The following is a 103,497-nucleotide window of genomic DNA, read 5'->3' as shown; positions in this document are numbered from 1 at the left end:
AGTTACTTAGGAGCAGTGTGCAGCCACAGTGCAGCACCCGAGGACCAACTCCAGTTCTGAGGCCAGTGCCTTGATCAAGGGAAACTGCAGGAGTGCACCTAACATGCATGTTTTTGAGCGTGGGAGGAAACCGGAGTACCCGGAGTAAACCCACGCGAACACGGGGAGAACATGCAAACTCCACACAGAAAGGCCCCAAGCCGAGATTCGAATCCACAACCTTCTTGCTGTGAGGCGGTGGCACAGTGCTAACCACTGTGCCACCGTGTCCGCCCTTTTACTGCATATGCATTTTGCTGCATACACATTTATTATTGGTATCTGGGTTTCAGTAGAGAACCCTTGAGTGTACTAAGTGTATTCCCATGAAAAAACTATCCACTCATTCAGTTTATATACTTTTCTTTGTATGAGTGATTTGTTGTGTTAAGGTTCTCTAAGTGAAAGCAGACAGGACAAAAACAGGAATCTCAATAATGGCATACAAAAGGTCATTGAAACAACTACAAAGCACAGGTCGAATAAGGTACAATACTCATTGTGTACAGTTATTCATAGCCAAGTTATTACTTATAATCTAACACGTTGCGCAGAAACCATTAAACGGTCACCTTAAACGCACGCTGTCTGCTGTACATTTTACGCATTAAATCAATTACCCAGACTCAACATTGTTGCGACGACTTAATTCAAATAATTTGGTTTATTTTATACTAGGTTAAATAATCCCATGTAGGCTATAACGTATAGAATTATTTTTGTGTCCTGAATACAATGCCTTAAATGTACCGGGGGACTTTAAATCAGCGACCCATGTTGTAGGTTGCCACATGACAGCATATGGCCGATCTGAAGAACTGAAGAGCAGTACTGTACATTTGTAAATTCAAGTGGTCAGAAAGTAGCCGCCGAACTGTGGGAGTATGCAATGGGAAAAGAATGTGTGTTAGATTGCCCTGGTGATGCTTCGTGCACCGTGTGTTCGCTTGTGGTAGTGTTAAAGGCATCAAATCTCAGTCCAAGATTATCCATGTGATACATGTTTTAGCGAATGAGCCAATGATGTGCTCGCCAAACCGGTAGGTGTGGAAATTAATAGTCTATGCCTGTCGTTCGCGATAGAACTCCAATAAAGTTGGACGGAGTGTCATCTTCATTAATACACCTTTTTATACCTTATATTCTTTCGACGTATTTGTATTCAATTAAAATAACATAAAATAGGCTTTATTAAAACAACAAGCGGGGAACGGATATATAGCAATTGTAAACCGAACTACAGGTATTCCGCGCCGTAATCCAAATTATGGAGTCAAAACATGGTAAGCAGTACATTTCATTTTCATATTTAAATTGTTTATTATTTCCTTTTTACATTGACCATAAGATATAATTCGGTGGATTTTTCCATTGATTTCTTACGCTTTTCGTTGTTGTCATTTCCCCACAATCTTTAGCTCTGTATGTTTTTAGGCACATGAAAAGGCTTGAATACTGTTTGCAAGTACATCCAATCATGTGGGCTGATTGCGGTGTTCGTAATAAACGTTTGAGCTGTTATGCATCACAGTGGTGAGCACTGCCATTGATTAATGAATCACCTCTAATGTTCAGTAAGAAAACCAGATTTATAAAAAGTTACACACATATCGATACACAAATGTAAAGACGTATATCCATTAGCAGTCGTGCTATTCAATACCTTTATACATTTCTTTAGAAATGAAACTCAAAGAGTGGAAGTGACAGTGCCTGACATTTTAAAGTTCAGAACAGAATGATATGCATGCTGTAAGCAATACGGTGAGCAGAAAACTACAACCCACTACAGGGTAGGGCACCATTGGCAACGCCTGTATGACACAACGAACAATTGCGTCCCTCTGTCACTAACAGGCTGAGTCAATGACAACAGTTGTCACGCTCGGTAACTACAGAAATTTTTTTTTTTTTTTCACCATACCACAAAAAAAAAAAAAAAAAAAAAAAAATGCAACCACAAGTCTTATTTAATTTCATGTAATGATCAATGGCGGTTGCTGAGCTGAAAACTGATTGGGTCGAAAACTTTACTTTAAACTGATCATGGCCTCGACCTGTTTTCATTAATTTTCCTTGATCAACAAGCGTGCCAACGATCTGACTAATCTATTGAAAAGTAACACCCAGCTTCTTCACATTGTGTTTGGGGGATTAAATGATTAATTTAATTTAGAAAAATCAGTTTTAATCACTTAGGCAACACAAAAATATACATCACTCTGAACTCCTGTGTTAATTTTCAGCATGACAGCATAATATTGAAGCCCAAGTTTTCCAACAACTTGGGCTTCAATATTGTTAAAAAATCTTCCCATTCCAGATCTTTACCATGAATATTCTCCACGTGTAAGTGTGGAGAAGGAAGAGGTCTACATGCATCCACTAATAGTGTTGATAAAATGTGCACAATTTTGCAATGCAAATTGAAAGAATTTTATTACTCGCTAAATGGCTTAATTGAGCAGAGCTATAGCCTATGATGGTATTGCGTATTTTGTGAATTAATCTCTGTATTGATAATCAAGAAAAATGACTGAAAACAGGTTGTGACCAATAGTCGGGAAGTTTCCTGCCACACAAATTTTCAGCTCACCAACCTCTGATGGTAGTGACATAGTCACATAATTGTAAGTGTGACATGATCCTTTGAATAAGTCTCCATTATAAAACTGTGTTGTAATGTAGCTTGAAACCAACTGACTGGCCTCTGTCAGAGCTATACAGGCAGTTTAGGTTACTTATAGGTTTATGTTAGAAAGTTAAATTACTTACTTTTGTTGGGAACGCTTGAATGGGGATGCAGGAGTGTGAGTGAGTTTTGCATTTACAGTATGCATACCAGAATTCAGGATTCTCCTAAAGGATTCTATTAGAAACACTTGTGCAAATCCCATGTCTTCAGTTTCATTGACTGATATTACACTGAACCAGTAAGTCCGTGTAATGACTGATTATGGCTCTATGATCCAAATGTGCTTTGCCTGCCTAAACGCTAACCAAGAAAAGGTTTTTTTTGTGTGCAATTGCTACTCTTGGTTTTTGTATTAAACTAGTAATTACAATAGTAACTGTTATTTTCAAAGGAAAAAATTGTCTAATGGCTAAGAAATGTGAGAGGAAAGACTCCTTGTAAGGCTACTTGTCATGTGTTTCCAGGACAAACAGAAGAATTTTAGGCACAAATCAGTTGAGAGATTGAAAAAAAAGCTGAAAAAGACAGGTGTATTTTATTAGACTCAAACTAACTAATGGAGTTATGACGACACTGTGACCTCAGCATGCAACTATGATGTGATGTGGTAATGGCTACTTTAAGATCTACTGTCTGCTCTACGATTGTTTTCATTTAGGTTTAGGGGTAAAACGGCTTTAAAAAGACTGCATGTCACAATTTTTTGATTATCATAAAAATATATCATAAAAGGCCTATATTATGCATGGCTGATGGCAACTAGTTAATGGATCTTTTCGAGTGTTGTCAGCAGTTTAAGGGAAGAATCTGAATTAGAATTTTTGCCAGACTTACAGTACAGATTGGGAGAAATGCTAAATATTTCAAAATATTTGAAAAATATTATATGCAAAAAACTTAAGATCCATTCATCCATTATCTACACCTGCTTATCCTGGGCAGGGTCGTGGAGGGTGCTGGAGCTCATCCCAGTAAGAATTGGGAAAGAGGCAGGAATACACCCTGGACAGGCTAATCTATTTTAGAGCACACACAATTCACTCACACACTCATACCTATGGGCAATTTAGAGTCTCCAAACAGCCTACCTGCATGTCTTTGGACTGTGGGAGGAAACCGGGGTACCCGGTGGAAACCCGCGCAGACATGGGGAGAACATGCAAACTCTACGCAGAAAGGCCCAGGCTGGATTCGAACCCAGGACTTTCTTGCTGTGAAGCGACAGTGGTACCCACTACAAAAAATATATACATAGAAAATCACCCTTGGCTTAACGCCAGATTTTCAGTGGGGTTAGTTGAGGTTAGTATGTGTAATGTAACTAAAACGCAAAAGCCAGTGAAATATTTGCTATTCTTAAGATGTAAATAATGCTCTTGCCAATGAAGAGACCCACAAGAAATGTGTTTAAGGAGGTCACTGCAATATTGCAGTAGTAGCCCCAGCTGTTAATATTTGTAGCATCCATTTCCAACTATCTACAAAAACAGCAAGGCTTTGCTAAAAAGCATGGTGCAGTTGCTGCTAGTGACACTCCCAGTCGTGCAAAATAGATACGTGATGATCAGTAAGTAGGCCTACTGTTAGCAAGCGATAATTAAATAACTTTCAAGCTTAGATAATGTGGAATAAAAGCCTTTCTTTATTTGGGTGTGTCCAGAGTTTGAGACTGCTGTCAAATCTAATGTTAATGTACAGTAGCTCAGTGTTACAACTATATTACACATTGAATGATGGTAAAACCTGGGTTATGTTGTTTTTTTAAAGTGTAGTCAGGTAGTCTAATGTTACTGCATGGGACAACCTGATCTAACCTAGTGATGAGGAATGATACTTATGACATGACTTACGTATATGAATATTAATGAACACAGGATGCATGCCCAATCTGTCATAATCTTCTAAACGATAATCTAGTAGTGTTTATTACAATTGGGTTAAAAACGATGAGGAAGACAATCAGTTGTCACTTCTGGAGAATATAACCACAATTTGAATCCAGCTTCCTGGACTTTTAAACTACTGTTGAACTGAAATTTTATTTTACAAGCCTTTAGCGAGGAATGCTCATTATTTTATATTATGAGTTGATCTTCAATTTCCAAGGTGATTAAAATACAGTCACACAGCTGGATTTTTACTGACACAATTCAGGTTAAATAGTGTTAGATTCAGGTTAAATACCCATCAATGAATCACTACAGCAGTATCCTTAAAATCCAACTTTTCTGATGTTGGTAAGGAATCCAGGTCACAAACCCTATATATATATATATATATATACCACAGGTATCAAAGTCATCCATACACCTTGTTCTCAAGGCCTTAATTGGCAGCTGATTGAAAGGAAACCACAAAAACCCGCAGACACTGCAGCTCCCTTGGGATTCAGTTTGACACCCCTGCCAACCATTTATACAGTCTTACTGACAATGGACCTTGGTACTTAGAGGGATAATCTGCTTTTTCAGAGTGTTAGGTACACACATTTCCATGACGGTTTATAATGCATTACTTAACAGCTGTCTGATATAACACATTTTTACATTATGCTGCAATAGGTCAACATATTGGGGTTGGCATTTTTCAACCACTGGATGGCATCCTAGCTCCAGTTTGACTGACAGTGACATTTAAACTTTCAGACTGGCAACCATTGGTTCACTAAAATAAATAATTTAATTGTATTCTTTTCATACATGGGTCAGCAATATTGAGGGTTTCCTCCTCATTTTAAACTATACATACATGAGCGGATGCCTTTATCTCCAGGCAATTTCTTTTCTTGCAGTGCTTTGAACACTGATACTATATGAGTTACTAGTGGCAGTCTCAGATATTTCATAGCAAATATCGGTTGTCTACAGACTACCTAACCTACCTATAGAGTCCCAAGGCGAAGAGGCTACCCCTAAACAATACAGTTGCTTAAGAAATCAGCTAACTGTTTGTGTAGGCTAGGAATAATTGACGATTGCTATTTATAACATGCTAAAAGTAGACTTATGGGAAAAGATCATCTCAATAAAGCTGAACGTTAGTTCTTGGTTTTACTGTCACTTTCTAGTCAATTTACAAAACAGCTCTTGTTACAGTAGGTAACAACAACAACAACAACACTGCAAGTATCCACTGGCCATATCCGCCCAGCTTAAAATAATTAAGTATAAGGCCTAATGTAAACCGTTAAACTTTTAAATCTTTCTTGTTCAAGTGGTCTTTAAATTGCCCTAAAAGCATTAGCCTACAGCCTGCATCAGCTGCCATGTGGGCAACTATTGCGCCAAGCATTCCTAAAAATTATAAACCTAAGGAATTTAGAACAACAAAAAAACTCCCGTTCATTTTAGCCAATTTTAACTAGGAGTGACAAAACCGGAATAAGAGCGTTCAGCGCAGTTAGGTAGCGGTGATTTTTTTTAGCGGGGCTATTTACATTAGGGTTGCACACGCCCAAAGTAGCCTACAGACGGGATTTGAAAACGCAATGGATTTCAGCTACCTTTGCTTATTTTTAAAACAAAGTTAAAGACGCCTTACTCTTTTTTAAGTGCTGTTGTTGAAATTAGTTCGCGATGTCATGTTTACGGAAATGTTCCAAAAGGACAAACTCGGAGGAATCGGTTTTTCAAGCGGAGATAAAGAGAGTCGCACTGGAAAATGGGAAGTTGATAGGTATTGTAAGTTTTCATTCTTGCATAGTTTTGCTGCCTGTAACTTCGATATTTGTTTCCAGTTTTGTTGTCGAGGACTTGTGTTTTTACGTTTTTTATTAAATAATTTTTCATCCACTATCAGGAACATTCCGTAGTTCGGCAGCATTGAGGCTGTCTACTCACGGCAGCACGGGCTTCCACGCACTGCGAATAACTGTAGTCTATAATGAATGGTTCATTTTTTCTGTAAGCTAGTTGGATAAGTCGCAGAGTCCCCGTTTACCAGAGCTATCGGATAGCATACGTTCTTGTGCCTTTATTTTTCAGTATGGCATTATTATATAAACACATGAAGATTATTGTCTTCCAGTGTATGTTACAGTAGACATTGGCTAACCACACAGTCATTCCTTAAATTTCAATGTAGCCTAAGGGTTGGCGTTAATTCACGACTTGCTGTTGTTTTTGAGCTTCTAAACTTAAAACTTTGAAGGTTATTTTTGCCCATGCACACATACCATCCATATTACGTATACATAGGCTACATAACTATTGACATGTTATTTTCTTCATACTCTTGAGATCTGTTTTAGCTGGCATGGTGAACATAAACAAGACAAGACACGCGCATATAATGTTGCGTGACATTTTACCGCTCATGGGTTTTATCTGGGTAGCCAATTTAGGAGCCCTGCAATATTGAATGGAAAACAATACTGTATTTTATAAAACTGGCCCTGGAGGTGGTGATAACTTACAAAATTTGTCGGTACCGCCAGCCTTATTTTGGGGGAGGTAAATAGAGAAAAATGTAGAGGGTGAAAGTGAACCTTGTGTTTTACTTGTAGTAGGCTAGTTTCTTGGAGGATATGCAACAGAATATCATCTGACATATGATTTGAGAAAATTATAACTTTTGATGTTTGATTCTACTTTTGCGTTAACAGTTGAAATCTAGAAGACTTTCTCATTAGCACCCAACCAAAATTAAATGCTTAATTTTAAGGTCTTTAGAGATTTCAGTGTGAGATATATTTGGCTCCCATCTGAGTAATAAAAAATGGATTACCCTTCCTCTGGCAAAGCAAGCAGGACTGTATCAAAACACTCCACATAGCACATCCTTGTTGGGCCACTATTTGAGACAGATTTTTTTTTTGGGTCGTGGCACAATTTTGTGTGTAGGGAGGATGCTTATATTCTCATTGTTGGGGGTTGTACAGTTTACCTGAATTGTGACGCTCACATGTCTCCGCACTAGCCAATTTCCTCTAACAGTGCTTTTCAGGAATCAATTTAAATTACACAATAAATGGCATGTGGATTTTTAGGAACTCAGTCTCTGTGAAGACATTGTAAACTTCTGTAGAAAATTGTAAGTACATTTTTGACTTGGCACATACAGCTGTATGTATCATAATGCTTCATGTGATTATAGGCGGTTTTCTGGGAATTTTAGCCACTGTGAGGTCACACCAGGTAAGGGGACAGCACATACATAACACAGCAAAGGGAATGGAACATAGCAAAAGTAGTCAGACCAGATGGAAAAATATGCATTTTGAATATAAAAATGTAATATGCCCTCTAGGTTTATATTTGCATACAGTAGGGCAGATCAATCATTCAGGCCTGAAGCATTTTAAAAGGTGCCTTGTTCACAGTACCCCTTCTTAAAGGGATAGTTTACTTTCTCAGGTTGACATTGCTTTGCAGGCTTTGGCATTACTCAAAATATTTTTTCTTGCTTTAGACCACAGACCCCCAAATGCCTTATACCTGCCATTCAAAAACCTGTCTAAATGTTTTAAGTATCCTTCATTGCAAGCATTAACTGACTCCAATCTCCAATCAAAAACATAAACTAAACCTGAAAAATATTTTTTAAACTCGAGAAGGTTCTCTTGTATGTGTGTTTTTAAGTTGGTAACAAGCCCCCCATTGCTTGACAAAGAGTAGCCTAATACCGTTTTAATGAAAGAGGAGCCTTTCCCTTTTTAACTCGGTCTCTCTCTGAGAAATTCAAATGTCTGTGGTTATTTTCATGGCCATTAACTGGCTTGAGGACGTGGATTAATTGTTCATTGATTAGGATGTGCTCGCTCAGTCTTGCATTGTAAACTGATAGAACGATAATTAGCCTCTCAGCTGCTGTGAATGGCTCAAAGGGGCTTTCTCCCTCAGCATTATAGGTTATTCAATAACAGCAGGCACATTACAGGAGTCAGCTTTGAGGCTGGTCCCAACACGTTCATATTTCCTCAGATCTTTTCCAGAATTCCACGTTTTTTTGATAATGCTAAATTGCTACAGGGTTATAAAACTTGGCAAATCCCTTGGAATTGAATGCAGCAGCCATACACCTTAAGAGGATAACTGATAACATAATTGGCATAGACCAAATTACAGTGGCTGCTCTGTACCAAAAAGTATGAAAAAGCAGGCAAATATCTTGTGGTTAACCACCCAGTACAGGTCAACTGTGTAATAGAAGTAGACACAGGAATGGCGGATATAGATATAGATTAACAAAACATAGAAATATGAAAATGCGGGGACTTTCCAAGCCAAAACTATTTAGAATGAGAATTTGATTAGCATTGTGCAGACATGCAATTGTCATGTTTTAATTTACATTTCCTCACAAGGTCAAAATGCACACAACCTGTTATGGAATTTATAGGATATCCAGATCCATTAGGCTAAGTCTTACAAGCTGCATAAAACAAAAAGGTTTCTGTGTCTGTCCCCCACAATAGAAGGACATGTAACAACTAGGCTGGTTGTCACTCTCTCACGGGGGTGCCCTGAATGAAAGTGTTTGGAGCCCCTGTTTCTTCCCGTCTTTGTGCTTTAGAACTCAACTGCCCTAGAAACATTTTTCAGCATACATGCGAGCATGCAAGGCCAGAGTCCTCTTTGAAATAAGACACGTTTTTCTGAAGTGGGTCCCAGTGGTTTGTAAACTATAGTGCTCTCACTCCGGTTACGCATCTTCCAAAGCACATTTCGGCACATGCAAGTTTTCGGAATCTGGAGAACTCTTGTCTCTCCATTGTAGAGGCCACTCAAGCTTTTCCTCCTTATGGGCTGCTGGCTTCCGGGTCAGTGGATATTTCCTTTACTGGGTAACACATGTTATGATGACATTGCATACATGGAGTTGAAAGTTCTGTGAGAGATTGGAAAATGCAACACACTTGGGTGGAGACTACAGAATATAAATTGGTTATGCAATTTGTGGTTTAAATAATACTGTTGAGGGACGTTCTGTGCACTGTGATAATTTTTCCTAAATAATTTTAGAGTTATAGTTTAGGCCTGAATTCATCCATAAATTTTCATTATCTTTGTTACTCAGTTAATTCTTTTTCTTTACATGCATTATTCTGTGTGAGTGTTCAGCAGACACACTTATCCAGAGACTCACAGACTTACAGTGACTTACAGAGCTTGCATTTTTCACTCCCTGTCCATATATAAGTGACTGTGGCCAGCTTCTTTTTTTGGCTGGACCGCAACAGCGAGGCCAGCCGTACAAACGCAAATGTTGGTGACTGAGTGACTGAGTGATGAAGTTACACCATTGGTCGGCTGAGTTATGAAGTTACACCATTGGTCGGTCGGTCACGTGTGTTAGGTCCAGCCATATACTAGGTTTTAAGCTGGTCTTGTTTAAATTCAGCAATCCCCACATTCATTGTTAAAAATTGTGCTTTCCTGTTAAAAATCTGTTTGCATTTAAAATGTAGCAGTTGTATTTGTTTGTAAATAAAAAGGCAAAGAAAACATAGAATATGGTTCTGAGTAAGCGCCAGTGGCAGCAGTGTACGCCTAACTTCTGTTGGTGCTTTCCCAGGTTTGGAGGGGGATACAGATCTCCAGTTCCTGTTGAGAGGGGGTCCGCTCAGGAAGGTGCGCTCCGACTCCTGGCAGAAGAGTCGTTTCTTCAGGCTACTGGAGGACTGCAAAACGATGTGGCACGAGTCGCACAAGGCCCTGAAGTCCAACAAGACCTGTGAGTCCACCCGCTTGCCCAGTGTTGCTTATAATGACCAGCCTTCTGAGCGGTTACCTTTGGCCTTGGGCAGTATGCATAATCTGAACTGCAGTAGCAAATCCGTATCAGTGACTTATGTGAAACTAGGAAATAGCCTTTAATTTACAAAATACAAAAGATAAGGTTACCACCAAAGGCATAATCGAAGAAGGAACAGCTATTCATTTAAGACAGGTTGCAGCATGCTGTTCCTTGGCTACCTAAACGCCCACAATTAAGTACTGTAATTAAAAGTACGCTGAAATGGTGTGTGTGAATTCTTCTTATTTAAAAGTCTGAAGCACTGTGTGGCATAAAACATTGTCAAATTGTAGACTGCCTGTGACTGAATAGCTGGTAACAGTCAAGCAGAATGATAAGTATAATGCTACCTGCCATAATATAACTTTAGATGGCCAATTAATTCCGGTTTTTATTTTGCATTTAATGTGAAAGCACAGAGATGTCCTGAGACCTGACAGGTCAGTACCTCATAAAACAAGTAAAAATGCCATTCTTGCTCTCAGTCATAATCATATTCCTGTGAACGGAAGTATCTATTTGGTGATGCACATCATTGATGCCAGGAAGAGCTACACAACCTAACTCCTGTCCACAGGATATGAATGATGGAAATTAATATTAATGTTTATTGAAGACAAGTTTCAGATGATTATGAATGTAGGCTCCTGGTCAATATGACATCCGTGTGCAGTATTATGGACTTTTGGTATCACAAATTACTGAACTAGATGGAGAGAGTACCCAGAATAGGCTCCTACATGCACATAAACAAAAATACAGATCACCCCTACCACTCCTCACTATTTAGTTCCAGACTCATAGGTCTTCTGCAGCTTTTCCCTGCTGGGTCAGGTCCACAATTATGCCCTCTCTCCTTGCTGCCCCACCATGCTGGAAAAATACAGAGCTCCCTTTTGAAGGAGCTTCTGACACAGTTCCCTGCCTCAGTTTCAACTCTCTGGAGCCTGCCTGTATTTGGGGTGGAGTGGAAACAGAAAATATCATGCAGATAGCATGGTCAAAAAGTGGGTAAAAAGGAAAGGTCAGACAGGTTTTCTCACATAGGACAGAGCCGCTCTGTCCCAGGCCCCCGCCCATTCACGGCTTCCTCTCCAGCGTTTCCCGAGGCCGTTCCAGAGCGACACTCCCCCATTTATCAGCCCCCCCCCATCTGTTATCTGCGTGCCCAGCCACATCTGGCACCACTGAACTGTGGCGTCTATGGAAACCATAGAGAGCCCTTCGATAACCCCTCTGTTCCTTTACAAACACACAAAAGCCGAGTTCGTGGTCCTGAGGCCGGCTGGCGTCTGGGATGCAGATGACAGAGGGGGTGGGGTGGGGTTGGAGGGTTGGCGTGGGTGGAGGGGGAGGACCCGTGCCAGACAGCTGGGATTGGGAAATTGTTTACCGTGATCATAGATGGGATTAGACAGGGTAGCCTCTATTTTCAAGTGAAAATTAGCCTCTGAGCTTTTAAGATATATCTGTGAGGTTTTTTATTTTTTTTTTATTTTGAGGGAGGCTAAGGACATCTGTGATTAAATGATTTGTGGCTGTAAGGTAAATGTATCAGCAAGTTTATTTGTTTACTTATTTACTTATTTTTGAGAGAGGCTAAGAGAATTCTTGCAAACAACACTCCAGACTTGCATATTCAATTGGAATATTTAGTCAGAATGAAGCACTATTTTACTCATTTTTAATTGGAGTAGAACATTCTCAAACATGGTATTTTTCCCAATTTGAAATTTGGTTGTGCATTTCATATCTGTTATGGTGTGACCTTTACAGCTGTCCACACAAATGCTAACAATTAATTGGATGAATTGCGTTCAGTTGTATGGGAGAAAAAGAGGCAGGTTTTTTTGTGGTCAGACAGCTGCCACTGTAAGCAGTGATAACACTGATATCTTCCACTCCCAGCTTGATAATTTGTTCTGGGCTCTGATTTATGTTTGCACAGTGCAAATGCTGTTCTTCACCCTCCCTGTCACCCACACCACCCTTCACCAGGAACAGGAAATCAAGGCAGGATAGAGTACTGGAGTCTGCATGTACTGTATACAATACCAACTAGCAGAGGTTGGGCTCTCTCTCTGTAGCTGGGTTCCTCCTGAGATTTCTTCCATTTGGGGAGTTTTTTTTGTCACCACCGTTTGAGGGGTGTTCCCCACACTGGGGAGCTTTTATCTCACTTGCTTTTCGGGGGTTCAGGCCTGGTTTCTGGTTTCCAAATTTTCTTTCTGCTTTCTGTAAAGCATCTTTGCAGCAGTTCTCTGTAACAAAAGAGCTATACAAAAATGGTTTCTGGTTTCCAAATGGTTTCTGGTTTCCAAATTTTCTTTCTGCTGTCTGTAAAGCATCTTTGCAGCAGTTCTCTGTAACAAAAGAGCTATACAAAAATAAATTGATTTGATTTGATTTGACAGATGTGCCTGGGCCCTCATTTGCTGTCTAAGATGAATGGCTGTCAGATGATATGCGGGTCATGTGAGGTTAAACAGTGTACAAAGTTGAAATAGTTTATGTGGCTTTCACAAAGCCATAAAGTTAAACTATTCACATGTGTCAATGCCATTACGTTTTACTTGAAAATGTCTTGTAAATTCAGGGTTGTGCAAGACATTAACCCCATGCTGGTGTTTTTCATTGAACTACTTAAGATCTGTGAAGACATTCAAGTAAAATCTGCCTGTGTTCAAACTCTCCTTTCTGTTTGCATAAACTGTGTAGTTTAGGCAAAGTGGTTACACTTTCTTTTCCAAGATAAAGTAGGAAAAAGCTGGGAAGATTGTATTGGCATAGCAATGCATTGCAATTTCAGTTGAAAGTTCTTAGACAGTACACTGCTGTCATGTGTAGATGACTGATTCTGAAGTTGATATACCAGTTTATATACCTGTTTTTTTCCATGTAATCCAGGAACTTGTTATTTTTTGCCTACGTCATCAGGAAGTCAGACTTGACAAAACGTTAGGAGTGTTCACTTGTCAAGCAGGGCATTACCAGTATTGCTTGCATTTGGAAAATACATTTTAAGATTTTTACTCTTGAAACATCCAAGCGAACTCTTGAAATCGAAAGGCTGGGGTTATATTTCTCTTTTTGAGCCATGCTGTGCATTTCTTTTAGTTTTTATTAAAACAATATCAGCTCTCTTTGTACCCCCCCCCGAATGGCTAGGTGTAGACTGTAAGGGAGGTTAATGGGAGGGCGGGGACATGTGGCCAGTACAATGTCGTGCTTCTAGGGATCACTGGTATTTAAAAAAAGGCTGGTCTCATATCGAACAATAAGAGTTTTCTAATGTCTCATTGAAAGGTTGGCTGCTTTCCATTTTAAAAGCTTTGTAAGCTTCTGTGTGTTTACTGTCTTCTCTCCCAGCAGAGTAATTGTAAAAAAAGCAGCTGCTTGTCTTTCTCTTAGTCAAGCCTTGTTTTTTGTCCACCTCTAGTCCATTTGGCCTTCTGACACTTGCCTGTTCTGATTCGTCTTACAGAACATTCATTGTTTGTATGCCTGGTTCATTTCAGTACAAATTTAGTGTAATGATTAACATTGTATCTTCATATGCTAGGGACTATTAAGCCAGTTGGATGTTTGGTAATTGAAGAGTAGGTGACTACATGTAGAAAACCCCGTTTTAGTGGGAATTTGAACAGGACTTCAAATTCCCACTTCAAATTTGAACAGGGTTGGCCAGGGTTATCCTTACCATCGGTGCTTTATTAAGCACGGTGAGTGAGGATGTCGGTTGCATGTCTCAGCACGTCTGCACCGTCTGCTGCACAGGGCTCCGGGTTCCTGTTTGATCCAGAGGGAAGCGTGCCCCTGCTGGCCCACCTGCATCTCTTGCAGCAGCAACTTAGTGTTCCCAGGAGGTCTCCCATCCTCCATTAACCTGCTTAGTTTGCATGGGGAGGGTACATGGTAATGTGACTGCTGGCTAACGCACTGCTGCTGGAGGCTGCGTAGCTCACATTTAAATTCACAACATGCCACATTGGATTAATTGTGTTGCTGTATGCCAATATAGCAATCAAGCTAATGTGGTTCTGTCTTGAATGTAAAAATGATTAATGGCAGAATTCCCCACACTTAGTTCAATCCATTTAAATTGCGGCTGTAATCTAACTAAATGTAACTTAAATCATTTTCATAATTTGTAAACCATACCTATTTAAAATTCTGTCTTGTAAGTTGGCATTGTAATGCAGTTCCTATCTAGCACATCTGTAGGCATTGACTTTGCATTGGATCAAGCTATTGCCAGCCTGAAGCATGGAAATGGCTGTAAGCATTTTCTTTCAAGATGAAATGAAAAGATGGGGGCATTACATTGAGGTGCCAAGTTGCTCGATTGACAGAGGAAAGGTACCCACCCATGCGCTGGAGCTTGATTTTTAAATGAAAAATGTGTTGTTAATGTCACATAGCTAAGAGCAAGAATACTAGTGTGAATATAATTTCCTTATTAAACAAGTATTAACAACCCAAGTCATTTTTGTATAAATTTTAGAAGCATCAACTTGTCAAGCAGGATATGACCTGAATTGCTCTTAGTGTTGGTACCACAAATACCACATACCACATACATTTTTCAGTGAACTTTTAACATAAGGACTATTTGGACAAAGATTTTCTTGAAGAACACATATATATATATATATATATATATATATATATATATATATATATTCACACCAATAAGCAGTTTGTCCGTAGTTTCTAGGTAGGACCAACAGGTTAAATGATATTTGAATTCCAGTAGCAGCGCATGAAAAAAGAGGTCTGGCTCCAGGGTATTTGGTTTCAGAGCAAGACCGTTGCTGTTGATTGCTAACAGGCAAGGAAAGATCTTTGACCTCTGGTCACGCGGCAGTTGACAAGGGTTACATCATTCAAAGCACTGCACGCACTTCCTCAAATTATGCCATGAACAATAGCTGTGTCCCCAATGTGAGAGACCACTTCCCATGCGAGATTTAAAAGAGTAAGACCTTTACACTGTATCCTTGCATTATAAATGAGATGAAAGCAACTGACCGATTAATAATAGAACATCTTTCACAAAAATATTTAGAAATATAAAAAATTATGCATGATCAGATTAGTGCAAAATTATACAGTCCACTTTTGTAACGTAGTTTACCTTTATGCATTTTACATTATAATACACAAGGTTGGTAATGCAAAACACAGCAGATGCAGGAACACAATTTATGTATTTTGTCATTGTAATTTTGATTGATACAAATGTACAGCTTGGGCCTAAACATCATGGATCAAAATAGCAACTGCATGAGGAGCAGAGTAGTGGAGAAGTTCTCAAAATTTCTGAATTTTTTATTCCAGTTTTATACCTATTCAGTTGCAGTTATTTTCTCAGCGTTAACTACACTGTCACTGCTCAGGCTAGGGAAACCTCTTTATGGGTTTTGCATTTCATTTTACACCTAATACAGCAGATAAAGGTATTTTATTTCCAAAAAAGTTTTTCAGTAACTATGAGCTTGCACAGAATAAAAAAGGGGAAATACCGTATCCCAAATCCCCTAAACTGGAATTTCCTTGTGTGACACACATATGCATGTGTTCAGGAGACCTGGCACTGTCGTTCGACTTGTATATCTCTGACGTTATGCTCACCAAATCTTGTTTCCATATGAAAAAATGACTTTTTATTATGTTGGTCAGAAACAGACAGACAAGCTGCTGACTGGACAGAATAACAAAAGAAAGGCAGGTTCAGTGAGCTCAGAGATTATGTCTTGTCATTACAGTGCGGTTTTAGTGCCGGATGTAGTGCTATTTTTCGGTTTGGAGGCCTGGAATAGGCACTCCATCGTGCACTATAAACTACAGTAAGAACACAACCTGGGGGTGCTACAGTTCTGCCTTCTGGGGACAGCATGTCAGTGTACATTGAACCTCATTTTGCTTCTAATTTGTTTTCCCACGCTTTGTACTTTTATACTCCCTTTGTCTCGCAGTTCCTCTGTAGTGCTCTCAAATGAGCCTTTGTATCAGTCCTATGTCATTATAAATAGCAGACTTGCACTTGATTCATGCAAGACCCTATCAAACTGTTCAAACTTTTAGACTCATTTCAGACAAAAAAACAAAGCTCTTTTTTTGATTAGCAGCTGAAAGTGTTGTTCCAGGAATGTGGTCTTTGTTGGATTCACTGTTTTGCATCTGTAATTGGGCTCTGTGGGAAAAAGCAGGGTTCTGTGTTTGAAAGTTTGCAGGCAGATAGCAGCAGACTCTTCCTGTTGATAAATGGGGAGTCGTCTCTGTCTTGCCAATTTGAGGTGGCGCCATTATAGCGAGGGGCCATATGGTCAGTGTGGTGACAGACTGCATTCCTTTGCTTCTCCCAGTCTCGATCGAAGACATTGAGTCCGTGAGGCAAGGCCGGCAATCGGAGGCCCTGCAGAAATACACGGAGGCCAAGGTGGAGAACCAGTGCTTCTCCATCATCTTCAAAGATAGTCGCAAGAACCTGGACCTCCAGGCCAACTCGGCTGAGGAAGCGAAGCGATGGGTTACCAGCCTGCAGAAGGTCATCAGCAACATGGACAACCTCAACCGCCATCAGAAGATGGAGCAGTATCCTCTCAACACAAAGTGTGTGTGTCGGGAGGAGCTGGAAAGTGGTCTAATTGTTAGCTAAGGCCAAATGTTGATTGAATCCCAGACCATGTCAGAGCTGGTGGAAATGAACAGGAACAGAAAGAATCTTGCTGTGGAAAGAATAAATCTCTGAAATTACAGTTATATTTATAAATATTGCAGTTATTATGTGGGCCATCAAAGGCATATCGTAGTTTCTGAGTGGTCCACTCGAAAAAATACATTTGGGAGTCACTGCTGTACTCCATCAGGTCAAGTCTATAGTCCCTTTCACACATGGAATTTGCAGCATTGCTGGATTCAATTATCTAGGTTAGGTAGTGGTTTTCCCCATTCACACATAGGTGTCCTATATTCTGTGTTGAGTCTGTTCACACATGACGTGTTCACTCTGGATTGATTAGGCAAGGTAGGACGTCTACCTTCTGAAGCAATGCAGGACGAATGTTAGCATTACGTCAGTTTGTCTTTAAAACAGCCAAATATTTTGCTGAATAATAGTTTTGACTGAGATGTAAATCCTGCCAACACAACACTGTTAAAGAGTTACAGTTTTGAAGGGGTTAGTCCAAGCAAGAGTCTTAATATATAAATGTGAACCAGTGGACTTTGCAGTGTGTGTGAAAGGATAACCGGGTAACAGATTCTTAAAGTTGGCTTTGGGGTGTTCTTCAAGGGGCACTGGTAGCAAAACTGATGGCAGAGAGATGGCACATCAAGACACTCAAGTGCACCCTTTGATGCTTATTTGTAAATGACATCGCCATAATCTATAATTGCCAGAATGGTCAACTGGACTAAGAGTAATTCAAGTGAATGATGTGAAATTGCAGTGCAATCCTTAACTCATTATTTTAGCTGGATCTTCAACTGCATGCGTAAAGCAGACAAGAATGAAGACAACAAAATGAGCCTGAAGGAAGTGAAGCACTTCCTGCGGCAGATCAATGTTGAAGTGGATGACACCTATGCAGAAGAGCTTTTTAAGGTGTGAAATTTGCACATTTATGTGAATCAGGAGTTACTCCGTTGAAGGGATACATTCAATTCTCCTAGGACTACTAAATGGTAAAACAGAGCATGTATTAGAATCACTTTGGTATATTCTTATGAAACACGACATTGAATGGCATTAACCTAAGGATATTGTGTGTTATAACATATCATTTTATATATAATGCGTTATAAGTAATTCACTGACAAATTGTAATGTTTTTAATGAGATTAAAGCAGATATAAGTTGGTGAATAACAACACATGATAGTGCCATCTCTTATTCATACTATTCGTACTATTCCATCATATAATCTCAGCCTTTAGTCACAAATTAATTGTTTCCTGTTATGTAGAAATGTGACACATCTCAATCAGACACGTTGGAAGGACAGGAAATCAAGGAGTTCTACAATTTGCTAACCCACCGAGAAGAGGTCAGTGTCATCTACACCAAGTATGCTCGGACAAATGGCAAAATGAGCGCAGAGGACCTGTTGAACTTCCTTCAGAAAGAGCAACGGGAGTCCGTCTCACTGGATCATGCAGTCCAGTTAATCCAGAAGTATGAACTTGATGACTCGGGTAAGGGAGCCCAAAAAACCATGTCCCACATACACTATGTCACACACTTAGACTCCAACACTCACTTGGGATATACAGTGTTGATGTTTTTGGTGAGAGCACTCTTTATACTCTACAACCTACTCAAATATACTTTTTTTTGAATGGCGCTCGAGCATACAAAATGCCTCATTGCAACAGCCTGATTTGCATGTGTCCTCGACCTGGCTTTTTCAGCCAAGCAGAAAAATCAGATGTCCGAGGACGGTTTCCTGATGTACCTGCACCAGCCTGAGGGCATGATCCTCAACCATGAACACAGGCCAGTGTATCAGGACATGAGCCAGCCCCTTAACCATTACTTCATCTCATCCTCCCACAACACCTACCTGATGGAGGATCAACTCAAGGGGCCTAGCAGCATTGAGGCCTACATCCGGTAAGTAATCCAGCTTTAGGTCAGATGGCCTAGATCTGGTTAATAAACCTATATGCAGAAGCCGGTTACACTCATCTTTTACATGTCGGCTGCTTGACCTCTGTACCTCTGTCTACAGACCAAGAAAATTAATGGATCCTTGGGACCTTATCCCATAGAATATACTCTTACTCTCAATTCTGAAACATTACAGTACACTTAGCCAAATTGCATTCCTCATAAAAAATGGACAAAACAGGGTGTGTCAACACTTTACTGGTGAATTGTACAAATGTGAGAAAGACTGTGAGAGTTGTGATTGCATGGATTTGTCTCGGTGTGTAATTCTGTCAGGGCACTGATGAAGAGCTGTCGTTGTGTGGAGCTGGATTGCTGGGACGGACCTAATGGCGAGCCGATTATATATCACGGATACACTCTCACTTCCAAAATCCTCTTCAAAGATGTCATCAAAGCCATCAAGGAATATGCCTTCAAGGTGTCTGAAGCACAAAAAGCATAACTTTCACACTTAAACCTGATTAAAGTCTTCAAAATGATCAATATATCTATGTGAATAAGAAAATTCTATGTATATAAGAAACATGCTGAAATATGCACCAGGTTTTCAACACTTAACCAATGTTATATTTGTTTTATTCATCCCCATCACACCCAGACTTCAGAGTACCCAGTGATCCTCTCCTTGGAGAACCACTGCAAACTGGAGCAGCAGAAGCTGATGGCCCAACACTTGACTTCCATTCTGGGTAGTGCCCTGGTCAATCAGCCCCTGGAGGACCACATGCCCACACACTTTCCCTCTCCAGAGGTGAGCAGGCACGCCATGGTTTTTGCTACTTTTAACAGAGATGGCCTGACAGAGGAGCTCTTCCCCTCATGTCATGTGGATCCCATACATACCATTAACGGCAAACCGTGCAGGATTTCATACCCTTTCGCAAGGGTATGAAATTTCCCAATTTAAAACCACTATTACGTTCAACATAATGGAATTAGTTAAGCTGTAATCTGGCTTCTTACTATCACTCATAGTCACTCATTTCACGGTACTGTTACATCTAACTATCCAACTACTGTAGCTGCGTTAGATGGGGTAACTTACTTGGCATGAGTGGGGTTGAAGACGGAGGCAGAGAGTGGTAAATGGTAAATGGACTGCATTTATATAGCGCTTTTATCCAAAGCGCTTTACAATTGATGCCTCTCATTCGCCAGAGCAGTTAGGGGTTAGGGGTTAGGTGTCTTGCTCAAGGACACTTCGACATGCCCAGGGCGGGGTTTGAACCGGCAACCCTCCGACTGCCAGACAATCGGTCTTACCTCCTGAGCTATGTCGCCCAGAGAGACTTCTTTGATTGTAAACACAGGCTAAGAAATGCTGCATAGTATGCTTTTGAATTACAGCCACATAGCCAAAAGAATGTGGACACCTGACACCCAACGTCTCATCCAAAATGATGGGCATTAATATTATATTAATATATTATTAATATGACATTAATATAATTTATATTAATAATTATTAATTAATAATTAATAATTATATTAATAATATTAATATGATACCTTTTGTTGCTATAATAACTTCCACTCTTCTGGGAAGGCTTTGTACTAGATGATGGAGCATTGCTGCAGGGATTTATTACTGACATTGGGTACTGATTGGGCAATTAGGGCTGGCTCGGAGTTGACTTTCCGGTTGATCCCAAAGGTGTTTGATGACGCTGAAGTCAGGGCTCTGTATAGCCCAGTCAAGTTCTTCCACATTGATCTCGACAAAACCATTTCTATATGGACCTCATTGTGTGCCTGGGGGCATTGTCATGTTGAGACAGGAAAGGGCCTTCCCCAAACTGTTACCACAAACTTGGAAGCACATCCTCGTCTAGAATGTCATTGTATTAAGATTTGCCTTCACTGGACCTTATGGGCCTAGCCCAAACCATGAAAAACAGCCCTAGACCAAGGGGTGTCCAGATACATTTGGTCATATTGTGTATATTCCTCCAACATATAGCTCACCAGTTTAAAGGCTCAGTGGAGTAACGCAAGGTACATTTACATTACATTACATAAATTACAGGCATTTGGCAGACGCTCTTATCCAGAGCGACGTACAATAAAGTGTATAACCATAACCAGGAACAAGTGTGTCGTAAACCCTAGAGAGAAGTACCGTTCCAAGTGCAGGGAACAACCGCATAGTTCAACTTGGACCCTGTAGGTTAAACTGATTGACACTAACACAAATGAGAACAGCAACAACGCAGTCTATGCAAAAATACAAGCAGTAAAGACGAGTGCATTAACTAAGTCACCTGTGAAACAGCTACCTAGTTACAACCCTAAGCTAAATTTAGAGATTACAGGGAGGTAGGGAGGGATGGGGAGAGGTGCAGCCTGAAGAGGTGAGTCTTCAGTTGTCACTTGAAGTGGGTCAGTGTCTCAGCTGTTCTGACCTCCACGGGGAGGTCATTCCACCATCGTGGGGCCAGAACAGACAGGAGACGTGTTCGGGAGGCGCAGGTGCGAAGAGGGGGAGGTGCCAGGCGTCCTGAGGTAACGGAACGGAGGGGTTTGGCTGGCATGTAGGGTTTGAAGATCTTGTGGAGGTATGCTGGGGCTGATCCCTTGACTGCCTGGTATGCTAGGACCAATGTTTTAAATTTGATGTGAGGTACCTATGCTTCAGTCCTGTCGTTAACACATTACACATTAGGCTGCCATGTGAATAACTCTGGTAACCGCCATATCATTTGTGTAATTCCTGGCATAATTATGATCTCGCAATTCTCAGAAGACGCATCCTCTGCCAAAAGCCACCACACCTTATCTCTTTGTAACTGTTCCTACTTCTAGGAAATGCTTCAAGTGCCACCAAGCCCTAGGGAATAATTCTTTTTTTTTTAGCAAATGCAGATCGTTTCTGCCAATAGAAATTCGAGCCTTTGTCACCATGTTTATGTTACCGAGGCTGCATACTTTTAACCAACTCATTAGTCTTCAGTAACATGAAGCGTAGAGTGAATGCTGTGGGCCTTGTAGCAAAGGGTGTGGAGATTGTTGTATTGATACAAGAAGGTAGTCAGACTTTTTTTTACACAGGTCAGAGATTACAGGCCTTCATCAAATTTGGTTAGGCTGAAGCAGGGATGTGGTGGTTTTTTGTTTTTTTGGGCATTTGTTATTCTTTCTCTGGGTGGGCAGGCATTCAAAAATATATATTTTTTTCATTTGAACAGGCACTGCCTTTCAGGGGTTGGTCATGAGGCATGCTAGGAATGCATGCAGCTGCCTTTAATTTACTAAATGCAGAGGTTTGTGTTCTCTTAACTGCTGAGTGAAATCTTGGCTAACTGCACGCTATTAATAATGAGCGCTGCCTTTCTCAGTGTAGAGAGAGACTGCTAATGACTTGTCTGGTGTAAATGTTTGTTTGGTGGGGGTGGGGGCGGGTGAGAGGGTAGTCAGGTGATCTCTATATTGAAAATATCTGATGATATCACGAGTAGGAAGAAATGCCTGAGTCAGGAATCAACTTGTGTCATCTCAGATTAATGTGAAACAAGTTTGAATAGAAAGCAGATTAGTTGTGAAATGTTTTCTTCTGGTTTAGCAGGGCAGGCAAGAACACATGACAAGTTTTTCCTGTTGCCATAGCAAAAATATGATTTACTGCTGCTTTGAAAAGCTGACCTGAAACAACCAATCATATTTTCACATATATGGTCAGCTTTACTTTCTGTAGGACATTGAACAGAATGCTTTCATTACATTACTATGTTATTTCATTATGCTACTAACTAATTAGTATGCTACTAATAATATACACAACCCTTGGTAATTCCTCAAACAAAGAATGACAAAATACATGTGTGAGTTCCAGGTCCGTGGAACCAGTAAAATATTTACAAATGGATTGCATTGTAAAACCCAGTATATCTGTTTACTGTTGGGGCCCATGATATCCCTCACATGCTTCCATATTCACTGTGTGGAAAATGTGACTGTACAAGGATTCCAACTGCAGTGTGATCCACAGGATTTTGGCCTAGGAGGTTTGGCAAGGGCCATGGAGTGGACTCGCTGCGTTCCTGGGGTGTGGCCTCTTTGTGCTTTCTCCTTTGCACTACAAGTCACAAAACAATCAGAATAATTTTCTTTATGTTCAAGTATCGGGTGTTACATTGACTGCCTGCCCTGCCGTGAACATTACTGGTTTTGTACAGAGCCTTCATTTTTCTGTAGAAGAACAGCATTCTCCATCTGCTGTCTGCAACCATATTTCAAAAGGCCATGCCTTGAAACTTGGCCAGGGGATTTCTTATTTTATATTAACTCCTACTGGTTTTCCATTTCATTCGTGTCGACATTGAAATGAGGTTTTTCTTCCTCTTGTTTTCCCTTTGTCACTCTTCCTCACCGGCCAGGTTTTTATGTTTTTTTTCTACTAGTATACTGCAGTTACATTTTGACATCCTGAAATATTGTTTACTTGTATTTTCTCATTTCTGTGACTCCAGAGTGCTTTATGTGAACACTTGTACACAATCGCTTTGTGTGGACACTCATACACAATTGCTGTCTGAACAGGAATAAACTGTGGAGACTCAAAAGCGTTGAATCTTTGTGTGTGTGTGTGTGTGGGTTTGTGGGTTTGTCTGCGCAGGAGCTGAAGGGTCGGTTTCTCATCAAGGGCAAACGGCTGAACAAGCTGGATGCTTTTTTCAACCCCAACAGTGTGGTGGAGGACGACTGTGTATCTGAGGAAGATGAGGCTGCCGAAGCTTCGAAACAGGCTCCAGCAAACGGAGAGAAGCACAAACCCAAGGTAAGATGGCCCTAGCCAAACACCGTGGAATAACCAGGAGGCCCAGTTTAATACAGTTCGACACGATCTCTGGCCAAGAATGCCACTTCACAGCAAATTGAGATTGTTGTGAAACAGATTGGGTATGCTGGGTAGCTTGTACTGCTGATACACTGGTTCAGTTTGGCAAGGGGCAAGTGTGGTGTGTGGTAACAAATCCTGACCATGCCTACAGTGTTCTGCAGTAACTGGTGGATGAGCAGTGTCAAAATAGTTCTGAACCCAAATTCAGAACATTGACGTGCTTTAATTGGGAGATCCAAATTGCAAGAAAATTTAAAAATGGGTGAAAATTTGACAAAAAAAGTAAAATTATCAGTGAAAGGCTGGCTAACAACATGAATCCATGTAATTTTCACAACTCAGTTTTATTAAAATGAATGGTTTTAATGCTTTAAAAGTAGCTTGTTGCACAATGCAGAAATATGCTGGTCAATTTATCATCAATTGGAAAATGTACAGCAAGCTGAGCAAAGCGTGACATGCAATTTACACTTTGCTGTTCACTGATTCAGCCACCTGATTCTGTCTGTTGATTTACTGGATCACATTACTGTCTGTAAATGGTATCAAATGTGAAATAATCAGGGACTCCCGTGCTCCAAGTCCTGACATGCCAGTCAGGGTTTGAAAACAAAGTTTAGCGTAGAGTTATCTTCAGCTGCATTTGAATAGAAGGAGACAGGCACAAATCCTTTGATTAACAGAAGGCAATATCCAGCAATCTGATTTTCAATCAAAAATGAAATTTAAAAGACTACAAGAACCCTCACAAGACAAGAAAGCAGTATCCTTTGTCATGTGTTGCAGCACCTGTCTCTTATTATCAGCAGATATGCCTTCTGTCTCCAACCGCAAAGAACATGATAAAGACTTGGTCTTCTCTTGAATATAATTTTGTATTGAAGCACAAGTAATTGTTTTTTTCGCCGTTTCCTTTCAGAAATCTACGATGAAGCTGGCAAAAGAGCTTTCTGACATTGTCGTTTACTGCAAGAGTGTTCACTTCAGCAGCTTTGAGCACGCAAGAAAGAACCAGGCCTTTTATGAGATGGCCTCCTTCAAGGAGAGCAAAGCATTGAATTTGGCTGAAAACTCAGGTAATGCCTGCGCCCCAACAGGTGCATTGCAGGGCAGGTCAAGAAAGCTGTGTATGTACACCAGTATCTCCTGATCTGTAAGCAGTGAGATCCTTAATGAAAGCTGGCTTGCCTAGTCTTGGTGCTCGCATTGAAATACAGAGCCAAGCCTCAAGGAAAATGAAAAACAGCAGCATTTGCTCAGTTCTGATGTGGAAACAGAGTAATCATAGCAGTGAGATGGCTTGAAGGACATATAATACAGCTGTGCCATTGCTTCTTGCCAGAATGTTTTTTTTCTTTGAAGAACTCGTTTTCCTTCCTTCCCACTGGAAGAATTAATTAAGGACACAATGGAAAATTGTATGCTTACATCTCCATATCAATGTTTGTTATCCTATAAAGCAAATGTTTGCTAATGGACTGACTCTTGTCTGGTCATCTCTCGGTAGGTTCTTCAATTCAGAATCTATCTAGAGTTGAATATTGTCAACTGAAGGTCTATCCCTACGTAGGAAGGGGAGGCCGGTATTTGTACTGACATTATTCTGTTGCTGAGCTTCCTTCATCACAGTCTGCAGAAGTTGCTTTTACAGTCCTTTCAGATGTACAGCTGATTAGTAGGTTCAATCAAGCTTAAGTGCGATCCTCTTTTCCCCTGCAGCCACAGGATACATTCAGCACAACGTGGACAAGCTCAGCCGAATCTACCCAGCAGGCTCCAGAACAGACTCCTCGAACTACAACCCCGTTCCCATGTGGAATGCTGGCTGTCAGATTGGTACTAGTTCCAGTTATTACATTATTTACTGATTGAGCAGACACGCATACACAAACTGATACAAATGACCAATTTATACAGACAGTCACTGATTAAATATCAGGTGAAGTATCTTAATTAAGAGTACTACAGTATAGTGGCACCTCATCTGGGATTTGATTCTATAACCTCCTGTAACCTGTAAGCCAGTTTCTTAACCACATTGTCAGCCGTCTTGCTCCAGTCATGAAGTAATCCTGTATTTTAGGATGTGGAACATTGTCATATAGACAACTGTTTGATACAGGAAATTATAGTCTTAAATATGGCATTCATTCAAGATTCTGTTAGTTATGCATTTTATGTGATTTTTCAATTTGGATATGCAGCCAAAACCACTGGTACACAATGTCACCCAATCTTTTATCAGGAACATTACAGTCTTCATTTAGTCTGTTTTTCGCACTAATTGCAAGTCTGCTTCTAAGATCAGCCAGCTGGGATTGACTTCATATTCCTCTGTCTGCAGTGGCACTGAACTTCCAGACACCCTGCAAGCAGATGGACCTGAACCAAGGTCGCTTCCTGCCCAATGGTTGGAGTGGGTACATCCTGAAACCCAAGTTCATGCGTGACAAAGCGTCCAAGTTTGACCCCATCACACTCAGAGAAGGAGAGTGGTTCCAGCGCAAGACACTCCACGTGATGGTAGGGCCCTCTCGGTGTAGCATCTGTTTGCCCTAGGGCTCCACCAAAAACAAATTTCAAAATTTGCTTTAAATTTGAGTGCTGCTGGAACCTATCATACCTGCATAGTAGCAACAAGTCTATCGGCCGTTTTATGTACTGTTAACATCTAATAAAGTAACCACACCCATGGTTCTAGGTTCATAATGAAAATGCATGATTGTAGTGGTTACTAATAATCAAATTATAAAACCAGCTGTCAGCTACGTACTGTACTTTTCACAGTATCAGACTTGCATGACACAAACAAACTGCTTAATGATGCCACAATCATCTTCTAGTTTAAACAAACTCAACCTTCTATTCAGGCATATACCTTTCACTTTCAACCACTGTCGTTTAAATGGTCATTTTGCTTCACCATGGATGTTGGACCGCATGTATGTTATTGTGAGGCTGTAGGTGTGCAGTCAGTTACACTATATAGCCAAAAGTATGTGGACACCTGACATTTAACATCTTATCCAAAATTACGGGCATTAATATGGAGTTGGTCCAACCTTTGCTGCTATATCAACCTCCACTCTTCTGGGAAGGCTTTATACTATACTGTTGGAGCATTGCTGCAGGGATTTGCTTCCATTCAGCCAGAAGTGCGTTAGTGAGGTCGGGCACTGATTGGGTGATAAGCCTGGCTCGCAATTTGCTTTCCAATTGATCCCAGAGGTGTTGGATGGGGTTGAGGTCAGGGCTCTTCTCAAAGGCCCTTCCCCAAACTGTTGGGGAAGCAGAGAATCGTCTAGAATATCATTGTATGCCGTAACATTAAGATTTGCCTTCACTGGAACTAAGGGGCCTAGCCCAAGCCATGAAAAACAATGGGTGTCCAGATACGTTTGGTTATATAGTGTATTTTGGATGTGTCTCACCAGGTCATCTCAGGCCAGCAGCTTCCCAAAATCAACAAGGACAAGGCCAAATCTATTGTGGACCCCTTGGTGAGGGTGGAGATATATGGCGTACCTGTAGATGTGGCCACTAAGGAAACTCGCCACATTCAGAACAACGGTAACAGGCTCTCCTCTCTGCTTTCTGTTCTGAGTCAAGCCATTCTAAGTGAATAGGTGAACTGGTAACATGCGAGGAAAACCACATTTATGCCACGAGATGTACAAAGACTCAGCGCAGCTGAAATGATGCCATGTAAGATGCAGTACTGTTTATAAAATAGCTAAGGGTAGCGGTGCCATCGCAGTATGGGCCACAGGCTGGCCATGACCTTTGCTAACCAGTGTTCTGGCTCTACCGGCAGGCTTCAACCCCATGTGGAACGAGAAGTTCGAGTTCAGTGTCTGTGTGCCGAAACTTGCCCTGGTGCGTTTTGTAGTGGAGGACTATGACGCCACATCCCACAATGACCGAATTGGACAGTATACCCTGCCCTTCACAAGTATGAAAAACGGTGAGTTTGAGTCACCCTTCTTCTCTCACAGTTCCTCAGATTCACTATAAAACAAGAGCTGGCAACATTCCAATACTCCACACTTTTTGTACTGGATGCAACTACATTCTTGGCATTTATCACGACCTCCAACTAACCTCTTAATGCACACATTGCTTAGTTAGCCGTTATCTGAAGCATTAAAAGAAGCATTAAATTAAATTTTGGTTCTACTTCAAATGATATTGGGTCTATGATAATTGTTTTGTGAGTTCACCAGTTTTAGTGTGTCAGAGATCAGTCGAAAAAAATATTTTTGTTGCTTCATTTCACTCTGAAATGTTTGCATGCTTTAGTCTTCAATGGAATTTGTTTAATCAGGTTTAATCAGGAAGTGGTGGTAAATAAGCGAAAGTAAAACACTTTGAAGGTGCAACACAGCAAGCAGTGCCGGGAAGCAAAAGCAAAAGTAATTTGAGGTGGTTTGTGGCTACCTAGCTCATCCTGTGCTGACTTTGAGAGGTCTCAATGCACTTTGTTTTTTAAAACACTGATTTTAGATTGGAAACCTATATTCTAATAATTTTGTATCATGATAACAGTTAACCCTCTATCCAAAGTGCAGCAGACATGACTGTACTATTTCTATTGAAAATTGTAATATGAAATTTAATTGAATTCAAAATCAAATTGTTTTTTCTTCTCCCATCTACTGGACAGAGATGGCACTGCAGCAGCCATCTTTGTTTCTCTTAAAATATACAGAATTTTAATGGCACAAAATGGCCAAGATATATTGCATTTTCAAAAAGTATTTATCCTGAATCCACCAGTGCAATTATGAATTCAAAAACTGGAAAACTATGAATCAACTAGCATCTCATTATTTGATCTAAATCAACTGATATTTCTGTTATTAAATAAAAGTATACGTGGTAAGTCTTGTGTCTGATAGAATTCATACAACCAAACAGGAATGACTCAGTCTATCAAAAACAAAAGCTAGTACAACATTTATAATGCCTGCTCCACATGCTGTGTATAAAGTGTGCAGATGTTGCCTAGACAAAATGAATGCAACTCGTAGAGTAATAAAGAGCATGTGCTGCTTCAGAAAACATACAGGCTAATATGATCTATCCTGAACTGATGGAAGATATTCAGTTTTGGGATGGACCTACATATATGACTAGGCATTCCTGATTGGAAGTAAAAGGTCAAGTAAAAAAATATTTTATAAAAAACTGGTTCATCAAATACAATTTACCATATAACTGGCTCTTCCAACCAAGAGAGTGAACTTCTGGTACCAAACAGAAGTACTCTTACCACAGAGGTTAGTAGGTAGTGTACTATGACAATATTCAAATGAATTCAACTCGATTTTTAACGACTTCCTGTTTCCACAGGATACCGACACATTCCTCTCCTGACAAAGAATGGCGATATCATCCCCTCAGCTGGAGTGTTTGTACATATCATGATTTTGGATGACTAATAGGATCTGAGTTCCTGAATCTCTGATCTCCTCCTTCAGCGGAATGCCAAAGCATAAAGATTTCAGTGATCGGACACCATTTTACCCATAAAGACACCCAGCACCTAGAGTACATCACTATTATCTGTCAATAACTGCTCCTGTTTTCTTGTGCTCTAAATGAAAACAGCTACTTTTTGTAAGGCTTCATTCAAAATGTATTTTCTCCTTTTTAAAGTGAAATTCCATTGGATCATTTTTAAGTGGGGTGAAATAGAACATTTACAAATCGAAGATAGATTTTAATTAATTGAGGATAGTGGAGATATAGACAAGTGTAAGAAATTGATTCTGTTAGTGAAAAATCCTGGACTGGAACTAAACAACTGATGTTTTGTGACACAATAACTATTTTGAAATGCTGGACAGTCACATATGTTGGTCAAGATATGTTGGTAAATATCTATTTGAATTGAAATATTTTCCATCATATTCTTTTATGTTTCACATTCCAGGTTTTCAAGATATGCTCTATTAAGAAACATTGCTATGCAGAACACTCCTGGAAATGTACATATATAATATTTTTTCCTTTGTGAGTTACAAGGATCTTTTGTGCAAAACTGTTGTATTATATGTTGTTTCTTCCAGACAGTGTTTTTAAGGATTTCTGAATGCATATTACTTCTGTTATCCAGCACTAAACATCTTGCTTTTTTTAGTCGCTTTTGAGATTGAAATGACATGTATTTTCAAATGTTTTTGTTTGCTGATGAACCCATGTATCAGTTTTTGCACTTAAAGGCATACTATGCAGGATTTTTACCTTGAAAACATTACAACCATGCTAAGACTCTGATTCCACTGGCAAGCTCTGTCTTTACGAACCTTCATCGAATTTGTGCACCTTTGTCTGTATTTGCTATTCTAAAATGTTTTTTGGGATATTTCTGGGCATGGCATTCTTTTCTGTGTGGGGAGGGGTGGGTGTGGCTATAGAGCCTGCTATTTGTGATTTTATTTAGACGGAGTGTTTGTTTCTACCTAGCTAGCTGCTGTAATGGTGGCTCCAGGTGAAGACGTTGAGATGCAGCGAAGCAAAAGTATAAGCCGACAGGACTTGTTCAAGATCTAGAGTTAACCTTGGAATTGTTTTTCCTTGGTGGCCATAGCTGAAGTTCGCCAAGGGGAAAAGTGACGTGGATTTGGTATGTTTTCTGTTGGACCTGTAAATAACGTTACCTCTGGCTATCCAGCTAGCTACATTAAAATGGCTGAAGTCAAGTACTCAGGGTGAGTGGGTGGGGTTGAAGATGGAGGAGACTTCTTTGATTGTAAACACAGGACTTCAGCAAGGCTAAAAAAAAATCCTGCATTGTACGCCTTTACCTAAGCTGTTCAGTCGAAGAGATTATTTTATCACCTGTGTCTACAACACACAAATCAGGAATATCTTACATTGATGTTGGGCTAACTGGTAAAACAGTAAAATTCTACTCTTAAGCAATACGATTCATATCAGGAGATGTCTGTTCCACAGATCCAGTGTTTTGTGTACGTGAGTGATGGCTATTTTTAAACCTTTTAGAGGACTGATTTGGATTAAAATACTTTGACATGGTTAAGCTGTGGAAGAATGTATGTAAACGAGCTAATTTGTTTCAAAGATTTTGGTTTTATGTATAAACCTGCACATTTCTGGACCAAAGCTGCATTATCTAGCCCTTCTCTTTGTACACAGTGCATCTGTTGCTATCATACTAAGGTTGAGTGGAGATTTGAGAGGAGTGTGCATCACACCAATCAGTATAAAGTGCACATTATCTTGGTGTCTGCAGAATTTAATCAATCTGCAGCATTTCACAATCAAGAAAAGACTTACGAGGTCTTCCTTTCAAACAGCAGACAGCATGTACCTTATTTTGTCGTACAATAGCCTGTATCTGAACACTTTTGTTTGTTGCTTTTCTCTATCATTCACTTGTGCTTTTTCTATATTTGTATGTGGTAGCCTAATGCACTGTCCGCAGTGAGAGTAAAGCATGTAAAAAGTACATTTTTTAAAATGACAAATAATCATTTCTACAGTTTGGTGAGCTGGTAGCATTATTTTTACTTTTACTCCATTTTTGTTATAACAATAGAAAATAAACGGTAATCAAAAGGTAAACCAGTAAATTCTGTGCTTGTTTATGGGAATGTATATGAACCTGTTATGGAGAGCCCGTATTACTGGAGAAAGCAGCATTACTGGGTGGGTAAGCGTTTGACTGGAATAGCAGTCTGCCAACAGTGTAGCTCCCCAGGAGTGGGATCAGACAGCCTTGCCTAAGGGATTCACAACCAAAAATGATGCTCTAATCCTTAATCCAGTTAATCCTTTTATCAGACACAATTACTGTGGTGCTCAATCAGCAGGTGGAGACCAGAGGCAGAAAACAGCAACAGGAGGAATAAGATATTTTTAATGAAATTATGGGATAAGTTCAAATACAGTGAACTTCTCAGTGCTTTTATTGGATTTTCATTATATGATTGGAACCCTCAAAGTAGGCAGTGTGGCAGTCTCCCCTTAGTGCTGTGGAGTACATTGGATCAAGGCACATGGAATATGATGGCCTTCAGATTCAATGGTCAGATTATTCCAGTCTGTGTGAGAATCAGCTGATGACTGTTCATGATCTCTTGTATTTTCACAAGACAGGCATGTTAAGTTTAATAAAAAAATAAGTAAAATTTAATATGCTTTTTTAGTGTAAATGTTTAAAAGTTTTCAAAATATCAGTGAACAGCAGGATTTAGTCCCTATCAAAGGGTTCAGTGCTATTGTGAAATATTTCTAAACATTCAAATATATAAAATAAAAAATGTTATAAATGTGACTTACTTAATTATTGTTTGTATTTTTACAATTTATTCAAGTTTTGGACATTGTTTATAGTAGTTTTTAAAATGTTGAGCCCATCAATGTTCTGGATTCTCAATTCTGCCAAAGAATGGGTCTGCTGCCCTATTTAGACCATCCTGATAATCAAAGAGCAGAATCGCTGCTTTTTAATAGTTTGTCTGATGGGCTCTTGGGTCTTCAGAATCAGGGTTGGTCACGCTTATGCTAATGGAAGTGCGGAAATCATTTGGCATCTGGTGTGGCTGAAAGGATGCCCCTGCTCACTCTCAGAAAAGCCCCGCTAACTTCTTGAGGTGATTTTGCCGCCACTTGGGCAAGCGATAGAAATCTGCCCGCGAAGAACCGAGCCTGGCCTCAAAATCTGCATCTGACAGGTATTCCTGTTGGGGGGGAGGAAGAGAAGAGTTGGAAAAGGAAGGGATGAATCAATATGTTTATTTTTCATAAGAAAAACAGTCTCACAGAATATTTGTTCAACAATCCATATATCTCAGGGATGTTGAGTGTTTTTTTGCATCCTTTGAAATCTATTTACCCTGATGAAAAATACACAATAATACAATTTCAATGCTAATATATTCAAATATTTTGCCTATAGGATATGAACAAGAATATGGGTAAGTACACATAATTAATGTATGCTGCTAATTCAGTGTTCATTGTAAGGGAAGTTTACATTCTGCCCTCTGCCCATTCTGCTCTACAGCGATTGCACTGCAACAATATCTTTGTTCTTAAAAAATAAAAATTAAATAAAATTATGTGAATTGCGCAGTTATATGGCTAATTGAACAGTTATATGGCTAATTTAAAACACCTTTTAATGTAAAACAACCTCCAAAGCAGTTGTGAAACTAGACATTTTCACCTGCTTGTGATTAATACATTTTAACACTAACTGTTAGTACCAGTTGTAAATCAGTGCATAACAAAGGTACCTTGTGAGCAATCACTCACCTCCCTCTTCCCTGGATCTACCCCTGCAGGCAGCTCATCTGGGGTCCTGTTAAGCAGCAGTTGGGGGTTCATACTGGGAGCATTAGCCCCAGAGATGACGATTAAAGGCTGTTCTGCTTTGGTCTTGTTTCCGGGCCCCGAAACATTTAGTGTGGAAGTGATCGGACCTCCTGGGGCACTGTATCCCCAACCGCCCTTGTTCTGCAGGTTCAGATCTGTGTTCTTCAGATTCTGCACATACACAGTCACAGTGATGTATTGATAAGCCACCGAAGCACCACTGCTAAACAGTACTTCAGAAGTGTTTTAATGAGGGAAAAACTTCAGCATCATTCCATTCAAGCACACCACTGACTGGTTTTTAATGCCAGATTTGAAAACCATGTCCGCAATTAGATTGCTTTGTACACCTTTTTTTTTTTTTCAAATGAAGTTATTCTGTGAATTGAGAAAGGCGTGGAAGTAATTACTTACAACAGTAATCTGTGAAATAGATGCAACATCCCCCAGCTGATTTTTCATTTCCTCGTATGAATTTCCACCCTGCAGAGAACATAATATTGTGACTGATCAATAACAATAACATTTCTGAACCATTTTAAATGCTGCTGCAGCATCTGCTGCTAAATGTTGCTACAGTGAAGATGCACATTAGCAATATATATATATTTCAAGGGCTTGTAATGATAGTCGACTTGCTTTGAAAATTGGGTACGTGCCCATATTTGCTAGATTTCCACTAGATTTGCAATGCTCATCAGAATCTTGAATATTTTGTGTAGAAAAGCACACCCATTATTAGTAATGATGAATTATGAATTCAAAAATGGTTGAAGAAATGTCAGTAATCATGTGGGTAAATGTACTGGAGTAATAGTAAATTGTTTTGATAAAAAATAATGTATTATTATTACTTTATAAAAAATAAAGTATATGAACAAATAATGTACTAGAGGGTGAGAAGGACGATACATAACTTAATCTAAAATGCAGCAGTTCGCATACTAGCACAGGGTTGACTACCCCTGCAGAGTACAGAAGCATATACCCATAGTAGCAATCTGTATATCAAACAATCTTCACAAACTTTGACAATGTGCCTTTATTTTGCACAGAGGAACCAGTAGGTAGTGTCTGTTAGAGCTAAAAAATAAATAACTGTCTACAAATCCAGCATTAGCCATGACCTCAGGCCAGAGTTATGAGAACACTGGTATTTGAGAAAATCACACTCACACTCCACTTATGGGTGTCCCAGGCATTGAACCAGCCTGTGAAGGTTGGCGGCTCAAAACCCTGCTTCACGGTTATTATGGGTGTGCCTGGGTCCCTGCCGGCTGGATGGGTCTTAAGGTACTCCACTGCGCTGGTATACGCCTCCTTGGATTCATAGTCATTGGCTGACTGGCCAATCCACAGGAAGAGCTGGAAGGGGAGGAGCAAACAGATGGGACAGACAGCATTATGCTTCAGAAATCCTTCTGTCTGAAAATCATGTGTTTGTTTTCTTTGACTTTGACTATGACTACAATGATAAAAAATAGATTAGAAGCCGTGGAACTCTGATTGTCTCATTAGACCACTGTCATAGTCCCATAGTTCAAATGTGTATTTATGGCTCCAGGAGCTGCTCCAAATGGGAGGGGCCTAGCTCCATAGGGGCATGGCCTAGCATCAAAGAAGAGTGTTACAGTTAGGGGTAGGGTTATGGTTACACTCAACTCCGCCTGTTTGGAGCTAGGCCACTGCCCTTTGAGCTAGACCAGTACCCTGTGGAGCTGCTCCAGGTGGCAGTAATACCCTTCTCTTTAAATCACTGCCTTCACCTTATACCTGCCTTCATTGAGCCGATTGGTTAAAACACATTGGATAAGTCCTGAAAATTTGTTCAAGCAAGAAAGAAAGAGGGGTGTCACACTGGCATGTGCCACTGATTTTAATTAAAAAGACAATACCTCTAGGGCTACCTCTGCTCCCTTTATTCTACAGACCATGTGAGAGTCAGAGAAGCAGAGGACCCAGGTGACCTCACCTCTTCCCAAGTGTCAAGCAGCATGACATCCTCCTCATCCAGGTCCTCCTGGGCAAAGTCCTCCACCTCTGTCATCAGGAAACGGCCCGTCTGATTGGAGCATTCAAACAGCCGGGGATTGTGGGCAGGCTCCTGCACTTGGAACCTGACAGTTGCAGAGTGTCAAAGTGAGGCGTAGTACACAGGGTGCTATGACAACATTATGGACTAGCTTCTGTACAGCATGTACTCAGCGGTGATTCAGGAAAAACGTCTGAATATTTCTACTATCGATATAGCTTCCTAAGAAGAGATTTTTCACATTATGACACAAAGAATCAAACTGGGGAAGCACTCTGAACAAGTTGGATATGGAAGGCAAGCTTGTTATTATGGTTTCCACGGGACTCAAATTCCGCTGGTTTCATGCCAGTAAACTGCAATGCAGGAAGGCTCAGGTGATGGACATACCGTCACCACCAGCACTGTACCTCTTATCACTGGCGTACGGAGCCTTTCCCCCCAGTTCCACCCAGAACTCGGCTGGCTCCTGTCCCTCCATCACCACCTGCTTGTCCTGCTTGGTGAGGACATCAGCAACATATTTTCCCATCTGCCTCTCGTCCCCACTGCAGCCCTGCACAGAGACGAACAGGGCGAAGTGTGAGAGCTCTCACACTGTGGAAGGATAATTTTGCAGCATTACAAGGATTTTTTTTTTCCACATTACAGTGTGGAACTGTGCAAGTGGTCCAAACCTTTATGCAATTTGTTTAAAAGGTAGGGCTTTGTTTTGTTTGCTTTAGTCAAAGCTAGTACGAGAAGGTTGTTCAACCATGTCAAAAAGACTCTTTAAGCACAGACAGAAGCAGATAACTAGTTCATGCGTGATTGATAAGTCAGAGACAGGAATAATACATACAGTAGATATTTTGAACACAGGGGGCACATCTAGGAGTGCCTTATGCACATATTTTATTTCTTCCTGATGTTGAATAATGATATTCAGAAGATATTCAGAAATTTAGATTAATGAGTGAGTATTAAGTGGGAAATTAAGCAAATGTCATTTTTTGTGCACAGTAAAATGTGTCCAAAGCATTTAGGGACATATTGACAGGTGCATTTATTAAATAACAATGTAAGATAAATAGATAATCCCCCTGACTGATGGTTCATTGGTACCACCCAGTTTCAAGCACGGATACAGATTATGTTTTTGGTTGAGCAGATACAGATATAGTAACAGGTAGCATTGTCTTTGTGCACCTCAGTTAGAAACACTTCTAATGACTGACGGGAAAGATGGACTGGACAGCAACAGTCTGAATAGATCTATGCAAAATGTAAGGCTCACCCATTAGGACTGAAGCGTCAAAATCAAACCCTAGAATAATGTGACTTCTCTCATTTCAGACAGAATGCAAACACTTCAGATTTGACTACAGTGTGGGAGCAACAGACACAACTAAACAAATGTTATGTATCTTTATATGTCAAATTGGAATTGTGTCACATTACAATCTGGCTTAGGAAAGAAATAATAAATCCAAACCCAGAGTACATTCATTCATGGTCACACAACACTTGTTCCAAGTATGCGTTATTCAGTGTTGTACCTTAAATACGTCATTTGGGGATTGTGCCCTTCAGAAATAATGAAAAGGGAAATTAAATAAACTTGTTTTCTTTATTGGGATAAATAAGCCTGCATTTTATTACTGGAACCAGGCATTCCTATTGAGCGCACAATTTCTACATTTTCACATAGTATCCATTCATACAGCTGAATGCATACTGAAGCTCAAGGATACAATGGCAGTACCCTGCAAGCTCTGGGTTTAAAATCCAGTTCCCTAACCATTATGCTACACTGCTACTTTCCGTCTATGTTAACTTTTATAAATTAAAGTGATTATTTAATGACTCAGTGACTCAGATGGATTTAAATGGCAATGACCTTAGCCATATTCTGGAAAATGTAATCCACTTCAATTCTTCCCTAAATTAAGTTGACAACATTCACTGACATTTTCTTTACCACGGGTAATATTTAAATCTGTAGAGTTGCTGCAGATGCTGTGGGAAAACTGACCTTCCCATACCACAGGTAGCAGACCCGGTCTGTGTTTAGGAGGAAGACATCATTGCTGTTGAGGGAAGATGCACGGGCTGGGACCTCAGTTGACTTGGTGTTGAACTCATGTGTCCCTCGCATCTGGAACAGCCTGGCGTTGCCAGAGTTAGGTGTCACCACTCCAGGTCGCCCCGTCCCACCCTGGCCACACAGAACAGACTCATATCTTTCCTCTTATCACAGGTTTGATGAAACAACCCCAGAACATTCTATTAATGACAGAAAATAGCATGCAATTGGTTAAAAAAACGGATGGCTTAATAACTGATAATGGTCACTGTAAATAAAGGACATGAACATCTGATTTCAAGGCCTACATGAACTGTAAAATGCAATGAGGACACAGGTCGAAGCTTACCTCAAAGATGATAAGCTTCCCCTTGAAAATAGCCATGAAGTGACGTGGCTCCTTGCCCATGGTAACTCTGACCTGGACGGGTGCCCCGTTGTACTTATTATCTACATTGACAGCCTGGTACGCGCACGCCGTGATCTCATCTTGGGTGGCATGGCGACCCTGTCACATCACATTGTTCACATAAGCATCTGCTCCATCTGGGTGGCATACATGCTGTAATAAGGAGAACAGTGTTTTCTTCTTACCAGCCACATGTAGAGGATGTACTGTAACTGGTTGGTCCTCTTGTAGGTGTAGAGAATCAGGTAGCAATCTCCTCCGTAGAACTGGCCGTAGGAGCTGGGGTGAAGTTCCTGCAGCTCCAGGTTCTCGATGCGCCACACCTGGGGATGGACACAGTCACTGTCATGGGGACACTTTTTTCCATATACCAAATGATGGCTTGGGCACAGGTGGTAGTCATTAGCTCTTTATCTATGAGACATTTATAGTAAGTACAGCTGAAAGGTGCTGCTGGGTGGCTCATTCTGTTAAGGTATTGTTCTAATGCATGGACGGGCACCATGTTCTGATACTGAATCTGGACCATGCAAGCACCAGCTGTGGCTGGTAGCCCCACAAGGCTTCACATAATTGGCCACCTAGGGATGGGAGTATTTCATTGACTACTGTACCATTGGTCAATTGGGCAGCTGCGAGTTTGTCTGTTGACCTTTGCATGAACATGAACAAGTTAAATTCACATCCAGGGCATGGAGTTGCTTGTTCTACACAGGTTATTCTATTTTTTTGCCATTATGTGTTTATCATAAAGAAAAATATATATAATAGTTAGTGGAATGGCAAAGGTGAGAGGCTCAATGTGAACATGAAACAGTAAAGAAAGATTCCAGGGAACTGTGTAGCTCAAAGGGCAGAGCTTTGCCAGAGACTCCAGAAAATAAGACTAACCTGCACTTCTCCAGAGGCGTCGTCCACCATGCGCTGCTGGGCGGCCAGTTCAGGCCGAGCGTGGAGTTCCATTACATCAAACTTTTCCTGGCTCACGTTAGCTTGGGTCAGGGGAGAAGTCAGCAGTGAACAAGCATAGCACATTCACTCTTCTCTACAATGCACAAAACATTATCTATTTAGGCCCAAAAACAATCAGAAATTTACCAAATGTACTTTATCAGTTCACATTAGGCCTAAGACTTCCATGGCCAGCTATCTTTCATTTAGCTTCAAGACTACCTCATCAGTGTTCTCTTAAGTCTATGCAAATCAAAACACGCGAATATTTTCCTTCTTACATACATACAGTATACAGGGACAGCTTTTCCACCACAGGCTTCATAGCAAACATGGATGGTGGGTGAAGTTTGGGGTGGGTGGGGGTGGGGGGTTGGGTGTCTATACCCAGAACTGGCCCTGTACATACAGTATTCACGGATTTGCTTCTTTGGTAACAGATGTGTTTCAGGGCCAGCACTAGGGCCTCCAAAATCCTGTGGAGTTCAATGCACTAGTGCTTCTGTTACATTTCATTTCATTTAGCTCAAATGGGTAGACACAGGCAGGGAGTGGTAATAAACCAGGGGCCATTGCTTGAAACTGTGCTGTAGTGCTATTAAGTAATGGTAAAATAAGTATTAAGCTGTGGCCTTCTTATATGAATAAAAAATAACACACCCTCCTTGCAGAGCAACACAGTGTTCACTGGTGGAAGAGTGAGATTAAACATAGAGACACATTAAACATCGCTTTGCCCCAGTAAGGAATGGGGAATGTTTCAGACGCCCTTAGACATTAGTGTTATAATGCTATGACTGAATACTTGAAGAACTGCATCCTGCCATTTGGGGTGCAAGCTGTAAATCATGCAATGACCTGGTTTAGCAGAGCTTCAGTGCAGAGCAAGCCAGAGAGGACTGGCCTGAGGGAAGAAAATGCTGGCAAAAATGCCATTCAGCTTCAACTGCCCCTTCATAATTCAAGGTCTTTACTGGAGCTATTTGGTTTAAATAACTCTTCCCCGGTGCATTATTGGAAACTTTCACCTTGAAGCCATAACCATCAGGTTGCCTGGAAGCCAGGTGCCAGACCACTGATTGCTGCTGTGGCCCCAGATGACTGGTCAGTTTGAGTGATTGCTTGAGTGATTACCAATCTTGCCCACAGAGTAGGTCCTGCCCAAGCCCTGACTTTGGTTCTTGTCTTTCCAGGACTTGAAGAGGTGCTTAAACATGGCCGACTCCCCGCCCTCAGCCATCACCTCTACATTGGTGCTGGAGGGGTAGTTCTTTGCTTTAATGAAGCCCTGAAACAAAAGTAGTGAGAATACTGAGATTTATGTTTCAATCTATTCTGAGCTGAAATTGCTCACTGACAAAACAAAGGTTATATAATAACTTGCAATGTACCCAAAAAGAAATAGAGTTGTACTAAAGTCAAGAGATGAGCCATTAGTTTGAGAATATGCCCTACACAAATGAGAACAAAAGAACCATATACAGAATTCTGGCTTTGTGTAATTCACACACCACAGGCCACAATGTCTGCTGGTTTTTTATGTTAGCACTTAATCAATCAATTGTAGCAGCTGATTGCAAACTTAACTCACATCATCTGAGTGCTTGTTTCTACACAGCTCACTGATTTTAAGAAAATCATAACCAGTGGCTCTCTATTACCAAGGTTGGCAAGGTCTAACCTAGAGTATGATGCCTTTGTTGGCTACCACTATGTTTGATCCTGTCTTTAACTAATATATTTGTTTGGAATATGAAAAACAAGAGAAAAAAACAGAATGATCATTGCTATTTTTGTGTTGGGTCCACTTTATTTATTTATTTTTTGCAGTTTCCGGACTCCATGCTTGGTCAGAAAGGGAATTCTGAGAATTTAAGAGATGTGTTTACTGGCACTCACCACCGCCCTTCCCAAAGCTGCACTCCGCTCCTCGCTGGAGGCGCCCTTCCCCTTCCACACTGCAATACTGGCTCCACCCTGGTCCACGATATAGCAGTCCTGGGTTCGAGAGGAGAGACCGCTTACCTGACCGTACCGCTCAATGTCACACAGCTGAAGTCTAATACTATGAGGAAGAAATCGTGCATAAATATTATATTTATTCTTTCCTAATGCTCTATTTTCAACTTCTATCTTGGTATGGGGATCATGTGACCTGTCCTGTCGCATCATTGAAAATGACTCCATTAGTCTGGAAGGGCCCTTTGGAATGCTTGCAGTCTGCCACCACAATTTTAAACTCTGTGCTCCACCAGTTCAGCTGGTAGCTACTGTACCACAGGACTGCACAGCTGGTGCAGATGGTGTAAACAGATCACAGGCACCTGATCCAACAGAGGGTGGCAGTGCAGGCAGGAAGTATGCTGCCAACTACAGTCTTCCCTTCCTGGATTATGTTGAGTCAGTTCTGTGCCTCCCTGTGCTTTAGAAGTGGGCCAGAACCCTAACCCCCCCCTCTGTGGTGGAAATGAAAGGAAGTTGTGAGTGGGAGGGGCGTGGTGGAAACAGAAAGTGTGAGTTACCGATGAGTTGAGCAGATCCTGGGTAAGTGGCTGGGTGGCGACCTCTTGGACGACCAGGCTACCGCTGGCATCCGAGACACTGAGAAGAGTTTAAGATTTAGTATGAGCAAGGACCAGAGACACAGCAGATCGACAGCCTCGCAGGCAGGAATTGCAATGGCATCATAATTACACCGTGCCGTGGTTAAGCATCATTATTCACACCAAGAGTGCATATCTCCATCTTGGAGTGCTGATATGTGTGTGTTTTTTTATTTCAACCAATTACGCTTGTTGAATCAGCTAATTAACTGTATACACCCCTAATTAACAATTTCACAATCGCTACATTTCAGAGCCTCCCTTATGTTTTTTTGTAGGCTGCTTTTGTACTGTGTGTGACATGCATAGCCATATTACTTACCTGGTGACCTAGTGAGGCAAATTTACACACAATAAATAATTATGACACCGCTCACCACAAATTTTATGACTGCTATCCCCTTTGATTACTCAGCCAGAAGGTATGTTATAATGCATTCTGCCTGACATAGATTCCCATTGTGAGTTTGTCCATAATAATAACTGCAGAATTTTCAGTTTAAGTCGAAGTGCATCATCATGTACTGAAATTCTGTGTAAATATTGGTCTTTGATCTGGTGAATTGTGCCATAAATGTGATATTTGGAAATTAAATCACAGATTTGGGCTGGATTTTTAGTTGATATCTTACACTATGGAACTTTAAGATCAGGTTGGCCAACTCCGGGCGCTAGGGCACAGTAGAGGATTTTTTGCCAAACAAATGCACGTACTGGTAGAGCCTAACACTGCCAGACTGGTCGATGCTTGTGTTATCGTCTGGGATGGCCTCTTTCAGCTGCCCCACCCTCTGACCGAGCACGGCCGTCATGATCTTCATCAGCTCCGGGGAGTCTCCCTCGTCCCCGCCCTCGACCACGCCAATCTGGGCCCGCCCACCTCGCTCCCTATCCCGAATGTCCTGGGCCAGGAGCATTGCCTGAATGGTAGGAGAACAAGAGTGAGGGTCTTTATTTATTATTAAAGTATCCCATTTAAATTCTTACAATGGCCTTTCAGTGAGTCCAGGAGTCAGAAATTAAAAGTCCTGCCATGTGTTTCCACCCATGAACACAGCCAGCTGTTTTCACCAATTAGTGCTACCTCCTGACTGAAGAACTGTGCTAATCGTGCTAGCTAATTGTGCTAAACATCCAGGTGATTTGAACAAAATACTGGGGAGGACGTCTGCTTTCTGAACCTGGATTTTCTAGGTCTGCTAAACACATGATCCATGCCCATACTATACGTGCTACCTTGATAAAGATGCAGCTCAGAACCAGTTCCTTCTCAAATAATTGTGAATAAGCTTTTACCTTCAGCTTCTCTCTTCTGTTGCTTTGAGGGCCATTCCACTGCACAATCACCTTTCCCATGTCCAGCAGGAATATGTCGCCGTTGTTGAAACTGTTCCAGGAGACAGGCACCTAATAAACACAAAAGGGGCCATTGATGAGGGACCCATACATCCCGCCAGAACTTTCAGGGTCGGAATGTCAGAGATTTCAGCAATAAAGTCTTGAAGAGCGTGTACACACAAGTCCAAATAGGGAATAGGATTTCATATGATACAGCCAGTGAATTTAAGTTGCCATTTAAGTCATTCATGCTAAAATTAGAAAGATACTGCTTTTGCAGTCTTATTGATTAGGCTACGTGTTGTCTGTAGCAACTTAGTAGTGTTAAAACAGTTTACATGTGTTCCTGAATATTCAGAAGTAATTAAAAAAACAAAATAAACAGTTTCTGATTACATTTATGAAGATTAATGGCTCCATATGGAGTTGGCAAATAAATGCATTCGATTTATGTCTTGAATGTTTTTTCTCCATTGGAGGACAGCACTGAGCAAGTGGATACCAACAGCATGCTAACTAAGAGCAGCACAGCATCACATGTGGGACTGAGGGTGAGAGAGTGCCCTGTGACGTACCTCAGTGGCCTTGACATGCTTACGACCTTTAATGTGCAGCAGACGCAGAATGTTGTACACGTTGACGTCGACATGGTGGAACCCCGACGCCACTCCCCCTTTCTTGTAGCTGAGGAAATGAGACGAGCATAGTTATTAAAGCTCTGACTAAAAACAAAGCCCAAATGGGTATGTCAGGCACTTTTCATGAAGATGCATGTTAGCCACATCAGCTACTGTTCTTAAGTGTTTTGCAGACAGCATGCCAGCTTTGACAAAAGGAGATTAAAAGTGAGTAAATAATGTTTGTTTGTGGTTTTCCTAATTTCCTAAGGTTTTCTAGTGTTTGTGCAATATCTCCTGTAAGAACTTTTACACTTTCTCACGCAAAACCACACACATACACACACACTGAGTTCCTCAGTTCGTATAGTCGAACATCTATTGACTAAAGAGAACACTACATCTTGTCCATGTTTGACAATTTGAGCATTCAAAATGTGATTTTCTTGTGTCTTTTAGTTGTGTTGAAACAGTTGGAAGCAAAGTGAATTGTTGCATCACACAGTTCTGCTGCTCCTACTTAAGTGTGAGAGAGGCTGGAACACTCACATGATGCCGTTTTTGAAGTAGCTCTGGAATTTGGAGGACTCACAGCCCTGCACCTCTCTGTGCTGAATGGGGCTGCCGCCCAAAAACTCATCCAGCTGGGTCACATAGATGGCCGCCGCCCCTTGCTCATCCTGGGAGGAGGTGTTCCCAATCCAATAATGGATGTTCTTGGAGTGAGCAGAGTCATTGCTTTCCTACATACACACACACACACACACACATGCATACAATTATAGGTTATTGCAGTAAAACTATCATTTTGAAAAGAATAGTAGGCTATCCTGTAAACGCAAATGAGATTGTTGCTCCTTACAGAGGAACTTTTATAAAGAGAACACCTATTTTTTGATTAATTAGAAGAGAAATTTCACAACCACATTCATCTTTGGGAAAACTTAGTACTCACATGCAGAACAATATAGCAATCACCCTCAAAGAAATTCCCAAAGGCCTGCTGATCAACAGGGACCATCTCCATATTCTGTAAAAAAATACATATTATAATGTTACAAAATTACTTTGTCTTTATTTCAATATTTTATACAGTGAGCAGAATGTTTCAGCAGGTGATAGACACACACACAGTGTTGAAATGTTACAGACAAGGTAGTTCATGAAAAATGTCTCAGATTTACTTGTATTATCAAAATTAAAGGAACTAACATTTGTAAAGCTGAAAATAAACCAAATATCGGAAAAAGAGTTCAGTAAAAAAAAAAAGTAATCAGGTGTTAATGATCTAAATACTACCATTTCATATGTAGTACTCATAAAACCATTAGAAAAAAGCCAAAGTTCTTTTTTCCCCCCTTTTTTTCCAAAGAAGGCCATTATGACATAGAACACCAAGTGCATGTGCAAGTACCCTATAGACAAGTCACTGCTGATTATTACTGTTCTTTGAGATTTTATAATGTCAGTTTGACTGCAGCAACACCAAAGGAAGGCATTAACTACACTGGCTACTGGCTGTGACAGACCACTAATGTAACCATACCATTCTAAATACCAGTGCTCAATGATTACAGTGTCTGGTGCAACCTATTTATCTCTGTCTGTTTCACTCACGTTTATGGTCCATATCTGCAGGCCAGGCTTGCTGCGGATATCTTTAAAGGCTTCTGGCGTTTCTTCAGACATTGCTTAGGGATCTACAGAAACAATAAAGGTGGTCAGGAGTGGGAGATAGCATACAGGCTATTCATAAAAGAAACACATACTAATCACCAAGGGAAATGTTCTACATTGGCAGCTTCACATTTGATTTTAAAAAATATCCAAAACATAAGCATGGAAGATACCTATCAATGGTGCCTTCTTAATAAAATATTTTAACAAAGGTATTTAAGGTATTTTTGGAAACAGCAGTGCACATAGTATTGTGAGAGCCTTAAACAGGCCAGGGCAACTCTGCCAGGGATCAATATTGTGACAGCAACACCACATGTTTTCATCTGTGTGGGATTCCCTTAACCCTTCTTTTGTGCTTGTTACAGAAAAAAAACTATTACAGAACTGGAAAGAATGTTCCATATGTTTCAACACAACCCAGCAGAAATGGCTTCCCTCCAGGTAACTGAAAACAAAAGGAGCCTGAAAATAATTTCTGGTTTCTGGACAAAAAAAGCCCTTGAATATTTGAACATTATAGTCAAGTTTTTTAGTTGTGAGTGTCAATGTGTTTTTCATGCCTGCAAATGATTCATATGATTATTCTATGCAGTGCAATCACAGGCTGACATGCTAAGTTAGTCAGTTTAGTTTGGAAGTACTGCATTTCAGATTGTTATTTCTTCAGCAATTGTCCATAATCTCAATTAAATCAAAAAGCAAAGCATTATTTACTTGTACTACCATACTTTAATAATAATTATGGATAGCTACTGTTGTCCTTTTAAATGCTGAGCATACTGGCCAACTTTAAGTTAGCCACTCATCAAGGTCTCTGCATCAGGCAAAGTTGTTTTGATGAGGTTCCCATGGCAACACAAAAAGTGGCAATGCAATTTTCAAACAAACAGAAACTATGGTGATGTAAAACCTTATATTGCATTGTTAAAAGAGCATAATGTGTGGGAAGTATATGATGCTACATACCATGCACTTCTAAATGCAATTTGCGATGGCCTTTGGGTTTATGTAAACAGTATGCTTAGCTAAACACTAGCTATGGGGCGAGGGCATTAGAGGCCTTGACTCTCTCAGTGAGGGTGGCATAGCAACAACCTACGCAGCACAACTGCTGATTCTAAACTGAGAGAAAAGAGTGCAGAAATTCAACCAAGCCTCTAGTTATTCACTTTGAGCCCTTAACACACTGGAGCACGACTGGATTCCAGTCAGATAGCATTCAGCTTGAATCTCATGAGTCTACAGAAAACACTACATGAAAACTTTCATACCCCTTAAAAATCTATATTGATACCAGGAAACAAAAACGCCTTGACAACACAGTGATAAGACCGAAGTGGTCATGCACAGTACTGAGTAATGTGAGCCCTGTTAGAAACAGCTGAGACTCAAATGATTCACAAATGACTGACAGAATGATATTACGTAGCAAATATTACTCATGATAGCCTAAGAACAAAAAAAGTAGACTCACTATTAAGTTATTCGCTTATAGGAGCACTCAGTGATTTTTGCGAAACCTGTCACAACACCTGTATATGCCTTCACAGCTTCAGAGCTGGCATCAGTTATTAACTTCATGCAATATGGAGTTGCTACCCAACTGCAAATACATGCATTACTGTTAAATTCCTTTTACTGATTCCATCATTCTGGGTGCCAGAGAACAGTTACAGATGGTAAAGTGATTGATTTTTTCCCCCACCTTTCCTGTCCAGGGAGTATTGCATATAGGCTTGCCTCTGTGTCAGCTAACCTCAATAATTTAAACAATTATCTGCTGCATAGGTACCTGTTCAATGGTTTACCTTCTTATAACTACTGATGGGCATTTACATTTGATGCCAGTTTGAAATATCTACCATTTTAAATACACTGTATTGTGGGAAAGGTGGTTAATATAAATGTACTCAGCGCAATTGAAATAGCCAATGATCAGTCATGTAATAGCTGGGAGCTTTAGCAACTGTAAATGTAATGTCCTGGGCTCATTTTAAATGAACATGTTTTTCTGCAACGAAAATTGCAGGATAAGGACATTGGCTGGATCCAATCAATATTTGTCCAATTTTTTTTCTTCACAAACAGAGTTTGATGAGTCATTAAAACTAACTCACAAAACGGAATTTGTGAAGAAAAAGTGTAATGCTTGCGTTATCTTGCAAATAAGCATGCAGATTAAGGACAAATGTTGAACGAATACAGGCCAGACTGTTAACATTACAATAACAAATTGTACAGAATGTACAACACAGCACTATGGGCCTGACCAAATCCAAATTAAACACTGAAAAAATAAATACAGTATATTGGAATGAATATGATGCTTGTTAAACCTTATTTGAACAATAAATCTGAGTACGACAAATTTTACTAAATCTTATGGCCACCTGAGAAATATTTCACAAAATTTGAATTACAGATGTTCAAAATCAACAATTTTTGAGATTGTTCAGAGGCATTCTGTTGAAAGGCATTTTGTAGATATACAATTTTTTGCCACTGTTTGGTCACAGTCTGTGTGGTTCATATTGTACAGAGTCGTTTCCACGAGAATTAATGATCAGTTAATGTATGATTCTAGAAGGAGGCAAGATAATTAGGTTCCTGCTGGGAAGAGCAAGACGCAGTGGAAACATTCACATTATTGCGTATTATTGATTACAGATTATTAGCCCTCTTAATGAACTTATCTCCATATTTAGATCAGGCCTAAATAATGAGCAACCCCATTTTAGAAAACAGAAAGTTCACTTAGATACAGCCTATTTACTAAACATTAGTTCAAAACCATGGCAACACATTAATCATACAAAAGAGTTTAAATGGCTATCCACTATTATGCCAAAACAACTACAACATCGGCATAAATACATGTTTCCAAGCATAGGTTCATACTGTACAAATATATGAGAAAAATATGCCTTTCCTTCATATGATCATTTTATGAACATTTTAAAAATTTTGAAGCAGTCTGATAACTTGGAAGGTGTGGTTTGGAACTATCAAAGAGTTTTATTGTAAATTATAGAAAAAATAACAACGGGATTATTGACATGGTGGCAAATGGCAATCAGATATATATGTGTGTGTAGGCGCGTAGGTGGCTTTCCAATTGATCCCAAAGGTGTTGGATGGGATTGAGGCCAGAGCTCTGTGCAAGCCTGTTAAGTTCTTCCACTTCCATTCCTCTAGAATGTCATTGTATGCTGTAGCATTAAGATTTTCCTTCACTGGAACAAATGGGCCTATCCTCAAACTATGAACAGCCCTAGACCAAGGGATGTCCAGATACTTTTGGTAATTGATTGATTGATTGATAGATAGATAGATATATAGATAGAAGGTTTCATTTTCCCTCTCTAGAGGCAGCATTACATGCAGAAAAAAACCCTCCTATCTGGCACTTGTACAACCGTTGCTGAGCAACTTTAACATTGACTGGATGTGTGTGGATGCAATTGTGGTGAGGTCAGCCTGCATTTGTTTGCACAATGATAGTGAAGCAGGATCTGAAAGACTGTGAGAATGCACCCACCCCTTATTAAAAGCTTCTCAGTTAAAATCATCTTGGGTTAGGTGAAAAATGACTCATAAAAAATAAATACATTTCAGCAATTCACAAGACGAAAACTATTAATCAATAAAAAATATCAAAAGTATGTGCCAGCCTTTTCTTCAGTGTAAGTGTTTAATTCATAGACTATTACATTCTAACAGAAATACAGAAAATAAATTGGTCCCATGCAATATTTTTGGTACCATTATTATTTTACCATATTTGATTGGTGTATTTAGCAAAAAAAAAAAACAGTTATCAGGACAAAGCTTGTAAAATACAGCAGCATCGGACAACAGGATGTTCAGGATCACAGTTTGCCCTCAAACTGCCAGAATCCAAGCCTGAAGACTGGCATTTTAACGACCACAATCTCCGTTTCCTACTAAATTCTGCTCAGCATATCACTTCACTAAGCTCTCCAACCCTCTCTGGTTACATTCTGAGGCGATCTAATCAATTCTGTAAATAAATATACCCCACCCTCTCTGCCAACACATGCACTAAAGCTTAAAATGATTCAAGTAGCTGCCAGACACACCTATTAGGCTATACCCTGGTATTCAAGACTTGTCAAAATTTAACTAAGACTTTCATAGGTTTGCTTCCCCATTACTGTATGTTGAAAATATAGCACACTTCATGTACAATTGTAAACAAGCATACACTACACGGTCACAAAGCTCTGATGTATATTCATTTTAATTTTCACTAATCAGTACATAAAGGATCAACACCAGCAATTCAATCAGAAACCATTTTTTGAGTACAATGATGGCAAGATCATTCTAGCACCACCTCGTAGAAGTGTGAATAAAAGACAAATTATGAAACTGGTTCTCATATCACAATATTGAGTTAAATTTTCAAATGGCACCAGTAAAATATGTAGACAATTGCTGATAAATATTTTTTATTCAATTGGTTGCTGGATTACGTACATAGACTTGCATGTTTCGTTCACAATTGTAGTCACGCTCAAATTGTATGTTAATAGACGTTTGAAGATAGCGTGTTTCCCATAGCTGTCCAAGCTAAATTTATGCAGACATTGACGTGTGACACAGACCGCAGATGCTAAATGCTCAGAGAAAGAAAAACAAAGCCAAAGAAAGATGCATTCTTCTCATTTACCTCAATAATTAGGCCCACTTCGTTAAAGCTCATGATTCACTGAAACACTACACCCATCATAGGACTAGATCTGAAAATACAAATCTGTTCAGAGCTAAAGATGACTTATGTCGTAAACATTATAGACATATGAAATGGCACGAGGTTGGTTTTCCTCAAGTTGAAAACCAATACACAACCCGTTAGACTAATGTTGTTAAAATTTAAACAGATAACTGTGAAGCACAGAGAAACAAGCATAATTTAGTTATTCATTCTTATTCTTATTTCTAGATTTGCATATACTCAGATAAGGGACAGCAACATGAAAAAAACATTTAATCACTCATAAATCTATGAAACTGGTATTGTAGATATACAGAGGTCAGTGCACTCTCAGCTACTTAAGATGAATATATGTAGACTGAATTCAATCCTTCTGCATCCCATCTGAGCACAAATACCCCATCAAGAAAGACTCGTTTTTATCGGATGACTCATCATGCACAATGGCCAGTGCTGGCTCATTGTGTTCAATTCTGCCTTTTCTCTATGAAGTACATGTATATCACATTACTCTGTTAATACACAATGAATGCTAAGACTAACGCCATTGTCCCCAGACTGATGAGTGGGAGGCAAGCCTTCAGCTGAACTGGGAGAGTGCTGTTTTAAAATAAATATCAGATATACTCTTTCGGTCACTGAAATGTGGATTTCACCAATGAGGTCCAAGAAACCAATATGCCCTCCATTACAAAAGGTGCTCAGAATAACTCAACTTTCCCACTGAACAGTGTGTACACACCCTGCACTCTTCAGAGTAAACAGAGAGCAGACTCAATCTGGCAGATGTGCTTTCCTGTCAACAGTTCTAGTTAAGAAAATGGCTTTGTGTTTTAGCCGTTTTATTCAGAGTTCAAGCGGTTAGTGTTGGAACAAAAATGGAAAGTCCAACAAAAAAAAAGGATTTCCCTAGCAAGCACCTTAGCAAGGAAGTTGGCAATGTTGGCACATGATTCTGTAATTACTTAAAAACAACAAATGTGTCCTTCTTCCAGCAACCAGCTGTAGACCAGTCGAGGTCAGGTTTGTGCATGTGTGCGTGTGAGTAAATACAATCACACACTGAATTCATCAAATTACAAGGTACCCCACCCAAAAGCACTCTATTCCAGGATATTAGTAAATACTTTATCTAAACAGAGCCACTCAATTCATTCATAGTGAACATTTGCCAAAAGTCAAACAGTACTGTGCAAACAGTAAATTGATATAAAGTCAAGAGATGCCATACATTTGTGTTATATACTAGTAATAAAAGCATTACAGTACAAACTCTCAATATGATACAATGAACCCACCTGAGACAAAATGTCAAAAAGTACACATTTACAAACACCCACACTTGCATTATTATACATACTACACATTATAATAAAAGTTATGAATAAAAACTAAAATAGGATACATGGACAACTTATAGCAATTTTGACGGTAACTTCAGGTAAAATCATTAACCACAGTTCAGTTGACTGGAATGATTTTGAGAGAGAACAGTGAACAGCAATGATAGTGAATGGGTGACTTACTTTGGGCAGCTAAGTAAAGCAAGAAGAATGTTCCAGATGTGGGAATTTTTCTCCTGGTGTGTGTACAAATGTAGTGACTGCTCCTTCCTCTCTGCCTACCTTTTCCACTCTGCTCTGAGTTCTGGGCAGGGTGTGTTTATGTCCACCCCACCCACATGAATACACCTGTATGCGCGGGTAGACGTACACACACACACAGACAGGGAAGACACACCATTCTAATACATACAGTATATCCAAAATATCAGTAACTAAAAACTGAAGAATGGATGGGATAAATTAGTCTGAAATAGTGAAACTACTACATGCACGCATGCTCTTTCTCTCTCTTTCTCTGAAGAACAATAGCATCGAAAAAGCTATTCACACCCTCTGAATACTGCTCAGTTAAAATGTCTTTCAAAACATAAAAAAACATTTATAACCTGAATTGTGTGGCCCACAGATGGTTTTGGTAATGAATGACCGCATAGAGCGTTTATGCCAGCAGCCTGCTCTGCTCTCTCGCTCTCTGAAAGTAGAATAATAAAGAGAGGGTGAACCTCAGATATCCTCCAAAGTAATGATGTGTTGTGACTGAAAGGTGCTGCTGAACTGAGATTTTTTCATTATCCTTCCAGGGCACTCCTTTGATTGTAACCCCCATATAAAGGCTCAAAAAATAGATAGAACACTTTCAATGAATAACTTTCTTGGCTTGTATTGTCCATACTCATTGATCCTGACAATCTGAAAAGTGAGAACGAAAATACCCTGAAAGAGGCACTTGCTTAATGATATCTCAGCAAGTACATGCCGAACTGGAGTGTCCTCACTGAGCTTTGACTGTGAGGGCTGCCAGGGCCATTTGTAGTCTGGAATGGTAATGAGGACATCCAACAGGAAGCTAGGCAGTCAGGGGAAAAGCAGCGCTTTGTGAACGAGGTTGACTGGTCCCAGAAGATGCTTTGGGGAGCTTTCTACTGCCAGTGGGGTTCTCTCTCAGACATGGCTTTGATCAGTTGGTCCCAGCGTACCAACCAAGCCAAAAGCAGCACGCAGAGACGAGGAACAGAATCAAGTCACTGCAGAAGCAATAAATGATTTCACATTCATAAAGAGATGGTGTTGAAGCATGGACGATTCTACTCTTTGGGCTCAATTTTATGAAATCAATGTCACACAGCACAAGGGCGGAGTCAATGGAGCCGCGTGTGGACACACTGGGCGTGACTAGAGAATGTCGGTATTTTCGGGACCAGAGGCAAGGAGGGCACAGCACGAAGCATGCGGCGCACCTGGAAACAGGGCTGGGTTACACGAAATAATGTATTATCAGTAGGTGCGGTGCAGCTGGATTTATTAATAGCCAATCAAATTACCTCTTTATATTCCATTTAAGGGTCGTGCTCCTTGCACAGGGCGTACTGGCAATTTTCGGTACTCTTTGGCTGCGATGGAATGCGAGGATAACGATTCCACACAGCTCCTGGTCCAGGCCATGATACTGTCACGTCTGGACTACTGCAACTCCCTCCTGGCTGGCCTCCCAGCATCAGCCACCAGACCCCTTCAGCTCATCCAGAATGCAGCAGCACGTCTGGTTTACAACCTCCCTCGTGACTCCCACGTCACTCCCCTCCTCATCTCCCTCCACTGGCTACCAGTGCAAGCTCGCATCCGGTTTAAGACACTGGTGCTTGCTTTCCAAGCAGTCAAGGGGTCAGCTCCTGGTTATCTGCAGAAGATGATCAGACCCTACAAGCCGGCCAGATCGCTCCGATCGGCTACTACAGGGCGGCTGATTCCTCCCCCTACACGAGCAGCAACAAGGTCTCGACTCTTTGCAGTTCTGGCCCCACGATGGTGGAACGATCTTCCAGTGGAGGTCAGAACAGCAGAGTGTCTGAGCACCTTCAAACGGAAACTCAAGACGCACCTCTTCTCTGTATACCTCTCTCCTCTTCCCTAAACCCTCTCCCATAACTATAAAAAAAAAAAAAAAAAAAAAAAAAAAAAAAAAAAAAAAATTTTGGTTCAGACTATCTTGTTTCTCCTTACTGTATGCTACTACAGTAAAGGCTTTTTATCTGCATTTTATTCAATGGACTTAAGTGGACTTGATCCTGAGTTTGGTTACACTGTTGTAAGTCGCTCTGGATAAGAGCGTCAGCTAAATGCCTATAATGTAATGTAATAATGTAATATACTAATAAAATTCTGCCTAGTTGGCTTTGCAGAGGTTAGGTCTGAATAGTGTTCACTGTGTGAACTAAACTGTGTTCTTGGCTAGAAATAGCTGTACAAAATAAGTATTGTACCTTACTGAACCTGTGTTTAGCAGTTGTCTATGACCATGAAATGCACTTTTTGTACGTCGCTTTGGATAAAAGCGTCTGTCAAATAAATGTAATGTAATGTAATGTAAAATGTTTCTCACAAGACGTTCTTTTGTGGTGCAGAGTTGGGCTGTCACTTTTTACAAAAATTGAGACCGAACAAATCTCATAAATAAGAGAAATTAGCTTGCATTTAAAAAAAATTTCTTCCGTCAGAATTAAAACATAACCTAAACGTTTATTATGGGCCCGTTTTAAACACGCTGTGCTATAACGAAGAAAAAAAGACAACAGTTTTTAGAAGTTTTATCAAACACAATAAAACCAGGAAGATCATACAATGTCAGTGATCCCATTGACAGGAGTAAAATGACTCAGTGTTGCTTTAAGAAAAGGAAAATTATAACGCATGAGTTCATCATTAATTCATAACAATGGCATGGCTTATCTGAACCGAGCGGGGTGATTTTGTCATGTTTTAAAGTGCTTCTAAAATCAGCGCTGGTTTGAATTGTATTGCTTACTCACAGACATTGCTTATTTGTATCTTTGCATGTGTATACAATTAAATGCAAAAGTATTTGGATGGTCAATTGGATTCAGGATGGGACCATATCTGAAATCATTCTATAACACAAGTATCACTCCAGCCAATATATTACATTTCTTTCACCATGATGTTGATTCTATGACCAGAACAAAAGACAAATATAGATCACATTCTAAATTGAATTAACATCACGTGTGAAGGTGCATTGACAATTATCTTCTCTTGGTAGGATTTAAGTGTTAGCTGTTGAATCATGATGGGAAAACTACCACACTAGTAGAGGTGTGCCTGTACTTGGGAACTTGCCATTACACAATCAAATCAACAGCATCTCACACAAAGGAGTGGTTGGGCTAGGAGTGTAGCTAACCACAGGGATTCCATTGTGATTAGATTTCCCTAAGGCTCAGTAGACAAACACTGATTGAAATGCACTTCGCACTAAAATTACCCCAAAGTCCTTAGCTATTTTTACTGAGATGAGTAATTCTGACAATCTCCGTTCTCCATCACTTAGATAACACCTCAGGTATCGGAAATGTTTTTTATCAGCATGTCCCTTTAGGCAATGTATTCATTTTAGAAGAGATTAGTCAACCAAAAACACCTCTCAAGTAGCTGACAAGCAATTCTTAAGTAAAGGCATAGACTTTTTCTAGCCTATGAAATGCTGTGAGGTGCATTGCTGACAGGAGTATAAATAAGTACAAAAGAATCCTTAAAGAAAGAGGAAAAGTACAAACTGATAGACCTTCCAGGCTCATATGATGTGAATAATCACACATCAAGAGGCAATAGTTTTTAAGGAGTTTCCTGGCTATGAACAGATCCATGGATGCTGCTGCAGGTGTGTCAAAGATAATTTTGTCATTCCACTTCTCAAAGTGCTGTGGCAGTGCTGTTTTAAGCGCAAATAACCCCATAAAAAGCTCATCTATCTTCTTGGAATACATGGTTACAGTTTGGGCACAGTTTTGTAGCACAGCCCATCATTTATTGGAAGCTGTGACCTTGCAAGTTATTACTTTGATATGAACTATTAAATTTACTTGCAGCAAACTGTCTTCGTGGCATGCAATATTCTGATTGGTGGTGGGACATCTCTTGTTTGGTTGTATTCATTCTTGGCGGTTAAACAAGCTAGTGTCACCCCAATACATTTTAGTTGGATTGTGGTATCTGACCAGATTTACAAAACTGACTGATGACTCATGACAAAACTGACACTTTTTTTTGGAATATTGTAAGGTTTATCACAAAGTCTAACATATAGATGGAAAGAATTTAATTCTACATTACATTACAGGCATCTAGCAGACGCTCTTATCCAGAGCGACTTACACAACTTTCACATAGCATTTTACATTGTTAAGTACCTTGCTCAAGGGTACAACGGCAGTGTCCTTACCCGGGAATCGAACCTGCGACCTTTCAGTTACAGCCCAGTTCCTTACCCACTGTGCTACACTCCGTCCATTCTAGATCAGTGTTTCTGGTTGTTGATTGTATTAACAGCAATATCAAATCCTTACTATGACCAAGGGCACTTACTGATGTTAGACAACACATAACAGACTGTAGCTAGTGACACTATGCAATCTCACAACATAATATGATGCAATACTTAGCAAGTTTACTAGCTCTCTATTCCAGCTAGCGAACATCAGCCCCACTTTGTTATATTCTCCTTGTTTTCTACTTTTAACTAAATTCTCTACTTTTAACTAGTTTCTCTCTAGCCAGTATTTAGTGTCTTTCTGTAAAACAGAACAGAAGTCAGTTTCATATGTCCATTTTTATCTCAATTGCTTGAGCAACACCTGTCTTACTGCCATCTACTGCAAAAGAAAATTACATCTTGGAAAAAATTAAGCACGGTTTTAATTAAAGTGGTCGTGAGAAAGTACTGTTATCCCCTGGGAATCAAACGGATGGTCTTGCAGTTATACTGTTTTTAGCCACTATGCTACAAGGCAGGAGAGGTATCAAACCATTTTAATATTACAAGAACACATCAATTGTACTGGTCAGTCATATTTAGCTGGAGCTTTCTGTAGATTCAGTAAGACATTAATAAACTTTGCTAACATGCAGGTAAGCAGAGATGTGCAGGGGTCATTGCTGCAGTGTCAAAATATTTAACCTGTTTTGTGTTTGAGAAAAAGATTCTGTATGTATCTGGTCAAAGGTTCCCTGTGGCCTAAGCAAAAGAAGGCACAGTTGGATTAATTAAAATCACAAAGCCCAAGTAGAGAGGTTAAGGAACCTCTTCATAGAGAGGTTCCTTAAATGGGCATATTTATTTGCTGTTATTTTGCACCACTTTGTTCCAAACTTCGTGCATCTTTTTTACTGTCATGTTGCTAGAACTGTCTCTCTACCCTAATTAAACAAACAAGATAGACTGCTCTGTTCAGCCTGCAAGCCATTTATTGACTTACAGAAATAAGACCCAATGCGTCTTTGGTGGACCTCCCTACTTTCTACCTAATACGTCTGACACTCGGTGATTATTCCGCCTGTGTAACTACTGAACAAACAGAAATGAATCATGCTCAACCTTCCAAGCCCTCACATGGATTCCAGATTTCATTATTTCATATAGGCAAAACTACACTTGCTGCAGGAACACCTTTAACAAATACTGGAGGATACCAGGAAGGAGTCAGATTCCAAAATAACAGTGCACACAAGATCATAGTGACTTGAACAGATTGCGTGGATTGACACTGTGCATACGACAGTATTAGGTTCACCAATGGAATTCTTAAAAATACATGCAGCACTGATTCAAGGAAATTACAGTGCTTCAAATGCTAAATAGTGGCTAACAAGAAGGTATTTACATGTAAACATGTCTTCTAATCTGGGAGGCGATACTCATGTTATCTTATGTAAAGATTCAGTTGAAATGTGATGTTCCCTTTAACTTTAGACTTAAACAAGAGAAAATGTATTTTTGTGAACACAGAACATTTTTGCATTTGAACTTTTTTCAGCCGCTACAAACCTCAATATCTTCTATCCGAATCAAGTAACACTCCCTTGAAGTTGGACTGTATGATGGTTATGCCTTGTACACAAATTGCAAGCCCTAACTTTGCATTTTTAATTCCCCTAGAGCTGGGATGCCCAACCTTGTTCCTGGAGATCTGTCGTCCTGTGAGTTTTCACTCCAACCCTAACAAAACACACCTCATTTAACAGCTAGAGGTCTCTTTGAGCTGCCAATTAGTAGAATCAGGCGTGCCAAAATACGGTTGGAGTAAAAATCGACAGGACGGTAGATCTCCAGGAACAGGGTTTGGCAGCCCTGTCCTAGAGTTTTCCATGCTATAGTGGAATACACTCTGAAATTATACAGTGGCAATACGTACATTCCTATAAGTGAGAATAACTGAATGAATGTCAAGTAGCCATTATATTTTTACTGGTTCCTTTACAGTGTCATTTTTTATCTGCAGCGAGGCACTGCCAACAACCAGTGAAAAATGTGCCCACAGAACGACTGTTTTTCAATAAGCATAATGTCTGTTCTGGGTTTTAGAATGATACTAGCCCCAGGTGTTTAGTGTGTAATAATTTCAAAAAGAACAGCATTCCATAAAGCATTATCAGAGTAAAGCAAAAAAAAAGTACACAGCCCTCTAAAAATTAGTCCACGAATAGCTCCTTGTTCAAGGACTTCAGGATTTAAGTTATGTATTAAACATTATGACTTGCCAATAATTAATCCAGCTTTGTTAAACAAGCACAAGTCCTTCCTCTAATCCACAAATCTAACCTTTAAACAGTTCACTATTAAATAGTGTGTATCAAGACTTTAAAGAGTGCTGAACTTTATGAAACATATTTCAAAACAGAAAGTTCTAACAAAATAGATAATACCTTACCTGAAGTTCAGATTACATGCTAGGTCATTCTGGGCTAAGAAACAAAGATTAATCATGCGCTATATACACCTAATTTTTCAATGTGGGCTGACATCTACTGGCTAGTTGATAATAATAGTTGACGGAAAAATCAGCAGTATGAAAAAAATGAATATTAGTAAATAGAACAGAACATTTCTGAAAAATATGGTAGCATTGTTGTTGACCAGCTTTTGGACAAATAAATGGTAAATTGGTAAATAATTTAACACTTTGCATGCTGTAAGGTCATGTATACTGCAGATAAAACAAAACTTACAGGTGCACTTCAAGAAACCATACCAACCAACACAGTCAAAATGCGCTTCTTTTTGACGGTGGTTTAAACATAAATACATAAACCATCTAATCCACAATAAAATGAATATAAACTTGGTGAAACTGCAAATATGTAATAGATATAAAAACACTATAACAAAGAAAACAATTTTACATGAAAAAGAAAAGAGAAGCCGCCTTACCTTGGTTAGATTAAGGCACTCCTTGCTGAGGCACTAAGGCAAGGCTAAGGTGTCCCAGATCACTTGGTTGCACTAACAGCCTAATTGTGGTACTGTGCATTGTGAAAGCATGAGGAAGTAAATTGATCTCAGTTTCTGAAATTGCAATGGCAAAAACCTCCCACCATCCTTTATTAAGATACTATTTTTAAAATGCAGATGTCAATCAATGCAAATTCACATTGTACTTAAGCTCTCACGCTTCATGGACATAAAACATTCTTCACTTACAGGATGGCTGACAGAGTTTAGACAGTTGCTAGCAACCGCTACCAAGGCAATTTGCCATTACAAGCAATATGGGAGCAGTAAGATAATAAAATATGAATTTGGAAAGACATACGCTAACCAAAGCATGTTACAAATTGCTGCTAGATAGCACATTGTTTGCAGTACTGTGAGAGTTTTTGTTTTGTTTTTTGCACAGTCTGATAATTAATGGTCAAGTCTTTCACTATCAGCCGGGCTGAAAATAAATAATTCAGTTCTTTGCCTCCTTATCTGAACCAGATCCCAAATGACATTCAGCAATAAATTCCCAGGATTTCTTCTTGTCGGAATAAATTTTTTTTTTTTTAAACCATCCGAAGCAACAAGCTTCAGACTACAGACTAAATGAGCCTACAAGGCAATTGTAGTCAAAAATAGTTTGATAATGGACGAAACTTTCAGCCCACAATAGTCATATTATCTATGCTTATTCTATAGTAGTTTTGTACTAACCCATCTTGTGTTCTTGACTAAGTAAGCTTTATTTCTGAAAAAAAAATAGGTTGGGCTAGCTCGTTAAGTACACTGTATAGAGAATGACAACTGGGCATCCATAAAATAGGATCAGATAAAAAATGTCCTGAATGAAAAACTGTTTTCAGATACAATCAGTTCTGGGGGCCCATTTGGTATCTTCATTACCTAAGAAAATGTACATGTAATTTAATTTGACCTAAGCCTGCGGGGGTTTAACCCCTTCTGTAGTGCCCCTCTTTTTCACACAAGCCGGAAAATGACATACCCCAAATAAAATAGTTACTATTTTTGAACCCTTTTGACTGCAGGCATAATCCTGGTCTCTTCTGAACAGTAACTCTTAAAAGGTTGCTTTCCAAGAGTTAGAATTACTCTAAATATTACTGAAACAAAGAAGCTCAAACATATTGGAATTTGAAGTTTTTTTCTCACCAAAAAGATTATTTTTGGGAATGGATCTGCTTTTTAAAATTTTTTTTGAGTGGATACAGATATAGTGACTGTGCCTGGTGGGCTTAGAAACACAATGGATCCACAGCCACAATGCTGGACAAATCCTAGTTGAAATTTGATGACAATGCCACCAAAATTGAGTGTCCAGCATTGTTTTTTCTAAACTAAGTCTTGGTAACCAAATCATATTATCGGTCTTCAGAGGTGTAAAATACAATATACTTTTAGCTCCAGAAATGAGCTCCATTTCCCCAAGCCTGTCACACTCTACCCCCCCCCCCCCCCCCCAGTTTACTAATCCATTGATTGAGGTCCATTAATTGAAGTTTTAGTCAAATCTCCCACCTCCATTAACATGTCAAACACATCCCACAATTTCACGCCACATTTATTATTCATAATCAGGCCTACTCCTTATTTATTCGTGTACTGACTAGTAATAGAAAATATTTTCAGAAAGTATTTAGATGGCACCGATATTGAATGCCAGTGAACATGTCCTCGGCTGTGGGGGACATGTTTTCACTGTCCTCCTCAGAATTATTCACTCAGAAGAGTGATTTCTTCCAAGGCCTCCAAATGCCAAGTCTTCCGTTTAGACTTAACAAAATTAATTTTTATTGTACAAAAACAACCTTTTTGGATATACATTTTTTTTTCTGGTGCGCAACGTTCTCAGTGTGCTTACTGAAAAACTCATGGTTTGCTTACGCAGGAGAAACAATACATGTCCTTTTATGTAAGCCTAACAGCCTATACACCATTATAAACATAATTTACTTGGCTAAAATGCTCATCAGTCATCAGTGTAATAGCTTGCTTCTGGCTGGCTATGTACTGGGGAGAAGTCATGATGCCCATGATCAAGTCATTACTTATGGTCAGCGAGTCCCTCAGGCTACATATACTGAGGGACTGCTTGACTAGTGATGGTTAAAGAACCTTGCAGATGGGCATGTCTTGTTCCTGTGTATACACAGGAGATCAAATCCTATTCACACAGTACTCTCAGAGTGTATGCAACGGCAAAACAGAAAACAATAATTCCTCCAGAGAATTTATAAGCCAAGAAACGACATTCTATGGAGTTTTTGGGACGAAAAACTACAATGAATTTTGTTCACTGGACCTTTGCCCTAATAAAGATAATGTCTTTACCATGTAAAGAACTGTTGCTGTTAAAACACTGGCATCATAAAATAATTAATGTTAAACCATGAGTTTAACTGATTCAAAAGATAAATTGTGTGGCCAACTTGATAAAAAAATTTCACTGTAAAAAATGTAATGAATACAAATAAACCCACTCCGGCCCGCAACTTAAGGGGTAAAAGGCAAAACGTGACTGGACACATGCAGTGAATGCCAAAAAAGGTCTGAACAGTGTGACACCAGGTCAAGTGGTAGCAGTTATGGCAGCACAGAAATGTTAGAACAAAGAAAATCTTGTTCCTTCTTTTAAAAAAAAGGTACTTTAATGACTTGTCATTTTCTGAAAGATATTCGCCACAAAACCGTGAAACATTTTACTGAAAATGCACTGCACAGTAACACTGCTCTACAGTTATGATTTCCCCCTCTGGTTAGGAAGTGAAGTCTGCTTTTATAGAAGAGTTAGTCAGACTGGCGGCTAAAAGCACGATGAATATAAAGCATTTTAATTCACAGACCAGAGTTCAAAAGCTGGCGATCGCTCACATTTGATTTTGAGTGGGTACTAAATGGTACACTGGCATAATTAAGAATAATTCTCAGAAATAATCAGGTGTAAATGTAACTGCAGTACACACTTGAGGGATGTTGAAAAGGTGTCAAGAGTAAAGCTGGGTAACAAATAAATTTGAGAATAAAAGAGAGGTATGTGGAACCTCTTAGTGCCTACTGCGTGCATTTGAGTGTAGAGAACATCACCAGATTGTACCACAACTCTATCTGCTCTCTTCTTCAGAGAACTGAAACCAAAAGAACCTAAATTCTCTCTATTCCATTAACCAGATTACACAATACCGTCGTACAAATGTATACCAAATCATCTTCCATAAGCACACCAAGTTGAAATCATTCTTTAACTGTAGGGGAGCTTTACTGTGCCTGAGGCAGAAGAAACACCAGACGACATAGATATGAACATGTCTTTAAAACCAAATACTGAGGAACAGAAAGGAAACAGAACAGTACCATAGAACAGAACCATAATATAACCATGCGGATAATAGTCTGAGAGAGAGTGTGTGCGCGCGCGCGTGTGTGTGTGTGAGTGTAAAAACTGCAGAAGTAGCGCTGAGGTGCACAGGATCCAGAGGGAAATGACTTCAGTCGGGTTATTGCCCCAGGGGTGCGGCGCTTGGTGAGGTCATGTCTCTGAACAGGCACGGTGGTGAGGAACAGTTCCGGCAGCCCCTGTGCCGACTCGGCGTGGCCTCTGTATGCTAGCAGCAGCAGCGGCAGCTCTGACCGGTGGAAACGTCAGAAGCCCAATTAAAAACCAGCCAAATTAAAAGGCCGAGCTCCCGAATCAGCTTGAGGCATTTCTCAACTCATAAATATCACAGGAAAACATAATTGAAACTAAATATTTCCATACAATATTCATTTTCTTCACGGTGAAAGGATGCATTTGCAATTGCGTACCATCGGTGGCCTTTAACAAGGACACTGCCACTTTCCATTATTAAAGAATCACAGCAAAGCAATACTAAATTGAGTGTGAAAACTGCCTGGAAAAAGTGCATTATTTTAATTGAGTTCATGAGAGGCCTCCAAAATCAAATTTAATTGGACAAATTAAACCAAATCTGACATTTCTAAACATAGGTATGCAAAACTGAGTTAAAGAAATTAATGGGGCATATATGGGCAGCCATTTTGAATGCACTTCATTATTTTTCCTTTTTAATGGCAAAGCTAAACATCACAACCTTATTCATCATCACTGAACAAATTACCTGGCACTTTCAAGTACGACCTGGTGTATGGCAACAGTCTGAAACACAAGCATCGGCACTCAGTTTTAAAACCTACAGGCTTTGATCTCTTTCCTCCAATACAAAGCTCCACTTACCTCTGCCTTGGTAGGGTGAACTGTAATACTACACAAAATCACAATTGCAAATGCATTATTTCAGTTTCATTAGAGGCCATAATATGTAACACATTAAATCACCATCGCCAATAAATAATGGTATGGGGTGTTAGAAAATGGAAAAAAAGCCATTTAGTATATAATTAAGAAAAGAGCCCACCCCTTAGTAAAATATTCAGCATAAATAACATAACAATATAAAGTTTCTTCTCCACTTCAGTTTTAAAACATAACTCCAGGAAAAGATTTCAGTATTCTGGAAATATGCAGCATACAAAATTTGCTCTCTCCATAAAAACAACAGTCACAAAAGGCACTTCATTCAGTAGGTAAAGAAAATCACAGTTGATTTACTGGAGACTGGGGAACAGGCTGCCTGCATAGCAACAATAAAAGGACAAAGAATGTTTCTCATTTTCAGAAAAAAGGTTGTTTTTTTGGTAAATATATAGAACTTAATATATAGAATAGTAAAACTCGTGTCTCCAATAAAAAATTAAGTTCTTTTAATTGATTTTCTGTTTGTTTTTCCCCCTCCAGATTAGAAATATATAATATATACACATTTTCTTGCCAATAGGGCTTCCCAAAGTTTGTCTCCTTTCAGACTGGCCGTACCGCAAACATCCAGTCCATCCAGGCTGTGGCCAGATAGCAGCTGGGCGAGGCTACTTTCTGCGGAGCTCTGCGCTGCCCCCTACAGGCTGCTGTAGTAGGGACCTGAGCCATGCTGAAGGGGGGGGTCAGGACCCGGACAGGGGGGAGGAGACTGGGCTACCTGGCTCTCAGGGTCTGTAACACACTGTAAATATCGTCCTCTTTGCTCAGCGCTTCGAAGAAAGGGATCAAGTCCAGGAGCTCGGTGTCCGTCATGTCGTCAAACCATGACTGCACAGGGACCTGTGGCGTAAAACAAGGCAATGGGGTCAGATAAGTCTCAGCACATCACACTTCCATTTTTATTTTTTCTGTAGGGACAAAGGTAATGTGCCCAAGTCTCTAAATAAGCATTATGTACAAGAACAACCAGTTTAAGTAGTTCATGTTTTCTCTGATGTGGCAGGGAGTTCAGTCTTACAAACCAGGGTAAAAGTGTATTGGGAAAAATCCTTTGTAAAATTCACTATATAAACAAAATCTGATTGGCGTATTGATTGATTGATTGATTCAAGTCGAAATTCTCCCCAATCATTGTCACATACAAACTACAAATACTTGCTGAGTAACTAATAGTGTCAGTAATGGTCGCAACAAAGACCATTCAGAGACAGCCTCAGATTCAGACAAGATGATAGTGAAGGAAGAATGTGAATGTCTAACTGCTTGCAAGCAAGAGCTCAAGTGAGTTTGATGAAAGTGCAAACTGAGGATTCATAACTGTAGTGACACCCCAGAGTTCATGGAGCTAGCTGACTAAATAATTAATGAGAAAGTGTATCAAAGGCCAGAGAAATGATACTGCCTACACGCTCCCTCTCTCTACGCTGAAAATGCAAAGGAACGTGCCTCATGTAAAATCCATCAATCCTGATATATACTAATCAGGATCTGCATGTCATGCCCCTCCACTCCTGGTGGTGGAGCATGTTGCCACGATGTCCCCCATAAGGCCCTTTCCTCCCCCTTCTCTCTCAGGCTGTCTTCCTCCCAGGTACCAATTACAGTGATTGGCTGCACCTGGGCTGGACCTTTAAATGAAGGCTTGGTCCACGCTTTTGCTTGGTCCACGCTCTAGCAGAAACATGGCTTGCCTGTGCTTCTTCCTCGATTCATGCCCTACTTCTGTATATATTGTGAAATATTGTAAAACAATATAAGTAAAACAATTTCACTGTTGACCCGCCGCCCTCGTTCTCGGTCATCCCTTTTGCATTTGGCCAGTCACAAGCTCTGGCCGTGACACTGCAGGAGCAGGTTGTTGCTGCATTGTTTTAACCCAGATACTTATTCTTATTTGTTATGTTTAGTTTATACATAAGCTTTCATTTACTGTGTTTAACATCCTCACATCCTCCATCAAGAGAGGAAAGCACCACGCCTGCTAGCCACTATTTTTGTAACGATGCACTCAGTCATGTTTTACAACAAACATTGAGAATTAGAAATGAAATAGAATTCAGCAGTACTTCAGCAGCAAGAAGACCAGGTCAAAACCTAGTATGTGGCCGGACCGGCCGACCAATGGTGTGACTTCATAACTCGGCCGACCAATGGTGTAACTTCATCACTCACTCAGTCACAGACATTCGCGTTTGTAGGGCTGGCCCCACTGTTGCGGTCCAGCCAAAAAAGAAATCCTGAAAAAACATTTTTGTCCACACTGGCAGATACAATCTGTAAATTCTAAACACCATAATGTCCAATTCAACAAGCAAGGCAACCTATTACTTTTTATATGACATAAAATTATGAAACTAACACCAGAAAGAGCCTCCCGGGTTTCCATGTGTATTCTGATCCTTGTTCGTGATGAACAGATACAAAATGACATTATATTTATTGGTTATTTGTGTGGCACTTACCGCATTTTCGGGATGGAAAATGTATGATGCGGGCGAGTTGTCCACGATGATGACCTTGCTCAGCTCCCGTCCCAGGCGGCTGAGGTCTTTGACGTAGTTCCCCCGGTGGAACACGCAGGACTCTCTGAAGAGCCTGGCGCGGAACACCCCCCACTGATCCAACAAGTCCGCCACGGGGTCTGCGTACTGTGACGGAACAAAGAGAGCCACCGCCATCAGCGGGGGGGGTGCTGACAACCCGGCTGCACTCCACGCACACGCGTCTAATGAAAGATTTAAAAATGGTTCCCTCCGAACCGAAGCTCGGTCTGACTCTGAACCGGTTTGACTGCTCCATCAAGAGAGCTCCTTTTGAAAAAAATCCCCTTTGTTCATGTTTGATGACCCGGGGTATTCACATATCAAAATACAAACAGCAGAGAAAGCTCTAAAGAATGGCCACAGCATTTACAACCACAGCCAATCTAACACAGGTTACTGTATAGAAAGAAACGGGGGAACAAACACCAATGTTTTTTTCAAAATACAGCCTAAATCAGCCACAATACACAATAAAGTACACACTCTCTCCAACACAATACAGAGACAATACAAACTGATATTTTTCCCAAGGAAAACAGTCATTGAATGATTTACTGTTGTCAACAGTATAAAACAAAAGTTGTAGTTGTTTGGGCGCCAGTCGCTGTAAGAGGTGGACTGCATGCAGGTTGACGAGAGCAGCCTGGAGACAGACGCACAGCCCAACAGCAGGACTGACGCCTTATCTATAGCGGGTATAATATATGCTTAGCAGCCGTCCGGCTTTGGAGTAAGGCATAACAGTGCTAATGGGCTGGACGGGGGAAGAGCGCCCCCTGGTTTCACACAGAGTAAATGCAGATTACGGGCCTGGCCTTTGCTGAGTGCAAGCAGCTGTCTCTCCATCTGCTGTCAATCTGGCTTAAGCGCAGTCTATGGCCGCAAAACACAGAATCATTTTTTAAAAATGGGACGACGGAGATAAAAAAAGAAGCAAGCAGACCAAAAGATTCATACCGAGTGCATTATCGGCTGGAGATTCAGCCGGGATGTTACTGGTTGCACAGAGCCTTGATCTCCATCCCCGCCCTTGATTGGACATGCTGTCATAATATTTTGCACGGGCAGGGTCACTGTCACGCTTGGGCCCGCCGTTTGCTGCGGCCATGGCAGCTGTAACACCCCGTGACATCAGACTACCGCCTGATGGACTCAACTCTGCTGAACATCGGCGGATCTTCAGCAGTGACAAGATCAGCTTTCAGCTTTCAGCCTTGACCAATGAGTCATGCTTTCTTATTTATACATCAAAACCAGTCCGCTACTTCCTACTTCCTGAGAGGGGAAAATCCCCAAGATTGAACTGAGACTCCTGGGCAACTTGCCAATGGTAGATAAGTTGATCCAGAAGAGAGGAGATGAGAGGTGAAGGCTAAGGTCATATGCCTAAGTTGGTCTAACCAGCTGCACACAGGAATTAGTTGCCACAGCAGAAATTCACCTTTGTGCCTGTTTGATTTTTATCAAGGCTCAAACCAGGATTCAGCACCATTGAGTAACCTAAGGGATTCTTTTGGACTGACACTCCAGATTGCAATTTAGCACTTGCTCTGCTCTGAAGCCTTCTGGGTTCTGCACATGGGTACAGTGTGCCCAACACTTATATTGCCATGGTGACCTGACCTCACACAGACACAGCAAGGAGGAAACGCATAGCAGAAATTCACCATTGTGACACTTACCAACATGCAAGCGGTTTAAGCACAAACTGGAGCCCACAGAGAATAGAAAAGAAGGAAGAGATGAATACAAAATGGGGGGGGGGGGGGAGGGCATGAAATGACTGTGCCAACAAAGCCTGTGCCTGTTTGGCTTAGCCATCAAAAATAAAATAATGATATCATTACAACCCATTTACAGAGAGAAGCGCAAGTTGCCCCGGCGACGCAGACAGACAGACCTTGGCTAGGCTAGCGGTGAAGAGCACGCATTCAAACAGCTCCCCCATCTTCTGCAGAAACTCATCCACGTGAGGCCGTTTCAGCACGTACACCTGCGATGGAAGACAGGGCAAAAAAATAACGGCGGATGAACAAACATGGCGGTGCAGTACTCCACTCGAATGGCCAGGCGAGCACAAATACACGCTGTTAGAATAAGCATGAGAAAACTATCCACGGAAAGAACAGCAGACTCGACAGAACCTTTCCTGTTGTTTGCTCCTTTGTCCCTGTGCAGGAGGAGAGATTGTGTGTTTGGAGGAAATCGGGAGACCTGTATCAGTATTCTCATTTCTTCACCTGTCCCCAAACTTCTCTTTATCCGTTTCTTCTCTCCGAGGACCAACGGCTGCCCCCCAGAGCAAGTAATCAAGAATAGGCCAACCTGGATGAACAGAGCCTATCCTGGATTACTTGAACTGGGTCGCAGTCTTCTCACAGCTCGGCCAATAGGAGATGGGGGGGGGGGGGTGGTGCTGGGGAACAATTTGTCCTTTTCCCGCCCCCAAAGATGAATTCCTATCAAAGCACACAACAATACTATCGTTCCTCTTTATTAGCACTCCATTAATCTCAATGTATTGTGCGCAATGTGGGATACGTCTCCCTGGTCCACCCACATTTGAGCTGATGAAGGATGAGAAGGAGGGGGATAAGAAACTAGGCTTGGTTTACCGAAGGGAAAACTCGCTATTCATTTTCCAGATATCTTCATCTGAAACAATGCAGAAAGGGCTGAGCAGGAGTTAGCCTGGGGGCTTTTTGGATTTAGACGTCACCGATGGAGCGGAGAAGCAGCCACGTAAACCCTTCAGATAACTAACCCATCCATCAAGCGTGCTGTTGAGAGGCCATTTTAGAATAACATTCGGCAATAATGCAGCCCTGGGGGAGTTCAGAGTTTTATTTTACTCTGCTGTCAAGGGCGCTGTAATCATGTGAGAAGCGGAGGATTCAAACACAGAGAAGGTACCCTAATGTAACGCCACAATACGGAGCCCTTGGGTTTTTTAAATCATCATGCATGAGACTCCACACATTGTGGAGACTGTTTGGGCTTTCTGATGAATTGTGAATTGGGTGTGGATAGGGAGAGCACAGTACACCTTCTGAAACAGGCCTAGAGAATTTCATCTGAACACGGAAATTATCAGTGCTGAACTGAGAGACCGGCTCATCCTGAGGGTTTATACTCTCTTGGCTGAGCTAAAATAATGAGCGATGAGGGAAGGTAAATATCATTTGAAACTGGCAAGACGGGACTGCATCCAGATATGAATCCCCCTGAACAATGATAAATAATAAATAAGGGAACAATAACGCTTGATCTGACTCTTGTCTTCTTATTCCCCTTGGAGATTGCAGAACAGATGTTTTGTCAGCGGCCTGTAATTTTCCACCGTACCTGGTGAACGGTGCCATCGATCTCCACGGGAACGATGAAATCGGCGTTACTAATGGGCTGCAACAGAAACAAAAAGGAAAACGGAGCATTAAAAGGCGATCGCATAACAGGGCCACCGCGTCTGACCGCTACCCAAATGACAACCCGCAGGCACGCGCCCAGCCTGCAAATGGCCCCGCGCTCTGCGTTCCTTCACAGCACAGTCAGGTACAAACGTTAGCCTATTAAACGCCCGCGGAAGAGGGAAGGCAGGCCTGGCGGATCAATACGGTGACACGTTGCCACAGTACAGTACAGTTTATTGCTAGTGAGGCGTTACGACGAGCTTCAGCGAACGGGCCAGTCGTTGTGAGTTTTGAGCGCTACTTCCGAAAAAGAGTGCGTTGCCTGGATGAAAGGACCCGATAGGCTGTTTGATCTACTGGAGAGATTAAAGCGCCCAACGCATCCACAGGCATCTCAGTGCCTCACAGTAAGAGAGGAGAGGCTTTTGGTGCATTTGCTATAAAGTTTCTTGATGTATCCTGCAGCGGCACCCATCCAATTCTGATGCCACTGCGTTTGAATACGGTGAACTGCAAGGCTGGGTGCTTTAACAACCCCATTATGGCGCTACCAAAAACTCAATGACAGTGCTGTACTGTGAGCAACGGCTCCATCAGCTGCACGGAAGATGATTCCCTACATTGGGGGTTAGAGGAGCCATTATACAACATCCATGCGGACGAGGGGCAGTATAAACCTTTAACAGCAGGGGGCACTTGTGCTCTTTACAAACAGGAGTCCCATCTGCGGTCATAGGATTGGATCCCAGCCCTGCATCTTTGGCCATCATTCCGCTCTCAGTGAAAAATAACCCACTTTCCTTCTTGCTGGGTTTACAATGTTTTTTGTTTTCATTTTTTGAAGAAATCTGGATTCTGTATAATTAAGACGCAGCTGATCTGCTTAAAACATTTGTTTTATATTTGAACAAAAACACTGGGTCTATTCTTGATGCCCATCTCTGAAGCAGCAACAGAACTGCCTGAGTGATAATTCCGGTTCCATATGTGGGAGCATATTGCTGCATAATTTTGTTATTTATTTGTTGACATTCATTTTTGTTAAAAAGGGAACATTGAGCATGTAATGTGTTTTAATTGACAAAGACTAAATACAAGAGACAAAGAGAGGCCAAGAAAGAGAGAGATAAAAGTAAAAGCAGATTAGCAATCAGAGGATGCATATTGACCTTTCAGCAACTGTGACAAAAGAGTTTCCACTGACTTCACCAAATGACTACTCTCTCAGGGTCTCTACTTTCTGCATCCATTTCTATGGATAGTGTGTGCAGGGACCGGACAGATCTGTATCTGGCGGATATATGTATAGAATTAGGTGTGAAAACAAGAAAGAGCAAAGGAGAGCAAAGGTAATCTGTCAGAACAAGACTAATTTCTATTCAGCTTTCGGGAATATCTTCCAAGTGAAGCTCTCTGCCCAGTTCTGACTTTATAACACTGCAGATGGACACACCCAGTGTGTGTGTGTGTGTGTGTGTGTGAATATGCTGAACTTGTGTACTTAAGTGTGTGTCCTTGCACTCTCTCCCTTACTGGGCCCCGCTGACATCAGACAGCTCCCTCCTCCCTTCCTTCCTCCCTCTTTCAGACAACAGAAGGCAGGCAGACATGTCACAGCCACCCACTCAATTTCTCTTTATTTCACTTGCACAACAGCACTACAGCATTTGCTCCAGGAGGGAGTTCAATCTGCAAAGCCTACAAGAGTGCTGAAGCCTTATCTCCCTCACTCAAACACTCATGCACACACACACACACACCCACACCCACACACAAACACACACCACTCTTAATTAAGACAAAGGGGGCGCTGTGCAGTTTATAGTGTGGGCTGTCTTGGGCTTTTGGAAGAGATCCTCAGTTCCTCCCCTGAACCCCAGCCAGCAGACCCTGTCCAGCTGTGAACTCAGCCGCTGGGGTCGGCCCGTTCACCGCCGTCTCCACTCACACCATCGGTCAACAGAGGGGACTCAACAGCACATTCATTCCAACTCCAACCTATTTCCTACAGAGACCTGGAACTAATTACGACTAACAAAACATCAAATGGTGGGGCATGCAGATCAGAGAGAGGCAACCGCAGAGAGGCGTTCGCCTAGGCCATCAGCCTGTCTCTTGTGATGCACGCGCTTTCCGTTACCTTGAAAGAGCTGTGCACCAAGGTTTCGTCCAAGTCGATAACCACGCAGTTCTTGCCGTAGTCGGATATGGTCATCTCAGGCAGGAGGTTCTGGGCTGGGGGCTGGAGAGGTAAAGTACACAGGTCACATGGGTGTGAGGTGTGCGGGGCGGCGGGCAGAGGAGCGATTTGAGTGACAGGAGAGGTGATGAGGGACCCTTGGAAGCTTCTGGAGGGTGGATGCTCATCGGGTTGGGAGGGAGGATGCATTGCTGGTCAAATTAGAACAGGCCACGGCCCTTATGCTAGGTGCTGTTAAGTTATCAGGCAGTGGTGTCCCTGGGGTAATGAAATAAACTGATCCCATGCTTTTAAATGAAACCACACAGGGTTCCCTCAAATACCTGAAAGGAATACCTTTCACACCATGCTAGCAAACAAACAAAAATGCGTATGTGTGCATTATGTACAGATGTGTCCAACGACATTGAGAAAACACAAGAAACAGCCTCAATAACACAAATAACTGAGACGTAAACCTGGTGGCCTCAGGGTTGTTATTATAACAAGGCGGAAAAAACAAGATCACATCAATGAACTGCTGGAGTTGACATCAGATGCAGTCAATATCCTTTCATCACTGACCACATAATAGGAGCCACAGCATAAACATAATTGCATTATTTTTTTTCATTGCATAGAACGATTTTACATTTTAACGCAAGAATATATTTAGAAGACATTTCATCACAGTAATTTTTCACATGCATGATAAAAATATTTAAACCGTAATTTAGAATATATATCATTTTTAAGAAATTAAATGGATCATTTTGGGCCAATAGATCAAAATAACTGCTTCTCTGAAGTCCAAAACAGCCTGGTAGATTGAGGTCAGTCCAGAATGGCATTGCCATTGTCACCATTGCCAGCGGGGAACCCTTTGGTCGAAGGGTCCACTGCTGCAGCGAGAAAGGTCATTGGCTGTGTGATGGGCTTGCCCCGGCCTTAGTCAGCCAATCCCAAATCCATACGAGAGGATGGAGGATGAAGACAGGACAGGGGAGGGAACCACAATGGCACAGTCACAAGCCTACAGGAACGGCAAACACTGATTTATTCCCAAACCGACAATCCAAAGTCTGATAGGAATGCAAAGTTGGCGAGCCGTGGATGCGATTTTACACCACATCACAAATCAGGTCAACATTAGTCATAAACAAGCATAGTATTATTTCAATGTTTTTATTTAATTATATATAGTCTCTTTCATAAAATGTGTGATGCTGAATACTCGTATCTCTGTGTCTAAAACCACCACGCAATGCATCCTCGCCTCCCAAAGCAATATAGAGAGTCAGCGACACAATGGCTTGCATTGCAAATGATACCATAGCTCATTATATTTATGATCCTGAGAGGGCAGTATGACAGCCAGCGCGGTGTTTAACCCCATTAAATAAGGACACGTTTCCATGCAGCCCAGCCCTGCCGCCCATACACACGCATTCATGTGGAAACATTCGCGCATGCAGGCACACCGAGCGATTAAAGGCTCCCCAGCCAATCTGACCTAAAAGCGTCTGGTGTGCGCGTCTGGGGCTCTCCCCCTCCCCCCGTTACGGTATTCCAGGCTCCGTACCGCGCTTTCGGTTCCCCTGGCCGAGCCGGCGGTAAAGCGATGCCGAGGACCGCCGCGTTTCTATTCTCGCCGCCTGGCTTCGCAGAGCCGGGCCGAGCCCGAAAGCGCATGCAGAGCGGGGTACTTTACCTCGGGACCATGCATGCCCAAATTATATATCGCTTATGACAGGACCGCTCGGGTTCTGCTGCGTCTCACGTGTTCAGCCCGAGCGTGCGACACAACGAGCGGCGGATCCCGGTCGTCTCCGAGCCAAATGGGGGATTGGACAGAGGGCCGGGGCTGGGAGGGAAGGTCAGAGTCCGGAGCCCGGGGACGAGCGGCCATGTCGAGGGGAGCGCCGGGCGACTCGACCTATCAAAAAAACAAAAGCCAGGGTTCTTCTAGGTCCCGACCGCCAACCGGACAGCTAGCTATTCAGGGCAGGGGAAGCGCGCACCGGGCTCGTGCCCAAATTTCAGCTGTGTACGAGGGTCAAATTAAGCACAGGGTCGTGGGGATTACTGTTATTTATTATTTACGTCTCCGTTACATTATTTATTTGCTTTTGTAGATGGTCTCGTCCTGGGCGACAGCCATAATATCATGTTTATTTGGACTGCTGGATACTGAACTGAAGCAATTAAAAGGTCGAACCTACAGACTTGAGTTTCTGAGTCACTGGACATGATCTGATTTCAAAACAGCATTTAAAACCTTTTTTTAAAATGATCTCGTCAATGAGTCATCACAGCTTTGACCATTTCAGCACTGGAGTGAAGAGCCCAAGGTCAGTGGAAGCTCTCCCATTCAATTACACTCATCCCATTAGGGGATGGAATTAATTTACCACTTTGTTGAATTGCCGTTAATCTGAAGTGGCATCCTCATAAACTCAGTAAAGGAAATGACAAATGAAAGCCAAAAAGGTCACCAGCTCAGGCAGAGTTGACCGGGACACAGGAGCTTTAACCGTCTCTACGCCCCAATAACATATGAATGATGTTCTTTGGAGATTTAGCATGCAGCTTGGGCCACTGACAACATAACAGGCATTCAAAAAGAAGAACGTAAAATGATAATACATACACTGGGGATGGGGACGACCTCAACCTGGTCACACTGGGGAATGAAAACAGAGAGACAGGGAAAGAGAGAGAGAGAAATGGAGGGAGAAAGGAGAGAGAAAATCAACACAGAGAGAATCAAACACAAAAAGCAGAGGGAAGAATGGACAGCGAAAGGACAAATTTTACCACCACATAAGACTTGCGTGACATGACAGGGACATTCTCTACACCTGAAAGCAACGAACACACAGAGGCCATACACACAGATCCACCTGTATGCGCAGCACCAATGGGGCAGTGATGTTGCTCAGCTTACTGACTTAACACTGCATGCTGCCAGCTTCAGGTATGACCCGACGGCACCAACATAGCAAGTACACACATAAACATGTACACAAGTTTAACGCAAGGCAGCCTTCTGTGTATATAGTCAATGGGACAATGGGCGTGTGTGTGCAAGCTCACCCACATCCAAACTGACAGATCAATGGTGCTGCTACCCAGGCATCGAGTGATTGTGTGTGACTTTACGCTAACCGGCTACCTTGCATCTGTGCACGCACACGTGTGCGCGTGTATGTGTGTGTGAGAGAGAGAGTGTGTGTGACTAAAATGAGTAAAGAAAAATGTGTTTTTAAATCATGATACAAGTACAATTGGTGGCTGCAGGCTTTTACACAGAATAAAAATAACCCTTGTGCTTACAAAGGATGAAATTTATTAATAAATCACTTCTTATAGGTTGTTCGCTGCTGAAAGCTTGTTTCCTCAAAAATGACATCAAAACTGAACCTTCATTGAAAATCCTTCTAGAATGTGCTTTTCAGGAAAGCCCAAGACAACAGTTAAGATTTTTATGCACAAGCTGGACAGATACTGCACCAAATGAACAGAAACAGAGCAAGAGGGAAAAGGAAGAAGAAATAGACAGAAAGGGAGAGAGAAAAAGGATGAAAGGGAGAAAGAGAGAGAGCTAGGCAGTGCTGCTTCATAAGGATGGAAGCCAGAGCAATCGCCTTAACAGACCGTTCTTAACACATCACAGAGTGCTCAGTGTGCGAGGGGTGTGAGATCCAGGGTCTGGGCAATCCATCACACAGGACACAAACAAGGGCCACTTTATAGGGATTAAAGAGCTTGCAGTACTTTCAGAGGGCTGTGTGTGTGCGTGTGTGTGTGTGTGTCCATGTGTGTATGTCTGTGTGTGCACGCGAGAGCGTGTCTGTGTGTGGACGGATATTGAAGTCGGCGTTTCAGGAAACATGCCCATCTAGGCCTAGCTGGCAAACCAGCAGAGTTCAGCGAGTGCAGAGCAGCCGGGAGGCTAGTGGAGCCGAATGAGAACGTAGCACTGCCTCAGTGGGGGGCCTAAACAGAACGGGCTACACTTTCCCACCTCAACTTCGCCTTCTTGGATTTTTTTCAGTATAGACTGTACATCTGTATGCTACTGTCACACTATCCCAGTATTCGTCCTGTCCCGTTGGACAAGCCAATCAAACTCCCACCCAGAGAAAAGCCTGATTGTACTGGCTCCCGCCTACAGGCTACATCCAATCATTCTCTTTCTGGCCGGTCGTGGCGTGAAATGGCCTCACCTTCGGAAGCGTCCCATTTTCCTCAGCCGGTGGAGGCAGGGAGCTGCCGGTGTTGTTATTGGATGAGGGCGGTTCCACATTGTAGTTCTGGAAGCAACAGAAAAAAGTGCTGAAGATACCACGACTCCTCTGTTTCTTTAAGCTGCTTTTCGACTGGGAAACTGAAAAAGAGCAAACACAAAAGAAATTGAAATGGAAAATTTTCTTTAATTTCCCACAGAATAGTTATGTTCACTTCTTCTATGTTCTATCTCCAGTTTGTATTATATCGCATGACTTTAATTTTTACATAATTATTTTAATTTCTCACTCTGGCGGAATGATTTAGAGTACATGCCTATTTATACAATAATGTAGGTGACTGGCTATTTCAGCGTGTGCATGTTTTTGCACGTGCTCTTGTGATTGTAGGAATTTCAGATTCATTAATACATCAGGTTTCAATAATATTTATTGAATTACAAAGCCTGGCACAGTGGTTTGTTGACTATTGTTCAATCTGCCCACTGTACCAACATCCTCATGTTATAGGTATGTAAGCAGGTATGATCATTAGTGGTAGAAACCATTGACGGAATATAAAAATTCATCCTGAGACTAAAATGAAAACATAAAAACTGCAGAGCAAAAGCATTTTTATTATAAGCTGCAGTACTGTATCCGACCACCAGGCAGAGCCTTTCCTTTCTTGGACACACACTTACATGCACCCCCCCCCCCACACACACACACGCACACGCACACACACACACACACGCACACGCACACAGATGCACTCCCCCAGCACTCATGCGTGCAGACAGTCACCAGCCGCACTCATCTGTGTGCTGCTGAAAAGATGAGGTGTGACAGCAATGCACTCCCTGCCCCTGTTCCTGCTGGAGCCTGGCTATCAAATAAAGACAAAGCAATGCTTCCCCTCTGTCCACCAACATATGTCATCCATTTTGCCTGTATCGCACTATGCATTTCCTTTGACTGTCTTAACAGCAGGGCTATTATCTACAGTAAAAGCACCTATAGGATATGGGTTGACTGTGTGTGCCTGTGTGTGTGTGCGAGTGTGTGAGAGAGAGAGAGTGTGTGCACGTATGTATGTGTGTGTGCATGCATGAGAGAGTGTGTGTATGTGTGAGAGAGAGAGTGTGCATGTGTGAGAGAGAGAGTGAGTGTGAGAGAGCGAGTGTGTGTGCGTGTGTGTATGTGCGTGCGTGTGTGCATGCATATGCGTATGTTCTTAGGAGGGTATGTGCATGCTTGTGTGATGAAGGTAAGAGTGTGTTAGTGTACGTCTGTGTGTGTGTGCATGCACACATCGTTGTGTGCAAGTACAATGGGAAAATAGTGTGTGGTGGACAAAAGAGTGCGTGTGTCTGTGCGTGCAAATGTGTTGGGAGCAGTATATGTTGATTTATATGTGTGTGGGTGAGAGGCGGGGCCGTATGTGTGTGCGTGTGTGGTGAAGAAAGAATGAGTGACCGAATGAACGCGTGTGAGGTTTTTCTAAAGTGCGGGGGGAGCCAAGGTGACACCTGGCTGACTTCATTCACTGAATACAGATCAGACATTATGCAACGGGCGTGTCTTTCGCTCTGACACTTAACAGGATGAATGCCACACAGTTTTGCACACAGAGAAAACATCGCATTCTTTCTGTGCTCTGCGCCATTTACTCAGTTTCGTAAATATGGTGAAGGCCTTACAGACTGTATCTAGACAGGCTGGATTTCAACAACGCTGCATGAATTTTTCACAGGTTTTGCTTAGGTCCTGAATGCCTACGCAAATGTTTCTCAAAAATAGATGTAGCTCCGATGCTCAAACCAATGCGCCGCCATTGATGTATAATGCATTTATGCAAAACTACAACTGCAACTACAAAAAAGTTTGGTTTTTGGTACAATGGTAATATTGTTTAGGAAATTCCAGTAATGCTGCCTTTTTTAAATCTGTGGATCACATATTGGGGGGGGTTGACAATTGCAGGCAAGCCAATTAGACTCAAACACAATTTTGCAGCTGAAGGGTTCATTTGAGGTTCTGCATTGTGAGCCAAAGCAATCACAACAGCAGTGCTTTTTACACTTTAGCATCCTTCTAAATTTAAAGCTTAGAAGTGAGAGGGATTTGGCTAAAAGACATTTCTCAGTTTCAACACTTTTCACATTTCACACACAGGTATATGCTTGGTTCACTCGCATGGTTCACACACCTCAAGGAATATTTTGACAAAGTCTAAGCCAATAACACACAGCACAGCAGCTAGCGTAGCGGTCACAGCATGTGTTCTCAGCATGTGCAATATGACTGAAAATGGGCAAAGTCTGTACAATGCTTCAATAAATTTAGAAGGCTATTGTGGCTTCAGTGGTGTGGATGGCCATGGGGATGAGGCTGTGAAAACAAGTGTAAGTGCATTCACTCCTAGCTGCTTGAACTGAATAGACAACCTTCAAGACAATGCTGTCTGGTACTGAGGAAAAACTGAAGAGACAAGATACTTTTGAGTAAAATAATGCTAGTTAATGTTACATTCTATATTTCTGGGTAAGTCTGCTTACGTAGATTACCCAGAAAGTAAATGTAGGGTGATTTGTGGCAACAACAAAACATATAAAAACAAAAAAAATAACCTGTATATGTGATTCTCTGTGTGCACATATACCTTTCACGTTGTTATATTTTTCAACTTAGGAGCAGCAAACCCCAACAGAAAAACATAGAGTAGTGGAACAATCATATTTCTCTGAAGATGTGAAATTCTTCAGAAATGCAGCGGCAAATTAGTTGGAAGTGTGTTTACAAAGCCAAGAGTGATGCAGTAAGCTGTCAGGCAACTATAAATCACTACTTATGAGCAGCAAAGTCTGTGGAAAAAAGTTAGGATGAGAGATTAAAGTGGGAAGCAAATGCAGCTAAGTCATTTTTTTTAATGCGAGTGTAGGCTTCAAAAAAAAAAAAAGGAGCGTAATTAGGAAATTACTTCAAACAAGGTTGTTTATCACTGAGCTTCTGAACACAAACACCACTTCGCAATTAAGATTAGTTTGGGAACAGTTTGGGAGATCACACGTTATAGCTTAGAACAGGGGTGGCCAACCCTGGTCCTGGAGAGCCACGGGGTCTGCTGGCTTTTGTTTTTACTCAGCGCTTAATTGATCAATTAAAGCAGTTGATTACACAGTTAACTCACCTCACCTGGTTTCTTTTGTCTACGTGGTTGTTGTATTTAAGGTGAAAACAAAAACCAGCAGACCCTGTGGCTCCCCAGGACCAGGGTTGGCCACCCCTGGCTTAGAAGATCAGATCTGGTGTGGTTTTGAAGATCGGTTCTGGTATGGTTTGGAATCCGGTAAGATTCAGAAGGAACAGAATAAATTCCGTCCTCCCCCAGGACTTTAACTTTAGCCTAACTGCAGCTGAGGCTCCTGTGAAAGCTGACACAGACACAGGTCAGAGCGAGAGATGTCACGGTCACAGTCTATGAGAGATATGTACCGTAACACGGCTGAAGTCACAGGGGGGCAGAATGGGGGTCCCAGTCACCCTGCGGGGAAGATTAAGCGGGGGCTGCTCTTCCCACCGCTTTGCCCCATTGGACACCCTAGTCCCTCCGAGTCTCTTCCTCAGCTAGCAGGCTAGTCCCCCGCTCTGAGACCACTCTATTTTTTCCCCGCGCTATTTGGTTTCCCGCTTACTGTAGCAGGCTGGGAGAGTAGGGGGGAGGGGGAGAGAAGTGGGCGGGGCAAGGCAGCAGCAGGAAACACAGCGCAGCCTATACAAGAACCGTATTTCTTCCCCGCCCCTCCGATACCGACGCTTCGCTTGGATGGGACTTTTTTTTCTCAAAAACATGCAAACAGCGGTGCTCAAAGTTCAGAGCCAAGGCATTCGTGCCCTCCGGACGTCCTCTTTTAGGCTCACTGCCGGCCACAGGAATGCGGCTGGAGTCAGCGTGTTCGGTCAGGACGTGAACCCGGGTCCCGAGAACGACCACCCCCCGTCGCCCCGAGAGAACGGATAAAATCTGACCTACGGCACCTAACAGAGCCCGGAAACTTCTGTGAACACATACAAGCTCCTTTAAACACACACACGTGAATGGCTGCAGCTACTGAATGTATTAAACTTATGTTTAATACTTTTTTGTAGTCATACTCTACCTAAATATTGGTAATGCTCTACAAGTTCTCAGCTTATGACATGCCATTCATAGAGAAAGGCCCATGGTGTAAAAAGATTTTCATTTTTATTCTGTAAACACAAAATTGCACAACTTTGCCTGTAGCTTTTGTTAGGTTATGTCATTGAATAAGAGTTGCAGCTTAAAGACAATTTTCAGCAATTAGAAGGGTTTTGAACTGTTTATCCAGCATCTTAAAACAGAACATTAAAATGTGCAAGACAACTTGTCTTTAATTGTGATAAATATTTAGAAGTTTTTTTCTTAATATCTAAAGTTACGTATATAAATCCTGTGCCGCTGTGCACTACCTTTTCAACTGCCTGTGATACGCATAGCTTAAGGCTGAAGTTGACTGTATTAGGGTGAAAGTACCTCATTGCAATCAATTCTGATTAAATGAGAATGATGAAGCCTTATGTCAGGTGAGGACAGCAGGATCATTGGCTATCTTCAGATGCAGACTGAAGAACCATCCCTACAGATTGCATCATGGTTCCCCTCCCATCCTCACCCCATAACACTCCCTCATTTTATACCAATTTAGGTCATGGTATTTCTATAGTTTTAAGTTGTATTCTTGATGAACACACTCTGTATGTACTAAATAATTAGTACTTAATTAGTACTCTTGGTTAGCATAGTTCACTTGCACTACTGCTTTAAAGATGTTGCATCTTTCCTCGGTGTTCTGAGAACGCTGCCATTCTGGCACTATTGCTTAGTTTAATTAGGTGAATTTCTCCCATATTGTTAGCACCTCTTAATAAGAGTGTCTGCTAAATGAATGTAATGAAATGTAATGTAATGTAATATCAGGGAGCAATCATACCTCATCAGTGATTACTGTAGAGCTACCTGCATGTCAACTCTCTGACTGGTTTCCTGTTGAAATAATAACCACTTTTCTACTTACTAATTAGTACTTCTCCTGATATGGTTGGCTAATCAGATGCCAACTTCAAATTCCAGAAAAAAAAGCTATTATAAAAATTCACCGGGCGTAAAGAAAATATGTTTTTATTACATGTAAGATAATTTAGTCATGCGAAGTCATAACATCATTCAGCAAAAAATAAAAAAGAGGCTGAACATAGGATAGGCCTGTCAGATATATCTTCTGCTGAATGGGCAGTATTCCAGTACAGACAGACACAGAGGAAAACATAGAGGGAAGGAAGAAGAAAGAGGGGACTGACCAAACAGAGCCAACATGATTCACAAAGAAAACAGGAAATTCTACAAATTCCGGGACGGAAAACACAATAACCATCACACCGAAAAAACCCACTGGACCAAAAAATGTGCAGGCGGCTTTATCAAAACCCTGAATGTGTCCCTCTTCACTCTGCTTATTTACAACATATTACACCGGTGGAATGTAAGTACCACTGTTGACATAAGTCTATTCCGACAGGAAGTACAAATTAGCCTTACCGGTGTACTCATTTTGAAGACATTAAAACATCACATTTACAGCTCTCCCCCCTCCCCACCAGCCATTTTCACATGAGAAAAGGTGGACTGTGTTCAACACTGAGATTGGAATATAAAACTTACAAATACCTGTATTTCAACACTTCTTATAGGCTATTGGTCCAGTAAAAACCAATTAAATTCTCATATAAAGCAAAATGTCATCAGATATTAATAGGACACCAGCTCTCTGTGGCTCCTTAATTTACATACTCTTCTACAACTAACGTATGCAGTGGGCTGACCTGGTGTTACTGGCTGAGCCAACAGGCCAAAAAGTGACAGAAAGAGCCATGATTGGTCATAAGAAGGTCAAGGTGAGCCCCCACCGCTCGGCAGTTTAATAATTCAAGACGGAATCTCCCCTGGTTTTAAATGGCATCTGTAAAAAAGAAGCAGTGGTGAACAGTGGCTGTCATGTCGACTCCAGAAGAAAACTGAGCAAAGATCAGCTCTTCTACATCAGCAGGGCAAGAGAACTACCCTAATCTCTGCTTGTGCAGATTCCTGACGACAGGAACTCGCCCTGGGAAATTCCCAACCTGTTTCTCTCAATATGCCACCTACGCAGCACCACAGACTGTATTAAAAAAAAAATTTTAAAAAGCATTTTTAAGGGGCGGAAGTACAGTTTTCGTGCTGCCATGTTGCACAAATTGGAGCCAGAGACAAAGTAGGAAAAAGGGGGGACTCATATGTGGTCATGATGTGTGGGCTGGGTCCAGGCCATCCACAAAGCCTGCGAGATACTGTCCTGTAGACAAAGCTGCATTTAGGAGCAAAAAGAACTGTTAACTTCTGAATTTGACCTACTTCAAACTGTATAATAAGCAAGCTGAGCTAATGTATTCCTAGAGGAACACATCAATGCTGGTTTAGAATTCTAGGCCATCCAAGGGTTCCTTACCAGCTTAACATATAGCTTCCTACTGAACCCAGGCATGAGAAAATAAATATAAAAACATAACATCTGTTGATGAGAACAGCCAATTCAGCCCATCCAGGTTTGTCATTTTGCCTGCTGTAGAGCACTCAGCACTGTGTCAATATGCCATACTCATACAATTCTCATCATAACAGTATACTTCATGCTCTATCTACCCATAGGTAACAGAGGAAAACACAAAATGTATCATTTCAGAGTAATGAATGGCCTAAGCTAAACACACCCTCCTCAACTCTGTTCATTGAACACAATTGTGCAACTGATACATATTAATATGATATGTCTGCGTAATCTATTCTGACACATATATATCCTATATTATATAGGTATATTATAACCTATAATCTACCTACTGTTTCTAAGTTAGATAATGTAAAAAAAGAAAAACACAAAAAAATGTCAAAACATGCCACCATCCTTGAGGAATATGAACAGAAAGATTGGTACACAAGAATAGGAACACTGTTTAAAAAGGAAAATTACTGCATCAAAGATAATCTCAAAATTCACATTATTCTTTGAATTTAAAATAGAGTTATTTTAAAGGGAATCAGAAATAGTAGAGAATATAAAAAGTAGGAGTAAGGCCATAAGCCAGAGACAAAACACAGAGAAGGAAAAAAAAATGAACAAAACAACTGAAAAATCAGTTCAAAACCCATAAATCCAAAATTTGGACATGTGAATGTAGAATAAGGTGACTACAGGGCACCACAAAATCAAAATAGCTAATCTCAGTAATATGCTAATCAGTAATAATAGCTAAATAGGTAATCAGTAATAAGTACTATTCTGTGTATAGAAAAACCCAGATACTTGGCTCATCAAGAGTTCAAATTTAGAGCCCTTTCAGATCCTAATTCTGGAACAATGAGGCACTGCTAAATATTTCAACCCACTCTAAACATTTCAGCAGGTTAAACTGGGGCAGACAGCACTAAATTAATTCTGCTATATCTCCCAGTTAGAGCACAATATAATCATTAATATAAAAAACTAGACGAGCGAGCACCATGGAGGAAATGTCTTATTAATCATGGATGGAACGCTAACACTTGCCAGTAGAATTTATCAGCAAACAAAATGCTGCCTTGCCAATAAACCCAAAATTACCCGTGTTCATGACAGCACACAGCCAATTCAGCTCATGATTTTCAACTTCTGTCAGGCTTTATTTCCTCACAATGTGGCACAGCAACATCACAAACCAAGATGAAAATTAACAAAAAAAAACCTCCACAAAGCAGATTCAGTCATATCCGTTTAATAATGTAATCCAGAGGGGAAGGCTGACATGCAAGACTGCTGGGCAAATGGAGTGCAACTTGGCATGACAGTTAGAAATAGCCTACTGCTTGGTGTCTTTGGCAAAAACTAAACAAAAAAAAAAATCCAAACAAAAACACACCTTGCAAAGTGAAAGGATTATGGGTATGGGTCAGTGATGTTGACAACCTTCACAAAAACTGCGTGCTTGCCGCTGTGTTCTGCGTCCCGCTGTTCTGTAATCTTGGCAGCTTATGAGCAGAGCACCGCGGGGTACAGCCCAACAACACCAGATTAAAGCAGCAGCTTCTGGCCTTTTCCCATTGAAAGAGCAGGTTTGATCACAGCTCATTCTAACTGCAAAACGAGCAGAAGTCCTTCGGCGGTCCCGACGGTTTGAAGCAGTTCCCTTTGTTCCTTGGCCTCTCCAAACTGGCCATTTTATTCTGTGAGATATACACTTTTGAAATCAATTCAAGCCTTTCTGTGAAAATGAACAGAAAAGCTCCAGGTTACACCTGGTACCCAATTTAAGAGTATAACAGGTTCTTGTCGAGGCCTGAAAACGATAGCCTACTACTAGTGCCCGAAGCAAACAGCGGAAGAGGATTTTACAGCCAGGGCCAAATTAGGTGCAGACTAGAAAATAATGAGAGAGGAGAGAAGAAAAAAAGACAGATTCAGCCATTCAGCTATCTCACTCGATGAAACGTAACACGAGCCTCAGCCGGGACTGTTGAGGTTTCAGATGGTTTGCTGGGGTACAGCTAATTGACCGATGGCACACCCTCTGCTGACGATTATACAAAGCCTGGGGAGTAATGCGATTGTCACATGCTATCCACACCCACTTGAGTCTCAACCGCAATGGCAACAGGGGATGAAAGACCTGGGATTACTTTGGCCAGTTGCTTTTCCCTCTGTTTGGCCTTGGTCCAGTCGACGGTTTTTTGTGTTGCCCTCCGGCAAACCTGGGATCAGTTGTTTGGAAAAATGACTCTGCAGAACGGGTCAGCAGGGTAAAATGCTGTACAGCTTGTTTCCCTTGACCCCAGTCACAGATGGACTACCATTTGTTCTTTTTGAATGAACCTTGAAGGTGAATTGAATGAATTTCAACACCTCCATGTAACATTCATTCAGTTTATCTTATATATTTTTCAACTGCTGGCAGACCAGGTTCTCAGAACATTTCTAATGTTTCAAATTGTATCAGATGCCTGTGTAAACTAAGCAGTTTAAACTATAGAGAATATATTTCAAATACAAATCAGTAGACTTGTATTATTATTATAATAATTATTAGCCTATTATTAATTGATTGATTGATAATAAACAGGATGAATTAAATGAACAAGTTTGGGGCCCTCATGTGGAGGGAAGCCAGTAAGTACTGTTGCCCCTGCTGGTCAGATGAAACTCTTAATCAAGTGGTAACCAACCCTGTTCCTGTAGATCTACCATGGGTTTTCATTTCAACCCTAATTTTGCTATTTGTCTAATTTGCAAATTAATTCCACTAATTAGCAGCTCAATGCAGATCTTTAGCTGTTCAATTAGGTGTGCTTTGCTAGGGTTGGAGTGAAAACCTGCAAGATGGTAGGCCTCCAGGAACAGGGTTGGTTACCACTTCCTTCTACTCTTCACACAGCCTGCACCACAGAGCATCCCCAGAGCCGATCTCCCTTAAACAGAGTTAAACCTGAACTGTGCTGAATTAAACACACTGATCTGTTCTCCAAGGTGCCTTTTACCTTTTTTCAAAACCCTGCCTTTGAAAGGCCTGCTCGTAGGCTCTGGCTGACAGCCTTGCCTCCCCATCGTCCTCCTGAGCGCTCTGTCAGCATCCCTTCGCTGACACCTAAGACGCATATGGAGGACGACGGCAGGGAGGAGAGCTCTGCACTATCGCCTCACCCATCTTTCCATCCGCTGTGGTCCGATGCCCTGCCCCCTCACCCGTGGGCCAGCCCTTTCTCCTCCCGTTAACAAAGGAGCTGAAGAAATGGACCAATCAGCAGCGCTGATGTTCAAACCGCCAGAAGGACCCACAGCACCGCTGCCCCTCCCCCCCACCTATGATCCAACAGTTACTGTAAGCTCAGTCAGACGGGTAACCTCCAGACAGGGGCCAGAAGGTGTACCCAGGCACCTGTGAGGATTCTGTGAGACTGCGTCTGGCCATGTCTCAGTGAGCTGTCTGAGCCGTCGGAGAATTCTGCCAATCTAGCCCTGAACCAGCACGCAGACGCCGCAGAGCGGCTGTTTTCGCGAGCGTCCGCTGAGGAGCGCTCCACGGCGCACCCTACTCACTGCACCCCCCACCCAGAAAATAAACAAACACGAAGGCATGCAGACGGACACCACAAAGCTCCACTTCCATTTCCCATTGAACAAACAGGAGTTGGACCCGCATCGGAAAATTCCGATCGTGAAAATAAATATGCATAAAAATTCAAGGACACAGGACGCGGGGACTGTAATTATTCTACTGGAGCATTTCAGAACATGCTTTGCAATGTAATCTGTTAAATTTGCAAACCAAAAAAAAAAAAAAAAACAATTCAGCCAAATGAAACGCATGTGAAAGTTATGCCAATTTAGGTCCAAAATAAAGACACTGGCACATATACTCAGCCGCCACAAGTGACAATGCTTGCTACGCCTCTGTGTTGACAGCCAGGGAATAACATTAACGCTTCAAGGACAGCTGCATTTCCAGAGGCCCAAAGGGATAACTAGCACAGCACTGCGGGGACATGTAAATGTGTATGTCTGTATTTTAGTCAATTTTTTTTTCCAGTCTGGCTTGTTTTCAAAGAGCTGAACAGAAAGGCTCGCTCCAAGGGAAATAAAAAAAGACATAGTATCGTAAATAGCCCTGCGCTCAACACCATTAGCCTTTATTTGCTGCCTAGATGTTCCTATACTGGTTGACTTACATAAATGACAGTTTCCCATATTATCCATTCACATCGGATGCATATCAGGTTAAGTATCTTGCTCAAGGCATCGACAGCATGACTTGCAAAGCTATAATTCTCCAGCTACAAACCCAGTTCCTCAACCACTGTGCCCACACTACTGCCTAATAGCACAAGAAAATCAAGAAAGTTTGTCGCACCCAAAAGTTATGAACACTACGAGTTTAAAGACATAAAAATATCACACATTTGAAAAGCTATTATGAATAGCAGAGTATGAACAGGTCATACTAAACTGCCAAAGTTCCAAACTGGATTTAAAAGTGCATCTATACATGCTGACAATAAATAATGTTTTGCTGGAGCAAGTCAAGGTTATCATCACATTTCCGGAGTAAAAAGCAACAAATTACTTTTACAGAACCTACTTGTGTTCATGCTATTAAACTTAAGGAAATAATACTGAGTCTTAAGACCTCCCTGAGATCACAATCCTAAGGTCCTAAGTCCTCTAAGCTAATACAACAAGATATTCAGAACATTTTTGCTTATCTCCACCACCAAAGGGATATTTTCCCCAGCACTCTCCTATAACCATGTAAAACAGAACGTGAGCAACAAAAATCCATATTTATAGGGTGATGGCACCAATATGATGTAAATCAGAATTCTCCTTCCAGGTGGATCCAGTATAGGCTGGCTGCTGTGTTAATTATGTTAGTGCAAGAAAGAGGACTGGGAGAAATGGGGGAGGGAAGAGAGGGAGGGGGGGCGGGGCAGGTTTGGCAAACAAATTAAAAAATCTCCCAGTGCTTCACATAGCCTACTCACAGTCACAATGAGATACGTGCACACTGTATGCAGAATGATACACCCACACACAAACACACAGGCTCACTGCATGCACAAAGTGAACGGGAGGCCATAAGAGGTATACTCTCCTGGACTTGCATGGGGGGAAGGGGACCAGGAGTGAGGGGATATTTCAGGCAACTGGTATCAGGTCAAACCCTCTCACTGGAGGCCTAGCAGTCAGCACTCAGGCCAGGCGTGGAAGCGCCACCAAGTTCTCTTCATCAGTTTATATCAGTTTAATGGATAGATGTAACTGACAGAAATGAGGAACTTTCAAACACTCACAACAAATGTAAACATTTCCTGTTTTCAACAAACGGCCAAGACGAATACTAGAAAATACGAAACGATGCTCATAAATCAGACTGCAACAGAAAGCATGCGATTCCAATTATTCTTTATTCCAAAAGATACTTCCTTTCTGACTCGGTGCAAAGAGAATTTCGCAAGGGAAGAACATTTATCTTGGGAACTCTATTAGCTCCTCTGAGATGAACTGAAAATGCTGTGACAAGAACCTTCCCTGCAGGCAGTGTAATTTAAGCTCTGGTGACACAGACACCTCAATTCCCCGAACTCCGTTTCCCGACCCACCGCAACGGCAGCAGTCTCAGACCACACTTCGTACCAACATGCGCTGTGCACTGGGCCCAGCGTCCCCAGCGACACACCACCGGCGCACTCCACATTTAATTTCCTGTTCTTTAAAAGCATAATTACAGCTCTAATGTGCCTCGGCTGATGCAGGGAATTATGACACTCCGACGCAAGCAAACCAAAGCTGGAAAATAAATTAAAAGGGACACAAAAAACAGGAGCGATGGACTGGGCTTGGAGCCTTTACTGACTATGGGGAAGCCTTAAATAAACAACCATAAATAGGTAAATTAAAAAAAAATTTGGGTAGTTCAGGTTTCTTAAATTAAATATTATCAGAGTAAATATAAAGTGATTTATCTTTGGCATAAAACAAAGTACACTTTTAAATTAACAATGCTACATGAGGAAACAGTAGAGGCTGACACAAAAGTATATCTACAAAGACAGAGAAATTCTGGAATAAGCATAAACTAATAGAATATAAACAATAAATAATATAAATTAATGTAATAATTAATGACAAATTAGTTCAATTGCCAGGAGGCTGCAGGAGGCTTTCAGCAAAATTAAACTGTCTAAACTGTCATATGTCCATCCGTGCTTCTGTGTTGAAATACTTAAGCTGACATACTGTAGGAATGTACGATATTAACAACTACCTGAGCTAGTAAAAATTTGATATGGCAAACGATAATTATTTCCCTAATAAACCTCTAGTGCGTCATCCTAGCACAGTGCTGTGGCTGGGAACAACATACGCCTCCAACAACCAAATTACCCCTGACGTAGCACACCCTTTTTTAACACAAGTCTGAAAATGAAATACCCTAAATACAATTGTAAATATTTTTGAACCCTTTTGACTACAGGAATAATCTGGGTCTCTTTTGAAAGGTAACCCTTGGGAGTTTGTTTTCCAAGAATCAGAATTACATTAAATATTACTGAATCAAAGTAACAGAAGCTCAAAGACAAAACCTTTTTTTAAATTTGATTTTTTTTTGAGTGGATACAAATGCTTGTGGCAGTTATTAGTCAGTTTAGAAACATGACAGAGCCACAGTCACAAAGCTGGACAATTTTGGTTCAAATTTGATCGATGATACCACCAAAATTAGTATTCTGCATTGTTTCTAAACGATGTCAAGGTGAGTATCCAAAAAGGCCAAAACTACTGAACAACAACTTTTAAAAATTTTTTTTTTTTTTTTATGATGATGAAGTAACTTATTATATCAGCACCAGTTCATTGGTGCCAGGGAAATGATGGCTATCAGTATTGACTAAAAGTTTTATATTGGTGCACACATACCTATAACTGAATGCCAGTCGATGCTATCTGGGTGGGGGAAAAGTATTTGTAAAATCTGTCCCTTATAACATTTAGCTATTGCAAAATGCACTCTCCCTTTCTCATTCTCTTCCCAACCATACGACCAGAATGCAGAGCAACACTCCCAGTGTAATATGAGTATTTGTATTGTAAAAAAACAGGGAGAATATTTGTGTGAAATTACATTGCAATGGAAGTCCAGAATCATGGAAGAACAACCCAAGAACATAAATACCCTATTTACTTTGAAAGTAGGGCATAAAAAACGGATTATATTAAAGGAAGTTACTTCAGGTCTCTTATGACTCAAACATAAACTACAGAAGCATTGAATGTAATTTTTAGGTACACATCTATGAGCCAATTTCCTGTGGGTGACAGCGCTAGCACTACAGCATAAACAACACTAAAAAGCAAACGGCACAAGAGAAATGAAATATATCATATATTAATTAAATATATTTCTGCAAAATGTATTAAATGAAACACAGCTGCATGTGTTGACTGTTAGGCATAAGCAGTGATATACTGAAGTCTCAAAACAAGTTCATCAGTAAAAGATGTGCGTTCATCAGTGAACTTGGGAAGGGAGATGATCAGTGAAGCATTTTTTTCCCCCTAAGAGCTACTAACTCTCCGCAGCACAAGATATAATACGCCAGATTCTAATCCAGTGGTCTCCAACCCTGGTTCTGGAGAGCTACAGGGTCTGCTGGTTTTTATTTTCACCTTAAAATCAGCACCCAATTGAGACACCAGGTGAGTTGAGTTAACTGTGTAATCAACTGCTCTAATTGATTCATGAAAACCAGCAGACCCTGTAGCTCTCCAGGACCAGGGTTGGAGACTACTGTTCTAATCAAATGGGAGAAACCTTCCCACCTATCACTGCTTATAATTGCGTATAACAGTTAATACAATATTTGCATCAGATGACTTACGGCGAACAGACCATTTACGGTAAATACAGGTTACAGAAATGGCAGTGTGCGGTGCCTTGTCGGGAAGGAGACATAAATCAGTCATGCGCGCTCAAAAAGATACACTTCTCCCTAGGCACTGAAGCGGCAGAAGAACGAGCGTAAATTCCACACAGAAACACCGCGAGCCGGCACAGCACGGCCATGAGGGAGAGGCAGCGGTACCATGAAGGAAATGATTAGGGCTCAGACCGCTCGCTAAGGCACAGTAATGGAGGAGTCCTGCGGAGAGATGTGTGCGAGATTACTGAGCCAGCGCCGTCCCCACGGTAATGCGCGCAGTGCCAGGGCGAGAATGAGTCATACATCAGAGGCTCGCACAACATCGCTGCCCGTGCTCAGTGCCGAATCCCTCTTACACGGAGGCAGTGGGCGGCCACATCCACTGCCGCTAGGCTCACGTGTCAACCGAGATCCTTCAACACTGCCCTTCTGTCACCCCAGAGTGACAAGTATCCCTGAAACACACACGTACACAACCTCAGTGCTTGTTCTCTCTTGACAGGCTATATACCTATGGGAAGAGGCTTGTCAACACAACACTCTGTTTTATCATTCACGTGAAATTAATTTAGAGCATTGGGGGTTCAGTGATTGACAGCAGTTAAAAATCCAGCCGTATACTTACATAAGTTAAAATGAAATAACTGAAGGGTATGCTGGCATTAGATCCATTACTCCTATTCAGGGGATTAATATATTAGCATGCACAATAAATTAGGCTGGCATGAGCTTACAAATTTAAAAAAGTAAAATAAAATAATAATAAAATAAACAGAAAATATCTGCCAATGGGATTTGTATCATTATAAAATGGCCTCAGCATTATTAGTTTCTTTGACATGGCTGCCTTATTTAATCTTCTCCATTTTCTCTCTCGGTGCTTAATCCAGCAATGTGCCTCCGTCGATGGAGTCAGCTGAGGACAGTGAAGAGTGACAGGAGAGGAAACGAGGACGCTGGAAAATTCGATTCATTCCGTGTCACGCTGATATACACAGGTGCAATCATTATTAGCAACTCACACAAGTGCTTGCAGGTACCGAATTAGAGCACATGCCCCCTTTCCAGGACACGTTCAGCACATATACTGTAAGCCACATTTCCGTATTCAGACAGGCAAGGTCAATCAAAAGCTCAGGCCAAAAGCCTCAAACCAAAGACTGCTGGCTGCTTTTCTTGTCCAACCGCAGTGTTATACTCCCATTCGGAGATGGCAACCAAGGTCCAAATTTTGATAACAAGCTACTTGGAACAACCCTGCCCTTGACCGCAACCACATCCCTTTACCCTGGGTGACCCAATGTGGACCAAAAAGATTTTCATGACCAAAGCATGGGTTTGAGGGGGAAAAAAGCATGACCAGTAGAGAAAAACAGTAAAGCAGAAACCCTCTAATGATCACCAGGGAACTGTGCGTAATGTAATGTAGTGCAATGCACTGTGGTCACTTCACAGATCCATACTCCAGTGTGGCGGTTCAGTCTTGCACTAAATTCCAGCAGCTCTGGTTTCTTCACTATATACCGACAAGCCGTGTTGGGGGGGGGCACGAGCGTCTCTGAACTATTCCTTCTGCTTTTGTGCACGCCAATAGACTGATGGTGCCATACCCACGGTGTGGTCCACTGAACACCATGTGCCTGTTATAACTTGCTGCAGCCCTGAAGACTGATACGTAGGCTAATGAAAATGCATGTACGTATGGATGGATGACTGCAGTTGCACTTAAAGCAGAAATATTACCCAACCTCCTTATCTCTATCTCAGAGGTAGCATGTGGAAATGGAGTCAAATAACATTTAAAATAAACTGAGTTTGAGATGGCATTCAGAAAAAGGCTTTGGTGACAGTATTCTGGTCAAAACAGAAAATACGTTTTATGACAAGTTGGAAGTAATTACCTGACAAAGCATTAAGATCAGCAGAAAAATAGAATTTTTAATTCCGAAAAGAGTTCTACGGCAGGGTAAAATTTATGCAAGCATTAAACATGATAATTTAATTTGAGCCCCCTCTCTCATTGTGCTGTGGGTAGTTAATACAGCAGGTAAGTGCTTTACAAAGTTTCATGAACACCATTATTTAATTTAGGAGGCTTGCACCACACCGAACAGGGCAAAATGCAGCATTTAGCAGTTCTTAAAGGAAATGCCTGGAAGGTTAATGTGTTTCAGAGAATCATACTGTAAAGCTGTCTAGTTAACGCCATTTATTTTGTCCCTGAGGAGTCATTGTCATTGCAAATTAAATCTGCCTTTGAAGCTGAGATGCAAATAGCGGAGGTTTACAACACGGAACACAGCAGTAATCTGGAAGCCCAAAACTACTGTAACCAAATTGAGAATGGCTGATGAGTTCAGTTTCTCCTGAAATAACTTTATGTACAGAAGAAGGCATGCAGTCAACGTGTCCATTTTAGCACCTGTCATCATGCGCTAAACTTATCACTGAGGTTATCCATAACTCTAGAGATAATATTTCAGTGGTCCATCATACATACAGTACTTATTAAAGATTAGGCTGCTCTTTCAAAATGGATGGCTGCTGGTGACAGACTCCAAAATGGATAAACAGCCTCAGACCTGTTTTGACAATGCAAAGTATCTCTCATCTCTTAAGCATCTCGACTTATCATACATGATCTGATCTAATACATTGTTCTACAGGTTCTACATTGTTTAAAACGTCTTGGTGTAACATAACACACACAACTGTAAGACTCGAAAGCCTGCTCCGTGCGGATGAGTCTGGGCATTAAGTTTCATTTCAGTAAACCTGAGCTGAACTTCACACACACACTCGTCAAGATACAATTTTGTTGGTGAGTGATATCCAAGATGATCCTGAGAGCAGTGGTTACAGATCAGGAGGAACTGTGTGTGAGATCTGACCCATCAAGATAACAACGGCTTGGTGTTTTCATTACGTAAAACAACTGAAATCTGGAGCACCTCTAGGTAAGAGAGTATAAATAATTAATATAGAAAACTTCCTGCTCAATCTATAAAGCCCCAAAGCTGAAAACCAACTTTTGAAATTCCATTTTCCTTAAGGAGCACATGCACACGAGGATTTAAAAGTCACAGAATTTAAACTGAAGGGCACTTGCTGTTCTCTTTTAATTATGGATGATTTGTGAAAACATACTTAATTCAACTTTGGCAGCAGCAGCATGCACAAAAAAGTATTAACCCCAAAAGTTAAACCAACTGATATTCAGAGCCAGCCTCAACATCATGCATCTGATAAAATAAAAGTTGGGAACCAGTTTCTTAATTTTCAACAGAAATAAAGGTGTGAAAAGAAAGTGTCTGTGTAGCAGTTGTACCATCACTGATTCATAGGTTTTTGTGGTAAAAAAAAAGTCAAGTGTGAAATGGTACAAAGGAATAGAAAATAAGGAAAAACTTATTTTTTATTTATTTTTTTTAAAGAATACATTTCAATAAACGAAGCACAGACAGACCAATACATACATACATACTGTACATATATATTTTATATGTATACTTTATTACAGTTAGATCGCTCTATTTTTTACTCTTTTGCCTGGAGAAATACTTTGTTGTGCATCAAATGTGTATGTACAAAAGGTGCAATGCAACTAAAGGTGGTGTAAAGTTATTATAGCCTACATACAAATATATTCCTACCAAAAAACATTTCCATTGGTTAAATCCAAGTATAAAAGGAACAGAAATGAAAATAATTCACATTTCACATTTAAAAAATATGGGAAGGGCTGATGGGATCATTAGATATGACTCAGAGTATTTAAAATCTAACACTGAAAGCCTGTTGTTATCATGCATCTAGCCAGTCAGTGTGACACATTGGTTAAGGAGCTACAGAAATGATGTGAAATGTAAACGGTCAGCTGCCCTATTTGAAAGGAGCCTGCCATTTAAAATGTATGGCATATTTTGTGCAGGTCCAGCTTGTGAGGTCTGATTCAGCAAAGGGGCTACGCAGCTTCTATTTGTTTGCCAACATGCTACTTAAAAGGACAAGCCATAGGCTACATCCTCAGAGCTGTACCAATCTGATTATGGTAAACTCCCTCTCATCTAATGATACCTGCACGGCTTAAAGGTATTAGAGGAAAGCCGAGTTTACCTGCCAAATGCAACGTGTCTAGTTTGCAGTGAAGAAAACAGCAACACCGTTCAAGCTTAATAAAGCAAACTTGAAAAAGCCGCTGCTGATGACAATCAACATAATTATGAGTGTTATTGTAAATATGCCGTCAAATGTAGGCTTATGATGTCTGAAAAGCAGCACGGCTTTATTTTTAGCTTAAGCACACAATGTACTCCCCAGTGAACCCATAAAACCTCCACAACAAAGAGAATTTATGTCCTGTTGAGGGCAGTCAGTGTGTGAATATCTCCTCAAGAAAAACGAACAGGGAGTCAGCTGATCTACCAACAGGACAAAGTTACCTTTTCGGATTTGGTTCACAGCAGACTGCCAATTTGGTGTCCATCACGGCTGTGCCAGAAAAAAATATCACTTTCAATTAATGAGCTCATTTCCACAGCTCTTTCTGAAAAACCGCTGCTCATCTCAGGCCAAATATGAACTGGGCAGTGCAGTTCCAGAAGTGTTTAGATTTCTCACGCTTTCAACTAGATCAGTGAAAGAAATACAAGCTTATTAGCAAGTCCTGATGCACAGGAGCACATAAGTTAGACTATTCAAAGACTATTTCCTCCAATCTGAAACTGCCATTTAAACCAGATACCTCATATCATGTGATTTAGGCGTGTAAATACATACTTCGTTCAAAAAAGACTTTTTTGACTGGCCACATAACTTCACTGTCATGTGCCAAAGTCCACTGGACATAATAGCAAAAACAACTCTTTTCCACAGGCTTGCTTTATCGTTCCTGTTAAACAAGTTGCCTGAATATTAATGAAAGAGAATGCATTGTGTTGATGGAGTGGCTCTTCATGATAGACTTCCCAACTCAAGTAGTCACATATTGATTGACACTAAGCCAGATAGGTTCCCTGAAATAGTTTAATGGAGCTTTAAAATATTCAGCAGGTGGTCAGAATTCCAATGCCAATGGGTGGAAAGTCCACTGCTCCTGTTGTTGCTTTCTAGGAGTACATTTTCGCTACAAGGAACTCCCCATTTCATCAATCCAGTTTCTACTACAGCATGACACCTTAGGAAACTCTTTTATGAATCATGAATCAGTCCACCACTGTGTACACAGGCCCTAATCGTTCAGAAACAGACGTGAGTGATAGATTCTCTTCTGTTTTCCATGTTCAATTATGGAGACAATGGGGGTGTGCCCCTTAGAGAAGACCATTCAGGTGCTTGGCTGATTGACAGGCATCTCACAGGGACTGCTGCAAGTCGTTTTCATTTTAGTAGAGGGGAATCCGGGAGGCCAGTGGTTCCAGAGAAGTGGAGCGTCTAGCCTGCACCTCAATTTTTAATTAGCAAGGCTCAAGCAGACATTCTGGCTAAGCACGTGGGCATAGCGTGCTGGGTAGGTCACAAGGGGCCGCATAAAGTGAGATTGATTAACCAAGGGTTTCCATCTCACCTCTAATTTCAAAAATGCTAATTTGACTGGCTGGCATAACATGCATCAATCGCAGGCCGCCTGATGAACGAGGCCGTGCCTTGAGGGGGGACATCTGTATTTCAAAACAGGTGCATAGGTAAACATAACAATTCCGTTCCATTAGAGGGCTGGGAAATACGGATAAAGCTGATTTCAGCAATTTGCAGCGCGTCCCCAGCCACAATAAGGAGATTCAGGGTTGACTTTAATCAGTGTGGGATTCCCCACATTGTGGTGCTTCTGAATACATCTGCAGGATGACTGCAGATTTAGAACCTTTATTTTAAAAAACGATTCATAAGACAACATTACTGCTGAGGTTATCTTTACTGGAGTATGGGCTATTCAATCAAATACATATCTATAGGGGCATATGCAGTCAAAACTAACCAAAGGAAAACTTCTGTAATACAGCACCAAATCACAATAAAGCGTTCTCACTGCAGAGAACCAGAGAACAAGTGTGGACATCTGAGGTTCATGGGGGGTTGCAGCGCAATAGGTCAGGTAATATTAAACACACCTGCCTTTCCCTGCCAAAAGCATCAGGTTTGGTTTCACATTTCTAGCACCCAGCTCAATGTTTCCATAGCACCACAGTGGATAAAATACAATAGCACGAGGTGGGAGGAAAGGATTCTTGTTTATTCAAAAATACTTTCCACCACCCTGGTAATGTGATATTAAAAAAAGAATGAATTAAAAATGATGTACTCATTAAATTAATCTGTTCAGCATTAAGCACAGGGCATACCGGGTCTCATTTATTCTCAGTTAGTCACTGTTGAAGTTACCCAGGTAGAGACTCATTGGTATTACCCAGAACATGAATAAAATTTTTTTTTTTTTTTTTTTTTTTAAGAGAAAATTGTGTTCTTTAATCCACCAAATAACTGAAATTTTATAGAATCCATTGTGTGGAGTACTCGCAGCATGTTGAATGGTTTTACTATTAGCAGCTGATAAAACTTTTACTCTGAAATCCTATTTTGAATCACAAATGGCCTCATATTCATTGTTACACAAAAATGTTTTTTTCTACACATCATATGCCTTAAACGTTATGCTTGCTTCACCCCTAAAATACTAAAAGAATAAAGTCTAGTGACACTCCACCGCATACAGTTAAGATGCAATGTGGAAGTGTGCTACAGTGGCAGGTTTGCGGGTTGGTCTGAACACCCTCTGAACAGATACTGTGCACCGAGTGCCGTTCCTGGTTCCACCTGGGCTGCCGTTCTGGATCTGCGCCATCTCCTCTCAGCCTCTTCCGTTGGGCCCGCTGGATCTCTCTTCTGTCGGTGGAGGAATCGTAGGTTGTTTTCCCTCCCGATGGCTCGGCCTCAACTCACTCCCCCTCATGTTGCAAGTCTTCATTTCATGCCAGCTCTGCTGCTTAATATTGCATCTTTTCAAGGATTTATAAGTTGAGCCTTTAAACAAGGGCTTATCAATCATTTGAGAGGGAGTGTTGCAGTGTCATACCGTAGAGTTTATTTTTTCCATCCTTATGCGAGACTACCCATGTGTATGATGGACTCTCATCCCCACTGGAGTTAATTAGGTTTGATTAAGATGTTAATTGACAAATGATCATAACATTATTATATGATTATAACATTACCTCACATTTATGTGATGAAATGTGACTGTGCATTGTGGAACACACAGCTGAATGTCTCCTGAGCAAAAGACACACTGCTAATTTTGTTCATTTGTGTCTTCTGATGTAGTAACAATGATCTCTTTCAAAGCAATCTAAATTAATTGGGTGTCCTGTTCAAATAATTGAAAAGCTTAATGCACTAATTGAGTTTGAGCAAGTGAGACGTGTCCCTCAAAATCATTTGAGAAGCAAACAAAAATTAATTGAAGAACAAATTTGGCTCTTTCTCTTTTTATTTAGGCTACACAGACAGTCGAATCGTTTTCACAGAGAACTTAAAGCAAATGGCCGTTAATATGGACAATCCAAATCAATGTTCAATTAAAAGCTCAAACTAGCCTAAACAGAGCTCCACTGAAAAGGAGGCGAATTGGGAATGACAGCACTTTGCTGTGGTGCTTGACTCAGCCATTAATTAATGACAGGCCTTTTTCAAAGCTAAGTGCGTGAACTCCTGAGAGGTTCCACAGACCAGAATCGGGAACACTGCCATAGAATGACAGTAACTGGGTGGCATCTTTCTTTTTAAAAATGTAACAAAAAAGAAAACACACACTGCTCGCTGTGTTTGCTCATTGGTAACACACAAACCCATGCAAACACACACACAAAACATGGCCAAGAAATAACATGTTATGCATCAGAACACATTGAATCGCACCTGCTAAAATCAGTTGCGAGTCGTGTGAGAAATGACAGCAAGCTCCAGCTCCTTTTATCCTGAGGAATGCGCAGCAGGACATAATCTCTTTGATATCAGATGGCTGTCAGCAAGGAAGTTGTGCGTCAGTCTTTGTAGGGGCTCCGTACCTGGGGCTAATGCTGCAAACAACCACGGAGTGCCATCTGCACTAGGAAAATACAAATGACAAGAAAAAAATCCAGCACTTTATAAAGACTACCTTGGCTACTTGACTTGTACATGTTCACTGTCCTTTTCCGTTGCCCGACAGCCACTGTAGGCAGTTTCCCTCACGCGGTGAGCCTTGATCTGTTACAGCACACAAAGCACCGGTGCAGGCATAACAGCTTATTTTCCCCTCACAGCCTCAAAGCTGCTTCGTGTTACCTTTGTAGTAGCCGGTCTCCAACACTGGAACTGCCTCACAGCCCTCGGCTATTCCGTCTGGCAAGTGCACCCCACACATTTCCTGTCCCGCACATGATAAGAGGTTTATGCGCACTGTACCTGAGCAGGGTATCGATATAAAATGCAGGGGTGATGCAAACTGGCAACCCGTGAGTTGCCGGCTGCTCAGAGACAAAACAAAATACAATCGCTATGCTAAGCCATGGAATATGATGTAGCAAAATAATCTTCATCAAACCAGCTCTGTTTAACATAGTTGATACAAAACCAGTAGGGCCAAAACCAGGCTGCTAGGGATGGGGATTGAAACCAGGTTCTACAATAGAACCGGTTCTAAATTTCTCAAAACCTGAGAAATGGTAAGCGCCGACTTCATCGATTCTGCTATGCGATTCAAATAGACATGCTTCTTCCTGCTGATTATTTAGCATAAATAAAACTCCAACATTTGTTATATATGCCCAAATAATACATAGGTATGACACAGCAACAGCAACTAAATAAATCTCCCAAAGAACTATTGTGTTTCTGCGAACATCATGATTCAACCAATTGCAAAGCTGCCAAATGAAATGCGCCAATTTCTCTTCTCCGCTTTGCCCATCCGTCACTCACTCACTCACTTGCTGACAACATGGCGGAGCGCCCAAAGCGGCCCAAGACTTGGCTAAATTTAACAAAAACAGGCCTATAAGACAAAGAGGAAGCAAACTGCAATTTATGTAATGGTTGTTGTCTTACAAGCGGGGCAAAACAATGTCAATGCTGAAGCACCTTTCAGCGGTTCACCATTTGAAGCAGAAATACAATGCATTTGACTCACTACGAATCCCTCACATCCCTGTTTTCGCAGAAGCATCCCCTTAGCCACATAGCACGACCATTTCTTTGACTGTAAGTAGTTAGCTATGTTTCTATCAAATCGAATTAAATCCCCCAAATTCACAAAGTTTTCACGTTTGCTTGTGGTGGATACATTTTTATCTGATAAAAAGAAATGCAGTAGCCTATATTGCAATAGAAATGCATTTGGTCAGTCTTTGACAGGCATCTTACAGTACTCTATGCCTCACTTTGAAAATGCAATATTTTCCCTGGCATGTTCGTAGGCCTGGCACAAATAAATGAATTACAAGACTTAAATACCTAATGAGTTTCCTTAACATCATTTCTTAAAATCTGTCCCTTACGTTTTTTTGTTTTTTTTATCATGTTAACATGAACAAATGATACATTCCAAGATTGGTTTCCACCACACGTGAGAACTACCTCACAGCCATGAGACTTAATTACAGTATGAATGCTAGTTTCAACTGTTAAGATTTTGCTTTTTGTATGAAAGCAAAAATGGAACTTTAAAGGTTATCTATCCACCCATCCATCCACCCACTATTATGAGGATTACAGCTAAATGTTACTAGTCGGCTACAAAGCAACATGATAACCTAAACCAATAAATGAAACTTTCATGGTTGCATGTACAAGTAACAATGTTTACTCACAAAGAGACACATTTGTTTTTACCAAGAAAAGAACTGCAACACCAGATGCCATGGTTTGTTATTCTCTGACAGCCTTCTACTCTGCTGATGGGGGGGGGGGGGGATTGCACAAACTCTAAAACTCTTTGCCTTCGAAAAAAATATGAAAAAAATTTGAGACATTTAGAGGGGAAAAAAGACTGGATGACCTCAAAATTGAGTTTCCATACTTTGCCAGCTGCAAATCCCTCTAATTACAGTAAAACCAGCATGCATGGCTATTGTGGAGCTGTTCTGCACACACAGATCAACCTGGGAAACCAGTAAACAGTTCATGCTGAATTACATAATGTGCAGTTCTACATAACGTACTGAGCGAATCACTCAAACAGATGACAACTCAATGTTTTTTTTTCCTTTCAAGCAAAAACAAGAGTGTTTTTTCTTGCAGGATTAATGTGCTGCTCTGTGCTTGGGCCCTTTCGTCCTTTCTGAAGGAAGCCATGTCGCGAAGGTCGGCTACACCTCCCTCATTCCAGACCTGTGAAGTCACTGAAGAGACCCGGAAAACCACAAATTTTCTGCTCACAGCAAGGAAACAGCAAAGAAACTTCTGAAATGCATGTTCCTGACCTGGCGCTTTGGAGAGGCAACCAGGCATGAATGTGGGCTTTTAGGCGGCTCCACTTGAATTTACATGGACCAGAATTGTGGGGGACGGCAAAGAAGTCCCTGTTCCCCCCCATCCAAACCAAGTGGAGGACAGTATTGAAAGCTGGTAAGCACAGAGCAGATTCCCTGCTCTGGGCCTCAGTGAATACCATTGCCAAAGAACAAGGAAAAACTCCAGAGCCAGTGACACTTTCCTCATCTGTAAACTGCTGCAAGACAAGTATCCTGTGTTGTTGCAGCAGGAGCTCAACTCCCTGCTATTACTGTCGCAATATTGCTGTGAAGTACTTCAGTTTAGCTGTTTGAATACAACTGCACCATGCACAGCAAAAAAAAAAAAAAAAAATCCTCATCCACCCGTTCACAACTGAAGTAGGCCTATATAACCTTTGGATCTCAATTTTTGTACAGAAAGGCCAATTTAAAAGAATGTCACAGAGCTACAAACAGTTCATTGGTGGACTACTTAATAAAAAAGCAGAAAAGTCCAGAGGGTACTTTAGCTTATTTTCTAGGATACCTACAGGAAGAGAAGAATATCTAAACTAAATTTCCATGCTAATATGGATTCAAACAATTGAATCTGTCTCCTGCTAATTTGTAAGGGTGCTAAGGGACTCCTGGCGTAACCTTACTCAGTTAAGCTACAACCATGTGCTTCTGAGCAGTGAGACATTATTACATTGCTCATCGCTTCAACAGTGAGATAACCTAAAACATCATCTGTGTGCTGACCGCAAACTGTAAACACTGTTATTCACACCCGTTTCAGGGAAACTGTTCATTGAAGATTAGATGTGGACTAGGCTACATTTTCTTAATTTAAAGGTTTCGTGCTATAAACACCAATCGGACAATCCTCGGGAAATAATACGTTTCAATTCACAGTAGCCTAGTTTCCACTGGTTAATCAGTCAGGTGTATTTTGTAGTAAATTTTAACTTTAGCTAGCTATCTATGCATTTTTTTTCCACCATCAGAGCAAACGTTAGTTGGATCATTTTTCCGTCCGAAATCGATGCCTACAGTCGGGTGGCTTGTCTTTGATTCATCATTATCTTATAAATCGCAGCTGCTTACACAAGTGTGCATGACAAACGTCGATAACATTTAGCCATATTTCATTAACAAAAACACATGATCTTGCAGATTAGGCTACACGACTTTTTGGTGGGTAACCGCTATTATAGCCTACGAGACACTGACAGCTTAATAAACTGAATGACAGCAAAGGACGATACGCCATGTTGCATGCAAGTTTGAGCGTACCTAACATTGCTGTATTGGTTGGCTAAAGCAAGGGTATAATATAGCTATACAAAACTTAACTATAGTAAGTTTGTCAGTAGTTTGCTGATTTATATGTCAAAAACAGCGGACGACTGCCTAGCTTTAGTCCCTAACGTAATATAGCTTTCTGGCTGGTCCCATTCAAAACAAGAGCTTCTCCCATTTTCTGCTACTAGATAGCGACCTATCGTAGTCAGTCATTTGTGTAGAAGCTAATGTTATAGCCAATGTTAGCTATATCATAAGAAAACACATCTAGTCTAGCTGGTCAATTCAGCAAATACTAGCCTACAAGTCACATCCAAAATTAGACAGCTAAGTTAGCCAACGCTGGCACGCAGTTAAGAAGTCATCATCATCCACATCTAAATGATGTGATGTCAAGAAAAGTTATTTAACGTACGCGAAAATGAATGCATTTAGGTAGCTAACGTTGCCCTTCGTGCAATATGTGTAGCTAACAAAGTATTACAGATAATATTTTAAATTCATGTTTGCTTGCTCTACTGACAACATCCGTTCACACTAGCTAGCTATATCGATAGCTTAGGTAACCAGATACATGCTTTACTGTCAAAAGTTTTCACGTCTGCCTCTGATCTTCGTAAAGGCTAGAAAGCTATCGTTTGCCCAGATCACTGCCAACTTTTGTTAATCGCTCGCAAGATGAATTCCATTGTAACAATGGTGCAACTTTAAAAAATAAAACTTGCAAGCTGACAGGCTGGCTATTCATGCATCGATAGAGCGCCAGTCGTTTTGCAAATGCAAATGTTTCATTCTCTTACCTTTTTCTTGACTTGAAGAAAGGATCTCCTCCTCCTTTGGGTTAGCAACCTGGGTAATTATGGACGTGTTGTCCATGGAAACGGGATGGTATTCCTCTTAATTCACTTTATTTCAGAATATGCAGCTAGGCAGCTTTTTTAACTGGTCTACTTGATAGCCAAACAGTATCGTTACTGCTGGCTGAACACTAAAAAACAGCGTAGTCCGAACACAGAGTGCAGGCCCCCCTTTGTTCACCATACAGCTAATCCCATTTATTCCTTGACGCATAAGAACGTAAAAATAAAAATTTGATTAATAAAATGCATAAATTAAATCTAGCTAACTTTGCTAGCCACCTAGCCACGTTAATTCAAGTAGACTGTATCCCGCATAGGTTTAACTCTCGTCGGGGAAAGCAGCCTTCGTTTCTTCGGTATTTTTTTTACCAGCGATTTAGTCAAGGCATGCAACAATGTAATCCTGCTTTGGGGTTTTTCTACATTTTAGCAAATGGTGAATTGTTTCTATATGTTCTTTCCAACATGGAGGCGATGGCCGTTTTCACTCCACAAACCGACTAGCTATACTGTAGCACCGCGGACTGTGTGAAGGAGGCGGTTTCCTGGAGCCGTCCTCCCTTCCCAAAATGAAAAAAGAAAAAGAAGGGAAAATCAGGAAAAGATTATTACGCGTGCTGGACCACAATATCAAGACACTTGCTTTGTGTGAACACCCTCGGGTTATGCAGGGTAGCTCATCATCAGAAACGACTTAGTCCAGGGGTGTGATGAAATCAGGATTCCACCACATAACACAGCAAACAACTGTGTGGTTGTAGCACTTGTCGATTTTCGTCAGTTTATTCGTCACAGTTCACACACAAAATTGAGACTGGGATGGCAGGTATTCCATATACCTATACAGTACGGATAGTTTGGCGCTTTTCAGGGTTTCCTACAGAAATAACCACAATGATCACTTCTCAGGCCTTAAGAATATTAACTTCTGTACCTTCTGATCTCATATAAACACACATAATCCAGATGCAACTTTATACGTTCACATAATAAAGCCCCAAACCT

At 41.1% G+C, this 103,497-nt stretch overlaps 3 protein-coding genes across 13 annotated transcripts; 1 reads left to right on the top strand and 2 right to left on the bottom strand.

Annotated features, from left to right (window-relative positions):
- Positions 1–1,080: 1,080 nt before the first annotated feature.
- plcd1a (phospholipase C, delta 1a) lies at positions 1,081–31,575 on the top strand. 3 transcript variants are annotated; one of them, XM_035412795.1, is made up of 15 exons: positions 1,081–1,322; positions 10,250–10,408; positions 16,840–17,068; positions 17,951–18,080; positions 18,442–18,670; positions 18,887–19,088; positions 19,422–19,566; positions 19,747–19,899; positions 23,761–23,922; positions 24,905–25,061; positions 25,705–25,821; positions 26,330–26,508; positions 27,420–27,555; positions 27,800–27,949; positions 29,338–31,575. In XM_035412795.1, the coding sequence occupies exons 1-15, from the start codon at positions 1,307–1,309 to the stop codon at positions 29,424–29,426; spliced, it is 2,253 nt and encodes a 750-aa protein (XP_035268686.1). In that variant the 5' UTR covers positions 1,081–1,306; the 3' UTR covers positions 29,427–31,575. The 3 variants fall into 3 exon arrangements, with proteins under 3 accessions (XP_035268686.1, XP_035268684.1, XP_035268685.1); XM_035412793.1 differs by lacking the exon at positions 1,081–1,322 and adding an exon at positions 6,145–6,409; XM_035412794.1 differs by lacking the exon at positions 1,081–1,322 and adding an exon at positions 6,307–6,414.
- Positions 31,576–32,085: 510 nt separating this feature from the next.
- Positions 32,086–59,753, bottom strand: vill (villin-like). Of its 4 annotated transcripts, none has more exons than XM_035412789.1 (21): positions 58,551–59,753; positions 51,290–51,454; positions 44,963–45,045; positions 44,301–44,375; positions 43,895–44,088; positions 43,304–43,412; positions 42,687–42,797; positions 42,105–42,310; positions 41,310–41,388; positions 40,687–40,785; positions 39,922–40,075; positions 38,728–38,828; positions 38,022–38,159; positions 37,777–37,935; positions 37,377–37,559; positions 35,773–35,918; positions 35,303–35,447; positions 34,507–34,695; positions 33,745–33,813; positions 33,271–33,501; positions 32,086–32,693 (listed from the first exon to the last, which is right to left on the bottom strand). In XM_035412789.1, the coding sequence occupies exons 3-21, from the start codon at positions 45,032–45,034 to the stop codon at positions 32,580–32,582; spliced, it is 2,574 nt and encodes an 857-aa protein (XP_035268680.1). In that variant the 5' UTR covers positions 45,035–45,045; positions 51,290–51,454; positions 58,551–59,753; the 3' UTR covers positions 32,086–32,579. The 4 variants fall into 4 exon arrangements, with proteins under 4 accessions (XP_035268680.1, XP_035268681.1, XP_035268683.1 ...); XM_035412790.1 differs by lacking the exon at positions 58,551–59,753 and adding an exon at positions 51,715–52,672; XM_035412792.1 differs by lacking the exon at positions 51,290–51,454.
- Positions 59,754–60,390: 637 nt separating this feature from the next.
- On the bottom strand, positions 60,391–103,230 carry ctdspla (CTD (carboxy-terminal domain, RNA polymerase II, polypeptide A) small phosphatase-like a). 6 transcript variants are annotated; one of them, XM_035412796.1, is made up of 9 exons: positions 102,433–103,230; positions 75,293–75,453; positions 73,714–73,746; positions 72,844–72,999; positions 71,025–71,126; positions 68,820–68,876; positions 67,375–67,467; positions 65,394–65,579; positions 60,391–63,771 (listed from the first exon to the last, which is right to left on the bottom strand). In XM_035412796.1, exons 1-9 carry the CDS (start codon positions 102,506–102,508, stop codon positions 63,646–63,648), a joined length of 990 nt encoding a protein of 329 aa, XP_035268687.1. In that variant the 5' UTR covers positions 102,509–103,230; the 3' UTR covers positions 60,391–63,645. The 6 variants fall into 6 exon arrangements, with proteins under 6 accessions (XP_035268687.1, XP_035268691.1, XP_035268688.1 ...); XM_035412800.1 differs by having other exon boundaries at positions 75,293–75,379; positions 102,433–103,227; XM_035412797.1 differs by lacking the exon at positions 73,714–73,746 and having other exon boundaries at positions 102,433–103,229.
- Between the last annotated feature and the right edge of the window lie 267 nt (positions 103,231–103,497).

This window comes from Anguilla anguilla, chromosome 4 (genome assembly GCF_013347855.1).
Source record: "Anguilla anguilla isolate fAngAng1 chromosome 4, fAngAng1.pri, whole genome shotgun sequence".
Lineage (NCBI taxonomy): Eukaryota > Metazoa > Chordata > Actinopteri > Anguilliformes > Anguillidae > Anguilla > Anguilla anguilla.
The sequence above is the reverse complement of the archived record's forward strand: the minus strand, read 5'-3'. Positions and strand labels throughout refer to the sequence as shown.

What these genes read in the sequence shown, in the direction of transcription:
- plcd1a (XM_035412793.1), top strand. Translation starts at nt 6,310, where the DNA reads ATGTCATGTTTACGGAAATGTTCCAAAAGGACAAACTCGGAGGAATCG. An exon ending in ATGCAGAAGAGCTTTTTAAG is followed by an intron (nt 18,081 to 18,441) that starts GTGTGAAATTTG and finishes CCTGTTATGTAG; the next exon opens with AAATGTGACACATCTCAATC. An exon ending in TCAAGGAATATGCCTTCAAG is followed by an intron (nt 19,567 to 19,746) that starts GTGTCTGAAGCA and finishes CATCACACCCAG; the next exon opens with ACTTCAGAGTACCCAGTGAT.
- vill (XM_035412789.1), bottom strand. Translation starts at nt 45,034, where the DNA reads ATGTCTGAAGAAACGCCAGAAGCCTTTAAAGATATCCGCAGCAAGCCT. An exon ending in CAGCTTTGGGAAGGGCGGTG is followed by an intron (nt 40,076 to 40,686) that starts GTGAGTGCCAGT and finishes CTTTTGTTTCAG; the next exon opens with GGCTTCATTAAAGCAAAGAA. An exon ending in ACATCCTCTACATGTGGCTG is followed by an intron (nt 37,936 to 38,021) that starts GTAAGAAGAAAA and finishes GTGATGTGACAG; the next exon opens with GGTCGCCATGCCACCCAAGA.
- ctdspla (XM_035412796.1), bottom strand. Translation starts at nt 102,508, where the DNA reads ATGGACAACACGTCCATAATTACCCAGGTTGCTAACCCAAAGGAGGAG. An exon ending in TGGTGCACAGCTCTTTCAAG is followed by an intron (nt 68,877 to 71,024) that starts GTAACGGAAAGC and finishes TTTCTGTTGCAG; the next exon opens with CCCATTAGTAACGCCGATTT. An exon ending in TTTTCCATCCCGAAAATGCG is followed by an intron (nt 63,772 to 65,393) that starts GTAAGTGCCACA and finishes TTTACGCCACAG; the next exon opens with GTCCCTGTGCAGTCATGGTT.